We start from the raw sequence: 121,896 nt of genomic DNA, 5'->3' as shown, positions 1-121,896 counted from the left end.
AGCTGTACTAGCTCCGCGCTGCACAAATTTGCGTTAGGATACACTGCTCGATCGGTATTCAAAAACTCACACTTAGCCGGCTGAAGTCATTGAACCGCTAACCGTGGGGTAGGACTTCTTGAGTGGAGACCACGAACATCCTAGCGTGGAACTTCATCCAGCCCGCCTCGAGAACTGAACTCATTATACAGGTAAGGTAGTAACTTAGTAAGTCATCATCATCATCATCATCAGCCTATAGCAGTCCACTGCTGGACGTAGGCCTCTCCCAAAGCACGCCACTGGATGCGATCTTTAGCTTTCCGCATCCCATCATAACCAGCCACCTTTCGGAAGTCGTCACCCCATCTAGCCGGAGGGCGTCCCACACCACGTTTGCAACTTAGGTATCACTTCATCATGAACTTTTTATAAAAAAATGTTTCAGTTACTTTTTTCCTTGGTCACCATCAGGGGATTCATTTTAAGGTACCTAAGTCAGATGATGATTGATCCCTTATACCCATTGACTTATTTTAAACCTCAAGCTTGATTATTTTGTTATATATTCTATCGTTGTAAACGGGAAAAATAAAACATCGTTTACATAATTTATTTTTAATGACTTTTTAGAATAAAGATACTTGATTCCAAAGCAATGTAAGTTTATAATGTTATTATAACTATTGCCTAACAGTGAAAATAAACTTTCTATAGAGTGTTTTGTAATATTTTCAGTGCAGCTGTACAAACAAATATTATAAATTAACCTAAATATGAATAAGTCCCCTAAAACTAGTCCTTTGCAAAATAAATACACAGACATCCTAACACAGGTTTTTAGAAACATGAGATACTTATCTTAACATTTTTTTATCCTATCTTTCGTGACTAAAATGCGCATGGCGTGCTTCACTAAATAAATATTATTTACTATAATTATTAACTATACTTTTATATGTTATATTAAGAAAAGCGTTTGAGCATCCGACGCATCCAGTTAGTAATTAAAAAATAAATGTTATAAAGATATTGTCGACGTCAACCGCATTTCAATTTATTTTACAATTTAAACAAAACTGCACTCGATATAGAATAGGTACATTTAGTGAAAAAGTTTAACATTGTATACATTTTAGCACCTAATTTGTAAAGCGGACCTAAGTTGTTCGGGTTTCACTAGACTATCCACCGATCCCATACACTTGTACTTGATATTCAGACAGCTATAGTGTGATTTGATTTACCAAACATTTGAAATCACATCTATTGCTTGCTTGCTTTGACAATTTGTATATTGTATGAGCAAGACAGAAATAGATTTAAACACATTTTAAATGTTTGGTACTAGACCACCTAAATTGAACTCAGGTCTAATAGTTAAATAATAGGTACTTGGTTATTTTAGTGAAAGTCTCATTTTTATGAGTAACGTGGCATAAACGTAATAAGATTTATAGGTAACTGGTGAATATACATTGTACCTACAGCTCACACTGAACTTGTGAAAAAATGGACTGGCATATAATTGTGTAAGTGTATTAGGAATCCCCCTCTTTGCCTAGTATGTGTAAAAGCATTACTATTGAATACAACACCGAACATTCAATTTCTATTAAACAATAATTATACGAAGATCTCTTTATGAGTCTACACATTTAATACAACGTCAGAAAATGAAGGTTTTTTTACAGTAACTGTCAATATAACGCGAACATCGCATCGACAAATTTTACCATCATTTTATTTCGATCAATAATTAAGGACGATTGTCAATTTTATTTAAAATGTTAAAAAATAGAGATGTCTAGTACTTAAAGTATGATAATATGCTTTTAATTTAAAACAAAACTTAAATAATGATGAATAACACAGGAACTATAATGACCCAATTTGTTTCATCAGAAGTTTAATTCGTTTTTTTTTATCTCCTTGGTATGCAACAACTTTAGATGTACTTAGGTAACTTAGGAGACAATTTGGTTTATCTAGGATTGAATACGTTACATATTCACTGTCAGTTTCATTAACTCTATCTACCGATGTCTGGTAGTTACTTTCATACCATTCTGACACATTAAAAGTTACAACCTGTCAGAATAGTATGAAGGAACTACCAGCCATCGGTAGATAGAGTTATTGAAAGTGCCAGTTAAATGAATACAAATAAAATAATATAAAGGGAGTACATTAGTACAAGGCGTGAGTGCGTGTTTTTAATATGATAGTATTGGGTTATTGTGCAATTTGTCTCTGTATATATCCTTTAATCTAGGTATGACTGGATATCCAGCCTATTTTTTATAAGTAGGTATTAATTAGGTCATCAATCATGGTACTTAAATATTGATTGTAAAATTATTTAAATAATTGGCTTCTGTTTATATTTTTATTTTATTAAAACTTTATACGAGAGTTTAATCTCGAGACATATAAATAATATATTATGTTGCTATTTATTTGTGATGTGATGGTAATAATGGTACACGGTACTGTGTTGGTATGATTCTGAAAGATTACCTTATTCTAGTAAGTAGGTTATAATAGACAAAAATATAGTCTTTGAAGGTCCTGTATTTATTTTTATTATATTCTTATTTATGATTATTCAAATTCAGCAATAAACCAGACTAAACTGAAGGTCTCGAAAGGTAGAGGAAGCAAATAAATGTTAGTCTCTTAATAACTGATAAAAATGCCACGGAAAATAAAAAATATAAAATGAAAAATTATGGAAATCCTATGAAAGAGGTGTGGTTATATTATATATTTTATAAGTTTTTAAGACCCCTCTAAAGGTATGTATATGAAGTATAAGCATAGTCTTATTGTGTGAAAAAAATTAAATGACAGAACTCTACAATCAATTCTCATCAAAAATATTTTCTTAGACACAATTCATAGTTTAAATTCGTAGAATTTTTATGTTAAATCATATTTTTAATGTCCACATTAAATATCAAACAAGGAATTAATGGTTACAGATAAAAACAATATTAAAGTTATTTATTCCACATAGTGACCTTATTAAAAAAATTACATCTAATCTTTAACTAATTAAAGCTATCCCATACAAATTTTCAATATGGTGCTGTTTTTATTTTAACTGAAAGCAGGTGTAGATCTATTCGTCTCTTTGTACAATAACATCAATTTGAAGCTTTACAGAAACAGTAACGTAAGTGTGCAAGTAATATGTTTTAAACGATACTTAATTTATACATTATCTACCGATTATTCTGTCTCACTACATTATTGTGATTCACTAAGTGCACTGTAGCCACAGCGGCAAATTATTGTAAAAGCTCGCTGCTCCCCCTTTTACTCCACCTCTGCCTGTCTCATAGTGAGCCTCGGTTTCCGAATTACCCTTTCGTGAAAGATCGCTTCCGAAAGATCGAAAGTGCCCATCTTGATCCATCGTTTGGAAGGGTAATTTCGAAAACATGTCTGTAGGAGTTTATTTATTTGAACCAGTTTTATGAGGTCAGTGACAAACATAAAAAAAAATATCAATAAATACATTCTCGTAAAACAAAAACTCCCGTCGTCACAACGTAAGTTTTGCTGCTATACAAAATTACAGAATTTTAGGGAAACGTAGATTATGTTCCGGATGCATAGGTAGTCCTTCCTTATTCCTTCCGGGAGGCATTGGTTTTATGTACTTATTATTTTTTTAAATCTTTAGACAAGTAGGTATCGACCAGGCGGGCTGCTGATGAGACAGACAGAGCGTTCACTTTCCAGAGCTTGCATAGATATTAATTGACATTCAATTCTACCTAAAAGCTAAGTATATTTTCTATAGATAATCGCTAAATAGCCCTAAAAGAGTAGGTACATTTTGTTATAAAATATAAGTATATAAATTGATATAATTCATAAGACAATGTTCATTAAAGCCTTATTAAGCTACAGTTTTATGGTGGAGTTATGTAGAGATTTATTACGAGTAATTGTTGATAATAACTAAAATAAATAAATAAATAAATATGAACTGTATTTGCAAGAACAGCCGGTAAAACAAACAACATAATTAATGATACATTAGTAAACATTGCAGTGTAGTCCCAAAAATTGTTATTTAGAAACAGCTGAAAGTAGATCAAAGTATTCTTAAATTTAAATGAAATAAGGTATCATTTATTTGAGTTCAGAATTAATAATAAGGTAGCTATTATGCAGTAAGTATAATGAAATTCACACTTCACTTTGAGAACGTTGATAGAGTTTAAAAATAAAGGTAACCAATGATAGATATCGTCCCAGTTTCAGTAAGAACGACTAAACCATAGATTACTATGTATAAACAGAAAGATTAAACACTACACGTGATATAGTTATTATAGTCACTTTGTGGGTGTGAATTTAAATATTTTATGTTGGTGTCAAAATTAAGGTACTTACATACATTTAACCACATTTATATAAAGTATTTGAATTGGTGCCCGACCCGAGTAAAAGTTTACTGACGAAATGATTGCAAATTCTAGTGTTTTGCGCCGAATTACAAACTCTTAGTAAGTTCTATGAACAAGGGGGATATTATAAAAAACACGTAAACAAGAAAGTCATATTAAATAGGTACGTACCTACTTACAAGTAGTTAAAACTATCATCCGAGATTCCGAGCTTGGGAAACAAACCAGTACACATAAATCGGAATATCATATATTGCACGTAGCATCATTAATACAAACATCATTTACTACATAAGTGTTAAAATTGTGTCCTAACAATCATAGAGTTATTTACAAATCGCCTATTATCTTTTAAAAGTCATAAGAATTTTGAGTTCATAAGATCTTTAAGTGGTACGAAACATTTAGTAGCATCTAAAATCACATACATTGATATACATACACATACATGTTGATCGCTTAGTGGACGCATTACATTATAAACTTTATCCTAAAATATACTTTAATTGTAACTACAATAAGGATATGTTCGAATGCTATAAAAGCAGTAGAGGCACAGGTTGATATGTCTCGTGAATTTAACAGACGTCTTCGTGAAAAGCAGAGCTTTTACAAACAAAGCCGACACAGTCTACTGATTTATATATTAAATGTTTTATATATTAAATATACCACATATTTTATACACAGGCTTTTATATTAATTTTGTTTTATCAAACTTTTCTAAATTTATTAATTATTTCTATTAACATCAAACACGAAACAAAACTGTAATTTCCTTCACTACGTAAATTATTTCGTAACTAGAAAACAATTTTGAAACTATAGTACAACATTTAAACATCAAATAGGTAAAATTATTTCTATTTTTCTATAATATTCATACAAATATAAAAGACATCATAGCTTACGATTAATTTTGTTATCTTTGCAATTTGATATGTGTCCGTTTCATTAAATAATGGTCATAACATTCCTAATTATATCTGCTATAGAACTCAGAAGATGGAAATTTTATCATTTCCACTTCTTCATCAATCCTTTAAACATATAAACACATTCGACTATTTATAGTTACCGTATAGTGGAACATTACTTTACATAGTCTGGATCTTTAACTTTTCGATTCTTCAATCAATAACTAGGTACTTCAAAGTGGCTAGGTACTTCTGATATTTCTGTCTACTTCTAAAATTGATGCGTAAATACCTATCTGTTCAACTATTAATATAGACCTAATAGGTGATACAGTCTGAGGAAAAAAACCTGACCCAGTGTGATAATTCTGCATTTGAGGGGTCAGACTTCTCGTCCCAGACTGTACAACTTTTCAGGCTGTCATCTTCTACTTTATTATAAGGATCCTTCCACGACGATAAGTAGTAATTATGTTAGTATTCCAGGATTAACAAAATTTTATTAAAACATCTAAATATAAATAAATTACATATTTTGTCTCTATTTACACACCTATAAAATAAATGTTCAACATACAACACCTAAAAAATATGTTCACGTGTAAAATTGAGATTAAATTTCAACATCTAATACATAGACCTACAATTTGTATACTTGACAAATATTTCTGGCTAAACTATCGATCTAATCACATTTTCAATTTTAGGCTGACGAACCGATTTTCACACCCCTTTACATTAAACGTTGCAACTTGTAACATTAATTCCTTCAATTCGCATAGTCCATCAAGGTTTGTAACAACTTCGAGAGTTGTAACACTTGTAACCTGCCTCGAACATACTTTAACAGCCAGTAACCAACTCTCCACGTAAAGAGGTCACACTACCCAATACTCAGAAACTGTTTTTAAAAACAAAAGAATGTGTCTATCTCCGTCTTCTTTTTTCTTCGGAACCATAGAGTATATTCTATATTTAAAGTGCAGCCGTGGTGGCGAGGGCAGTGAGCAGCACTATGGGCAGACTCTTGCCCGCCATGCTGCTGTAGGGCCCGGTCACCGCTCCGTCGCATGGCACATGCTCCAGTTCTGAAAGAAGAAAATATGTTTTTTTAGATTTTTCGTCTTAAGTGGGCAAGATGCACTGCTTAACCAGTGCCCCTTGGATTATCTCTGCGGTGGTGTGGACGTCAACCACTCTGCACACACCGTTTGCGCCAAGATGTAGGTGATTGACACGTCCAACGACCCATTTCAATGGTGGCTGGTCTTCCTTTAATAAAATGCCATGGTGCCAATGAGCAATATTGTTAATGCGCCGGGCCGCTGGCCGCGTCCGCCGAGTATGTGTAGTAGTGGGGCGACGCGCTGCCCATTTTTCTTGACTATCTACTATTAACTTTTTTAGCCAGAAAAAGGTAGCATTGTTGCACAACACACTGCGTCTCGTTTTTGATTATGGAGCAATAGCATCTGATATTAATTCTCTTGGCCATAGGTACTACCTATCTACTACTACCTTTGTTAGCCAGTAAAATGACACCAAAAAAAAAAAAAAAAACACGCACTCACGCCTTGTACTAATGTACTCCCTTGCGGGGTAGGCAGAGGTGCATTGCTGCACCCACTTTTCGCCAGAGTGTTATGTTAGTCCCAATGTAATAGGGGGCGGGCCTATTGCCATTTTACGGGCACATCCAAGACCCGAGAACAAATATCTGTGTTTAAACAAATATCTGCCCCGGCCGGGAATCGAACCCGGGACCATCGGCTCAGTAGTCAGGGTCACTAACCACTACGCCATTCGGTCGTCAAATGACACCATTGTTGCAATATGGCGTCCCACTTCTGATTATGGAGCAATAGCATCTTAGTACACCGGCCATTTCTCTTAGCCAGACTATCTACTACCTACTTCCATTGTTAGCCAATAAAAATACAGCATTGCTACAATACTGCGCCCCGTGTCTACTTATGGAGCAATAGCATCTCCTATTAAAAACGTACCATTGAGTTTGTTGAGGAAGTGGTTCCAGAAGGCGCAGGCGGAGGCGCGGGGGCCGCGCGGGGGCGCCGGGCCGCTGGCCGCGTCCGCCGAGTACGTGTAGTAGTGGGGCGACGCGCGCGAGTAAACTGGCCATTTCTCTTGGCTAGACTATCTATTACTAGCTTTTTTATTATAGGTTGACTTGAAAAAATGACTTTTAGCCAAAAGACCGTCTTTTTTGTACCTATGTTTGTATATAAGGTTTATAAATTGTGTTCTTGTGTACAAATAAAGAATATTCTATCTCTGTATCTATAGCTGCAATATTGCGTCCCACTTCTGTTTATGGAGCAATAGCATCTTATATCAACAATTTACCATTGAGTTTGTTGAGGAAGTGGTTCCAGAAGGCGCAGGCGGAGGCGCGGGGGCCGCGCGGGGGCGCCGGGCCGCTGGCCGCGTCCGCCGAGTACGTGTAGTAGTGGGGCGAAGCGCGGGAGTAAACTGGCCACTTTTCTTCGGGCTTGTGGGGCTTGCTGGAATGTAGAGACGTAGAGAGTTTGATAAGGATGCAAAGATTAATGGTATGAGTTTGATGCCGTATGTTCTTGACTGTAGTTCGGTTATGGCTAGATATACATAAGATAAAACTCATACCTACTCGTAAGTCATAATAATAAGTCATAGGAGATTTTTTATATTTTTTGGAATGTCTGAAGTTATGATTTCCACAAATTTACATTATATTATTAGCTGCGTTGAAAAACGTTTACACTTTGGCCTGACAAGCGTAGGGTTGGCAAAATTACCCCAGCTTTTAGAGACGTGGCATTATACTGTTAAAGACTGTTAGCAATATAGCCAAGAGTAAGGTAGAGAAAATTTACGAGGTAATTCTGGATTTGGCCACATTACTACTTACTCAGGGCCAGCTAGGAGATAAGTATGATTTATAAATACATTTCAAACATTAAAAACCTCGTCATACATCCGCATCATTTGTTTACTCCACCGCGTTTATTTGTTTAACGAAAATAGACCTCTGTTTGTGTTTAATTTGGCAACACACATTCTATTTACTGTTTTACAGCTTTGTTCTATTTATAGGTTGACTTATATCATCATTATCATCAGCCTATAGCAGTCCACTGCTGGACGTAAGCCTCTCCCAAAGCACACCTGACTAATATCATAGCTACCAAATTGCATTTATGTTCCGACAACTAGCAGTGAAAGGGACAGTTACTCCACCTTGCCCAAAACAAACTAATTGAGAGCTGTCATGCAATCGGTGCGTTTGGCAAAGCAAGAAAGAGTCGATGTTAGCCTATAAGTGCTTCGAAACTTAGTTTTTTCTGTTTTTTCGTAAATTAGATTGACCCCCATTTCATGTCCATGATATCTACATAAATATGTAGGTCGGGTGCGGAAGATTTTCATGTTTGGTCTAACCAGGAAATTCAATCACTTGATCGAATATAAATAAATCGAGTAAACAAAGCTATCACGTACACAGATCGAGGGCGGACTGCGATCAACGCGGCCCCTAGGGATCTAGCCCACTTAAGTACGGATAAGCCTAGCTACTTAAAGCACATATGATTTGTACGTACTTGTATGTAAGTACATATGTGCTAGCTTGGGTATTTAACTAGAGTAATATTATGACAATGGACAAGTAATTGTAAAATTTTACGTCCAATAAAATGATATTCTATTCTATTCTAACAAGCACGTGATTAGGTGTGAATGACGGATTTTACTGCAGTTTTGTTATTGAAAGATAGATGTGTACTTACATGGGTTACTTGAAATTTATTTTTATATGCTGCTAAAACACAATTAGCTTGAGGTGACGACAACTGAGATTATTCTCAGGTAAGTGACAATTATGTATGAATTGAAATTTAAAGTTGAAATTTACGCTAATGCGATAGTTGGACGTGTGCTAAGCTCTAAGGCAATTGTTTTTAAATTATTTTTTAAAATTTGTGATTGGACAGTTGGTGTATTTTTTGATTCTCGCTTACACCTGTGGACTTCTTATGGGTTGGCTCCTCCCATTGGGCGGAGTTAAAGTGAGACAGATCTATTTCTCTCGACTTTTATTTTGGCGGTCAATATTCGTGGGAGCTGTGTCAAGATCTTTTGTGATTTTTGTGAAGATTGTGGGACTCGAACCCGCGGCCAGGAAGCGTGGTGAGGGATTGATACCGGGCGTGTTAACCGCTTGGCCAACTGTGCTGTGACGCGCGGTCCGAAATTAATCATCCCGTGTTGCTGAGACCTACGAAACTTGTAGCAGATCACTAATTCTACGGCGTAGGCTTCGCTACGAGTTGACATATTGTTCGAGAAAAAAAAAAAAAAAAAAAAAAAAAAAAAAAAAAAAAAAAAAAAATTGGCCACAACTGTTTGGGTTCTATTCTCTATATCCTCGAACGTGCCTTATTATGGATTTTTCCTGCTGCCAGTCTACTGAGAACACCGGTGTCGTGTTAGATTGTACACAGTGCCGGGGAAAGTTCCACGGCCAATGTGTGTTATCAAATTTCGACAACAAATCATTGGATTCGGATGCGCTGGCGGCATGGCTATGCCCTAATTGTGTTAGAAAGGAACCAAAAAGAGATAACACTCCGATTCGTACTGGAAATAATAATAATAACTCTCGTCCGTGCAAACCTGAAGCTGCGAAGGTGAATAAAGGAGTGAAGACTCGGTCTCAGCTTCAAAAACCTGAGGCTTCTGGGACGCAACCTACCGCGACACCTGCTGCCGATCTTAGAGGTATCATACGAGAGGAGCTTACAAAGTTCAGAAGTGAAATGACGTCAATGATTAATACAGCCATAACTTCGGCTCTTGCAACCTTCAAACAGGAAGTGGATGATCTAAAAGCTAGTATAAATATTATATCGGACGACTACGCTAAATTAAAATCCAGTATCCAAAACATGGAATCCAAGGCGAAGGTACACGAAAAAAAGATATCTGTCTTGGACACTCTACAGCATCAGACTGATATATTGATCAAGCAGGACAATGAAAACCAGCAGTGGTCTCGAAGATCTAATATCGAAATATTTGGGATACCAGAGAGGAAAGATGAAAATTTGTTGAGTGTGGTTCAGGACTTGGCTAATCGTGTGGACTTTCCACTTGATATTAATAGAGATGTTGATTTTGTTACTCGTGTAGCTTCTTCCGACAAGGATAATAAAAAACCTAAGCCAATTGTTCTGCGCCTCTTGGCCCGCTACAAAAAGGACGACTTCTTGGCCAAATTAAAGAAGTTAAAGGGACTAAAGGGATCTGACATAGGTTACACAGGTAACAGTGGTCTGATATTCTTTAATGATCACCTGACTAAATCCAATAAGTCCCTTCTCTATATGGCCAAAAAACGCGCGAGAGAGTTGAATTATAAGTACATTTATGTAAAGAACTGCTCCATTCGCGTCCGTTTTTCTGACACGAGTCCTGTTATCGTAATTAATAGTGAAGTTGATTTAAACAAGATCAAGTAGAAGAATTGGCTAAGGTTAATATACTCATTTTCTTTGATTTGATTAGTAATAACCTTTTATATTGGGCACCGGTAATTAAAAATAATCAAATTTACATAAAGTTGAAACATTTTGATCTCTCAGCGGATAATAAGAAAACATTTAAATTATTTTGTAATTCAAAATTAATCGTATTATTATATGTGGACCATTGTCAAATAACTAGTGGATAATACGTTTTTACTATATTACCAGAATGTAAGAGGACTTAGGACTAAGACTAATATTTTTTATAGAAACTTAATTAATACGGATGCACATGCTGTATGTTTAACTGAAACATGGCTTTTGGATGGTATATCAAATAATGAACTGTTTGACTCTGGGTTTAATGTTTATAGGGCCGATCGCAACTACGCAGTACGTGGTGACACTTTGGGTGGGGGTGTTCTTATAGCCGTAAATAGTAATTATACAATAATTTCTTCTACTCGCATAGTGTTTGAGGCTGAAGCGGCTGATGCCATAATAGTCTCAATAGCATTGAACCCTCCTGTTAACACAAGAAAATTACATATTTTTTGTGGATACTTTCCCGAGTGCCCCTTGCAATTTGACTCTCTATGTAATTTTTTTGATAGAGTTTCACAGTTTATTCTTGATAACCCGAACGATTACTTTACTGTCATGGGTGATTTTAATATACCTATGGCAAAATGGTCTGATCCAACTTATGATAGTTCTGTAATTATTGAAAATATTGACAGTAATAAAGTAATAGATGCATTAGGAAGTTTCTTGGCATTTAATGATCTAAAACAATACAATAACATTGATAATGTCAATGGTAGAAGATTGGACTTAATAATTAGTAACATGATGTGTAGTGTATCCCGTTGTTCAATGCCATTAATTAAGGAGGATAAACACCACCCAGCACTTAACATTAGTATGAATTTAAGCATTAATATACTAAAACACGCTCCCCGCATAATAAAATTATTTCAAAATGCTAATTATCAATTAATAAATGAAGCAATCTCAGCAGTTAAGTGGTCCGAGATTCTAACTAGTGATGATATTAATGAAGCTGTAGACTTATTCTATAACGAAATAAACAATATTATTCTATCGCATGTCCCCTCTAAAATGATAAGGACTCAAAATCGATATCCCATTTGGTACAGTAAGTCATTAATTAAAATAATTCATGAAAAACTTAAATTCCATAAGAAATGGAAACGATATGGTAGAATATCCGATTATGATACTTTTAAATTACTTAGAGACAGACAGAAAAAAGCCGAGTTACATTGTTACAATCAATATATTAATCATGCAGAATATAATATTAATTCATGTTGTAAATACTTCTGGAACTTTGTTAAATCTAAAAAAAACAGCAATAGTTTACCTGATTCTATGCATTTTAATAGCCATTCTTCTTGTAATGGACAGGATATAAGCGACATGTTCAACAGTTATTTTCAGTCGGTATTCGAAAATGACTCTGTATTTGATGATACTTGTCGTGTTAATTCATTGAATGCGGTGAATTTGTCCTCCGTTTCACTATCACTACATTGTGTAAGCAAATACTTAAATAACTTAGATATCAATAAAGGTTCGGGTCCAGATGGTATTCCACCGGTTTTTCTAAAAAAATGTTGTAAAACAATTGCGTTGCCGTTATATATTTTATTTAATCTATCCCTGAAATCCGGCCATATGCCTATAAAATGGAAAAAAACATTTGTGGTACCTGTATATAAAAGTGGAGATACTCACAATATAGAAAATTACCGTCCCATAAATAAATTGTGTATAGTTGCTAAACTATTTGAAAAGATGGTATATGACATAATTTTTCCCATTATTCGTCCTTTAATAATTGAACAACAGCATGGCTTTGTTAACAAGAAATCGACTGAAACCAATCTTTGTCATTTTGTTGATGTAGTTTCCAATGCCATGGCTAATGGATATCAAGTGGACGTTGTATACACTGATTATTCAAAAGCCTTTGACAAAATTTCACACGTCTTACTTATACAGAAGCTTTACTCAATTGGTGTTCATGGTGTCTTTCTTAGATGGGTTCGGTCTTATTTAAGTGATAGAAGCCAGGCTGTCACTATTAAAGGTTATTGTTCCTCGTTTGTACCAGTAACTTCTGGCGTCCCACAGGGTTCGCATCTTGGCCCTCTTTTGTTTAATGTGTTTATTAATGACATATTTAAAATTTTCCAACATTCGAACTTTCTGCTATATGCCGATGATAACAAAATATTTAAAATTATTGATAGTGAAATCGATTGCAAAAAATTTCAGGATGATCTTAATGCATTATGTTCCTATTGTAGTAATAATCTTTTGAAATTGAATGCTAAAAAATGTAATATTATATCTTTTACTAGAAAAAAAAAACCTATATTATTCAACTACAAATTGCAAGATGAACCTTTGGTTAGAGTGACGGAGGTCAAAGATCTGGGTGTTTATTTAGATCATAAACTTGTTTTTAATAAACACATTGAGACAGTATCAGGTAAAGCTTATAGAATGCTTGGTTTCATCTTGAGAGTTGGTAGAGACTTTAAACAATCCTCTACTTTGATAAAACTATACAACTCCTTTGTCCGCTCGGTTCTTGAATATGGGTCCACTGTATGGAATCCACAATACGATATTTATATAAACACTTTGGAAAGAATTCAAAATAAATTTTTGAAGCATATTAATTTTAGGTTTAATAATATTAATACAAATAAAATTGATAGCCTGTCCGATAGACGCAATATGAGAGATCAGTTGTTTCTTTATAAATTACTTAATAATGAAATTGATTCATCATATCTTTTAAATAATATATGTTACCGTTGCCCTCGCGTTAATTCTAGAAGTAAACTCTTCTTTAGTTTGCCCGCAGTCAAAACTAATTACGCTGCAAATTCATTTTTATATAGAGCTTGTAAGAATTATAATAATAAGTTTAACCATTTAGATCCACTTCATTTCAGTTTTAATATTTACAAAAAACAAATTATACTAAATTTAAGAAATTAATTTTAGATGTAATTTAGTTTCTGTTTTGGTAAAAAGTACTTGTATTTACAACTTTGTTAATATTTTTTTTTTTTTAATAATTAACTTATTGCCTTAGTTTAAGTTCTATCTAATAGTGGAAACTTTACTGGTCTATGTATTAATTAAGAACTTTAATTTATTGTATTATGATACTGTCTGTTTCCCTAATACTAATAAATAAATAAATAAATAAATATTAATATTATGTTGAATTGCAATACGTACAAATTTTAATGCTACAACAATGGATACTATTTTAATTTACGACTACATTACAGCTAAAATTACTGAGCTTCTCTGACTAATCCCATGGAAAATTAACAAAAGCCATTACACTAAACAATAACCACTTTACGACGGTACATCAATGTGTAATAATAGAATAGCATGATGCAGAATATGATTCTATTCCTCTCGATTCCCTATGAACATAATTTGTCCTATGTGCTCATAATGACTTAGTACTACAAATTATACATAATATAAATCCTTACCCAGTAAGAGCGAACCGCGTGAAAGACTGCATGATATGCGCGGCCAGGTCCCGCTCCCGGGTGTGGTACTGAAGAGACATGTTCAGCGGGTGCCCGAACACGTACTCCATCTCGTCGCCGTGCATCACGCCCATCCACTCGCCCCACAGGCTGGTGCTGGTGCGCTGGAAGCGAGACAAGAGACGGTTGAAACAATAGACTGGCTGGTAATCATTTGTCTGGAAAACAAATGAAAGTTTAGAGTACACGATATTTTTTTGTTTTCGATCAACTAATGAAAGATTAGAGTAGATGAGCGTTTTAAGTTTTTGATTTTGGGGATTTTTGACAATTCAAACTTATACTTTGAAAAATATACCATGACCTATCAAATCCATACATATAATTTGTCATTTGTTTTCAAGGAAAAAGCAACTAAAGTTATATTTGCATGTTAAAATTACAGTTATACCAGGTACTAGTGAATTTAATTACAAATGAAGTTTTTTCAGACTTTTTCGCTATGACGATATAATTTCATAGTTTTATTTTAACGGGAAATAACCTATAAATTTTTATTTCCCTATATTTCTAGTATTAGACGCTTTGACTCAACTAATTTCATAGTGCTACGGGAAATTACGTTGTATTTTCATTTACTTGAGGGCGTCAAATGTGTGTTTTTTACGACATAAACCACAATTTCTTTAGTGTTTTTCGCAGCTACAAGGGGCCTTTATAAATGTGTTATGGTTTAACTTCAATATTTCCACGCATTCCCAAGGTAAAGGGTCTTGATAGACATACAGTTGGACAAGATAGATTGATGATTGATAGATAGTTGGACAATTGGACAGAAAGTGATTCCATAAAGTTTTTTTTTAAAGTCAGAATAATAATCAGACCTTCGTCTGAACCTTAAAGCAGAGTAAGCGACAGAGTAAGTTGTTACCTGAATAGTAACACAAAGCTAAAACTTTCAACATGCCCTTTAATCCCACACAGAAACTTTGTCTCAATAAACACTACCTACCGGGAGAAGCCTACAATTTAACACTTTACAAAGAAGATACAACCACTTCAAAAACAATTACAAAGTCTACAGGACTTCAAAATTTAATTAGTGCAGAAGACCTACTATTGACTTAATCTTCACCTAAGCGGCTATTTTAATTCTAATTTTGCTTGTTGATCCGAGAAATTTGAAGACTTTGGCATATTTCGGACGCCCACACCACAATCTTTATCAAATTACACCAATAAGTTTATTGTTTTCGATTTTTCCTTACCTAAACGCCGTAATATTAATTGGGCAAATCTATTGTACATCGATCCTACTATTTTGGTGAATTGTTAGAGTAATAATCCAAATCGAAATGCTTTTAGTGTGGGCTGGCAATATGTCTGCCTGTGACAGATTTAGGTCTCCCTTTGTCCGGATTGAAACAATTCAGACAGAAGAAAATTAATATGAATCGTTTGTTACGTTTGTTTCCGTGTGTAGGATGTGTACTGTGTTATGTACCGATGGTGCGTTTCCGTGGCCGACAGACGCCTGTGTTCTATACACGCGTAATTTTCCTTTGATAAGACCTTTCAATGGCGATGCTGAACAAAAGCACGCTTATTAGAACCCGTGACGACGACGTGTATTTTAGGTATATTCGTGAATACGTACTGTAGGTTTGTAAGTGTAAATAATCGGTAGAATTGTATGAGTAGTTGGACTGGAGGCGTTTTGGAAGTAATCTAATACATTTTATTATAACGTATGTTATTTTATGATGTATTGTATTTGTGAGTTCTTTATTAAAACGTATCAAAATGGTTAACGGACTCATACTATCTCACCCTATTTGTAAATATCTAATCCGTAAACACGTCTTGCTGCTATCACGTTTATAAAAGCCGCCATATACGTACATATTGTATATGAATCCGCGGGTGTACATAATATACTATGTAAGTGAAAGAAGGAATTAATCCTCTTTGCTTTACAACCGGCTGGTGAGAAGCTGTAGGGACGTTTAATAATGTATCGTACAGGCCGCGGGCAGCCGCTACTGTGTACTTGCCTTGTGTATGTACACGGGGGTTTCATCTTTGCTCATACAATTCACGACCGACAAAAACATGGAAATATCTGTACATCTAGTGAGAATATATATATATATATATATAGTCGAAAGCTTTAAAAGTTTACGTTTCGCATACAACGTGGCGCCTCTATTGGAAACTACAGGGATGGAAGCTATCATGAAAAAATAATTACAGAAGAAAACCTAAACCTTTTTCTTTTTCGTAAGTTGGCAAACCCGTACGAGAGGCTCTGTAGAGTATTTGGGCTTTTAGTCGTATGAAACTGTGTTGAAAGAGAACCAGAAGCAAAGTGGAGATAATAAACCTAGTCAGTTCTACTTCACTTTCCACTAAAAGCTCACGATTTTACGCGAAAAAATACTCGTAATGGCAGAGTTCAATTGCTCCACCGATTTTTCATAATTTATGGAATAGTAGTCCTAATGCAAAAGGGAGATGTCCATCACAACTAAAAAACATATAAAACTGACTATAGAAATCAATAAAATGTTAGAAATAATTTAATTTTGACACCAAGAGAGGGTTGTTGCCATGGTCTCCAAACATTTCACAAATATCTCTCTTGAACCTAACTAACTTGGCCGAGGGTGGAACCCTGGACCTTCAACATAGCAGTCCACCAACCGACAGCATAGAGACCACTTCAACAGTCAGCCGTCAGTCAGTAACCATGAACATTTTAAAAAGACAGTCAATCGGGAAGGCTCCTAAGCACGTTACATGTTGCTACGTGTAGAGTTGTCATCATGTATTCATGCCCGTGTATAAAGGTCACATGCTCACATACCTACATTGTTCATCACACTCAAATGCAACTATACTATTCCCCGGGTGAAAGTTACACTTGATGACTTGTGAAGTTTTGAAGGTAGGCAGTACTTAACTTGAAGATTGCACTAAATATGTAACTGGGCTGGAAGTTATCATAAGCAGCGTCTAGTACCTATGTTGCATGCTGCATAGAACAAAGTTTTAACGGTAGAAGAATATTTAGAAACATGATAAGTTAGTTGTTAACACGGTTCGCAAAATGATTAACTAGACTATTCTGCTAATATATAATATGAACCTACATACTTTAAAACTTCTAAATTTTACTTTAAAACCTAACCGAGTTAAGATCATAAAAATAATAACCAACTATTTTATTCGAAATACCTAGTCAAAGAGGGTATCGAATGAATCAATCAGTCTTCAATTTTAATAATTTAAATTGGATTTGAAGTCTATTTTATTTGGGAGAATTTAAATATAACATATAATACTGTAATAATAAAACGCTCCGGTCAAAGGGACTATAAAATAGGCAACAGTCAATTTGAATTGGATTGGCTTATCAATAGCAGGACACTCATTGAATAGGAGTGACGTTTCAATAAATGGCTCGAACGTCTATGCACCTGCTGATACGAAGTCCGGGCACGCTCATGGACTGAGGTCGGTGACATGGGGAAGCTCCCCATAGAATCAACTATATTACATGGAATAATCGTATCCCAAAGCGGTGTTTAGAGAGAGAAAGAGAGTTGTAGAGGTAAATCTTTTTATATGTAGGTATGTTTGATGATAATAAGGTTAAGACAAAGTAATTTTTGCGGTCGTCAGTGAACTAGGTATTTATATTGAAAAGTGAAACGCGAACGAGATCAGCCATCACATTATCAGCCATCACATAGAGTCTATCCCTTCCGAAAAAGCACCACAATATTCTGCAGTGAGGACCAAAATACTCAATCTTAATGTAACATTCCTTGTTACTAAAAGGAAACATTTCCAAGCATAGAAGGAACGCTATTCAATGTTTCCAGACCTCAACACCTATATTTGTACCACACACTAAGAGCTTAAAAAGTCAGATGACGCCAATCCCAATCTACATAAGTTAACCCTAAAATACACACTGTGCTAAAACGATACAGAAATATACGGCTAATAATCTAACAATAAAGAAGTGGGGTCTCCAGCCCGCTGTCGCTCGCGAAATGGGGCAGAGACGGGTCAACCCTAAAATAGACAGTGGTTAATCTGTGACCTTTGGCCCCAGATCTGGTGACCCATAATTTGTTGTTGGATATTTCCGGTCCAGTCATTCGATGGTGTGGGAAGTGGGAGCGTGCCATCAACTTTTGGGCCTTTTAGAATTGGTAGATAGATGTATTTTTTTACTGTGAACACAACACCGACACTGTTGGTTTTGCAATAAAATGGTAAATTTATTTTAACTATTTCTTGCACAAATATAAAACATATCAGTGATAATATTTCTAGCCCAAGATTTAGCAATTTTCTATACTCTCTCACAATAACAAATAGATAGAAACTAGCAAATACTGATTGGATAAGGAGTGCAAAACCAAGGACGAATGTGTTAGCTAATGATGATGATGATTACATTTGAACAGCGCTTTGACACTTTACACTACAAACAGCCACTGGACTGAGAACTACAGAAAGCAACGGTTGCAGCTGACATCAAAAGGCGGAATTGATTGTGATCAAAAGCCGCTGTAGGAACGAAACTAGAGACTAACCTAGCTTTGTTAGTAGTGCAGGGAAAGTGTCGAACAAACTTGATGTTTTATTTTGTCCATTTCTTTAGTTTATAAAACGTTTGTTGTTTGAGGTTTTAAGATAGTTGACAAGACTTTATCGAAATACTTGATTTACTCTTCTAAATAGTGCTTACTTATCTTTTCGAGGCATAACATCTGGTGTTTGATCGTTTTTTGCAAAGCTAAAGTGACTCCTGCCAAGTCCACGAGTTTTCCATTCTAACTCAATGTTCTCTACAAATTGATTTGTGGTTATTATTGGTAGTGTTCGCTAATGCCGACCGATACGCATCGAGTGCAAACATCCGAATGATTCTATTTTCACGCGAACCGATCGACTGTGATTACTGATTACAAATCGAATAGGTAAGCCCACAAAGTAACAGTTAAATTGGCTGCTTTATGTTCAATAAAATTTCTAAAATCGTTTTGATCGTGTGATGCAGAGCGGTTGATTCAAACCTAGTGCTTATTAAACTCATATTTTAAGGTCATGTGAAAAATATTATTATGCAGGCTTGATCCACTTTTCGCCTATCGGGTATTCGTTTTATAACTAAGTTTAAAACGTAATAAAAATTGAAGGTTTAAATCATCCCTTATGTACTATTCCTGTAGTAAAACCATGTAAGTGGTTGTAGAGCATAAATTGGTAATTAGCAAGAAATAACCCGACCCAGTGGTAATTATAACACTTTTAATGGTTTCAGTTGAGGTTTATACACACGAATTAACCCCCAGGGAGCTTTTGTATTGCGAATCGTAATTTATAATGGCTCCAACTAAACACACGCCTATTAAGGGAGTGTAATAGATGAATGTACTATACCTAGGCTATAATATAAAATGAAACCCTATGGCTATGGTAACAGCACTTAGGTATTTATTTATTTTATTGTACTTTATATCATTATTTCCTAGTGTTATTGTTTGTATCCAAAAAGGATTTTAATAAAACCCAGGATTATTGACGATTTCGGGTACGATTATTTTAAATAAAATATGACAAAATAAGACTAAGATAACTTGAAAATAACCTCTGATCACTTCAGTGGGACTTTATCATGGGAGAGTTGTAGTAGGCAAATCAAATTGAACGAACATTGCGTTTGGCTAATGATGATAAAAATGTCGAAGAGATTGATGATGCTGATCATAATGCAAACTATTTACTACTTACTATAACTGGTGTTTATATTTAAATTATATGTTTTAAACCAATCTAAAGCAGCACACCCAGCACCCGTAAAAAATAACAAATTAACGTCGCTCGTGAAAAACTAATGAAATACAGGGTGATTTAGTAATGAGAAGAAAATTGGTGACACTCGGAGAGATTGGAACCGCTTGTAAAGTTGTAACGTCATCTGTCAAACAGATATTCCGCCGTCGGTCGCTAACGCTGTGATTTATTACACCATTTGTCTCATTTTTTTGCTATTCAGGTCAGTCTGTCCTGACTTTGACGGCTTTTTGTGTAATGGCTTGGTGAAGGAAAATAGATATTTCAGTGGCAGTGGGATTTTGTCATACTAACTGTAACACAGAACATACATTCTGTATACTGCTATGGAAAATGAAAAAGAGTCATAAAGTAAGTATATGAAGTAAGTAAAGTAAGTTTATTTTATGTGTGTGTACAATTAAAGAATATTCTATCTATCTATATCTATCTACATGTATATTGTACAAAGTAGTATATTGTTAGAAGCTATAAGGCCGCCTTTTTGGACTGATTTTATTTATGTGATTATTTGTTTCTGTTTTTATATTTCAATAACATTATTACTATAATGTGTACGTCACTAACTAATGTAACTACGCTTAAGCCTAACTAAACTAACGTAACTAAGAGTAAGTAATGATTGTGGTCACACTCTGTATTGTTATAAGAGAACTAAGTTATTAAGCTGGTAACACTCCACCCGCCCCAATCCCCATTGCCTCAGTGACCCAAACGCTTACGATTATCGGCGAACTGAGATGTAACTTTGAAAGAAAGGTAGCCATCTTGACGGCCCAATAATTATGTAAGTACACAACAATGAGGATTATTTTAAAGTGTGTAGGTACATAAGAATCAAAGGAAACTTTGGATTTTGCTAAATAACACTTGAGAAATGTGTAAAATTTTACAAGGAAAAGGAAAGGAAAATATTTCAGTGTGGATAAAACAGCCAGAAACAGAAAGTAGAACACACAATACTTATGGTTTCTCCATGGTCGGATTTCAAACTTGGAACCAAAAAATATTCGAAATTCAAATACCTAATCATAATAAAAAACTAACTTGGCAGAGCCTGTGATATGGGAATCGGACAGCTGATATATCTACACAAATACATAGATAGATACATATTAAATATAAATATCAACACCCAAGACCCGAGTACAAATATATGTCTTTAAACAAATATCTGCCCCAGCCGGGAATCGCACCCGGGACCTTTGGTATAGCAGTCAGGGCCATTAACCACTACGCCATTCGACCGTCAAATCCGATCACTCTACTCTCTACCGCGAATCCTGTCGTTGTTCCAAGGATACAGTAACGTATCTCCGTGACGTGGTCGCCGCCGCGCTCCGCTCGCCCAGGTATTTGGTTCTCGATCGATCAGGCTCACTTAAATATTTGATGCCGACAGCTAAATTGCCCGGCATTTGTAGAAGGTACAGTCAGCTGAAAAACGTTTGTACGTTTCTCTTTCCCTACGCTTTTTAAATTGCAACTTAATTTGAATAAATAGTTACTATACTAGTACATAATCAACATCATCATCATCATCAATCCTATTATCCCTAATCAAGGACACAGCAGTGCTTGTAGTATCTTTTATCTTCTACATATTGGTACGTTTATAATAAAATCGACCAATACTGAAATCGACTGTACAAATAATGTGATAAAGTGTTTCAGAGATTAGTTAGATTAAAGATGAATTATCATCAAAGTTTCTTACCATCAGACATAGAATTGGAGTACCTAATAAAAAAAACCCACTCAATTAACTTCCAAATACAGCAAGTAAAAAAACCGTATTCAAAACAATGAAGGCAATACAATAAAAAGTTCATACCAACAGACGGAGTTTAAAAAACAAAGTTCTAAAGCAATGGAAAGCAAGCGAGGTCTCTCTAATAACTGTTAACCCCTCGGGTGTAATGCCAATAGCTTCGCTCCACGCGAGTTTGTCCCAGACATCGCCAACCCACTCCCGCGTATTCAACCATAAAAGGTATAAAAAACTTGATTGTGCAGATACTCCTTACAATAGGAGAATTCCAAGGGGTCACTCTATATGACGAAAAACTATGTTTTGGAGCCCTGCTGCGCGAGCCACGACTCTATCATGTATTTATACGTGCCGATTGCACGACAGTTCTTATTCGTTCATTTTTCGTCTACATAGAGTAATCCTCCACTGGAAGTCACTCGTCCTCTCTGCTGCAATATTGTATGTCCGTTCTTGTCAGTGTACGGACGCGTACAGTGTATTGAGGCTTTGTAGAATTTCGATTTCAGCTATTGTTACTACTGTACTTCTAGCGTTGTAAATGTATTTTTGCATTGGTGATAATTTTCAGATTAAGAATAAATACTGCACTTTAAAAGCTCTATTTTTGGTCAATACTTGAACAAACTCATGCGTGTGATTTATTTTTACACTTCGCGTGTGCATTCCAAACAAAACGCGAAAAGTTGTATTTATTTTTTTGGTTGGTACGAGTATCTAGAGGGTGTGCAAAATAAAATTGTTCCATTTTGGGTTGCTCACTCGAATCGTGTTTGATCAGCCTTTTGTATTCGATCCGTTGGACGGCGCCGGTATTAATTAAAAACAAATAGCTAAAGGGGAGGGAAGAGTTGTTTTTATTTCTACAATACATAGATAAAAGGCATACAAGTTCCTGTAAACCTCGGAGAAATGGCCGCAAACGAAATAAGGTTACGACGACGTCTCGCCACATTTCTACCGGTTTGTATATAAATATAGCGTCATGTAGATAGATAAATGGAAATACATGTATGATGTAAGTAAAAAACAGTTCAATCAGAAGAAGTGTGTGTGTTGCAGCAGACCAAGGGAGATTTCAGCACAGATATTGTTGACGCTTATTTTCAGCTATAATTATGAAATCCATATAAATACCTACATATAAACCAGTGCGTTGCGTAACGTCAACCTGTCACTGTCAAAATGTAAGGCAAATTTGTTAGTTTCAAAAGTGACTACGTTGGCGCTGTTCTTTTTCCATGTTTGTGTAGTTCGAATTGCCTCGTCAGTCCGTGATATGCCCTCAGTAGAGTCTAGTCTAGGATCTAGTGACGTTGCGACATGTCGTTACTACTACAAAACCATGTCATCCGCGCCCAATGGGCACTTTTAAAAGTCATGCACTCGCAGTGTTTACCTATGTACATCGTGTTGTGAATTCGTACCGAGATAGTAGTAATATACGTCTAAAGTCAGCAACGCGAGGAAAAAGCGGAAAATTAGTTGAAGGCGGCGGGCCGGAGGTGGAGCACTCTTGCTTCTAGTTCGTTAGCAAATTACCCACGCGTTCGTCTAGTTGAAAAAAGGAAAATAGGTTTAGATTTAACAGCATTTCTTGTGAGGAAAAATACTCGCTTAGCAGAAAATTATAGGGGATGACCTGGACGTCTTTTGCAGGAATTGGAACTATGAGGCCATTGGCAAGGACTCAGAGAGAGATTTAGGAATAACAATGAAAATCAGATACACAAGAAACAAAAGTTAAAAACATCGTACACTCACGAGCAATGATGTCAATAGCACCAAATTACTCCTAAACGGAAAAGGCTACCTTAACGACCGCGACGCCGACTGCAATATTGAAGTACATTCAACAGCACGTCAAAACATTACCAAATAAAAATATTTTTATCAAATAATTTTTTTTTTTTTTTTAATTGGGGTCATATTATTATGGTGGCGGCATTTTGTAAGAGGATCTTTCTCATTGCTCGTGAATGTAGGTACTTACATCAAAAAGACGCGTATTACAAATACTCACATGAGTAAAGTAGTAGTAGTAAACATCGACGCCGGAATCAGCCAGGACTTCAGCGAAGTAGTTGGTGGGACACACGAAGAAGTAGTCGCCCACGATGTCGGCGATCATCTTCTGGTTCAGGTAGCCGTCCGTGATCTCCTCCCAGTCCGTGTACTGGAAGAATTTCATTGTAACTGTATTACCAAAAAAAAACTTTACACATTGTTTAACAAGTGTTTAAAACTAATTTTGACAGATTTTGTAGGCGTTTGACAGCGCTAAATATCTGTTAAAATACTGTCTAAGTTTTTGTGGTAAGGTCCTTAAGGTTAAGCACCGTAGAGAGGTATCTAAGATAACGCCTAGCCCAAAGATATAATCATGTGTTTAAGGAACCTGATCATAAGTACAAAATTACCTACCAAGATTTTAGCTCTGTTTATGTTTAGATATGTTCATTCGTAGAAAGAAATAAAAGAAAACGATAATAAAAGCAATAAAACATGATTGGAAAACCTCATAGTAACCCTGGTAAAACGCTAAACTTTGGAAGAGAAACAAATGCCAACTTTAATAAAAGATTTTAAAAAATAAAATATTTTTGTAATTTTTAACTGTGACAAAATGACTATTCTTCTTTATTGATTTAGCGATACCAGCTAACATCATCTTTTTCCCTTGCAAAGTAAGTATTTGTCTGAGTCTAATAAGCTACCCTAATAAATGCCAAATTCCAGAAGTGCAGAAACAAAAATCTCCCTATTCCAGGCATTGATTCTCTAACCCTTTGTACTTCCATTATTGCTATATTAGTGCTATATCATTCGGTTGTCAACAAAGTGACCTGAGTTCTGCATAGTTCTTATTTTAGCTTTGCCTAATCCAACGGATGACCTAATTCAATTATGAACGAACACGATATGAACATTAAAGTCAATATCAAAATGTTTGGAATTGATTAAATAATTAGTTTTTTTCAGGCCGTTGCCAGTATTTGAAGTTTGGTTTTGACTTTCAAATTTCACACAAGAATACTGAGATTTATCGAAAGGATTGCAAAATATGAAGAAAAAATTTAGTATGGGTTGATCTGGATTACTTTATTTCACACCTTACCAACTTTATTTTCTGAATTTCTAGTCTTTCTCTATAACATAATTCATTTATCCAGTGGTTTATGCGTGAAAGAGGCAGAGAGATAAAGTTACTTTCGCATTTATAATACAGGGATAGTTATATTAACGGTTCAATGTATAAATTATGCTTAATTTTGAATATTTCCGCGTGTCTGCAAAGTTTGGGGAGCGATATTCGTGCGGGTAACGTTAATGGTTTTTTGATGTTACCAATTAAAACGAATAACCGTGGTACGGCGGAGAATCGTTCCGAGGATATTTTTGTTCTATTTTTTATAAAATTTTATAGCCCATCCCAACTTGAACACTCAAGTAAGTTACTTTAAAAATTTACCAAAAGGTTTTTTGGTTTTCACTTCCTTATTATTTAATGCGGTAATTATTCAGTATTTTTTTGTAAATATCTGAGCCTACTATGGTAGTCAAAACTAACATTCGTAAATTATTGAGACTGATATTTACTGAAGTACTTAGACTAAAGAGTGACTAAAGTCATATTAATCAGACAGTGATTTATTTATATATAGTATTTTTTTATGATAGTACTCTTTATTTGTACACCAAGAATAATTAACAATTTTACATAGACACTTAACTAGGGTACAAATAGCATAGTCTTATATTACCTTGTTGTTGTACATACCTACTTACTTGAAAAACACAAAACTAACACTAAAATTCATCTGATAACCATCAAATTCACCGGCCGACCATCAGTCAGACATTGGGCAGACAAAGCGTAAGTTCGCGTGTTGAGTGTGTCATGTCGGGAACAATTTGCCGGAAAGGAAATCCTTTTTAACCTGGGGATGCACTGGCAACACAAACGATCCGTGGACAAGCCGTGTTGGCCGTAATTTATGGGCGATAAACAATGAATGATAATGGAATGTTGGTTTTTTTAATTTAAATGTTTGATGTTGAATCTGAAGATAATTACGGTCTCACCACAAAAACTAGAGGCGTGTCAAAACAGGTGTAAGTTAGTGCTGGTAAATACGTTGTACATACTAATTACAAACACATAAGACAACCGTACCAGTGAATAGCAGGGGCTTGTTAAACGACTGGAGAGTTTTTGCCACAATCTTGGCAGATGGGTTGGAGATAACACACAATACAAACATTTAACATCTAGAGCAAAATATATATGATATGTTAATACCTACTTAAGTGAATTTTAATATTATATCTAGTGAGTATAATACTGTAATCGTAAAAAATGATATGGAAATGAACGTTAAATGTATAAACAGGAGTGCAAAATAATTAGGGAACTGGCAGCGGGTACGTAGTGTGTAATTATTTATTTATTCACAGACGGCTTTACTCGGAAAAACGCTCAGCATACATTTTCTCTCAAATGACATTAAACACAGTAAGATGTAAAACGGTCATAATCAGAATAAAATTTTCCCAGCATTATAATTATGGATCAAGGCAGATTTTCATTTTGAAGTTCTGTCTGCCTATTCTTAAATACAGATTTAGTGTTAAATCTCGAGTTATGCCAAAAATTTATACTTATAACTGTTTCTTAAACGAGATTAGACACTAAATCTAGATTTAATACATCGGTGCATATCACCCTTAATTGTCAACCGTTTGAATAATTTCACATACCTGAAAGACAATAGCTTCCCGCTTGATCTTGGAAAACTCTTTAAAGATGGTGTCGACAATTTCCAGAAACTTCTCTCGCTGCAGGAAACTAGGTCCATCCTTCTCGAAGTAATCCAGGAAGTCGTACAGCAGGAAATAGGTGCCTGGGAGAAAAGAAACAAAGTATGAAATACGTATAAGATTGCCCGCATATACAACTGAGAAATGGTGACCTGACTTTTTGTTGGAGGAAAATTTTACCTACTGATTGCAATAGTGCAATGCACACGTTTTGTAGAAAAAGTCAGTAAGTATTTCTTACCGACTTTTGTAAATCAGGAGAAAGAACAATTGGTCGAAACTAAAAGACCGTCGTGTACGGGCACCCTAAGTTGTAGGAGTATAGATTACTAAACTACGCTAAGAGCTAGGTAGAGTGATTTGAGTCTTTTTTCGCCAGTTTTTTTTTATTGATTATATTTATAAAATATTATTGATACCTACTTCAATGGAGAAAGTTCTGCTCTACAGTAGTTGCCTAAATTCTTTGATGAACCTGTGACTTTATAATCTTTATTTACCTGAGTACCTAGGTACTAAAGTATTATCAAATTAATGTTATTTTCATGTATATCAGCACCTCCAATTTCTTTATTCTATTATTGCGTATTGGTACAAAGGTATCTTGATACATTTAACGAACTACGAAAGTATTGCTTCGTCGTGTGTGATTTTCCGATACATTTAAACAATGTAAGTTGTACCTGGGTTATGAAGCTGGCACAGTTTATCATAAAAACCGTTATTTAAAAAAATGCTGTGTATTTTCTCAAAAATGTTTTTTTCACATATTTTATCTTAATCAGATTATTTTCCTCAAAACCATGTCAGTATACTATTACTTTGGGTTCATGAAAATTTTATGATTTTTTTTTTATTGTATTTGTTATATTCTATCAGAGTGTATCAATCAGGTAGCTACTCGTATAAAGCAGTAGGAAAAATCTTTCTTTCTCGTCCTTAGAAGACATTTCCATACGCACGAGTGATTTTCGCAATAAAATAGCACAAACATTGCATTTTAATGGGCTATTTAAAAAAAACATTCAATCTAAGATGAATCTCACCTTATACAATTATTCTTTTCTAATGGGATGTATGTATGACAGGATCGTCCATATTAGTTAGTGCTACTTACACACATACGCGGCGTTGGATATCGACGTAGATAAATTTTACTATATCGCGATTCGCCATAAATACGGCGCTATGATTGGTGGAATGGGCATTAAACGAGTTTATCGGCGTCGATAACGAACCCGTGAAACAACCGCTAGCGCCTTTGGCAGTCAGTGCCTGACAACTACGAACAATAATATTTTCCTGAATTACACTCACAATATCGGAACATCAACATCACTCAACGCGCGATACCTAGTTGTTTACTGGAACCGCCGCGATACGATAACTCAATCCTCGCAGTATTGTGCTAATAGTGATTGATGGTGATGTATATTGTATATCCAATGGAACGAGCGTTCGACAGTTCGTCAATCAGCTCATTTTACAGACTTTTAGTACTTTTTATAATCACTATAAATATAATGTAATTATCTTTCTCTTTCTATCCACACAAACCTTGTTTTTAATTGGTAATCCAATATTTATTAAAACGAATTGTCAAAATCTTTAGACCTAGAATTTTCTTAGACTCGTTTCTTAACAAGTAATATTTTTAATTTAGCATAAATTTCGTGTCTGCTGTACAAGAAAATAATTGTTCTCTCCATCTCTATAGAAAATTTTAAATTGTACCGTCCTTTTATTACTAAGTCCGTCTGAATACAAAGCCTGCCTGTCCGTAACTCGGAACAACTTAAGTAAAACGAGGCACCACCACGCTTAAAACCAAGTTTGGTAGATGCATTTAATTTACTTCTGTGCAAAACTATCTGAATAAAATATGAAAGCTCTAAGTACTTCAGTTTATCGTTCGCTACAGTATACACTTAAATGGGAGATTTCAACCAAAATGACGCAAAAATAAGTCTCAGTGAAATGAAGAGAACTTTTTGCGATTATTACTGACTAGCCGCTTAAAAGTATTAACTATTCAGAAATTTCATTATTTAAAAGCTATAACGAATACTTACCTAAGTATTATTGAGAAATATAAGAAATACTACGTAATATTTTAAGGTGTCGTATTTATTTATTGGTAAACCAACCAGCCAACTCCTTAACATTTTACTTCCTACTCCGAAGCTCGCCCTTCCAAAATTCAAAGGAGTGATTTGATTACGTATACTGAATTTCCACAAGCGAGGGCGTACCTAATGCAAATATAATCGAATGCGTCACCAAACGAGAAGCAAATACATACATATACTCAAACCAGATACTGTTTCTGTGGGAATCTTAAATTTAATCACGACAAGTCAAAATGATTGAATGCCAAGGAATAAACGTATTTCTCCAGTATATCAAAAGAAGAAATCAAACTATTATTCCTATTCCGAATAACAACAGCAAAAACGAGAGCCTCATCTACTTAAACTAGCTGTAGTGCGCCGTACCGTATAATTCTAGATAGCAGGTGGAATATCTCTTAAGGGGGGGTGCGTGGCAACAGGGGGGCGGGAGGGGGAGGCACTGTACGTGGGCGAGTCTGTAGTACCTGGTAGTACCCACGGCATGGTATTGTTGTGTCTACATGGGTCTACGCATGCGCCATCCGAGCCTCCCCGGCGCCGGCCGGTGTAGCCTCCACCGACAAACCCACTATCGACCTTACGCTTCACCGCGCAAGCCTCAGTTTCCATTCCACGTCAGACCGCGTTCAGGCGTAACCTTGTCGATTTGCAAACCTCAGAGCAGCTCCGATGACCTCGAACTGTAGCTACATTACTACATAGCACCTCGGCGGCACGTGCTGCCGGTCACTTAGAACCGTGTCACATTAACGTGGCTATACTTTCTTGTTACTTCACCTGCCTTACTGCCTTTATGACACACCAGCACACATATCAATTAGGAAGGCCTGTTATAAAAGTTTTTCATAGCCTCGAGCGTACTGGAAGTCGTGGGACACATTAAAGGTAACTAGCTGCCACTGTTAACAGTCGATAATTATTTGGCCATTAAAGTAATTGGAGCCGTAGCTTTTACCGAAAATACAGAATAAATTAGAGTAGATTTTTTTGAGATAAGGGGATAATTTTAACGAATAAAAGGGCTTACCTTCATCTTGATTGCTTCCAAGAAGAACTTCGGTGTTGTGGAAACTGCCTTCTTTCATCATCGTGTCTGGGTCTTTAGGCAGAAAGACACCATCAACCGTCGGAGCTGATGGAAAGCCTAGTATTCCAGTATAAGAGTTCCACTGCTGGACGGAGATGGTCTTCGCATCCACTCCCCTCATGCAGTCCATCACGAGGCTCGGGTCCACTGCCAACAGGCTACTGTTGCAGTTGCAGTCATCCACCAGAACTTTCCCAATGTCCTGCGCCCTCTCTCCTGTCATCCAACTCCACGGTGCATTCAATGTACCCGATTGCAAGATTCCTCTCTTGAAAAGTCCTTTCATTTCTGGAGACAACATGTGTAGACTCACGCTCCCACCCCCCGCCGACTCCCCAAACAATGTTATAAGTTCAGGGTCACCTCCAAACGCTCGGGCGTTATCTTTTATCCAACGAATAGCTAGCTGCTGATCCCACAAGCCCATATTCCCCGCCGCTTCCTCGCTACCAGGTGAAAAGTATTTGTTAAGGTACAAAAATCCAAACGCGCCAACCCTATACTGCATCGAGGCTACGATCACATCACTCGAAGACGCCATTATGTCGGCTTTATATAGATCAAGTGTTGCCGTGCCACTCATGTAACCGCCGCCGTAAATCCACACTAGTATCGGAACCTTGGGCCGCTCTGTTAATGGCTTGTCCTGATGGTGACGAACGCGCAAGTGCTGCGGCACCCATATGTTCAAATAGAGGCAGTCCTCCGATATGTTTGTGTTGGGGTTCCACATTTCCTCGCCCTCGAAGCCGGGGAAGTACTCGTACCGCTCTTGGTAGCAGCTGTTGGGCATGGCGGTGGCCTCGAGCACGCCGTGCCAGGGCTCGATGGGGACGGGTTTGCGGAAGCGCAGCGGGCCGAGGGGCGGCTTGGCGAAGGGGATGCCGGTGAATATGTGCACCTCGCGTCCCATCACGGTCTTGGCGTAGCCCTTGACGAGGCCGCTCTTGGTCTCGACGATGAGGGGGTCATTGTGGAAGTTCTTGGGCGCGGGCGTGGTGGTGGTGGGCGCCGGCGTGGTGGAAGTCGTCGTGTCATGGTGGTTCGCCCACGACCGGCCTCGAGCTCCGCACACACAAATGCACAATAACAGTTTTGTAAACACAATTTTGCTGTTGTAGATCATTTCGAGCTTGTAATTGTTCAATGGCTCTCTAGTCCGACTGTGCGTGTAATCGGAAATAATCCGCCAGTTTGATCAGATACTTGTTGAAACACATTTCTCTTCTCACTCGCTCGCGAATATTGTTGTTTTCACATCTGGAACAAACAGAGTTTAATGGTTAACGGGGTGTTAGAACAAACGGAATTGAATAAACGCACTTAGGTGCAAAATTACAAATGGTATTGTATTACCATTATCGTATAGATAGAGTATCACACAACACTCCTCGGAGTTACTGTCAGTAATGGAAAATCAATATAAACGAAGTGAAATCTAAGTGAATTCACTGTAGTTTAAATTATTTATTTTACCTTTTGAGATGGCTACCTGATTCACTTATAATATAAAATTACAGTTTATCATTGTTTTCATTATGAGTACCTACCTAAGTTTCTTGATCGCAATCTTAGATAAGACCAAAACGATACATACAAAATTATATATAGGGTAAACTATGCTGTTGCGACTACGAAAAATATAAAACAACATTGTTGACTAAGGTAAAAAGGCAGCCGGGAGGTTTGGCTTCAAGCTACATAATATCTTTCTTTATTTTGACGTTTTAAAAGTTGCCTTCAACTCTTATTTCATCAAATACTTTCATTATGAAATGTTTCTTTGTAATAAATGTTATGTAAATTGTAAATTTGGTGATATAAACATTAACGACATATTGTAGTATTTGGGGAAAATGCGTTGCGTATCGATGGTAGGAATATAAACTAATTGAACTCTGTGCCTAAATCACAAAAAGCGTGCGTGACAAAACAAAATAACCAAAATCCCGTGGAAAAAAAGAACTTCTATGATAAACCACTTATCTGCGCCTATCGCCTCATCCACCCAAACAAATAAAGAAAGAAAGCGCTTTGCCAGATTAAATTTCACTTTCGCTCCCTTCACAAAAGTATTTGAAAAGTGCTCTCAATTTCCTATTTGGACTTTGAGAATAGGCGTCGGGGGGTTTAAACGCCGTAAAAGCTGACTGGCTCAATCCATATAAAGGGTTTGGGAGGCTCCAGCACGACTATTTAAACATCTACATCCTCTGAGGGACCCTTTTTATACCAGTACAACCGTCTAGACTCACTTTCCGGGAATTCGCGATTGAGTATAATACAAAGTCTGATGGATTGTTCAAAGGCTAATAAGTTAATGAATTTTAACTAGAATTTCTGTCTAACCTTCGTTTAAAGTTTGACTTTAATGTCTCTACTTTTAATTACAGGTACCTAATTCCTATATTTATTTTGTGTCTACTAGTTGCTCCTTTATTCTTAGTAATAAATACCGGAATAACATATCTTGCTTGTTGCTGGCAGTGACGCATGACGGGTTAACGACAAGCAGTAAACGTTTAGGAAACATAAACGTTATTCGGCCATCACGGCACTGCGTTTGGGTTAGTTACGTTATATTTTACTGCACAAGCGATTCCTTTCCTGTTTGTAGAAAATGAATAGATATTTATTTAGATTTTGTAACATGCTAGCACGGGTGGCAATTAAGACGTGACAAAAGTTTAACATCGCGCTCAGTCACATCGCACAGCCTCAAGAGCGAGCGTGACGGAGAACTTTTCCCAGGTCTTCAATGCGCCCCGTGCTAGCCTTGCAGGTATATCAGCTGTTTTTTCTCTCTTTTAGTATTGCCCCAAAAGACAAGTTGCTTATACCAAAAACTGAAAAAAAAATGCTAGCTACGATACATAGTCAGTTATATAGTCATCCCTTAGCATACGACACATGAAAGTTTTAGAAGTCTCCTCAGTCTACAGCAGCAGGACTCAAACTCGAGAATAGCTAACACATGTCTGAGGGCCTTCTCAGTACTAAATTAACTTAAGGCCACTCTATATGCAGAGTATCGCGTGGCCTAACGACGTCCAACATCGACACTTTGGGCGTCTGCGAGAAACTTCGCGAAATAGCGACCCGTTCCGTTATTAACTTAACGTATGGAATACACACACACACACGCACTCACGCCTTGTACTAATGTACTCCCTTGCGGGGTAGGCAGAGGTGCATTGCTGCACCCACTTTTCGCCAGTGTTATGTTAGTCCCAATGTAATAGGGGGCGGGCCTATTGCCATTTTACGGGCACATCCAAGACCCGAAAACAAATATATATGTTTAAACAAATATCTGCCCCAGCCGGGAATCGAACCCGGGACCATCGGCTCAGTAGTCAGGGTCACTAACCACTACGCCATTCGGTCGTCGACGTATGGAATAACGAAGTATTATTCAATTACAGTTGGGACTTGACCTTATTATCCAAAACTTTTAATCTTGGTCGTAATGTATAGGTCTTCTTCGCGTGTCATTGCGTAACACTAAAGCTGAAGTAGGTAATTCAGATTTTTCACCGTGTCGATAGGCGTCTTGCGCCCCGTGCTAGGCTTTCTGATCTTCACTTCTAAGTTATCCATCCACACAAATGTTATCTGGAAGAGAGCGCTTTTAGCGATAAAGGCGCCAGTGGTATAATTTCCACTGTACCTAATTATTTTTTAGATTTTGATATCAATACGATAATATTCTATTCTATTCTAGGTTTTTCATAATATGATATTGTACAAGTAATATGTAACTAATCATGGCTATTGGTTTCAAGTTGCAATGTCTCGGTGGCATAGAATGTAGGTCATAGAGCATACTATTCGATTAATTTACTTCTCAGCTTTCAAAGCTTTTCGAATTCACTTGAATGCTTATTTGTACAAGTCCGACCAAGCCACTCCTCAACCCTACGATTGCCTGGGAGATATCGCCTTTATTGAAGAGGCCGTCTTATGGATTAAGCACTTGTATTGTAGCTCTAGATTAAAATGTAATTTCATGTCAATAAAATTGTTAAATAATGTATGTTTAAGATGCGGTAATATTTTAAAATGAGTTGTACTTTGTACAAAGGGTTTGTTATCATTTTATAAACAATTTCAACCCTAAACACAAATAATATAAGTCATTAGTCACCTAGCCATATTTAACCAAATACTAATTAGCATAAACGTGAAGCATGATAATAATAATATATTACCAGCCATATTTTACGGTAAGGGGACTCGCTTAAGGGAATGTTTTAACGCAATCAAAATCTCTACCAATATTCCAAAACTCGTGGTAGGGGCCATTAACTTGACTTCCTGCAATACAGTCCTGTTATTGTCTACAAACATGCAGTCCAGTTATGTAAAGTATGCAATGCAATAATGTATTGTTATCGTCAACTGTTTTTGATTGTATCGACCGGGAACGTGGGGTGTTATTATTATGACTTCATTTAGTGTCTTTGTAGCTTTATGTTCTCGAATTAATAGTAATATTATGTACTTTTACAGTACCGACCACCAGACTATACAGTCTTATCTTGAATATATATACTTAGATTAACATTTGTTTACTGTCCACCCGATATCAGCAATGTTTTAAGTTCAACCTAATTGTACTAATGAATAAAGTCACGAATCTTCTATCCAAACTTATTCAAAATAAGCTCACTTGGAAAGTGAGGTGTTATTTGTCGAGACGTTAAATTTGCACCGACACTCTTTATTGTATCAACGGTGCGATAAACTAATACTTAATAACTTTTTTCAAGCATCAGTGTTAAAAAAAACTCTAGCTTGACAAAAGTTAACGAACGACAGCCGTCAACCATCATGCAATCGGTAGGTTTAATACATCGAGATAGAGTCGTGGTTAGCGCAGCAGCGCTCTGGGCCTCGAGTGCGAGTTTTTTTGCGTTTACAAATTTACGTTTCGATTTCACTTCTCGATAGGTGAAAAAACTCGCATTCGGGGCACTGAAACTTAGTTCTTCGTAATCTAGAGTGATCCCGATCCATAATAACAAAGCCTCGTCCTTGGAGAAACCCGCACAAATGAGCTGAGGGCTTGATAAATTGAGCCTATCCGCATACATTTGCAAGAAAAAGCGGTCATTTGCATTAATAACATCCGTCCGGCCTAATATTGTAGTAGGCTTTTGAAATTAATGATACTATTTTTTATACTCCAAAGCTCAACTATTTCTCTTGGAGTATAAGTTGATTTCGTGATAAACATCTACGTAGGTTTTAACACTATTGTCATCATTATTATCGGCTACTAATAATACATATTTGACCATTTCTGGACTTAGAGACCTCTCTTCAACATAGTCTAATTAAATCAATCTTTATTTGAAAAAATATTCTATCAAATCCATTTAAGATAATACCTACTACTGAATTATATAGTTTTTTCCATTAAAACTAACTACGTAGACAAGGATGACCTTTTCAAGTTTGGTATTTTTTCCCCACCCTGATAAGTAAATAAATAAGAAAAAAATATTAATATAAAATCCACTCCCAAAAAAACCTATTTAATATCTTCAAACTATAGCCACTACCCTTCCATCCACATTGCCTATTCTAAGAGGCACTTACGGCGGCGACACTCCGAAAAAAAGTAAAAGAAAAAGGTAAAAGCCTCAATGTTGGAAATATAAGTGTTGGGAGGGGAGAGGCGGTATAAGTGGACACCGCACCAGACAGCCTTTTGACATGGGAATGGGCTCCTTGACTGCGTCAAGGAAAAAATTTAAGCTAATTTTTTCCCTCCGCGAAATGATGAATAAGGCAAAAGATATTATTTTTCCCATTTCTATAATATTTGATTGGGCTCTTGAGGGACTGTTTCTGTCAAGCACGAGGCCGGGACAAGTTACAAGTTCATTATCGTCCGAATTCCCTAAACCGCGGCGCGGCCACGGTCGGTGCCTCCCTAAAAATTTACTACACTGATTATTACTTACAGTCTAGTGACTTTATTTTGAACAAACTATATTTCGGACCGCTTTATTGGAGCCTCTAAGTCATAGACCTGTGTCGTTTGTTAAATCATTTATCAACTTCTATTCACAAAAGTACTAAGACTATCAAATTATTGAGACCACTACAAAATAATCCGAATGTTAACCGGCCGACTAACGTTTCGCCGAAAACCTGATTAATAATTCTATTCTATAATAATTCTAACAATTTTATAATTATGTAGCGCTTGCAAACTTAAACATAATTAAGAGCTCCACTCTTGTGTTTTGATTAAGTAAACCGAAGCTCAACCCCACAACACGCCAGCCGTTCACCGCACAATAACAAGCGGCACCGACCACCAGACTACAGTCTTATCTTGACTATACTTAGATTAACAATACACGAAGAAGATGGCATGTTACATACAAAAACAAAGCAAAGACTGTCCGCATTTTGTTTACTGTCACACCGTTTTAAGTTCAGCCTATAATGACAACCAATTGTACCAATCATTGAATTCACAAATCTAACCGAAATACTTCAAAATAAGACCTTAGTGGTAAAAGTGGGGTGTTATTAGCCGAGACGTTCCTTTAGCACTGACCCTCCATCTAGTCCGTATTAAAACATCGTTGTATAGCTACGTAGACTCGGATAAGACATGCCTTACCTGTCTACATGTATACCCAAGACGCCGCGACAAGGGGCGGCGAGGGTGGCGGGAGGGGGCGGTCGATAAATCGATGTTCGCAATACAATGCTGGGTGAGACCTTGAGTGCAGCCTGCAAGACACTCCCTCAAGTTCAATGTCAGGTTAACGAGACTACGATTTCTTAACCCCAAAACGTGCAAGCAATTTTGTATTTACTGTGGGAGCCTGAAGCATACTGTAAAACGTCAAACAGGTGAGCCAACTAAACTTGAGTTGAGTCGCAAACCATAGTCGTTTCGTGTATTTAACCCAGAATTTAATGTTAAACTTGGAAAATGGGCTGGTTTAAGTAGCGATGTGATAAAGCTTACGTATAGGGATTTACTATTGGGTCAACACAATGTTTAACATGAAAAACCTTCAGGGACATACTCGTAATATGGAACGGCAATGGCAGGTGGAGCTTTTTCATTGCCCGTGAGTGTATGATGGTCATATTTTTTCGCTTGATTCAAACTCAACTACCGTACACGTGAATCTCCATAATAAATGTTCGCAGCTCTACGTTCTTACTATACTACGCAGCGCTGGCGCCGGAGGGTTACTCTATACTGACGAAATACGAACGAACGAGAGCGGTCGTGCAATCGTAGCTTGCGCATCACCACTCCAATGCTTCGTTTTTCATCATCCTAACTAATATTATAAATGCGAAAGTAACTGTGTCTGTCTGTCTGTCTGTTACTCTTTCACGCCAAAAGTACTGAACGGATTTAAATGAAATTTGGTGTACATACGGTCTAATCCCTGGGAAAGAACATAGGCTAATTTTTATCCCGGAATTCCCACGGGAAAACTTTTTAAGGCGAAGTGAAGCGCGCGGGAACAGCTATATACTATATATAGTAAGGTGGGGTAAGACAGTCGCCGGGGGAAGACCATAATGTGTGAAAATGATCCACTGGTGGTAGTTACCACTTTACCAGTGTGACAAACTAGAGAATGAAGCTGCTTATAACAAATTTTTACACATTAATGGTCTTCCCCCTAGATGATGAAGTGATCCCCCGGTACTTTAGTAGCAATTTCGCTAATTAAGAGCACTCACAAGTTACGGGGTTTCACGTTCTTATCGTATTTGAATATTTCACGAGTATTCCTTTTACGCTTGTCTGCTGGAAGTAATTAATACGAGGCTTACAATTTGTAGTGTACAGCTTCGCCTAACGCAGTATAATGAAAGGGACAATAATATGCTTATGAAAAATATTCACGTAATAAAAATGTAATGTAAAAGTATTTTATAGAAAGATAGGTAGGTTGTATTATCATTTTACTCCTTGGTGCGTGTGCGTTGCGTGTTAGTGTGGTAAATGCTAACAAAAATATACCAGAATTTAAAGAAGAAACTTTGATAGCATTCTATAGTTGGCCTAGATCTTCCCGAGGACATCTGGAATAGCACAGGTGATGAGCGCAAATCATGTACAATTTTACTTGTACTTATTCTGCCAATAGTTTCAGTAGATTTTCAATCAATAATGTTACAAGACAAATTAGCGTCACGTTATTTCATTTCATATGACGACGATTTGATGATTGAGTATAAGTATGATGACTACGATAGTCAAACGATAGTCCACGCTCACGGCAATCATCTAAACAATGGATACTATAGGGGGTGTACTCTTGCATTACGACACACAAGAGGTTTCAGACCAGCGTTCGTTTCAGCTTACAAGCGCGCCATACTTTTCGGCGTTTTCGCTGAAACCGGTGGCGATAATTTTACAATTTACATACACATAATATCAGTCGCGCTTACAGGAGCTTAGAAAGGCGTACACGTGACTACACACGCTACCAAAACGTAGCAAAAAGTACGCTACACTGAAGCCGTTCTAATATCCTGATTACACCTACCGAGTAGAATGGCGAGACAGTATCCTCGGCCGAGCACTCGTTCAATTGCTAGCTGTCCATTGGAAAAGGATCGTCCGCGGATACCATCTTGCCACTTTACTTGGTAAGGGCGTAATCAGGATATTAAGAGCGCTGCGATAACTATGACGATTCTATCTCGTTGCTTTACACATAGTGTGATGTCATAGCTCCCCAAAATTCGTATTTGCAAAAGCAAGAGTAGCCCCCCAGTATCTGGACGACAATTGCTTTGACCTTCGTGCTGGCACACGGCACGGGCGAGTGGCGCGGCAAGTTCACGGTCAAGTCGACTTGCCCAAGTGACTCTTAACCCGAACTCTTAAATGAGATATGATTTCGTAAGACCGTGTTTTCCGAGATTGGGTTAGGTTTTAGGTTTACCTGGTTAGATCGGCTTATCTCTACTTACTGTAACTACATATTTAATTATGTATGGCTCAATAAAAAAATTATGACTTATGGCATTTATCAGAGTATTATCGATCGACACATCGCCATCTACTTATTATTATCAATCATCGTTAGTTATTACAAACAACTGAAAACTCAATAAGTAATAAAAAAAAGAAGTGATTGAAAAAACATCAATCGCAGCGAGGCAATCCTTTCAAGCCATTTCTATCATCAAGTACATCCACCGACAGGCAGACGGGCCAATAGTTTTGTAACTAGTGCTGGGAAAACACAGAAATCACTGGAAATAAAGGACCCGGTACATGTGATCCGCTCCGGAGTCAGTGATGCAAATCCGACGAGCAGCCGTCTTTCGACTCGGTACAGAACGCATACGTTCAAAGCCAGATTTTCAATTTGTTTCGCGTTTTCACGTGATTTTCCGCTGACGCGACGGTGAGCTAGCACACATCTTGTTAATCCCCTCACCTTTTTTTTGTAAATATGAGTAATACAGGCTGTTGTTGTAAAATTTTGGTGTGCGCCAAAAATGTCCTTGCAACTTTTGTGTTCTTCTAATTGCCAAGAATATTGATTATGACATGGTGGCTTTTTTGAGTGTAGGAAGAAAAGACCATCATAATAATATTATATTATAATTGTATTTATTTAATTCTTTTACACAAATATATTGTACTCGTACTACTCGCAGTCATGTGACTCTTATTCGGTTTGGACGCACTCTGTATATAGGTACAGATGCCGCCCGTCGCTGTATGTTTGTATTACGTGAATTTATTTATTTTTCACCCACACGAGAGGTCAAAGTATCGGCAGAACGAACGTAATAAACCTTACTATCAAGTTTAAATAGACCCTTTTGACATCAACTCAAACCTTGTTAAAATACTTTTTCTTACTTCTTATTTCTTCAGCCTGAGAGCTTTTTTCTGAGATAATCCATATATTTAAACATCAAACATAAATTGGATTTATAAAAGAAATAAGTATTTTTTTATGTGTTAGGTAAGGATCATTTATATTTAGTAAAATTAGGTTTTAAAAAGTGGATAAAGTGTTCGGATTGACATTGACAAAAAGGTTAAATTGTCATGGCCATTATGGTTAAGTCCAGATAACAAAAGTTTTTTTTATACTTAACAAATTCAGTAAGTACTTATGACATGTTAGTAGCATTTTTCAGCCCGTCCATTGGATAGACACTGCTATCATGAAATGACCCAAAAGGAAAAAAGTTCGCCTACCTTCAAAGGTCGGTAGCAAAACTCATTTTTAATTACTTTATAATTAAGTCCAAAACTTCCGTAAAAATCCTCGGTTTATTTTGCGTAACAATTAAATTACAGACCACTCTCATGTAATACATCCAATCCACCACTTTATACACCTGCATATAGTTACTATACTCGTAGATAATAGACGCATTTTTCCTGAAATAAAAATGACATATTATGTATCTAGCCTATCTGAAACCTAGTTAAACATTGTGGGAGATATGGCGTTTCGACTTTCTCCGTGTTCGGCATCATAAGGGTCACAGTGACAGTTAAATAAAGTCAATTTTTCTCTCCACCTTTAATTTGCAAGGTGCGGGTGCCTATATAAATAGAGTGAGTCGCCCGCGCGCCTCAGTTGTAATATCACCATGCAGAAATGACTAGGTTTCAGATAGGCTAGATACATAATATGTCATTTTTATTTCAGGAAAAATGCGTCTATTATGTAGTCTGAGCCTATCTGAAACCTAGTTAAACATTGTGAGATGTGTTTATTATCGCATGGTGGAGAGAAAACCAACTGTGACCCATAAGCTACTGATGAGTATATCAGTAGAGAAATATTTGAATCTATAAATTTATAATGCATAGATTTCTAGGTAATAGATATACTAAAAAGAAAGGTATAAGTATACATAAGACTTAAGTACTTCCTTATTATTCCTGACTTGTCAGAAAGTTATGGAAGGTATGTACCTATACATATAGGTAGGTATTTATACATATGGATACACACAGTGCCTCTTCGAAAGCAATACTTATAAGTAAATATTGATCAAAATCTTGTTATTGTCAAGGCAATATTTTTAACATACACTAGCCGAATGGATGGAACCAGTGAAATACTTTGCAACAATATTTAAAAGCTGTAAAGTGTAGAATATCGATCCAGGCCGCTGGGGCTCAGGTCAGCACATGCTGACTAGGGTATGTAATTCTGGTCTGACCTCAGAAATGCAGCAGCCGACCCTGGAGCCTCGAGGACCTGCTCAGTCAGCCCCGTACGACGACACGGCCTGCAACACCTGGCGTGGCATCTAGTCCTTGGAACGAGGAGTGGTGCTTGAAGGGAAGATAATTTTACTAAATATCTCAGCCTCATCAGCTACTGGAAAAGATTAGATGAAGGCTGTGACACTGGCGGATAACTAAGTATTCAGTTTTTCAAAACATGATGCAGGTAACTATATTCATATTCTAGATTGACAAGTAACACACAGTCTAATTTTGTATTCTAACTAACTCGGCGGTTAACGAGTTCCTGTGCAGTCCTACTAGGAAGGAGAGTTATTTTATAAGCCTTTGCACCGATTTTGTGGGCTACTATCATTCTGTATCATCATGTGTGAATATTATGAGCTCTAGCAGCATTCCTTGGTAGATGACATCAATTAATAAAGATTGATTAACACAACAATAACGATTATAATAGTTGATAAATGAAACCCGGCTAACATGTCTTAACTGGGTAAGTAAATGATCAGTCATGCCACCAGGATAAGTAAAATGTTCAGTACTTCATATGAAAAACATTAACAAGGTCACCTTTAGGTATGTTCGTCAACACTAAGGGCAGGTCTCGGCCAAAACCTTAAGGCTTCGCCTTGTTGCAACTTCAAAGGTACGTAGGTAGGTACCTACTTACATTGTTGTAGGTTCGATTTTGAAACCATTAAGTCAACCTAGATAAAACAAAATAAAATAGCTCGATTAAATAAAGATGGTACGTAAAGATGTTAGTTGTACCTGATCAGACCTGATGCAACGACAGCCAACATAGACTCTAATCTGTGGAAGCAACAATCATGGTGGCGGGAACATGGACAGTTGGACGAGCCACCTCGAGCCTGACTTATCAATCAGAACTGACAGTTCGCCAACAGCAGATAGCTTGCGGCTATCTATAGGTAAACTTAGGTAGTTAGCTATACCCAAGAAAAAGTCCTTGGACATCGATATGACAGTGGAACGGCGAATAACTGTGACACTCTTTAAAACAAAAAGGCTTGTTGTTCTTGTCCAGCTAAGGAAGGTTACCTACTTCAGCGACCTGGTATTGCATTCTGAAAGAACTGCGAAGAGTTAATATTATGACTAATAATTATTACTTATTTAGAAAGTTTTCCGCAAACTCTAATAATCGACGACCGAATGGCGTGACACCCATAACACAGGTCCTGCCTAGCTTGGGGTCGGATGGCCGTGTGTGAGATGTCCCCACATATTTATTTATTTATTTATTTTATTTAATCAAGCAGCTACCACGTCACCGCTGCCCGGTTATAACTCTGTACTAGCTTAGTAGATATATATACCAGTTCTAGCCTTCAGCTAGAGGCCAGAGAGCTCCTAAATGAGATGCGAGTACGAGCATGGCACAAGTAATTTTTTACTTGGTAAGTAACTAGTTACGTAACTAACTGAAAATCCATAAAACAGATTACTCAAAATGCAATTGTGAAAACGGCACGTCTGTATCTTAACCAGTCAGTCTAAGTAGTTTCAGCAGATTCAGTGTTGAAAAATAGTTATGAAACGTTTGCGCCAGAATCGAATTAAAAATACATTTTCATTAGAGAAGCCGTTTAGGCATGAATAGGTACTTTCACCCTTTGAATTGTGCTCCAAATGATGACCTTCGAAATTCATAGAAATTTAATGACGACTGCCATTGTTTATTATCTAGCCCAGTAAATTGAGTTGGGCTACGGCTACACGTGATGTGATACACAGTACACAGTAGATATATGCATGTTCCCAGAATAGTGGAAGTTATAATTTTACCAAAAGGTAGTCGTCTCGTGCAAGAGCACCGTTACTCGATTTATTCGATACACAACTAGTAGACAGCTGCTGCGTAGGAGGTTCACGCATTTTTCAACAAAGAGCTCGGACACACACTCACAATCCACTGGGACATAAGGAAGACAGCTTATATGGTGTCACTCAGAAACCGCGATGACACTTTGATCATGATCACCCGACAGTAGGATCATAATAAATTCGGTAACTTGTGAAGCGGTATGGTATAGCAACAGCGACTTTCACGAAATCAGGAATTAGCTCAGTGCTTTCAGGTTGAACACTCGCCGGTGGGATTCACTTTGCTCACAGCCGAGAAAAGAAAAGACTCAAAGCTGGAATCTGCCGATGTGTCATGACAATTAAGATAGTGTCTGGGGGGTCACTTTATATGACGAAAAACGAACTTTCAGTCCACTGCGGCGCGAGCCGCTCTATCTGTTTGTATGTATTAAACGTGCCGATTGCACGACAGCTCTCGTTCGTTCGTTTCTCATTAGTATAGAGAAACGCTCCTGTACTTACCGTGCGTCACCATTCCCATGAGCAGTCCAATGATCTTTAGGCAGTTTAGAACAAAACCTGCATTAGACAGTTTCTTCAGCAGAGACATCGAAATAAAAAATTGATTGCACAACTATCCCCAGGAGCAGTCTACAGGTCACTTTGGGCAGTTCAGAAGAAAGCTGCTTTAATAGAATACCCTACCTCAGCGGAGGCATCAAATTGAAGTGCTATAACACTTTTAGAAGCGGTGCACGTTACCCGATTTGTCGTCATCCATGCCGATGCGGCTACGGCGACTGCAGGTGGTTACTCAGGCTTCGTTGGTGTGCCCTTGTATGGCTAACATGACCAACCTTGGCAGTAAACGTTCGTCTGCATATGCCAAAATCACTGATATGAATAGCGCACGTTACTCGATACCTTCTAAATAAGTCACTCATAATGATGGCTGATGATGATGACCGTGCTAGCAATAGTGCAGGCGGTTCCGCTGAGCATAAAATCTCTTCCCAGACAGGGGGCGCTTGGATCTGGCAACCAGAACAGGAGTGCCAGGTGTGCGCAGCGATGCAGGTGGGACAACACAGCCGCCAGGGCAGGAGTACATGGCTGGGTCTATGCAGCGATGCAGGTAGCACAACCGGTGGCCAGGGCCAGGACCGGGTGTACGCTGCGATGCAGGTGGCACAAAACGGTGGCCAGGGCCAGGACCGGGTGTACAGCCGCCAGGGCAGGAGTGCATGGCTGGGTCTATTCAGCGATGCAGGTACCACAAACCGGTGGCCAGGGCCAGGACCGGGTGTACGCTGCGATGCAGGTGGCACGAGACGGCGGCCAGCGCAGGAGCACAGGGCCGGGTGTATGCTGCGATGCAGGTGGCACGAACCGGTGGCCAGGGCAGGAGCGCAGGGCCGGGTGTACGCTGCGATGCAGGTGGCACGAGACGGCGGCCAGCGCAGGAGCACAGGGCCGGGTGCAGGTTACACGAAACTTCAATTTCACCGAATCGGCCTGCCTACCCTCAGCGGGTAGGTATCGGCGGATCACATTACTCGCCGCACATGCCACAATGTCCCAACATACTGAAACTCGGAGCCACGTGCTTCCTGTAAAAAATCCTATGACGGTCCTGGAAAGCTCCTGTTTGTAAAGCCTTACATAAGCTATAATCAAGTGCATTATTGTAATAGCAAAGTTTTTATCAACTGTTTTCTAAAAATATTAGAAATTGAGGGTAGAAAAATATATTTTTATTATTTTTTCCTGTATAAAATTAACGTATGCTTTACTTAAAGCGGTCATTAATGTAAGCATCTAGCTCAAGCGCCACTAGTAGGACCGATCAATCATCACCACGACTATTGAATCAGACCCTACTGCGTGGGATAAAAACCCCAAGCGCCGGAGCATTATGACTAGTGGCTGAGCTTTTAAAAGCAGTAAATAATAGCATTTTACTCACGGCTTATCAACTCAAACCTTCGTTGCGAAATCCTCAGCAATGGCTGCGTGCGCAGCAGCCGGCAGGCCCCGCGCCGCCTGGTCCGCATCACGCTACAGCTCCCGGTAGCGAGGACTCCGCAAATTCAATATTATATTTTTCCCCGTCGGAGCGAAGCCGACGAGAACCGTGGCTACATTGAGCCATTTTGCCGAAGTGTTCACTTCAAAAATCAAAAACCAACTGAGGCGCGCGGGCGACTCACTCTATTTATATAGGCACCCGCACCTTGCAAATTAAAGGTGGAGAGAAAAATTGACTTTATTTAACTGTCACTGTGACCCTTATGATGCCGAACACGGAGAAAGTCGAAACGCCATATCTCCCACAATGTTTAACTAGGTTTCAGATAGGCTCAGACTACATAATAATTCATCATCATCCGGCGTTATAATACCTAAGGCGAAACATAAAAAACGGTGAATATGGGAAATTACATGTGAGCTTATAGGAGGTCATTCCAGCCCATTAAAAGTGAAGTTTCGAAGCGGTGCTAAACGTAGTAGGTATTATTTTCTCTATGAAGCGGGTGTGCTAACCACAAATCAGCTCTCGTACCTTCGTTCTTTGTAAAGCTAGTGTAGCCCTCTGGTAATGCAGGACACCATCCAGTTAATATCCGACTAACGACGCCACAGCCATGCTGTATTATAATAAAATTGATAAAGAATTCAACTGGTCAACGGTAACACTGGATTAATAAATAAATTGGAAGTTACGATCCCTGATTAAACCTGCGCTGAACACTTAATGATATTAAATAGGTCCGAATTTGTACCTTGACGGCTTTGTAGGTCCACCATTAAATACTCTACTGGCACCTGAGCCCCACTCTTCATTATCCTCTGATGTTACTTGCGTTGTAGCGCTTGACTTAGGGTTGATAAGTAGCAGATTAAACGGTGTTAGCAATTATGAGCTTTTGAGGGCTTCAAATTGAGATCAAGTGGCGTGTACAATTTTTATGGCGAAACATTAAAGGACCCACAAAGGATCGAATCACGAGCGATACGCATAGCATATAGATATTAAGTATGTATGGTGTTGCAAAAGTGGTATCACTAAGTTGTAGAACAAAAGATGTCCAGAGTCGCGAGCATAGGATTCGAAACCTCCGTTTACGTTGCGTATCGTCAAATGTCACTGTCAAAATGTAAGGCAAATTTGTTAGTTCCAAAAGTGGCATTTGTTTTTTCCATGTTAGGTGGAATTTCACCAAACGCTAAACGTATTTAGTAGCCTGTCATACGTCTGTCAGTTAGTACAAAATATATTTAAAATTTGATTTAAATACGTTTAGCCTTTGGTAAAAGTGACCCTTCGTGTAGATTCGAAAATAGTATCGAATCCTATGCTCGCTGCACAGATTCAGTAACCCCCTTTTGGCTTTGTATACCGCTTTTGCAACATCCTGTGTAAGGGTTAGGCTAATTCGTAGTTAGTTCATGGCCGGCACTTTATGTTTCAGATAACACTATTTGCATTTAGAATAGATATTTTAAATGAAAAATGTCCTCCGGATAGAGCGAAAATAGAAACAAGGGCAGTGGGCCACCGCGCTATTACCTACGCCGTGTATCTACAGCTACGATGTAGAAGGCCTTTATTCACATTATTAATAGTTTATAGAAAATAAAGTGGAGGTAAGTACGGCGAAGCTTAGCATTACTTATGGCATGCTCAATCGGCAGAAAATTTTGTTACTTTTAAATTACACTTCAGAGCGGAGCGGCGCCGCCGGCGACACTGACGCCGCTTCAGTAACTTTTGATCGACCGAAGTAGGTAAGTATCACAGTGACAAGTCAGTGTCACTGCGCTCATACAAAAATTACTGTATGGCTTTAACAGTCCATTCATTTTGCTGCTATGTAGTTATAACGACAGGATAATATTTTATAATTAGGTATGTAAGTACAGAAGATACTGAAAACTATATACCAACCCCTATTTTCGGTAAGTACTGAGTTAAAACAATATTGAATGAATCATTCTTCAGAGTCTTCATTTGCCTTGTACAGGTAATTCTGAAAACATTTGAAACTTGAATCACGCGAAGTATCATGCTACGAGATACGTTCAGCGCATACCAATTTGTGTATCCAATGTAATTCGATAATGTAAATAGCCCAGCTCTTTGAGCTAGCTCAGTGTTCCCGACGCTGACCTATATATTTTTTTATCATGCATCGGTTAAGCTGCTAGGAAATTCTGTTTTCTATTTCAATAACAAAATCGATGAGATGTAGTGGCCCTCAGTTTAGATATTTATGCATGAAGCTCAAGCTTCTGTATTGATTAGCTTTAGTTTGCGCTGATTTGTATACGTAGTTTTGTATTATTAAAGATAAAATATATTATGTGTATCAACACAATAATTAAATATCCCATCTTCTTGTACCTACTAAAAAAGTTAATAGCTAGACGTGTTTGTACCATGTCCAACTAACAAACGCGCCTTTAATGTTGACCGTACCTTCACATATTTTTCATATTCCATTATAATCCCGATTGATGGATGGTAGATAGTTATTCTATCAAACCATATTTTGATGATATTGGCGAATGGAATCATGGCAGGACATGAGTCCATAGATTATAATCATAATATTTTATGCTGGATTTCGCCTACTGCCATGAGTTATTGAAAATGTTTGGTGGTATGTGTATCAAATTAGTTACGGAAATCATTAGGTATTGAGTTGGTACTAAAATCTATTGAACCTATGAGGAACCTATCCATGAGAACACTATCAACCGAACTTTATATAGGTACTTACAACAACTGACGCTAATCTGAGTAGCCAATCCTTTGACCACGGTTTCCAAACCAAGACTACCTCTAGGGTATGTCACCGATACGCTAAGAAGAAGATGACCAAATAAGTAACGCCAGAAAGATGTTAAGTTATTTTAAAACCATTTTAACTACTATTATGTACAATCCGTGGTTATAGATAGGTACTGTAATACCGTTTTGTACGTGTAATTTACGCTCGATAAAACGTTTAACAGCATTTGGCACCGATATTAGGTACGTTATTAAAACTTAGCTGAAATGACTGTGGTGTTATTTTCGATGTAACTAACAGGTACCTACAGTTGTTTTTATATTTTCCTTGATCATCGGTAATTTGAGCCCCCAGGATGGACCGGGTTTTCTATTCTGTAATGAACCAAAAACGATAGCTTTTTTTCAAAATTTTACATTACAAAACCTACAGAGTGTAAGGTGTTGCAAAGCCTGTTTTGTTGCCGTAAAGTGCCACATTATAACTAGAAAAAACATACCTAATAACATGCACATTTTTCATTCTACAGATTTGGGAAATACGCGGAATGTACGAATATAAAATGTTCAATAGCTGGTTTTACAATTTGCGAAACGAGAAAGTTTAAGTTTTCCTCTACATACGTTATCTCTCAAATGTCTTACGATAGATTCTGCTAGGGGCGCCAACTCTCGTATGCGTCAAAATGTAAACTTTCATACGTTAATTTTTATATGCAAATTATGAAATCCCTAGGCAGATCTACTAGTATTCAGAACAAGATATTAAATATTCTACAACATAGTGTTCAATTGAAGAACTAGACAAGTTTGCCTGCATCCAGTGTGCAGGCCCGTAATTTTAATTCAGTGACCACACAACTCCATCGTGGCATATTCACCGTGAATCCTCACCTGTGTTGCAGTATTCTGGGTAAAACTAGCATTTGTATCAAAAATATATTACCTATTTTTTTTAAAACTGCCTAGTTGGAATGAATTATTGTTAGAGCCTATATTCTTTACAATAATCGACACGTCCAAATCATAATTAGAACGACTTACCCTGAAGACATGCACACTTCAAACTGTAACTGCTGCCGCTACACAGGTTCGTTATCGACGTAGATATAATCGTCACCGTATCGCGATTTGACATAAATACGGTGCTTTGTTTAAATTAAACGAGTTTGTCGACGTCGATAACGAACCCGTGTAGCGGTCGTTGTCATGTTAAATAGTCTGATGTGTTTTAGAAGGAATGTGAGTTGACAATATCGCTTTGAAAACGCTGACGTGCCGAAAATAAGAAAACTCACTACAGTTTGGCCACTAGAGTAAGTCTCAAGCGGCAAATAAATTTACACACGAACTTTGAGTTAGAAACGAGTAGGCACCGACGCGATTTAATGTGTGTACCTTATCCTAACTAACCCCCTTATTCATAAAAAAGTTACTGGACGGATTAACTATTGAACTGTTCTGTCCCTCTCTAACAGAGAACAATTTGTTCTTTGACAGAGAGTGACAAAACAGTTCAATAGTTAATCCGTCCAGTAACTTTTTTATGAATAAGGGGGTAATATTATAAATGCGAAAGTAACTGTGTCTGTCTGTCTGTTACTCTTTCACGCCAAAACTACTGAACGGATTTGAATGAAATTTGGTATACATATGGTATAGACCCTGGGAAAGAACATAGGGTACTTTTTATCCCGGAATTCCCACGGGAAAACTTTTTAAGGCGAAGCGAAGCTCGCGGGAACAGCTAGTGAGGAATAAAATTAACATTCAGTGCCACACGTTAATGAACGAAGCCACAGGTATACAAATCAATTTAGACAATTAGTAATGCAAATTATCTGTATTATCAGCTAATTTATTTTGGTTAATTTGGAATGCTTTTACTGGTTAAATCCACTAAAAATGAGGGTTTTTATATTGAGGGTTTTCGAATCAAACGGTTTTAATTACAATGCAAGTAATTTAACAAAACACGTATCTTTCACAGTGAGTTGTAAAGTTTTATTAACCCTTATTATTTAATTGACCTTAAATAATAATGGTATTTATAAACAGAAACGCAAGCATGAACTTAAACTTGTGTATAATAATGAGCGTATGAAAATTTAACTGAAGCCGTTATAACTCGACGCATGTCAGACGTCTTGACACCTCAATTACGACTTCATAAAAAATACATCACCTGTGTCATGCCCTACTTAGTACGTAGTAGGGTGGCAACGAGCGAGCTACGGAGGGATAAGATAATGTACTTATTATTACTTTTATATAACCCGACTGAAACTGTAGACATCTGTTATAACGAATAAGCGCTTATGTTTAAAAAACTGGATTGATTGTTATAAAATTCCGCTGCAGAAATATTAATTATCATCGAAAATCGCAATGAAACATAATTATCTACAAATAGTAGAAACATAGTTACGCATAATGCATAATAATATTTTTTATCATAAATAAATAAATTAATAAATCTGAAAACATCTCCTACTTAGTATTTTATCCTACTAACCGATATGAAAGTAACTCATGTCGACATTAACGTTTCGTGTTGTTAAGTTGTGACTGTTGTGAGCTAGTTATCGCTACGAAGGCTGCAATTTTCCCTCTTGTAGAAAAGTGAAATTATATTATAAACTAGCTTATTCCCGCGACTTTCGCTTGATTTTTATAGTATTTTCTGGAATAATCCGGGCATCTAAACTATTTTTTTTTCTTCAATACTAATGTAGCATTAATTTAAAAAAATATAGATGATTGGTATCGGTAGCTTTTTCATTTTGTCTGTTACAAACAAACATACAATAAAACCTCTTGAAAATACTTTTAGTATAATTTATTATGCCACGATATTTTGAGTTCAAGGCTCGAGCCGTTGCGAATGTAGTCTCGAGTGGCATTCTTGAGGAATTACCGTGATTAGGGTTGTTTCGTGAAACACTGAAATGTACAAATGAACTGGCTGAAAGCCATTATGTACACATAATGCGATGTGTCAAGGCAATGGGTGGAGGATTACCGCGTAAGGTAAAGCAAAAGTGTGAAGTGTGAATCCAGAATAATATGTAATATGGATGCATTGAGCTCAAATTTGAGCAAGTGGTAAATAAATATTGTCCATGAATGTTGGATTGAAATGTATCTAGGTGCACCTGGTGCATACCTACATAATTACAGTGAATTCCTTCCAAATCGTCGAAGTGATCCTTTTAAAAGATCAGCTATTGTTCAATATGTTCATCTCTGTAAGAAGCAAATCTCACACCTAAGCACGATAAAGACGTCTTAAACTGTGAACCTTCCTTATGAGTATAAAAACGGTAATTCCCGGGTGTTTTCCAGTGTCTACCAGATCAGGGGGCATTACTGCGGCCCTCAGTTTCCTCGTAAATCATACTTTATTCTGTGCCAGACTCCGCCCGCCGCCGTGGACGGAATAAACATCCTGTATAACACGATTGTGCCTATCTATTGAACTTGGGGTTGCTGGGCGGATAATCTATTGTTTGTTTCACCACTGACCGAAAATTACGGGTTCTATAAGTTTGACGGGCGACATCATAATTTATTGTATGTGTGTGCTACGTATAGCTGTAGTGGAATGGTAGATACGGATGTGTGGGTTTGTAGTTGATAGCTTACTTTATCTAATAATATCTTTAGCAGGTTCCGAATGTATTTTATGTAATTTAGGTATACCTATGAGCTACGCTAGCTATTATTCAATTGATCTAGGTACTTACCTATGGTTTTAGTGATATAGGCTTAGGCATATACAAATTAAACATATATAACATATAGCACCCGGCTTTACTTACAAAATGTACGGCTAAAGCTTCGATTTGTTTTTCTTTATTCGATTTGTTTTAAAAGTAGTTACTCGACCTAGTAGACAGTGCCGGTTTTAGTATTACCAGCGCCCTGGGCGAGATTTCTACGGTGCCCCCTAACTGCAATTTAAACCCATACGAAAAAAGGCGAAGGATACTTACTTAATAATTTTGAAATAACCATTTACGAAAAGAAATAAACATAAAATTTATTAAAAATAATTATAATAAAATTTTACTTTTCTAGCCTTTCTATCGGCGAACTCTTTTATTTAATTATCAAAGTTGATGTTTTTAGCAATTTCATTTTCGATTGACAAAGTTGCCAAGTTTGTCAATCTTGATTGAGATATAATTGTTTTTATCAGCTTAAGCTTTGAAAAACTCATCTCTCCGCTAGCAACCGTTACGGGAATAGTTAATAATATTCGTAATGCTATCCAAACATTTGGATATAGTTCTTGTAAGTTGTGGTCTCTAACAAAAACAGTAGTAACCACTTTCTGATCAGGCAAAAACGATTTCAGACTTACGAGTTCATCGCACAACATACATCCATCTATATCTGATTTGGAATTTACATTTAATTTCAATTGAAGATCACTACACAGTTTTATAAGGTCGTGTTTTACTGGAATCTGTTTTAAATTGTACAAAAAAGACCAAGATTCCGAGTACTCACATAACTGTTCAAATCTTTCGTTGAGTGAAGTTAACGTAGTGTCCAAAAGACAGTTGAAAAATTCAACCTCAATTTTTTTTTCTGGAGAAGTTATAGGCTCATCTTGGGCAGTTTTACCAGCTTGGCACTTAACACGTCGAATTCTTGTTGTCGCTCTAAACACAGGTTGTATTTCTAACTCTTCAGCCAATTCCTTCGCAGTTAAAATGGCGCTTTTAAAGCCTGTATTTTTATATTCTTCCAAGAAATTTCAGCATTTTTTCAACATGTCTGTGCATTTACCGAGATCCATGTCTATTGATTGTATAGAGATTTACTAACGACATTAATTTGAAAAAGTATGTCATACCAGACAACCAATGAAACTATGAAGCCGAAATCTTTTAGCTGTTCGGCTAGAGTAGTAGCCTCATGAGAGACTTGAACATCAGTTTGCTTCATTCTAGTGTTGCCAACACATCGTTTTTTTTTCGCTTACAGAGATAGGAATATAAAGGGGCGCCGCTTAACGGCGCCCCTTAAAGTCCGGCGCCCCTGGGCGGTCGCCCAACCGCGCCCTACCCTAACGCCGGTACTGCTAGTAGAGGTACTTTTTGCTATTGTTGGGCTGGATCTAATTAATATATTATTATTAACTTTTCCTTTACTAACCTCTTCGTCGAATGCAATCGTAATCTACCTACCTAGTTAGCGTTTAATTTTAATTAATAATGATACTTAATTAATAAATTTGGGTGCCTATAAATAGGCACTGCCTATACTCGACAATATTTTTGTAAAAACGTAGGTACCTAGGTCGCAGTAAAATGATATGACGTAACACAGGTTCAAAGATAAAAAGCAAAACCAGAGATTTCTAGTCTACCCTTTAGTTTTCCTCCCGTGAAAGTATTGCTAGTCATAATTTATTGTTTTTCGTACCGTCGTCGACCCCAACTATTCTGCCTATTTTATTTCTATTTCAATTTGTTCCTCAAGAAAAAAATGCGATGCTTCTGACAGAGAATGATGTCGTTTTCCAAAAGGTGTTAAGATTACCATTTGAATACCATTTCATTTTTAAGTTAAGTACAAGTTCAAATTTTTTAAGTTCTTAAAGTATTAATTTTTTAAGTTTTATGTTTTAGATGTTTAATGTTTTAAGTTTCTCAGCTAAGATTTTTTTTAGTTTAAGTATGGTGTCAATAAAGAATTTTTAATTTTTAATTTTAATTACGATTCCGTGTAAATTGAGTGTAAATTATTTGCTGAAAATATTAAAGAGTTACATATTATACTCTCTACTTGTAAATAATAAACATCATAGAGATTTATTTATTTATTGAAAAAACTACGATTGAATGTTCAAAACGATTAGAATCCTAACTAATATTATAAATGCGAAAGTAACTGTGTTTGTCTGTCTGTCTGTTACTCTTTCACGCTAAAACTACTGAACGGATTTAAATGAAATTTGGTATACATACGGTCTAGACTTCTAGACCCTGGGAAATAAAATAGGCTTCTTTTTATCCTGGAATTCCAACGGGAAAACTGTTTAAGGCGAAGCGAAGCGCGCGGGAACAGCTAGTTTTCTATAAAAAGTTCTTACTTTAAATAAAACGCACCAATACTGCTTCTTGGACGGTAAATTTAGTTAAAGGTATGTGTTGGATACTGTTTCAACGAATGCCACAAACGCAGGCTTTATCTACTGGCCGCCGACACGCCAACTCGTAAAGAAACCTCCGATAACGTGTAGACAAACGAAAGTAATGAAATTCATGGATACTCAACCATAATTACTGAGTCCGTACGGAGTTTTATGCTCATTCTAATTCTAAGCAACGCATTCCTGTGTTCTGGTTAAAGTCTAATAAGATTTTTGTGTGATAAAATCATACAGAGTCTAAGTGCCAATTTCGTCATAGTGGGTTAGAGCATATAACCAGGGATTATAGCTTGACTTTTGACACATCTGTGAAGAATTTAATATGTACATGACGTATAATTGATCAACCTTTCCCTGGTTACGATCTAACCGACTATGGAGATATTGTACATAGCTAAAGATGGCGATTGACATGATTTTTTGTTCGATGTCAACACGTTACCAGTCGATTATTCGATGTTGTTAAGACCCGACGGAAAATAAGTGATGTTATAAGTTAAACGTGTCTATGTATATGTATCTGTTTGTGGTAGCATATAGGTAGGGTCCGGTATTCGGTAAATAAAAACATAATTTCACCGTACTGTCTCCTCTGAATTATAAGTATCTGCTATGGAGATGCTGGAGGTGTTGGAGCATCCCCATGCAAAGGGAGGATCCTCCGACCAGGCCGGGTGGTGTGGCCTGGCGGGCAGCTGCCCCAACGGTTAGCGTTGGGAATTTCTATATATTGCAGAGTAGGTGAGAAACTTCAAATGCGCGATGTAGGATTTTCATAGTAAATTGCGTAGTTCCCATACATCTTCTCTGTATTGCGTTCCGAGCGCCATCTGTTGATCTTCGTCTGAACTAGTGGCTAGGAGTCCGCCACAGATTGAAACTGACAGACTACTGATAGTACTATAGTTTACAAAATGTCTACATTCTGTACAACCTCACGGGTAAGACTGACACGATTGAATAACTAAAGCTGTGTTTAAAACATACAAATATTTAACAGTTGTATGCATACATACTTAATATACCTAGGTATATAAACAATGTCTGTTGACAGTGCATCGGGTGGGGCCCGGGCGGCGGGTAGAGCATTTTCATACAAATATTTACTTGCTCTATTTAAAAGGCTTACAACGAATTTCAGGCACCTAAATACATAAATCGTGAGCGTATTGATCCCAGGCCAGGCAGGCAGGGGTGAATTGATTATTAAAATGTTGTATGGGTTCTCTTTTTAACCGCCCGACCAAAGTATTATGTTGAGTTACAAGTGATGCGATAATATGTATCTCTGTATTTTTTTACCTATCTCTAAATCTTCAATGTATTCGAGTGTGAAATTATTATCGTGCCATAAAATATAACCTTCTGTCTATAATGCAAGTTCTTTTTCAATGCTTACTTCTTCCTATTCTAGATTATGCCGACTCTTGTTACACCGATCTTACCGAGGAGCAACTTAACAAACTTGAGCGCCTCCAAAATGTCTGTATAAGGTTCATATTTAGTTTACGACAATAATGATTATTTTCTGAATTTCGCTCCAAGCTCATGTGGCTCACTATTCGCCTCCGCCGGAATACCCACATCCTTTCACTACTGCATTCAATACTGTTTAACCCAGCATACCCTGCGTACCTTAAAGAGCGCTTTAACTTTCGGTACGAATCTCATACTCGGACACTTCGCTCATCACATAATCTCCGCCTTAATATCCCTTCCCATTCAACAAAATTTTACGGTGATTCCTTTACCATACAAGCCATCACTTTATGGAATGATCTCCCACTACACATACGTAAAGCGCCGTCATTGGCTTCTTTTAAAAGAATGGTTAAGGATCATTTTCTTAGTGTTTATCTATCTATCTATAAGATTAGCCTGAAATGCGATAATTCTGAAAACATATTTCAGTAGGTACAGTAGGTAGTGATGAAGTTTGGTAGATAACTTATTGAGTTTTTGGAACTCATAAAGAAAAATACAATTAGGTAGGTACACCTTCCTTTGCTTTACAGTAATTTCAGGATTGATGACTGACAGTTGATGATGTTGATGCTCTATTTTTTTTTTTTTTTTTTTTTTTTATGTAGCCTGTATCGTGTCCCACTGCTGGGCAAAGGCCTCCTTATAAAATGACCACCGTTCCCGATCCCGTGCTTCTTTCGGCCATTGAGGCAAAAACCTGTCGAGGTCGTCCCGCCATCTCCGTCTGGGTCTTCCGCGACGCCGACGTCCATCACTGGGCACCCACTCGGTGACAATTCTGGCCCACTGATGCTCTATTAATAAATTATAATTATTTTGATAATAACACGTAGCTGCTTAATATGCTAATTAATTGTGATAAGCTTCATAATTTCATCTCGTTGTAAATTATAATTTTGAATCATTGATAAATTATGTAGAGTAGGTACAATAGTTAGTAGCAACACTAGCAACTCAATGTAACATAAGAAGCTGTTTAACCTCTAAACATACCTACGTTTTAACTGTACCTAGAAGTTGCACATTAATTGTGTACGTTATTTACCACTTGCCAATTGCCACTTTCTAACTAAACATTCGAATGCAACGTTCGGAATTTAAAAAACAAGTGACAGAAGACGGTTTCACCGTTTGACGTTGGCACCTCATTTCGTATTTTTTATTTATTCGTAAGTTATACTGCATGTCTTCGTTAGCTTATTGACATCTACAGCTGCTACCTATAGGCCCAGAATAATTTGAACACATGCAACACGATATTGTAAAGTACCGATAGATTGTGACCCGAAGCATACCGCTACAATTGAAACCATTATACTACAACCTATGAGGTAATATTACTATATCGTATCTATCCAAGTGAAACCGCTACATTACAGTCTAACACTCATAAAAGCAACGATGCTCGCCTCTAGACCTATAAAACGCTACCTTGCCTGGGCTATTAATAAGTTAGCATTCTTCGTCCGACTTTTGTTAAGAAGTCACAGACAGTTCGGCTGTCCAATTTCAAAACACAGTAACAGCCAAGAGACAAAATGTTCAGGAGAGCCAAAAAACGTTTTTGTCCCTTCATTTCAATGCCCTGGTAAAACTATGATACATATCTAAACGAATGTAAGCTTAAAAGAACCGGCAGAACCTAGGCTTTACATACAATACTATTTCATTTAAATATGACTAATATTGTTGCTGTAATGCACAAAAGAAAACACTAACTAGGTTTTAAATGGTTTTCTCACCCTAAAACCGCCCTCACTGACCATTTTATAACCTAGTAAGAGCCATTATTGTGTAATTTAAGACAAGTAAAGTATATTGAAATTGCAATAATAACGTAATAATTTATATGTTTTTTATTTTTTTATATGTTTTGGATCCTTCACATAATATAAATCAAATTTTGCAGCACTTTTACACGACCGCACTAAGTAATAGCTGAAATACCGGCATATTTTTAAGTTTTATCTAAATGAACCAAATCGCCATATTAAGACTGACACGAACATTATTTATGGCTGCCTTAAATTAGACAATATTTCCTAAATTTTGAGCTAAAATTAGTTTACAATGTTTGAGTTTTTTTTGGTTTATGCAAAATAGGGCTAGTAGAAAGGTTCTGACGAGAAAGGTCTCTATGGCTTTTATAAAGAAGACAAAATTTCTTTATGTTCTACTTTTAATTCACCTCTCTAGGTCTCATTGGTTCAAAGATACAGGTTCTGAAATATCTGATATTTTTTCGAAAAAAGTGTTTGTAATAATGTATGCCATTTGTGACTTACTAAAATTAACGGGCAAAAATTGACCTTTGCTGACCATTTCAAAACCTAGTAAGCGCCATTGACAATTTTAAAACCTAGTAAGTTATTTTCACTTACTGTGTTTTAAAATGGTTGGTGACTCTTACTGTGTTTTAAAATGGTTTTCGTGGCATTTTTGATTTCGCAGGGTGGAGTTACTAGGTTTTTAGAAATTTTATTTTCGTTTCTAAGCTGTTTTTTGATATTATGACAATGCAGGAATGTGCGGAAACGCCTAAAATAATGTATAAATCAAAGACCCGTTTTTTTTTAAGTTGGCGCTTACTGTGTTTTGAAATTGGACAGCCGAGTTCAAAAGTCAGTGAGTTCTGTGAGGTGCATTTCTGCCGACTGACACCCACGACATAGCGGCGGCGGCGGCGGCGGCAGCGTAGTGTCTAGTGCCGCTAGGGATGCCCAATTATACCACGGGAGATGTATCGATGAATTATTATTATTAATATCTTACTAGTTTTTTTTTATTTTTTACTTTTAACGGATTAATGTGTCGAAAATGAAGTCGATGTGTTTGTGTCGCCTTACAGTCTGAACTTTTACATTACCGATTCGAAAAGTGGAGCTTTCATTGGATTGCTGCATCTACCGGTTATGACTTTCAAAAGTTAAACCATATAATTATGTATGTACTAAGATATAGGTACTCGTGTTCTCATGCCATCAAACCATTGATCTGATGAAATGCGATCAATAACGGCTGCTTTACAACACAGCAAACAGCAACCAACAATACGTCCATAAGCAGTACTACCTTGGTAAGCTGGTGTCGGTCAAACATCAATAGAATCGTTTTGACATCTCGACACTGCCTAGTTGATTGCTAATGTCAGATATTCAGATCATATACGAGGTAGCCACTGTACTGTACATGTATAGTATACAGCAATTGTGTAGTGGAAGACAGTTTTATTGTTCTTTTGTTACACCATCCAGAACCTACCACCAGAAACCAGAAGTTACCTACATAGATGATCCCCCATATTCCGTTGCCTGAAGTATTACTTCAAACTTTACACAATAGTATGTAAATATATTCTTCAGAGTAAAAATCGATATCGATAACCCGAGTGCACGGTGCACCTAACCCGATCAGTTGCACTGGCAGCCGTGAAACCAGCCAGCCCTCTGTGGAGATTTAATTAAATTATTCGAATGAATCCGTCGCTTCCGTCGGGCGCGGTGGAGTGGAGCCGCGGCAGGAAACGCCAATTGCCACTTGAAAACTAAATATTCGAATGCAACGTTCGGAATTCAAAAAGCCAGTGACAGAAGACGGTTGGACCGTTGGACGTTGACACCTCGTACCCGCAAGGTAATAAAGCCGCTTTCCTCCGTCTTCAGAACATTGTGGCATTCCTGGATTAATGACCAATTAACTTTTACTAGCCTCTGCCCTCTTCCGTAGTCTCATAATCAGCTATAGATACTCACTACATAGGTTACTACAAGGCCGGCAATCCCGACCTATTAAACTAACTATCTTATAATAAAGTGGTAAGTATAATCATATAATTACGTACATATAAACAAACGCAACAGGTACAGGAGACCTCGCCAGCAGTGGTCCGGGGGTGTATGACACTCGGGTTCGGACACACACACGCGCAGTCACTGATACAGGGTGTCAGAAGGCGGCGACGGGCGGCCGGCGCGGCGCTCGCTGGCGGACTGGCGGCCGGGGCTGCCAGAGCGAGGGAACGATTTTCCAATTTCCACAGGGGGGTAGCGCCACCCGCCCCGCCAAGGTTGCTGTGCTCCGTTTTGTTTAGTCTCCAGCTGGAGTCCACTTTTTATTTCTTGGCAAGTAGGTACTTTGTTTTGTCTACGGCTTGTTACATCTCGATTAGTTGATAATTAAAAGAATAAATTATTTAACAATACAATGTCACTTTTCTGTAAATGTTGTGAAAAAAATACAGTCTTTTTTTGTGTGTCTACGTCTCGATTAATTAATAAACAAAGAATGGAAAATGTTCCTCCCTATATCTCAGAACAACAAAGACAATGCACTTTACTAACTGTAGTGAAGACACAACATTCAGTTCTTTTCCTCAAAGCGGAAGGGTTCATCAACTCAAAACAGCTGCGAATTCCAGCGAATTCCCAAATCAACGGGTTTTTGAGCGAAACTGGTATAACTGGTTGTGGAAGATTGCTCTTCCCGCCTTGTGTCGCGCCCGGGAGCCCCGTACCGCGTCCCGGTCATAAAGAACCGGGAATAGGAATGTCATCGCGTTGTACAACATCCATTGCTGCGTCAATATAAAATGGATTTTTAATGTCGTAGTAAAAAGCCGCAATGGTTTAAGAAAAGTGGAAACATTCAGTGTAGGGCAGCGAAGTAAAATATTGTTATAGATCCACACATTTTCCGGCGCGCAACACCTCGAATACTGTTAAATAATTGTAGATTTGCGGTCGCACCCGGTTCAGGCAAATTTCAGGACCGACGACGGCTATCTCGCCTCGGAACTTTGGTAATTACCTACATTGCAATGAATAAACAATGTGCTGGCTTTTAGAATACGGTCTGAATGTTAAATGGGTTTTGTTCGGTTTTACAATGTTCCGCGATAGAATAAGCTTCTTAATAATCATGACATGATCTATTAAATATGATTTTATTTTTTTAAATTCATCACGACCCATTACGTCCCCACTGCTGGGGCACGGGTCTCCTTCCAATGAAGGAAGGGTTTAGGCCTAGTCCACCACGCTGGCCAATTGCGGGTTGGTGGACCCCAACACAAGCAAGCTTGTGCTGAGAGAGTTGTCGGGTAAGTGGGCAACCCGACTGTCAGATGTTTTCAAGCCGCCCGAAGGCCTCTGACTAGGCTTAACGACTGCTACCGAAGCAGCAACCGGGACCCACGGCTTAACGTGCCGTCCGAAGCACGGAAGCGTCCAGAAAAGCACCACTTGAAATTGGTCACCCATCCAATGGCTGACCGTGTCAGTTGTTGCTTAACCTCAGCGAGCAGTTACGATCACTGAGGCCCGCTCGACCACGGACGCTTCTTTTAAATTTAAATTATATGTGATTAAATAGGGCCAAGTACTATAATGCCCCTATTTGATCATTATATCATTTCATAAGGTTGCCTGGAAGAAATCTCTTTTGATAAGACCGGAATTTGTAAATATAGGTATGTGAAAAAAATGAAAAAAAAATGAAAAAATGTTTATTTAACCAAAAAATTTACACAGGTTATCTTAATAAATATTATGAATATAAAACAGTTATAAATTGGTTATAAATTATTTGGACCAGATTAAAAAACTATGGTAGCTGGGGTTCTCACACTAGGCTAAGCCTGTGCCGTGAGTAACCAGTAGGCAGACAGTAACATTTGAGAACAGGTGGCTTGTTGTCAACATTTTGAGTAAGATTAGGGTGAAAGTAGTATATTTGGTTAGCATTTAAGATACAAATCATACGGTAGAAAATGAATAGTAAGTAAAAATCAAACTAAAATAACTTAAATAACTAAGTTAAATAAAATTTAATGTGTTTATTTACTTAAGATACCTCATATAATTTTGAACGTACTATAAAAACTTAGAAATAAGAAATTGTAATGTTGCCTCAATATACTTTATTGGTATTGGCACTACAATAGTTCTGTTGCAAAGTTAGCGTTGTGAAACTCTACCAACACTTTACAACTCACCTTCCTACCTTGGTCGGTAGGAAGGTGAGTTAAAAAGTTGCACATGCCATGTAAAGCTATTATAACTCAATAATAATAATAACCATTGTGAATGCGGCCAGGTGTGGTGTGTGCGGCTATGGAAACGGAACCCGCCTTACAAATTCTTCGCCACATAATACCTAATGACGTAATTGACAAATTAATCCAAGATTGGACCAATTTAGTCCTCAACATGGCACGTGTGTGAGTGTGTGTGATGTTTGTGTACATTTTTTTCATCTTTGACCGAAAAAGAGGAAGCTTAGATTTTGTTTTCAAGGTATTGTCATTATTTTATTTTGTTTTAAGGACTATGTTGCGCCGAATCGAAAGCATTGTCGGTTCTTTCATAATTTTGATCGATAAAGTATGTAAGTATAGGTAAAAAAATGACTAAATTATACAACAAAATTGGGAGCGGTGGTAGCTCAGTCGGGTAAGCGCCCGCTTCTCACGCCAGAGATGCGGGTTCGAATCCCGGCACTGGCATGTACCAATGAAATCTTTTAACTTAAGTACAATGTATTCCATCGCTCTTACGGTGAAGGAAAACATCGTGAGGAAACCTGCATATCTAGATCTAGCACATCTAGATATGTAAACCCACCAACCCGCAGTGGACCAGCGTGGTGGGAAATGGTCCAAGCTTAGGAAGGCAGTTTAGACCTTGGGGATATGCACAACGGTTCCATTCGAGAGAGCCAGGTGCAGGTACTAACACCTCACAGAGAATAGAAGAGGATAAAATACAACAAAATTGGTTCAGTACCCCCCTTTCAGTTTACTACTAGTCAGCAACACCCTGAGTAGATTCTTATACTTGCCACTTAAATTAATAATTATACTCGGCTGTAGTTTTAGCTTAATCCACCATCTCACGTTGTATCACTCTCTCTGATCACGATCGCAATCTACGCTGTTATTCGTACAATGAGTAAATCCTGGAGGGGACCTATTCTTGTGTATACAATAATTATATTCCATTGGCAATGCTAAATTACTAAAATCTGTTATATAACCAGATAAACGTTATCTGAGGAAAAAAATATTGCTGTCACTGTCTAATACAAATATTCAGATGTGACAGCATCAGAATTATACCTCAGATAATATTTATCTGACCATTGAAAAATCAGCCCTAAATCTAGTTATTATCTATAAATCAAAATTGAAAATCAGCCCTTACTGAAATATAAGTAACTAGATCGAAGGAGAGAGGTATTTGCATCATTATATTAGAAGGGTACCTAATGACACATTTAATTGTAAAAGCTGAATAAAAATAAACAATTGAAAGTTAAAGCACAAATTCTGTATTTTATCAACAAAAAAAACTGCAAAAGACTGCAAGCCCTCGTTTGAAAAGAATACGGTTTTATACTTATGTGCAACTGAAAATCGGCAATTTCATACCCCTATAATATTATAGAACAAAGGAGTCAAATAGTATTTAATAAAGCGGTTGTTTCGATCGTGTACTGAATAGCCCCTCTGCTTAGCATTCACCAGCCGTGCTGCCGTCACGTGGCAAAACGAGACAAGAAATACGAATCGCCCGGCGAGGCGGCCAGGTAATAAGTAGCTGTTTCATATTTATTATCGACAAGTCGGTACGGTGCATACCTTCTTACAGTGCGACAAACTTATCTGTTCTGGTGAGAGCGAACTAAATTGATCCATATCTCATTATTTACTAATTGATATAGATTATATGGGTTTATTGAAATTACCACTACTGGCAAACTTAAAATGTTATAATATGAAGAAATATTACACATTTACGTGAGCTGTCACCGGAACAGATAAGTTTGTGACACTGTTGTTGTTGCAGTCCTAACTCCTATGGCACCCCAGAGGTGCAGAGGGTCTCCACTAACGTCCGCCACTTCCGCCTATCTTCGGCTGTACTTTTGGCCTCTCTCCAGCTTAGTCCAGCGGCTCGTTTTCGACGCTTGTGACACTGTACCTACTTCGTTTTAATCCTCCTATACCTCTTATGTCAGTGTAACTGAAGTTAAGACAGTTGAAACTTTTTTACGGCTGATGGTTTTGATGGAAACACTCTCCATCATCCTTAACCGTTCGTAAAACAAAAATCATAATGAAATCGGAAAACTGGGTGTTTTGTCTATTATGTATCTAGTATGAAGATCTATCTATCTGTCAGATACACATGCATACGATATGATGCATCTACGTATGCATGTGTATCTATGCATAGTTACGTAGATGCATCAAAACTTTAAGACGAAAAATAAACTCTCTCTTTCTCTGTTTCTTTACCCATTGCTAAGTAAGCTATGACGGACTCCACTCTCTCTACGTTTGTACCCATTTACATATATGTGAAACTAAGAAAAACAAGGAGACAACATAGTAATAATGTGTTTCCAAACTTTGCAATGTTCGCAACACAAGGAAAAGAAATAAGTTTTGTCTGAAACTCGTTTGAACAATTTCCGGAAAATCACATTTTCGGCGGGAACGTGTAAGGTTTATTCACACCGCATTTTTGTTTTGATTTACCCACTGTATTTTATAGTGTATATGTTACTGTAAAAGCCCGAACAACGGTAAATCCTAAGATTTTTCGCGTAAAACCTAAGATTTACCAACTCTTAATGGTAAAAGCCCGAAAGATTTTGCGATTCGCACTTTTACCACTATTCACTTGGTAAATCTTAGGATTTACATTAAGGCACGGTAAATGTTGAAAAAGCCAGGTTATAACTTATAACCTCCGTAGTCGAGCGGGCTTCAGTGATCGTAACTGATCACTGAGGTTTAGCAACAACCAGCATGGTCAGCCATTGGATGGGGGACCGATTTCAAGTGGTTCTTTTCTGGATGCTTTCGTGCTTCGGATGGCACGTTAAGCCGTGGGTCCCGGTTGCTGCTTCGGCAGCATTCGTTAAGCCTAGTCAGAGGCCTTCGGGCGGCTTGAAAACGTCGGCGACAAGAAATGCACTTGCAAGTCATCAGGATTACTTTGTACTTCAAAATGCCATAACAGCACTCCGTGTTGTAACAAGTATTTTTTTAACCTAGCTACCTATCTCTAATAATAGCTAGGTAATTATCTTTTGTTTTTTTCTCAATTTATTTGTTAAGTTACAAGCTAATTTGTTTTCAACAAGTATATTTCTGTACTTACTAATAAATGCCAATAATTAACAAAAAAAAATATATAATATCGATTCTGTTATGTTTTTGAGAAGACATTTTAATAGTTTTAATTTTAACTAATTAGGAAATAATATAGAGATGGATAATAATTACAAAAAGAAAAATATGTGATTATTACACATTGTTAAAATAATAATGTTGATTTAAAGGTTTTAAAATGACTGTTCATAAAAAATTATATAAATTCTGAAAGAAAATAATTTAAGTTTTTGATTGAAATAAATGAATAGGTAATAATTAATCTTTGTTTTATTCCCAAAACCAACTTTTACTAGGTGTCAGTGGTAAAACCTAGCATTTACCAAATTTTAATGGTAAAAGCCCGAAATAAATGACCCATTTTCACAAATCCTTACATTTACCAACTCATGTTGGTAAATCCTAAGATTTACTGGTAAATCCTAGGATTTACCGTTGTTCGGGCTTTTACAGTAACATATACAGTACAGACCTATTAGCAAGAGAGTATAAAGTGTACAATTTTATAAGTGACGTTTGCCATGATGGGTGAATGCATCTCGTAATCGTCATACCTATACCCATACCGATCAACTCACATCTTGGGATCAACTCTGGAATGTGGTGGTATGGTTTATCTATTGTTACTATGAATCAGCTGCTTTTGATACTCTTCTTTATTTTCAAAATTCAATAAGTAGGAGGAAGGCAGTAAGACAATATCGCCACAGGGTACCTATACCTACTGAATACACTAGCTGCAAGATTCCAGTAGATACTTACCTAGAAAAATACCACATCTACCACTATCACTTTATGATTATTTTATAAGTATTTTTATTTTAATAAGTAGCTACGGGCTACGGCGTAGTCAACTGAAACACCTTGCTACGCCGCCGTAGGCTTGCATTAATCTAATAATCGATAATATTGGAAAGCGTAAGCTCACAACTACTGTCCAAATAAAATATTTAAATCATATTCTATTCTAATTTATTCTATCAGCCACAGAGATCAAACCTCTTCGATTGTCAATGCGCCGTTTAAAGGATAAATAAGGGAATGAAAATTAAGGGATATGTATAAGGAAAAATGCAACTCCGAAAAGTCTCGTTTGATTCGTTTGAATAATTCATTGTGGCTCTTTTTTTGTCGCCCTGAAAGTGCTGAAAAGGGCCAAGGTTAGTTTGTCCTCAATTAAGTACTTTTGGGTAAGAGTTGGTAGAGTTTCTTAAAACCGTTATACAATTAATAGGTAAATGAACTATGTGCTATTTAATTCTTAAGTAAGTACCTACGTACTATAATTAATCATAGCTACCTATAACAGGTTTATTATTAATATTGATAGACATCAATGTGAATAAGGAAAAAAGGAGATAAATAAAACCTCAACAATTAATGAAACAAATATATTTCGTTAAGAAATTAATTACCAACAAATCCATTTTCAACACGATTTCAAACTTTATATTATAATAGGAAAGTGTGCCTTTTTAAAGTGCCAAATATCCATATTAGTCCGCACGGCCGCGGCCACTGTAGGCTGAGATCAGGACACTCGAGTCTTCTTCAATTACACTTTACTATCAAAAACACCGGGTTTTTGCAACTACAGTGACCGTGGCTTTGCAGTTATATTAAATTTTTACGCCTAATGAATACACTACAACACACATATTTTATTGCACATTTAGAAATTTCGTAAAGTATTTTTGTCTTTTTTTTCTTCTTATTTTTAGACCTCCAAGTCATTTACTATAATTTTGCACATCAATATTAAATGAATATTACACCATAGCGTTAAATTTAGATTGTATAATACACATCCAAAATATGAAACTATACCTAAGTCTGGACAATGGACAAGAATTTTAGAAAGTAATTGGACTTTTCCTAAATTTGTCCTCAATTTAATTATTTTTACAAATCAATTTATCATTCCCAAACTCATTTTCACATCCACACTAAACGTGTAAACCCGGGTCCATATACTGCAATTTGAATATGCGTGTGTGTTTTATTTTAAATAATAAACGTTAAAATATAAAATAAATTAGTTACTATAAAACAGATATTGGAGACCATACTAACATAACCAAAATACCTGGTAAGAAAAATATAGTTTTCCAATAGTTTGAAAGTTTATAAAAACATTTGCCACCACTTATACTCATATTCATTATATTATTTTAAATATAAATAAGAAAACAATTCGATTGAGTTAAGTATAACATAAATAATATCCATATTTTGATTTAAGTCGATTTAGAAACTATATTATAAGGTATGGATCATTGTTACATGGAACAAAAATTATTAATTCAATTAAAAATAAACGTGCCTACCTACTAATGAATCAAACACTGAATAAACTTACAGAAAAACCTTGTTGGAAATCAAATAATGAATTACACCTTCTTTCAATTATTTAAATTTATAAAGTGTTGTAATTATAACAGAAAGAAATCAAATAATTTCATAGATTCAGTGTAATCGAAAACTTCCGTTCCTTGATCCGTGTAAAAATTATCTAACTAACAATGAGTACATCTTCATTTCAATAAACTAGACAAGTCATACATTCATTAATCAGCAAAACTTCACCAATTACGGTATACAATGAAATTGCTGAAGTTTTCATGATTATTCTTTATGTTTCGTCAACTGTAAAAGTAAATACTGCAACACCAAATTTTATTTTACATCAGCGTTGTCGCTGAAATAAAATAAATTGAACGTGCCCTTTGGTTAAAATTGTCATAAAACGTTGAGTAACTTATGAAGTCTGATTCAAAAACTTGTCTGAGTGTACATTATATACTATGGAAGCATCAATAAATAAAAAATTCTCTGAAGAGCATTTCTATCACATATCATTTTACACATTGTTAGCACCACTCGGTTAAAAGACCCCTCTACAATATCTACACTTACCTCTATACAATGTTGTATATTCATAATGTATAAAAATCATTACAACATCTGAAAAACAATGCACAAGGTATATAAAAGATTTCGTTTACGATAGTACGATTTAAAATTAAATAAACTTTCTTACCATTTAAGAGCTACATTATGAATGTGTTTGGCTTTTTAAAATGTTAAAATCAACCCTTAGTTTACTTATTATTGACTGGGTTACGGCCTACATAACTCGCTATCCGAAAATCAGTCCCGACCCGATGTCCCACCGGTTTATACTTTCACCGATCCATCCTTAAAATAATATCACAATTATTTTCTCTACCTAGGTATTTCGCAATCTTACCAATAGCCTTCTGATCATTTGCGGACCTGACAATTTTCACTCATTTCGAACCGTGAAATCTAGATTTCTACATTATATTTCAGATGCACACTAATAAATATGAAAATATAGACATAAAAAACGAAATGATAAAGAAGCATCTATGGAACAGATTAACGAAGGACTTCATAGAATAAAGACGATTTTTAATACAATCATTAACACTGCGATTTGAGCACTTTTTTTTCCAGATTATAAAATAAACCAAATTATCATAAAATTATTCTACATACAAATTTATTGGGAACCGACGTATAAAAATCTAAAGTACATACATCAACAGACTCATTAAAAATAAAACCCTTTTATTTCATTAAAACCTTTGAGAGCCAGGTTCAAATCACTTCAATTTGCGTAGAGTAAAAATATTAAGTTTGTGTATAAGTTAGCCACAACGTACTAGAAAATATATATTTAATGGACGGAGATATATAAACATTATAATAAGTATATTATGTTTGCGTTTAACCGATTAGTACTCAGTACCTTTTCAAATTGTGCGTTATAAATTTAAAGTTGTCAGCTGTATAATTATTTAATAACTTGATTGTATTCCTATTGTATCGTGTTCATTCAACCTGGCATTCTCAATAGTTTTCATTTTCTAGTAGTCTTTCTTCTTTTTAAATGGTTTATAATGTATGATCAGAAAAATGAGAGTTGCTTACTACAAGTTAACACAATTCAGTTACTGAAATAATAGAATTTGAATGAAAAATAATTTAGACTTAGACCCTAATTTATCACATTTGACCTGGTTAGCACTCACTTATTTACATTCCATTGCTATGCTCAATATAATTTGTTTTTTTTTCTGTTAATAATTAAATATTTGAATATAAAGTATGTTACATGAACGGATATAAAGAATTCCACACCGATATTAAGACTAAGAAAATTCAAATCATTTTTCCATCCAAAGTTAATTATCGCACGCTACTTAAAAAAAAGTATTTATAATACCTATAAAACTGTATAATATTGAGAATAAAATAGAGAAACATTCTTGTGTGTTATTATTATGAAGTAACTTTGGATGGTAAAAGAACTTACAGGCTATTAAGACACTAAATGACACCACAACATCAAATGACTACTACAAATATAAAAACAGTCAACATCAATTTTGAATATTATGAAAAATATCTACAATATACACAATTTTATGAATTTCATTGTTTATTTCGATGGTAGCGTTGTACAAGTGTAAGATGGTACAGTGGAAACACGGAAACACGGAGGTCCCTGGGCCAGCCAGCTGAGACCCGCGAACATCAGCCAAAAACCACACGAGATTAAAAATTTACATTAAGTTCGGCTTATGCTCTCATAATTTCATATATATGGGAGCGAGCCTCGGCCAAGGGCCGGGTCAAGATGCGCCGCCATACATTTTTGATGCGCGGGTATGGGCCGGGCTTTGCATCGTAAATTTCAATGTCGCGGTACTTTTATTAGACAGTGGGTCAACTGCTAGTAAATTATGAGTGGGCCCAAAGTGGATCTGGCCCTCTAGTGGCGGAAACTTAAATCACTTCATATAATAAGGACCGACCTACAGAGACCTACGAACTTAAGAATTCTAGAATTTGAATTTTGTTGGTCGTGTTTACACTGCACCGTTTAACTTAAGTATTTAATTAAGTAAGATAAAAATTATAATTCAGAGTATTGCTTCCCATTTATACTAAATGTTTTTGACTACCTAAACAGTATAATATATCCCTCTGGCTATTACATTAAAAAAGTTATTTAACTATTATCTAACACGTTACACGTAAGAATAAACTGTTGGATTTAAAATCAGTTATAATATTGTAAACAATTCTAATGACAAATAATTAAAAATAGTTATTAATCTTCTGCAATATTTCTTCGTTGTATTCGGCTAGTTTCTGTATAATTATTAATTACTTTGGGCGGCCAGTATTTGTGTACTTACGTCTGTAATGTTGTAAATAAATATCAATATAATTCTATTGCGTAAGTTTACTAAAATTTACTGTGCCATGAGTTCGCAAAACGACAGATTTAAAAGTAAACTCCTCTTTGAAAATAACGTGAACGAAACATCATGATTAATTTGTTAAGTACTTTTAAATCTGCAGTCATTTTATTTGGAATAGGTAGGTATATATTTTGTAATAGACATAGGTTACTTACCTTATCCTATATTAAAATCTTAATTGACAATATGTGAACGTTATATTTAAAATATGAAATATGACTGTAACTATTATGAATAATAATAATAATATAATTTGTTAAGTAAGAATATAATATCGTTGTTTCAATTTATTGCAGATGATCCTTAAATATACGCACTTAAGTACTATTTAACTTTGTATCAAAAATATATGAGTATTTGGGCTATTTTAAAATGTGGCAAATATCTGGGGTAAAATATTCCTGCGGTTAAAATAACTGTAAAAATAATATAATTCTTCAATATAATTAGTTGTATAGACTTCTAGTTTATCACAATGACGGCAGTTATGATTCATCCTAAGAAGATAAATTGGCCATTAATGTTAATGGTAAAAGTTGTATGTGTATATAACGGACTCACGGCACAGTAAATGTTAGTACCTAAGTATGTATATATATGCAGCGGATATAGACATTACCTATCCAATCGTGTAGGTACCTATTTATAAATGGAGTTAACCAAAGAAAAGTTCCTTTGACCAATGAATGTTCCGGCATATAAAACATTATTTAAATGAACTGTAGAGAAATATACACTGACCAGGGGCTCACTCCAGCTTTATACATTCGCTACATGAGATACCATTAGGCCAGTATAGGAAAAATTGTAATAGGAAAGTCTTGGAACTCAATTTTTGTCTTCGTTACTTTATTTGGGCTAGTTAGAAGATAAACATACCAAAAGTTGTCACCCCTTGAGCTCGGGGGGAGGATTGTGTTCCAACTTTTTCTTTCTACAATTTTCTTGGGTGATTGTTTTCTTGACCAACATGGTATCACGACTCTATTGAAAAGAGTTTAAGTCGTTATCGCGGTAGATAGGTATTGTCACAATCTGGAGTGAACCCATTCAGCTGACGTAAAGAAATAAATAAATAGGTTCTATTTCAGCAAAATTGGAAGCGATGTGGCTCGTCTCCCGACTACAACCTAACTGAACCTCGGTACTGGCAGACATTCTTTGGATGGCTTTACTGTGTTACAAGAGAAATGTTATAAAACAAGTCTTGATAAATAATTAGTTTATCTACAACGTCACTTTATGCGTTTATGAGGTACAATAATTTGGCACAGAGAGATTTCTTAACACTAAAATTATTTTAATATCTAATAACATTTATTTTAAATTTTATATTAAATTACATAAAACATTTTTCGATGTCCTAAAACTTGACTGGTCTTAAATCGTACGAATCACAGCTTTTGCATTCATCTACTTACCTATCTTCACGACTATCAATTGCCTAGTTCATTTTATTGGAATGAGTCTTCTTATAAAATATTTGGGTGTACAAAAATATGGCGAATGAACTTGAACGAAATCGTCCCGCGGTAATGCTCACTCTGAGTCGAACGGTCATTTAGCACGCTACACTATCACCCGTCACATATTGCGTTAGTCGATTGGTCAGAAAGAAAGGGATCTTGTAATAGGGCACCAGAACTACGCCAAACAATAATGGTGCTATTCCGGTAATCGCCCTCATTTCACACAACCGGCGCGCATGGGCCCCAGTATCCACTGAGCACTAAAGTTTTTATCGCACCGGGAAAATTAAGTATTGTTGCGCCGAAATAGATCTCCAACCACCGATGTATTTTCATACAAAATCAATTTGCAAATATATACTAACTTACAATAGAATTGACTGGTTGCATTATTAAATGATGCCGGACAGATTCCTCGGATGGTATACGTTTGTGCGACGTATATTTCAGTCGTCAGTAAATTGCAAATTAATTTTGAGTTTTAGGTAGACGATGTAAAAAACGTAACTATAAAAACGCAATATTGCGGTCGCAGTTTGCACTCGACACAAATGAACAGAACCGCACTGTATGAATCTCAGAAAATATTGTACACATTATGCACTCGGGAAGTAGGTATATGAAATTAGTCTATCATCTGTCATATTGCTTAGGGTACGGACGCGTCGCGCCGTCTATTATTCGCTATCTGGTATAATAAATATCGAAAATTATTTAACAACCTATTATAAACCACTCCAAAAAAGAAAACAGTCCTGTAGATATCTAATTAAACCTGCTTAATATTCAAACGTGTAAAGATTAAAAACCTTTAAAAAATATCTGGTTATGTGGTGCCGCCTTCTCTTGTTCAGCGCGCGTTGTGCACGTGCGTGGTGAGGTGCTTGGACAGGTAGTCGGCGCGCGCGAAGCACTTGCCGCACGCCTCGCAGTGGTAGGGGCGCTCGCCGGTGTGGATGCGCAGGTGGCGCGTCAGGTCCGACTTGCCGCCGAACGCGCGCCCGCAGAACAGGCACACGAAGGGGCGCTCGCCCGTGTGCTTGCGCACGTGCAGCTTCAGGTTCTCCTTGGAGCGCACGCACTTGCCGCAGAACGGGCACGCGAACCGGCGCTCGCGCTCGCGCTGCCGCTCGTCCCCGGCCAGCAGCCCCAGCAGCGCCGCGCCCCCCGCGCCCCCCGTGCCTGCCCCCGCCGCGCCCTCCGCCTCCGAGCTGTCGGCCATGGAGCTCACGGAGGCGAAGGACACGGGCGCGCGCCGCCGCTCGTCCGCCGCCTCGCCCTCGCCCGCGCTCGAGTTGCGGCAGTCCGTGGAGTCGTCCACGGTCACGATGGAGTCGCTGGGCCCGTTGGAGTCCACGGTGGAGTCCTGGTCGTCGGGCGAGCGCGCGCGGCGCAGCGACAGGTCCAGCTCGCGGTGCTCGTCCGTGCTGGTCACGCGCTCCTCCTCGCCCGTCTTGGTGTGCAGGCGCTCCAGCGTGTGGTTGAGGCGGTGCTTCTTGAAGGACTTGAGGTAGCGGAACTGCATGCCGCAGACGTCGCACGTGAACAGCTTGTCGGCGGGCAGGCGCGCGCGGTGGTTCTGCTCGCGGTGCTTGACGTAGGCGGAGCGGTAGCGGTAGCTCTGGCCGCACTGCTCGCACACGAAGGGCTTGTCGTCGCCGGGGGCGCAGGCGGCGTGCTGCAGCGCGGCGTGGCGCTCCAGCAGCCAGGCGGAGGGAAAGGCGGCGAGGCACACGGCGCAGCGCCGGCGCTCGTCGTGGCGCGGCGCCGCGCAGTCGTCGCTGAGGTAGCGGCGCAGGCGGCACGCGTGCAGCGCCAGCAGCGGCGACCACAGCGCGCCCCCCGCCCCCGCCGCCACCGCCGCCGCCGCCGCCGCGCCCGGCCCGCGCAGAGACATATCCAGGCACATCTGCATAACAAACACACACTACTTACTACTTGAGTTACGAGGACGGCGGTGGTGAACAATGAAGGACTGGGTCGATACATACCTTGAGAGCTGAAGGACGGACGACAGGGTGATAAAGTGAAAAAACAGTTCTGTAATGATTGTAGAGCTTTTATTTGTCAAAATTGTATTTTTACAGCTATGATATGCTTATATTTGTTTCAAGGGTTACAGTGATCGACAGCGAAGGGTCAAGACTGTTGTTCAATTGACGAGACTTTCACGGATTTTGATCCTCGATCGGTTTGATATTAAACTACACTTTTATTAGGTTAATAACTGATTCAACAAAACTGCGCCGCTCGGGGGATACACTATCGATAATGTTAAAGGCAACACAGACTCTATCTAATCTAAAATGTCAACAATCAATGTTAAATAAAACAGCTTAGGAAAAATCATTATTGATTCCTCGAAGAAACAATGATTAAGCTCTATGATTAAGTGGACTTACGTTATTTGAACTTGTGCTGAATATAATTTAATAATAAACACACTAAAACAAATTGTACCAATACAATAATAATTAATAGCCTACAGGAACTTAGAAAAATTGCAATATAAGTTCTATATTTAGGTATGCCACTTAACAAACGGTACATAACGTAATATAATTAAACTCTAAGTGAAAGCTTACTATCAACTTCAAGTTGGACGAAACTTAATTATACATCTTAGACTAAACAAATAAATAATTAATCTATCGTTACATTGGTCAAGAACATAAAATATGAAAGGGCGTTACTTTACATAAGATCTTACAGATTGGAATGCGCATACTACATATTATTATAACAAGGTGGTGAAACAGCTGCAACTGAAAGAACCAACATTGTTTCACATATCATAACGCAATTTACAATTTTCACCATAAAATTACATTATTTTTTGTCTATAGTTCATTCGCTACATATATATTCCGTGATTTGCAGCCTTATATAAGTCTTGTATAGGCAGAGGCACTCTAAATATAAAACTGTGGTCACAATTTATGATATAAAAATGAACCTACGTAGTATCTATAATATTTCAACACATAATTTCATCGTGCTAGTGTTTCCTTAATAATTACCATGCTCGTTACTTAACACGTCTTTTAACTACATAAATCTGTAATATATATAATTATTTATATTATATATTTATTCTAGGGCGTGTGCTCCGCAGGGTTGTGTTGGAAATGTTGAAATTTGAATAACTGCACTTGTGGGGAACTCTGTAACTGCTATTGCTTGTGTATATTAAAATTCACTAACAACGTCGCACTGCCTATATACACGTCAATACATAGAATATATTCTATCAATATCATTATTTAATAAATAGTACCTCTGAAAGTTTAGGAAACAAAATAGCGTATTTTCAACTGCATTCTGTTCTATTATAAAAAACTATTTCGATAAAAACTCGTACAAATTTGATAATTCGTTACATCATTAACCATTTATTTATTGCTATATTTATTCATGTAAATTGTAAATATTCTTATCTTTCTTAAAACAAGAAGAGGAACATTAATGAAGGTTTATATACTGCTATATTGTTTGGTAACGTTCGACTTCGGGAAAATAAACTGAGTGCAGCTCTTCAAATCCGAACATTCGTGTTGCATTATTTTATATAATATCTATTATTGCTTTTAGGTTTACTTTGAACTATATCCGGGATGTAGCGCATCTACCAATCTATCTCTAGTTTACATGTGACTTTATTAATAGACCTCGTTTAATTTTGTATTCCCGTCTTTTCGCTAGAGTACATCTAAAAGTTGAACGTAGAACAATATCAATTTTGAAAAATTCGAACATATAAGTAGTTTAACATAGTATGTGAAATAGAAACATTGATTCTATTTGGAATGTCATCGTGTCAAAAGTGCACCATGAATTATGATTTTGCACCACTCAGGCTTGATTCAATCTAATATGACTGGAAGAGTCATCCACGACTTAAAGTTTATTGTGCATCTCAATAGAATAATCAAAACATTAAAAGGTATTACACGATACAACAGTAACAATATTGAAGAGATAATAGTAGTTAAATTAATATACATTTGTATAGAAATAAGGCTTTCATTTCCTGAGTAGTGCATAGTAATGAAGTGAACAAAAGAGAATCAATCGCTAATTTCGTCTAAATCTACACTGACACTGTTTAAATGAATGGCCAAAATCTCAACATTCGCTCAATATACCGCGGTACTCAGGGTAATAATAATTTAATGTATATTTGTAATGCTTCTTAAATTGAAGATGACACTACAATAAATTAAAGTATGTACCTAAGTTTAATATAAGTGGCTATACAAACTGACTCATAATACCTTTGGAATGAAATGCAAAATCATTTTTTAAAGATTAAAATAAGTACATAAAACGGATTGGTTAAAACCACCTATTTCTAAATTTTCAATTCAATTTAAGAAAGTCCCTAAATTCTAATTCAGTCCCTAAAGCTATGAGATCTCCCCTTACCTAGCTCACTTTAACATTTGTATGCCAATCACGTAGGCATCTACAGCCAACTTTAACATTATCATAAATGCCTTTAACTTACCAACTAAAAACAATTTTGACCGAAATTTTAAATAGATTACCTAAAATTTTCCTAACATTAGGTAAGTGAGTGTATAAAAAATCTATACATAGCTATCCGAACACCAAGCCTTTGTAAATCACATTTGACAAGATCATAATTTTTACTTGTTACTCCCAGTTGTAATGGCCTTACTCTTACTATCACAGCCCTCCCTCAATGACACCCGACTTACTTACTCAATTTTGAAAACTATAAGAAAGCCACTCAGACACTGCGAACGGAAAAGGATAAAATTTCATGATATGTCCTTAAAAGTTCCAGTCGATTTTACAGACTCCAAATTTTCGACCAATAGCACCTTTTACATGATGATATTTTAAGTTCTAAACCCCTGAGTACCGACGGCATATTAAGCTCCAAAGAAGTTTAAAATTTACTATGAAAATACTTACAGACTAAAGTGAGCCAACACGCAATCAGTTCCAAATCAAAGCTTTAAAATAAAAATAATTTGTATTGTGATGAATATAATAAAATCTCATTTACGTAGGTACATACTGTTTAAGAACTAGATAATATAATTTGTGTTGAAAAGTATTTTTATATAAAACACATTATTTTCGTAGGTACGTCTATCTAACAATTCGAATTATAGGAAACTCTTCTAGGGTGCCACGAGCACATTCGAATATTTCCGAAAAAACAAGTATCATACCTACTTCAATAATGCGCAATATATAAAACTCGTGTTTCTATTAACTGTAAATTTACTATATTAACTTGTGTGAAAATAAATACTTTGAAGTTTGTGTCAAACGAAAATGAACCATAAAATATCCCTGTATACGACTCTGTAATATTTCTTGAACACAGTATTTGTGGAGGAGCAGGATTTGGACCATTGTCAGGTACATCATCAAAATAAACATTTGTTTCAATCGATGAGAACGATCGAAATCCTGCACGAAGTTTAAAACAAAATTGTGCTATGAAAATATGTTTAAATATTTGATTTGTGTGAAGTTGGGAATGCGTGTCGGTTGATAGATTCCACCAATCACGGCAGGCTACGGCATTCATCATTCAACTACAAACTCAATATCTGCGTCTAGTTGGGCCATACACTTATGGATGTTATGTAAAAATATATAAAATTAAGATAATATAAATTATTATGTAAATTATGATGAAGAAATGATGGCATTAAAAGAAACCATTATGATAATGTACAATTGCACATGCCACAATGTAAAATTTTAGTAAAAATTTGTTAAACATGACTATTACGATTACGAAGCTAAAATGAGTTGAGTAGGTATTGGCATATACTTTAAAATATTTTTTCAAATAAAAAATAAAGGTATAAGGCCCAAGCTGACGCAGATTAGTGTTAAAACTGATAGAATGTTTAAAGCTTTGATTTCCAAGATCACACAATTTACACGCCCGACCCTAGACTCCTACCGAAGCATTATGTTCTAATAAATTTCCTAAAAATCCCGTATTATCAAACTATATATTTATTTACATTTATATGTCATAATATTGCTTTTGAATTACCTTAGGGGAGCGTGCTTTTTACTTTATTTTACCTCGGAGGTCATAAAATTAGTAAAAATCTCAAATCCTAACTTGTATTACAGACTATGCTGAGTGCAATTTAACTATGGTTTCTAAAATATTCATTAAAGCACTCGTCAATCTTTATTTTGGTTTTTTAAATCAAATCTGAGACACAATCTATAATATAATAATAAATATGCAAGTCTCTAAACGTTATGCTCAATCTAAAATTAATGCAATAATTTTACAAACTTTTTAATTATTTCATTATTTGAAAAGCTTTGAAATGGCGACTAAAACGAAGTGAAAGCTCTAAAAAATAAAAAGGAGAGTGCACAAAATGTAATAAAAACAAGTAAATGTTTTACAAATTTACACGGTTAAAGTTTTGTACAAGGCTCAAATCTAACGTCTGTTGTGCAATCTCCTTCGTATTTTAATTAAAACAAATGCGCGCAATTTCTAATAAAAAGCAAATAGACAGTAACATTTTGAAAGATGTCTTAAAGAAAAAAACAGAAAGAAGTTTCACTTCCCTATCTAACTTTGGCTATGCCATCGCGAACCGTCTCGTTTAAGAATAATGTAACTACGTAATTACCTAAAGCGTGTCGAAAGCACCTAACCTCAGAAAAGTTAAAACAAAAAAGTAACGCATAAAACCGAAAACAAGAAAACGAAAAGAGAATCGCTCACTTAACTAAGAGAAGTAACAACTTTAGTGAGACATTTTATCTATTAAGTGAAATATCAAATATTATTCATATCGTTCAGATCACAGTTGCGGCGTAAATCACATTCTTAACTAATTACAATTGTTCTCCGTTTGTTCATTTAGCTATCACTGATCACCATTGACTAATCCAGCCACGACTGCTGGGGGTTGCTCCGAGGCATGGCTCATTGATGTGGACTCTCCTCCTCAGTATCCACGGGACTCGGCGAGAGAAACTTCCGAGCATACTTCGGATAGTGAGTCTTCTCGTGAGCCTTCAGTATGGTCGATCGGGAGAACGTCTTGCCACACAGCACACACCGAAACGGCCTCTCACCTAAAAGAACAAATGCGCTTAAACTCCAAATCCACAACCGCGAACATTACACTTGTTTAATAAAATCCAGCTTACCTGTATGCACTCTACAGTGATCCTTCATATGATGCCGCAACTTGAACGCTTTTCCACAGAATTCACATTTGAAAGGTCTGTCGCCCGTGTGCACCGGCAGGTGGGCGATCAGCGAGGAAACGTCCGGGAAGCTTTTGCCGCAGAACTTGCAGAGGACGACGTTGCCGTCGACGGGCCCGATGTCCAGGTCGACGGGCTCCTCGGGCGGCATGGACAGGTACGTGGGCTCCGGGAACTGCCCCATCAGCGGCAGCAGCGGCCGGCCCAGGATGGCGTCGCGGTACTTGAGCGTGTCCAGCGTGTGCGTGGTCAGGATGTGCCGCGTCAGCTTGCTCTGGTGCGCGAACGCCGCGCCGCAGTGGATGCACGGGAACCCCGCCTCCTCCCCCCGCCCCCGCCCACCCCCTTCGTACTCCTGCAACGACAAAAAAGAACATCAACTTCTTTTCGCTTGTCTCAACTCTCACGGAGCAAACTGTGCAATGTCTCTACTTCTACTTTCTAAATGGAGATGCAGTCTCAGTTAAGTTTTAGGTTCCACTATCTAATTTTAAGAAGTTGACGCTCATTTTTGCCCTAGTGCAGGAGACCGGGGGACGGGTTGCAATGGCTGGTATCGCGAGCGCGGCGGAATCAACGATTCCTACTCTAGCGTATGCAATATACGTGGCCAAAGTTTAAACGTTGCCCAATAAATAAAATAAACAAAAACGAATGGATAAACACAATGGCCAAAAAAATGAAGGTCAACTTCTTGACAGCAAGGCATAATACTCGGTGGAGGACAGCAGAGCACATCAAGCATGCAACAACAGTGACTTCTACTGTACCAAGCGCTAACAACTATTACTGCACATTTAACACTCATCATTGAAAGGAGGTTTATCCATTTAATTATACCATATATTTATTCTGGTTATGCCATCATGAGTAAATAATAAATGAATTGACTCATAACTTACTGTTTGCTCTACAATATGTTACTTGTCTACCATTTTATTATTTAATCATGACAACATTGTGAATAGCATTAATGATAATAATTTCAAACAACCATACAAAATATCCATACACACATAAATTACACAATACATGCATGCAACAACTCTGACTTATGTAAACATTCTTTAATAGCTACATCACCAAGAAAAATTACAGATCTCAGGTGAGATTCATAGGCTATCTGGACTCAGCGATACATTCATAATTTATAAGTCCGCCTAAGTTTCGAACTTAATCAATTAAATTGAACGCACGCAAAATAAAGACTCATAATCTTTCGAGCATTCAATTTTATAATACTTAGTTCCTCTTATGTCTTTGATACTCATAGGTATTTGTATTCATTCCACAGATATAATCATATTGTATATTTTCGTTATTAGTATTAACTAACACAGATTTGTAAAATTTAATAGTAAATATTTATGTTGCAGTTGTGTAATAAGATGCCTTTGTGTAGTAAATAATTTAAAGAGAATTCCTCTTTTAAGTAATATCACACTTTATGCAAAATCATACTTTCTCATTTAACATTTATTAAGACTGAGTCAAATCACAAAGCTCAACTGTAAACTAAACCAATACAAGTTACAGAATATAAATAAAACCAATATCTACATACAGACAGCTTGTTACACAATGACATAATCTAACCGTACGACACACAACATCAAATACGTACAGATTCGTGTTGCATCCGGTACTCTGAGGCACTCTCGCCGCCTTTGTCATCATTGTTCTTGTCCCAATCCACTTCTTTCTTCAATGACTGTAATCAAGCAAATAAATAATATTAAAGAAACACTCTTTATGTGTAGATTTCAACTTTCTTACAAACTCAAGATGTAAGGTTTTATAATAGAAAAAATAAAATATTCTGTCATTCCTTTTCATTTAAGTTTCAGATTTGCCTTAGCTAGCCTTACTTTTAGGTATGCTAATATTTCTTTGACTTTAATAAACTTTATCTACTTTTCTCTGACTTTACCTTTTGTGGGTGCCTGAATGGAGCTTCACTGAGTGACAGTAACTAATATCAATGTGTACTTTATACAGGATGTTAAAAAAGGGTATATAGTTATCCACTTTGTGTTTGTGTTTGCCACTGACACATACATTTTTGATTTGATAAAGAGGTGCCAATGTCCAGCAGTGAACACTAGACAATTTATTGACTGGTGATCATTGAACTGGACTTTGTTAGATAAAAACTTCATTCTTCTTTCAGATGTTATCCTATGCCTTTGAGCCAATGTAAATCTACTTTTTTTTTTATATGTATCTATCTACTTCCTTACATACTATGGATATGAGTGTGCCTTATGAAGACCCAATGAACTAAAACTTGACTTTCACATTCAGTGGAAAAATTTAATAAAATGTCAATTTTTTATGAATTCAAACCACGGAGAAGGGTTATTTACTCACCAAGGGAACCTGTTGTACAGGTGGCAGGCCAGAGGGGCCCGCTATTGGTTCATTCCTTGGGCTGGAGAGTTGCGTGGTGTGTGAGGGATGCGGGAGGCCAGGATGGGCTATCGCATTGAGTACACTCAGACGCTGTTCTGGAGAGAACCGGGCACCAAGCACTGCCCCACCATGACTGTTTATTGTCATATTTAACCCTGGAAATGATAAAAACGACAGTCAGTTTGATGCTCAATTGTTTACTGTTATTTTTCAAATGGCACAAAGTGGCTTTGCTCGTTTGTTTATAAGGCCTATGATTAGTGTTATCTATTATAATTATAGTATCACACAGTTTATGTAGATAAGTAATTCATAGAGTGGAATGTGATACCTTATCTATGTAGATGATGCGTTTATAGTAGAAGGAATCTCTAAAGCAAACTTTTGGGTTATTTGAGATAAATAACTGGACGTTCATTTTAATGTTTTCCACTTGTTTCACTGTAGTAAAAAGGAAAGATAATCTACAAAATAATATCGAGCGAAATTTTACGATCACATTCATGATCATGAGAAACACTTCACGAAATCACGAGCAAGGTAATCAAGAAAAATAATAATTCTAAACAAAACAAACAAAAATAAACAAAACACTGCTGATGCTGACTGACTGTCTGTGTAGTGTCTGTCAGTGTGACACTGACATTTCCGTTTGATTCAGATGTTTTGTTATTGCTGTTATTTTAAGATTCTACGCTTGAAATTTTTATATAAAATGACAACCTGAAAAAAATCCTAAAACCATATATTTTTTTATATGGTTTTAGGATTTTTATATTAGAATAAATTTTATTAAGTCTCAATGTGACAGCTGAATATCTTATGAAAGTACATTATTTAGCAAGTTGCAGAAACAAAATGCAAATGAGTGTAGGTGTGACCAGCTCGAAAAAATTACCCCATTAGTTCGGAGTGGTGGAATCCACTGATTATTGATAGTGATATTTGCTCCTTAAAAAATTTACTTCTCCTATGTAGGTATTACTTAGGTAAGTGAAGAACTGAAGAAGTCATCGGGCCACTAGGCATAATTTTATTAGGATGACCTCAGTGCACCCAGTAAACTACAATTACTGTATTAATTGCATGTAGGTAGGTACTACCGTCGAGTAGTTTAGATAATCGAAGTTTTTTTTTTTGAATTACTTATAGAAACAATTAAAACAAAAAATGTGCAAAACACCCTGCATTTTTTAATTAGATTTGCCTCTGTGGTCTAGCCATGGTAGGGATCCGGGTTTGATAACCGAACAGCACAACAAATTTGTGTTTCTAAATAAAATTGTGGTTAACCAAGGACGTAGATGGAAAATACTGAGCAGCTCTTTTAACCTCCTATGGGCTTTTACTTTTTAATATTAATTTATAAGGCTTGTGAATATGACTCACCTATGTTATCACTTTGAGCCCCATTAGAACGTATTGATACGACATCGTCTTCTGGGGAAGAAGGGCGCATTGGGTCATCGGGTGGTTCATCTTTTGGAATAGGAGGATGTGTCGATGCTGGAGTCTCAACTGAAGTGTCAGTTCTGAATCGGCGCACTGATAGTAAAGGTGATATCCGTGGTGGAGAAGCTTCAGGTGCATCTCGTGCTTCAAGGTATTCCCGCGTGTCTCTGAAATCTCGATGTTCTCGCATTTCCCTCATCTCACGTGGCTCTCTCAAGTCTCGCGGCTCCCGAGTGTCTCTCAATTCTCTATGATCTCTTAGTTCGCGAGACTCTCTAAAGTCTCGAGGTTCTCTGATATCGTGAGTATCCCGATTTTCCCTTAGATCTCTTGGTTCTCTTTGTTCCCTATTTCTGTGCTCCCGTGTCTCCCTCAAGTCACGGGTTTCTCTTAAAGGCCGACTTTCTCTTGTTTCAGAGATTTCCTTAGTTTCTTTTTCACGAGTTTCTCGTACATCTTGTGTTTCATGCCGTTCCTCTCTATTATCTTTTTCTCGAATATCCCTAATTGCTACTCTTTCTTGTGTCTCTGGACATTCTCTTATGTCCTGGGATTGGCACTCTTCCATTGGTTCTGGAACGTGTCGCGTGTCTATACCAGCTGCGCTTAACGTCGTCATTTCAGCAAGTCCTTTAACCTATAATTGCAAAACGCGTATAAATTAATAAAAATGTTTACGGTGTTTAAATTTAATCGAAAATGAATTTGAAATTTGTACTGACCTGTAGGCTTTCAGCAGTTTTAAGAAGAGCAGGAAGTTGGCAGTACTGAACGTTGACCTCACCCTTGTACATGAAGTCAACGAGAGTCCTCAACTCCTCTAGCCCCACGTCTTTGAGGATGACGATGGGATGACGCGACGGGTGGTCCACAAACAGGGAGCGGAAGTAGGATGAGCACGCTGATAAAACTACCTGAAAATGAGATAAAAGATTCGACTGAGAATAATACATAGTGAATTAGGGACTGTTAGTTAAATAATAATAATATAATAATAATTTATTTATTTCAGATATAACAATCCATATAATGTGTTAGTAACAATGTATCCTTAGTCTATGTTAGTAAATTATATTCATAAACATGCATGATATTATAAAAGATAAATAAATAAATAATTTCAGATGTCAAATAGTTAATATTACAATCATAATCAGCAAGCAATTAGGTGAATTAATAAAAACAATAACAAAAGAATTTTAAATTTAAATGTCAACAAAATTTAAGTGCATACATAATAAAAATAAAAAGGAAATTCAAAATATACAAAAAATCATTTTAGGGTTAATAGGACCGTTGCGATGGCATGGATGGAACGTGCAGACCCGACCAATGTCGCAAAAAGGGACCATCAAACCTATCAGATACAATCTTCAGGAGGCTGTTGCCACCACCGCGAGTCCTGCGCAGCAGTGATGCTGCCCTTTTTCGCATGATCGCCTGGAACCCGTCTGTCCGCGCTTCAGCAAACATCCCAGATGCGCTACAGAATCGCGGTAGCCGCAACAGAATCCTGAAGGCATTGTTATACTGGATGCGCAGGGCATTATAGGATTTCTGTGTGTAGTTAATCCACAGGCTACACGTATACAGCGAGGTACAGTAGGCTTTAAACAAGGTTATTTTAACCTCCTTCGTGCAACGCGAGAACCTGCGGGCCAACATATTACACCTCACTGACAATGCCCTGCGCTCCCGCTCCATGTCGGTGTCGTCTGTGAGGTCCTCATTTACCCAGTGACCCAGGTACTTAAATTTTTGGACTTGAGCCAGAGGAGATCCATCTAGTGTTAAGGGTCGCGGAATAGTAGAAGTCTTTCTACCCGCCTTAAATATTAGGATCTCACTCTTTTTGCTGTTGTACCTGAGTCCATGGGCAGTGGCGTAGTTTTCACATATACTTAGGAGTATTTCAAGTCCACGGGCTGAAGGCGTCAACAGCACCATATCATCGGCGTAGCTAATATTGTTGATCATCTGACCGTCAATAGAACAGCCGACTGTGGCACTGCTGAGCCTCTCAATCAGTCGGTTCATGTATAGGCTAAAGAGTTTTGGTGAACTCAACCCCCCCTGCCTCACCCCACACTCCAGCCTATAGGGGAACCCGGGGTAAGACGGGGTCGCTAAGGGAAAATAAAAAAAACAACAGGTATTTATAACCACAACGTTATCAATTATTTATGGCTCATTAAGAACTTAATGACGAACACTTTGGCACAGCTTTTGCCAAAAAAGTAATCATTACAATTGACTTATTTTAAGAAATGTAAAAAATGGGAAATAAACCATCTTGCCCCATGTACGGGGTAAGATGGGGTAGGTATACTATGTGGGGAACAAAACAGACAAACAAAACTTCTTCTGTGTTTTTATCGTCAACATTAGCACCTGCAGTGTGAGCCCAACGCCTGCACCTTTGACATCCGACCCAGTTTTCCTTAGATTTAAAGTAGGACTGTTGATATCCTCACAGCAGAGGTAGACACAGTTATCTTCGTTGTTATTCTTTTCGTAGGCAGTATCTTCTTTGTGTTTTTAGCCAACTTCCCTGTAGCCCTTTTAGAGCCCTTCTCCAATGTCAAACATCGGGTTGGAGAAAAAAAAAAACTTCACCAAGCTTGATCCATACACCATCTTGCCCCTCCAAAATTACCCCGTCTTGCCCCACGTTATATTTTTGATAAAAATAATTCATTAAAAAAAAACTTTCAATGTTAAAGTGATTTTGCACATATCTAAACAAAGCGTACCAAACCTTAAATAAAAACACACAATTACCAAAAATGCCACTGTTTTACTTACTGAGTTGTGGCGTTGTTTCTACCGGTCAAAAATAACATGGACACTACGCAAAAACAAACAATTGAGCTATCACAAAAAACGCACGCGCTCACACCTGCAGTCAATGGCGCACTAAAGGTTAATCATTTAAGCCTTTCTATTGGCTAATTACTCAGATTCCTAAGATGTATAGTTTTGCATATATGTGGGTGGCCCCGTCTTACCTCGCGACCCCGTCTTACCCCGGGTTCCCCTACATGTCCGACACAGAACCTGCCCAACGCACACAATTGTTTTGGTTTTGGTACCAAAATCGGAATGTTTCCGTTATTTCTACAGGCAGGTCAGTCTCGCTGTAAAGCTTCTCCCACAGTATGTCATAAGACACGAGATCAAATGCCTTCGAAAGGTCCAGAAAGCATGCATATACAGGCGTACTCCTATCAGTGTAGTATCGTACAGTGTGCTTGAGACATAATATGGCTGACTCCGTGGACAATCCAGCACGAAAGCCAAACTGCCCATCATGCAGTTGAACGTGTTTCTCCAGATATGAGTCAAGCACACTGTCTAACACTTTTGCTAATATGGTCGCCAGTGATATTGGTCTGTAATTCGCCTTATCCGAGGCATCCCCAGTTTTGTCCTTAATCACTGGGTTAAAGAAGTCTTCAAATATATTCCAGAAGAATCTATAGAAAATTTGGCGTTATAAAATATATTCAATTCAAATAATTATTTTGAGTACGGTACAAAAGACGATGTAATCTAAGTGCAAGCTTATCTCTATGTTTTCAATTTGTAAACCAACCTTGTGTGCTCTGATAGAGGCGCCCTCGGAGCAGGCTAGCGTGACATCCACCAAGCTTTCGTCGTGCAACAACTGGCTGAATACGCCCAGCAGGTTGCTCTGATGATTGTTCCACCTTAGGCAATAGTGCTCACTTCCCATGTCTGAGCTAGCTCCCGCCGCTGAAAAGAGAGAAGTATTTTTTGTTAGTATGGTTTGTACCGAAAACAAAGTTATACCACATACATTTTTTTTAATGTAGGAAGTTTCATATTATTTTAAACTTTAAACATGACATTAAGTAGTATGAGCGAATACCTAGCTTGCTTGTAGCTATGTAACATTTTATCTTGCACGTGCTACGGAATTGTTATCAATAACAGCCCATTTAGTATTATGGCTTTGCTATTACACGCAAATTAGGTTCTTTAACTAACTTGTACTGAAACAACTTTTTGTAATAACTATGTAAGTATGTATGTATCCATTGCCCATTTAACATTGTAATAAATAATTATTATCAATATTTTTACCTTGTACATCCAATATAAGTACACGTGTAAAAAAATCTTGTAAAATTAGCTTGTATTATTAAAATTCTAGCCATAGAATAACTCGGTCTCAAGTGTACGGTTCAGCCAAAAAGATTTTATCTATATATCTTCTATACGTATAAAAGGATCCTAACTTTTTAAATTTAACTGTTAAACGTTCATCTAGCTTCATTCAAATGTACCTACATAATATTTTGCCCAGGTAGGGAGGTACTTATTTACTCATAAAAACTCTTACATGCGGCTTCAACACCGGAACATTGTCACATGTGTTAATGGGCAACGAATTACACTACCGTTCCGCTGAGCAACCATCTGCGCGCAGATAAATATAGGTGCGTAAAGCACTTAATGAGTAGGTATACGCGTGCACGGCCGCGACGCAGTCAAGATCAAGGGCACGCGATTGCGCAAGAGTTGGCGGCCGCGCTGCAGCGAGCTGTGATGTCATCGCGCCGTCTGTATCCGCCCCACTCCTCCATATTCGATTCAGAAACGCGCCGGACGTGGAATGCTAGATCTATTTATAAATGTTTTATGTACATATTGCGTGTGACCTTTAACATCCTATTTGCGTTAAATGCTGCATCTTGCGCCCAATCACCCAGATTAATGTGTTTTTGTTATGCCTAAATCGGATTTAATTTAAGTACTTAATGTCTGCGGGCATTGAAATGATAAATCTGTAATTTTTACGTAAGAAACAAATAATACTTTAATACCAGATGGTGCCAGTATCAGGAAGATTATGTCTTGTAATAATTACTTACGAAAGTAGGTATTCAACAGAGCCTATGTATAAAGTTAAGTTGCCTATCTATAGTAATTTGCAACACGATGGTCTATACTCGACCTTAGTGATATAATAGACCACATAACTGACGGTTTTTAAGGCCACAGACACGATTGTATGCTTCTATTGCATTCTAGGATGAACACACATATCAAAAGCCAATAGGTATCTATAATAACTAGCTGAAAAAAATCAGGAAATAGGATATACATACATATTTCATGTCTTTGTTTTGGCTGATTGCAGTCTAAAAATTGACGACGAGCTAAGCTGTCAAAATGAATCAGATAAGGTGACCATTTGTGTGATAAGCAGCGACCTTGCAAAGGAGAACATCATGTGGACCAAGCTAGCACGGCGACAATGCAATCCGCATGCGCGCTCCGCTAATAAAGTTACACGCGCGGCCGGCCCGTCACTGCGTGAGATCAAGGCCGCGCGGCTGTTTGCGTACGTTCCATACGCGATAATTCCCATAGGCGTGACTCTATAACTACGGGCCTAAGTCGCGGAGCCGGATGTTGGATTATTATTGCAGGTAGATTTATTTTATACAGGGTGTTGCAAAAATAGTATAAGATTCAGTGCCTACAAAATCCTTTTATCTGACACTTTGTTTATTTTAACTGAACCCCCTCCCACAAAGTAACATAAAGCAAGGGCCCAAAAATGCATTTTTATTTTTCAATTGCAAGTTAGTGTTTTAACAAAATATAATTTGATCTAAACCAATCTAAGATTTCATTTCTAAAAATTAAACTAAACGACGGTCAAGTTTAATTAAACAATAAGTTGTATATGACGCTGTTATTTTCATAAGATAATTATAAATATTTTAATATTGATTTTAAAAAAATAACACAACACATAGGACGATGCGTAAGGCGCACTACTTTATGTCACTTTATGTCAAAACTTCGTTAATAATGAAGTCAAACAAACACAGACTACAAAAGTAGGTTCCTACCTATTAGACATACTTTTTGCGAATTAATTAGGCATTCCTACTCATTGTTACGTAAGTAAAATTAAATAATTATATACAATGTCGTTCCTTCCACGATACACGTGTATACGTTTTTTTTGCATAAAGTAACAGTACCGTGTATTTTAGGTACCTAAGTTATTAAAAATATACCTACAGCAAAGATAACTTTGCACAATAAAATATTAAAATTAGTATAGAGGGAAGAGAATAAGTTTTTAAACTGCAATTTGAATAATTGTTATAAGTCGGGAAATTTAACATAATTGAATAAGCTGGTAACACCGACTAACACCCTTAGGTGTAGGTATTTAAAACTTTATAACACTCAAAAAAAATATTATTATTTAGAGTTTGTCGAGTATTTTAGTGTCTCTAGTGCTTTTAATTAAATAGAAATTTCACTAACATACCTACCTAGTAACAAATAAAATATTTAAATTTGAAAAACCGGTTAAAATTCAAGGAAATGCTATCAATAATAGCGCAGCGGCGGCGGCGGCGCTTAAAAAATCACGCCTACTCGATTCATGTCATTATAACGGGCTCTGTCTAGACAAGCAATGTAGGATTCGGCATCACATTTGTATGTAACCTACCTTAACTATTATACCACTCATACTCACGTCGAAGCTCACGAGCAATAAAAAAGTTCCATTTACAAAAGTCCAACTCCTAAATGGCATTTTTTTAATAAGTAGGTACTTAGGTAGATTTAGCTTAGTATTTCAATGACACAATATTTTTGTTTTTGATTGATAATAATGCTTTGTTAAATGTAAGTAACTAACCACTTAAGTACTTCAATAAAATTGCAGATAAGTAGTCTTTTCCGTACTGTCACTGGAACTTTTTCATTGCTCATGAGTGTAGTTAGTATGTGTATGTAGGTACCTACTTATTGTGTATAGGTATGTAGTATATATTGCTCGTGAGCATAGAAGTAATAAACTAACTTCTCGTGAGTGTAGATTATTTTTTTATTTTCCAACAGGTAGATACAGAATATGGCCTATGCCTACCTGTGTTCATATTGTCTTGATATCTTGTAAGGGGATTTCCAAAACTTAGCGGCAAAAAGTAAGCGGTCGAGGTCAACGTCTGTGTTTGATGGCTAGACACAATAATTGCACGGCGTAGGCTTATTTAATGGAGTACGAACTTACAGAGTTTCGGCTTCGTTAACCCTAAAGGTGCATCCACACAAGAGCATTTTACCTCAGGCTGCCGAGAAGTTATCAATTATTTTGATTAATCCTTTATAAGGCAAAACAATTTACCATTGAAACCATTGAAACCATTGAAACCATATATTTATTGCGATTTATATTTACTTAATTGTATTTCAGCCACTCCCTGTAAAAGGGTTAATATTTTTTTAATGAAAATCTTCTGTAGTTTCGAACTTCTTTTGAAAGGATAATTATTTAATTAACAAGCCAATCAATGAAACCATTTTGTTTCAGGGTAGAGATTATAATGTGAACCCTCATCATACAGTCATCAAGCTAATCATTTCACTGTGACCTTTTGTATTACAATGTTCATAAATTATTATCTTAACTTCCGTAACGCACTCATAGATACAGGCTGAAGTCTACGTCACAAACCCATTTCAGCTCTACGCTACATTGTTGATACAATTTCATGCACTCACACTAACATACGACATGTATATTGTATAATGTGTAATGTAAAATATTCTCGCACACAAGAATGCATAAAGATGTGCCGGTGACAGATATGACACTCTTCTTCTAATTAGGCAAAAAAATATGGTTTTTATTAAAATATTTGTCTCTACACGGAACTTTATTAATCCGGCATAATTTTGGCGGTAGAGACGGTTTGGGTTTTAACTATCTGATATTAATATAAGCTTTATCTAATTGTAATTAATTTCTTAAAGATTTCAGGCTGTTAAAAGTTCAAATGATTACTTAGTAAAAGAAAAAAATAATAACTGGGTATTTTCAATGATCCGTTAAAATAAGGACTTTGTTTTTTGATTCCGATAAAACTGCTACCAAATTTACAGAACGTCTCAATTCCCTTTTGTAAGAAACAATAAAATCACCAGAATTAAACCTACCATACATTCTTTGTTTGCTGAATATAGTGTACAGTATAATCTTTGTCGATACGCGAATTGCGTGGGATCTTCCACGCATGTGTGCGTGGCGCGTGCAGTTGATATACGACCATTATACGACGTACACATTGTGAAGAGCGTATGTACGTACATAATTATGGAGCGACATAAAAAAACGTCCTTGGCCACTGTTAGACTAGCTCGCCTAGACTGCCTATGATTATTGATTCCGAGCTGCGATGCAAATGCGACTAGCTAACACTTAGTTGAGAATGACCAATTGCGTTTTGAAGATTTTTCCTGTAATTTTAATTTGGTCATTTTGATTGGTGCTATAACGATCGATACGATACTATAGTTGCCGTGACATTTAATTACTGTTATTATATTTTTATCAAAATAAATTTTATAGATATAAATAGTTTGCATTTTAATTGTTATTTTTGGTGCAGACCCGTATAATGCACGTGCACAATTCGTAGGTCAAAGTCAGAGGTTAAAAAAGACAATACAAAATTATATATCATCCTAAATGCCGTTTAGAATTTTTATCCGCCTACATCTGGGAAAATAACTGAACTCTACAGAATTGAGCTTTTTGAATATTTTTTTCAAACAATTTATTTAGCCTGGTGTGAAGGATTGTCGCTATTTTTTGTCAGATCCAAGATAAAAGTTACGCGTGTACACTCGTTACTCGTGTCATTATAGTAGGTATTATTATTTATTTAGATATAAAAAGATTCGTATGATAAATTCATGTTTGATCTTTTAAGTTTTTTTTGATAGCGCGTGTTTTGATAGGCGCAGACGTTTTTGTCGATACAATACACGTGGAAAAATTGTTATCAAAGATTAAGTGACTGGGTAAGTTTAAACGAAAGCAGTCTACTTTTTGACTAAGTAGGTATCTAATTTATTCTTCTCCTCACAATGGCAAACCTAACATTCGTGTGTATTAAATATTTTCTTTATTCATTGTACATACTCTACAAAATATTTTAAGTACCTTATTTTAAAATAAAATTTATTATTTATGGAGAAAACATGTGAAATTATTTTTTTATTCGTCTCTCATAGAATAACTGAGTAAGTATTAACTTCATACCTTCATTTTATAAGACAGGGTGTTGCAAAAATTGTACAGTAGGTGTTATGAAGATTTCGGATTAAACAGAAATATTTACGTTTAAATTTTATTAGTTAGTGTGAGTGTACGACTGCGTATGTGGAAATATGTGCATTGTGTGCTATGCATAGTATGCATCCAATTAGCAAGGCGTATGGCACACAGTCCGCCTACTTAGAATGCTTGCAACAAATACATATCTTATGCGGCAAACATATTGTTTATTTTTTATTTATTGAATTAAGTATAGGTTATAAATAATCAATACATAATATGAACAATCGCAAAGATACTGCAATAATCCTCGCAGGATTGTGCGCACACACCTTCATCCTACGTTATTTATATTTATATTATTGGCTAATCAATTAAACATAGGCTTTAGTTATAATTAAGTATAAGTAAGTAATCAAAGCGGTTAATTTTATATTTTTCCAACCAATAAAAGGCTGGTTAAAAACTTTTCCTTTGGAAATTCTGGAAAACGTAGCCTATGTGTTAATCCATGTTAATCCCGTGTAGCTTAATTAATTTTTTGAAAGTCTTTTGAGTACTTTTAAAGTGAAAGAGTAACAAGCATCCATACTGACAAAGTTTCGTTTTTCTAATATTACTTAGTACGATTAATTAAACTACCGCTAATTAATGTGTAAGTTCACTGATCATCTGTCATATAACATCCGAATGAGAATAACTAGTTAAAAGTTTATGTAATAGAATATTATTATGCTTCTAGGACGACATCCTGAATTGTAACGCCAACTTTTTCAAATATTTTGAAATAGTTAAAATTTTAAATTTTACCACTCTATTAAGTTATAACAGGAATTTTCAGAATGAAGTTATTTAGAATGAACTTAATTGGAAAGAAAAACTTAATGAACAAATGACATGAAATTAGAGAACTACTTACAATATGTAACCACTATACTTGTAGAGCTTACTAAATTTACAACTTATAAAAATAATTATTATGGAAGAGACGACGCTACATATCAAAATTGAATAAAAAAATATCTATTTAGGCATGATTTAAATAAAAAAATGCTTGTTTGTAAAGTCCAAAGGTAGGTACTACCTTTAACCCCCACTGTATCTGGCTGAATATTTTTTATCAATGCACCAAACCGATATTTAGTATTGATATCTAGCGGCAAGCGCAGCCCAAGGGCAAGAGTTGTCTGTCTACGCACACACAGACACACAGACATGCACGTGTCAGCCTAGTCGTATCTGGAGGGTCACTCTATACTGACGAAAAACGAACGGACGAGAGCTCTCGTGCAAACGGCAAGTTTAATACAACCAGACAGAGTCGTGGCTCGCGCAGCTGCGCTCCGAAAATTTGTTTTTCGTCATATAGATTGACCCCCCTGAGTTGTATTATGAACTTAAGGTCTAGTCTAGACTCCTAGAAAACGGTTTTGAATTAAGAACGGGACAAAAGAAATGCTTTCTTTTGAATTACGTGTTGTGTTTTGTGCTTGACCGTTGACTTGAAGTAGTCATGTGACTTTTCTGTTGGAGTCTTTGGAATTCCTTGTCGGTTCGGTGTATCCTTTTACAGTTAAAGGTAAGGATATTTTGTATAATATCTATGAATAAACGTTGTATAATGGATGTATTTTATTGGGTGTTTTATATAACAAACTAAAGACGAACACGATATAAAAATTTACTATCATGCCTTCATTGCATCATGGAAAAATGTGAATGATAACCTATCATCCGAAACTGCATAGTGAAATCGATACATCATTTCTGAAAATATTTTGTAGCTTGTAGCTTTAGTTATGGGGCGATTTTTTTACAAATTTTAAGATTGTCCGAATACGATAGTTAGCAATTATAATTATTATGTATTAAGATCACCTTCTAATAAGTACTATTTGTTTAGAAGGTTCTTGTATTTATATTTATTTTGTCTCTATGATGTTGTTAGTTATAAGCGCGCTGCTGCTTGTAAATTGATGCTTTTACTTCTTCGAAGATCTTACTAATAACAAGAATAAACTTCACCCATAATGCCTTGTAGCCGTAAATAGTTATCAAAATCTTAAGTAACTAAATGGTTATGTAATCCACTGTAACACTATTCCAAGTTGCGCCTTAAAACTGCAGTTTTCAGACTTGGCCTTAAACAGACGTGCATGTGTTGCGCGCGCGCATGCGTGTGTGTGCCGACGCTTGTGGCTTTTTCGATTGGAGGAGCGGTTGCTATGCCCGAAATATAGGCGGATGGATCCGCGTCAATGCCACACGGCCGAGCCTAGGCCATGTGATCTCATGTCTAGACCTAACAGAAAAAAAACTAGCATTTTTCCGTTACGAATAAGCCGGCGGCCGCCAAATGTTGCGCTCTTTCGTTTTGAATCCTTTTTGAGATGCGCCGAACTGGCGTACTAATTGTCGTACGAATGCAAATGATTAAATACTGAAATTTTTCTTTAGTTCAATTTGTGCTCTTATATTTAGTTGTCTGCCTAGCAATTGTCTCAAATATTGGGTGTTTCTTACGAAAACATAAATAAAAACTGCAGCTATGTTGCTAAATCAGATCTCTATCATACTAATCGGAACATAAGGTAACATAATGCAGGGACAAGCCACATAGTTCCCGATAAGCCTAAGTTCTAACTTCAGTAGCAATAATAATACCGTAGACTTGTATACAAAATAAAGGGTGTTACCAAAAGCAACCGCATGTTTGTTATATTTCGCCACCTTTCCGTCAAACTAATCCCACGGAATATGTGCCATAATAGCTAACTATAGATAGTATGTTTAATAAGTACCTACCTATAATATGTCTGAACAGAAACTTTAACTTTTTATTTTTAAACACAGCACAATGAGATTCATAAGTAAAATTTTCAAAAAGGGGTTAACTTCAGACTTAACAACTTTTGTCCCATGCTGTACAAGTTTATTTTTCACGATTATTTAAAAAATTTAAAATAAAAGTTATTTTCTCATTAATTTTTATTATTTAGTTGTATTAGGAAAGTAATTGTTTTGGAGTTACTTCATTTTGGCTAAATACGAGTAGTTATTCTACTATGACCTAATTCCTTGTATTTTTACCATCAATTTATTGGCTGTGCTGTGTGAACCTAATGTAAGTTAATGTGTGATGTTAAAGAGCTGTATCTTTTCCTAATAAAGAAAATTAAATTAAAATAAAATACACCAAGTAAAATATACCATAGATTGAAAAGAAATATCACATCTTCCGCAATAACTAACATTATTAAGGCTCCAATTAAAGTTTTTGATTTGTCTATAGTATAAATTTGTATTGATTGAAACTCTAATTAGGTATTCGGTATACTTAAGTACTTAGGAAGCAAAATTGGTACAACACCGCATGCTCGACTATTGTCATCTTATTGACACCTAAATTAATCAATTTCCCATGTTTTGACAGCCGCACGCTTTAAATTGACATTCAGCTCATTATGAAAACGATAATTTAATCAGCAACTCGTACTAACTGTGACATTAGAATTGTTTTTTTTGTCAAAGACGTTTGGTTTCAATAATGTATAAAAGTTTGAGAATATTAACCGGTAATGCATAGCTATAATCTACCAATCGTAAGTCTGTCATACTAATTCACAGTCCAGTAGAAGCACGCAAGAGCTAGAGTAATAAATTATACCTGCTTTAAAAAAAGTAGTTTATTTAAGCTTTTTAATTGAAGGCGGACATTTTCTTCGCATGCAGACATGACTGAATTTTCGCATTATTATGCCAGAGTAATATCCGATGATTTTTTACTCGTAGACTTTTTCTATATTTTGACATGGAAAAATCTACCTTGTGGTCTCTAGGTCAGATGTATTTTTAGCATGAAACAACTTAACTATCAGCCTGGGAACTTGGCTAATTATAAAACAAGACACACAAGAATACCTACAGATTCCACTGACACCTAAACAATAAATCAAATCGTTAAGTTATTATAATTGCAGATTGCACGTTTATGTTTTACAATGTTCAGTAAGTACTTGCCTAAAACAGTTTTTTTTATAATTATCACGTATTCTAAGTCTTTTTGGTTTTTCAGTTTAAGCTCAAACATTACGTTAGCATAGGTAAGATTTAATAATATTACACAGATTAAGAGCCCTTCCGTAACGAAGAGTAGTTTTTAAAATGTTGACGATCATTTAAGTTTCAGTTTGAGCTATGTATAGGAAAGTAACTTTAGTTATATAAGTGAGATAATAGGTATGTAAGTAGCCACTTCAACCAAGGAGAGTTTTAAAGTCATCAATTAGTTTACATTCTTCTTGTATGTATAATATTTATTATAAATAGCAATAATACTCCTATGCATGCGAGCTGAGACAATGTACAAGTGAAGTAACGTGAAGTTATTTATGCAAATAGTAATTAGAAAGCAATTAAATAGTTGTAAATCAGTTACACTGATCGATATTATAGATAAAAATTGTCTGTTAAGACAAGACATGTTAATGCCGTATACTTTCCAATAAGTTATAAAAAAAATGTTTTATATAAAATTATAATATGGAGAATAATGGGACTGTAACTTTATTTATTGTATAAGATTTGTAAAAAAATAATTACCGACGCTTTAAAATTAATGTAATTAAATAAATATTTAGAATTGTTTTGATGTTTATTAAGTAGGTACACATTATCATGCTCAAAAGTTGATCGATGATACCGAAGTACCTGCCATTGCAAGAGTTTTTGAATATAATATACCGATAACATGAATAGGTACATTAATTCGTTGGAAGACAATTTTACTCTTCATCATCAGCCTTCAGTGCTTCATATAGGTACTTATACACTGCCAGGCAATGAAAAAGTTCCACTCACAAAACGACGCCAAATTTTTCAAAGATAATTTTTTTAAATTAGTACAAAATATTACCGATTTTAGTTGGTAATATCCTGATGCTCTGTTAAATGTACTTCAATGTTGCAGAAGGCGTCATTAGGCTAGATTTTTACGTTTAGGAGTAATTTGATGCTCACTAGAACTGTTTCGTTCCCCATGAGTGTATTATAACAGATAAATATTAACAGAATACATACAAACGACAAAAACATTACCCTCCTCCTTCGGCAGTCGGGTAAAAAGGTCGCGTATGTTTGTGTTCTAAATATAATGTAAAATTACAGATTGCAATTTGTTTGGTGCCTACTGTCTTTTAATTAGAAGAATAGATACTCAGGAGCTCATTATGAAAATCTTTTGTTTTAAAACTTTGAAACATTTGGTTCGATGCTTCTGAAAATGACCTCAAAAATAAGCACACAATAAGCGGTAGATAATCAATTATAAACAAGTCCTATCGAAGTAAAAAATAGTATCCATCAAGCTGGGCCTTTACATAATTATGATTCACTCGATGATTGAATTGTATGTGTTATACAGAAAAATGTAAATCTGAAACTTTTTGTAATTTGACAAGTTTACAGTCTGATGGTTTAATAAATAGACAACCTACTTAAATAATTATGTACCTTACTGAATTTATTTTATATTGTTTCCTTTAAATTTATATTGTGCTTAACCTATGTACTTTATAATAGAGTATGGTGTAGAAAGTTTTTGAGAATGTTTGTAACTCTTTCGAGTAAATTCTATTGAATGGATTTTCTTGAAAGTTGGTAAGCTGAAACCCTCGATTCATAGGCTAATTTTGATGCCGGGATTTCCAATAGCTAGCTAATATTAAAATGACCGAAGCAGTTTGCTTTTATATTTTTGTAATAATAAAGTGTAAATTTATAATAACTACTTTAATGGGCTGGAATTTTTAAGGGTAGATGCCTACCTTCCTAAGTTTTTTTACAATAGCTGAACTAAAACTTAAAATATTTTTTATAAAGGGATTAGGTAAGTTTGTACTTATACGCATTTACTCCAATAATTCGTAGACGTACCTACCTATTAATGAATGTGCCTAAATAAATATACTTAATCTACAAACACAAACACAGACAGATACACACAGTACCAATGTAACAGTAAGTAGTCTAACTTACACGTCCTCGATACATTTAAATTTTTACATTCAAGATACGAGTTATAATATTATAAATTAACATCCTGAAATCAGTTGGGTATCTACCCCGTTCGACGGTTACTAACCACAACAGGCCCTGAAAACCCTGAAAACGACGACGTGTCCGTGGCAACTACTGAATAAACTATGATTAAAATCCTCTTAAATCTATTTAGAACTTGACCTTAACTGCATAGATCCCTGCATGTAACAACTAACCATATTATCACAACATAAGCTACCATTACACGTTATCATAGCTAATCTATGAGTAATTTACTAATAAATTACTATCTGGTAGGCTTACGTAGGCATGTACTAGTGGATGTTAAGGACAATAGATACCTAGATACAATAGTAATACATAAACTATGGAACTAACTGCATCATACTATTCTTACAAAGAAAATTAGGAGAGTAACATTTATTTCAGGAATTAAGTTTTAAAATGAATTTTCTTTGCAAAAGAACAAAACACAACACCGCTTAAATATTTTAAACGTAAGAAACGTTTAAATTAGGAAAAGTGCTACCACTCAAACAAGGGGTTCAAAGGAAACCGGCGCGAACAAAGCGACGGGGAAAAGGGCGCGAAAATGTCGTAGCGACCCGCGTAGTCACCGACTCACCGCTACGCGCGCCGTCGGCACAAATCTAATTTACCTGCGTGATGCATACTGCACCCACCGCACGCACCATGCGTTCCCCAAAACTTCCACTATCAAAAACGGTACTTACAACGCTTTCCGGACACACGCAAAACGCAGGCTCAAAATTAGATTTTTACCGACGCATCATTGCACACTTGGGGGCTCCTTGCACTAGCACTCACAGACTCTGACCTTGATGCGAATGGGCGCACTCTGGGTTCCATCCGACGAGCTGGCGGGCTCGGCGCACTGGGCGATCACTGGGCGGCGCGGGCGGCGCGCCGGCGAGACAGTCGCGAGCTACATGCCACGAGCCCGCTGCTCCGGTTGCGTCCCGCGGTCGCGTCGTCGTCCTACTGTCTGAGCGCTGCACCGCCCGGTGCACCGGCCCCGCGCCCCGCGCCGCCCCCGCGCTCGCCCGAGGGGGGGCCGCCCCGCCTCCCGCCAATTTTCCGCATCGGGCGGGAAAAATCGATGGTGCAGCCCCGAATAATTTGGGCAAGACGCACGGCGCCCTTGCGGCCGCGTGCAGCTGCACCCGCCGTGCAGCGTCGCAGCGCCCGCCGGCTTCAGGACCATCAGCTGAAACAGATATGCTTCACTGAAACATAGCTGAAACTATACTGAAAACTTCAGCATAAGTTTTCCTTTATTCAGTCGCCTAAAATTTAACAAAATTAGAAACCATAATTTCTCCTGAAAATTATTGTTGATTAAAACTGGAAAACCTTTGAAGGTTACAGACAATTATTTACGATTTAAAGTAAAAATATTCATACTAATTAACTTAAATTGACCTAATCGATCGCTGGTGACTTTGTCGGTGAAAGTCATAATGAAACACGTAGTCTGAAACTAATTCATATAAATCGATTGCGTTCGATCTGTTGCAAAAAACTGTAGCCGTCTAGACTCCAGACTGAGTGGCTCAAGAAAACAACGCGAGGTTCAACGCACTTTTCTTTACACAAAAAGGAGGAAAATTATGATGATACTTCGTTAGAATCAGATAGATTTCAATTGGATACGATCGTATTTGATTTTATTTCATTAAGTTTTTTTAATGTTTTATGTAACTATGAACTTTATTATTTATACAAACTTTTCCTAAAGAACTACGATGATCCTGAAATTATATCCTTGCTAGATTATTTAAGTATGCCTTAATTTCAACAAAGTTAGGAACGGGTTAAACTCTCGAGTCAGTTTGCTAGTCGGTAGTGAAGAATGCAGAATTGCAGAATTTCGTTTACACAACCAACTACAAAATAAAATGCCATGTGATTTTTCTGAGAAATTACTTTTATGTATACTTACATTGTTATTGCTCAGCTGGAGTTCAGTTACTTGTACTAATTAACAAAATTCCAGGTAAAAATATTGTTTTTCACTATCTAGTACGAGTAGAATGTGCAAAATTATGCAATAATTCAAAATTCAATTCAACGCAAAGGCTTTCTTATGCAGCGGCCCTTCTAAAATAAATTATTGAAGAACCCATAGGTACACGGATATGTATATATATGTTATTTACTGAAAGAGTACATAAAGCCGTTTTAATGGAAAAAAAACTGATACAGAAATTACTGTAACCGAAACCGTGCTATGTCCCATCATAATCATCAACTAACAATCAAAGTCTTATACTACATATTGGCCTCACCCATGGCTCACCACAATGCATACATACATACACTCTTTTTCATACTTTGTCAACCAAACTATTAAGTATATACTGAAGATGACAATTAAATTTTTAATACGGCAAACTACATGGATATTTAATTAAAAGTTATATTTAAGTACAGATGTGCATTGTTTAATGCATAGGTCACCATAAAATGCCCACACAAGTTCCTGCTAAGAGATTTTATACACGTAAGAAGAATTATTACTGTGAAATCTGAATCACAGGTTTTCTCATGTATGAATTTGATGTGTGTGGTCGACAATGGAATTATTTGGAATACGAACGATGCTTTTATCTGACATTCCATAAAAGTTTAAATTATTTACATGAAATCTTCATGAAACATTATTATTTACGGTACAAGTAGAAGGTAAAAACCCGATGTTCGAAAAAAATACTTTTCTTCAAACATTGGGTGTTGCTTTCTAGACAGACTCCTACTAACAGCTTCCAAAGCCCGCGAACTATTATTCGCTTCAATTTTTTTTTGTAGCAATAGTATGATACCAAGATAATCCATATGTTCTAATCCAGACTAAAAGCTAAACGTTTTCTACATGTAGAGTCGGTATGACGCCCTTCAGCCAGCTGGACGACAAATTGCACAAAATGGCTTTGCTTAAAGGTTCGATGCAAAAAAAAACTGCAGATTGCAATGCTTTTCATATATTTTTATTATAAATTGTAAGAAATTGATCGTATTTTTCATTTACATCCATCAACATCAGTTCATTAATAATATTGGCTCGAACTTATCGCATTCGGGGCGGTCGGAAAATACACCACATCCCATCCACTGCAGTGTGTGATAACGATAACGGATAAAAGTGCACACCGGGCCCAGTCTGCTAAAGAATAACAGATAAACGGACTGCCGGCTGATAAAATGTTTTATTAAATTTTACCTACACCTAGGTAGGTCGCGAGTGACGTATCAACTGTAACGAAACGATAAGATTTTATTTTGTTATCGTAATGGTTGAATTCTATGCTAAAAGGTATAGCAATACTATAAAACCAGCTATATATATATATATATATTATAATATGGTTATATTGACTTCTTGGACGAGTTATATACCACTTAAAAATAACCTTACAGTTGTACTTTTGTGTTGTGGTACTTTTCTTGGAGATTTTTTGTCACTATGAAAAGAAACCTACGTCGTAATAACATATTATTTTTTTCATGGAATCATATACTTACCTACCAATCTGTAGAAATTTCCTACTTATATTATAAAGGCGAAAGTTGGTGAGTATAGGTATGTGTTTATGTTTGTTACCTCTTTACGTCAAAACGACTGAACCGATTTTAATGAAATTTTGTATGGAGTTAGCTGACACCCTGGATCAACACAAAAGCTAAGCTAAAGCTTTTTATTGCTGAATACCGGAAAACTTTCGAAGCGAAGCTCGCAGGAACAGCTAGTTAATCACTATGTGCTAGATTAGTCACTGACTCAGGTGGCGCTATAATATTTAATTGAAAATGTATACTATGCAATTTAACAATTGACCTTAATTGTTCCATAAACTGTTCACATGGCAATATTAAGGTGTCAGCATGCAAGTGAAATACCTATATTTGTGTGTATGTTTAAAACGAATGATCATTGCCAAAAACTACTGTAACGATTTAAAAAAAAAACGATAAAAATGCCACATAATCCATGAATGCAGCAGGCAGCTTTTTACTTCTCAATAATCCCTTCAAATACAGAGCTGGCACTGAAAAATTATAAATTAGGAAGGGGTTAGGGTCTGTATTTAATTTACCTTTTTGCTACAGTTCATTTATTTCCAAAATAAGCATAAAAATGTACATTAAAATAACACTTTTATTTTAAGTTAACAAGTTCTCGACACTTAATGAGATGGAGTTCTCGTCACGTAGTTACATATAAAATTTATAACATTAACTTGTAAACTTAATTTAAGTTTTAAGTGTAATGATCATAATTGGATAAATACTAACCTATGATTACTAGGCAATTCTGCATCTAGCTTCTGGATTAGACTTATAGTAATAGAAGCTAATAAACCATGCTAACGTGCGAAAACAGACGTAGCTTTTATGAGCTTTTTGTGTCTATTGAGTTTTTTAACGTCTCGGGTTGCCAGCATAAAGTTATAGAAAGATTTAAATAAAGTCGAAACTGGTTTTGTCTAAAATTTTAGCAGCAATAAAATTGGCAAGGCAAGGATTGGATGCGGTTTATTAAGCTCACCAAGAATCTGCACACACATGTATGTAGATGAAATGACTTGAATTGAATATTAATAATTATACATTTCTGATGTTAATGTGGTTATAAAATCAATTACTTTGAAATGTATTGTTGTGTAATAAGGAAGTGTTTTGTAAAAAAAGATACAACAGATTTCATGAATATTAGTAAGTAACTACATTGTATTTGTAATACTTACTTTAGACTTGGTACGGTTTTTTTCATTTTATAAAAAATATTCAATTCGTTCTACAACTCAATAACAATAAAACTCATATTTTTCAATGCATTCGTAATGAATAATAACACACATTCGTAACCATACTCAGCTTCTGCAGACAAACATTAAAGGTAATAATAACAATTACGGCTGAGCCTAACTGGCTCACAGCCTGACCCTACTCCTGGCAGGTGTATTTTTTTCCTATGGCAACACCGTCAGTGACATTCACAAGAAATGGTGTCGGTGGCAATGAAAGGGCGAGACGATCAATTAAAGACTTTTCACACGCACAGCCAAAGCTCACAGCTACAGGATGTTGCGAGTCTACAATGTTGCCGTGGTGACGTCATCGTCAGCCAACTAAATAATAATTGCTTAAAAGCTACGATGATAGTTCTGGATAGGTTTTAGGTTCTGAATACATATGACCTCGGCGTTTTTCATAAACAACCCAAAAATATGTGTTTGAAAAGTAAAGACGGAAATAAACTTTTGTAGTAAGGAACAAAGATACAACCCAAAACGACCAATTTCTAGGATGGGGGTACGTATTAGTAGTTGCTAAGTTTTAGAACATCCTATACCTATTATAAAATAAAATGCTGATATTTCGAGGAATCGTTTATTGTTGTTCCTACGTACGGTGAGACGTGATCATGTAGAAATTGTTTGTACCTACGTTTGTTTAAAGGAATGTTACTCAATACTCGTGGGGTGAACTAAGGTCTTATATAGGTACAATTTATGTTGTTCATATTATGAAAGTATAGTTGTATGCCCTGATGTACCCTTGTATAAACAATATTTTAACCTTCTACCCACCCCATTTTGTTTCAAAATTACAAAAATATGTTTCATACTTAAATTGTTTTTTTATCGTTAATTCACAGACATTTAAATTTACAAATTAATGCAAATAATCAACCAGTTTTGGATGGTTCATCCAATTGAAATTGTAGTTATGTAAAAAAAGCATAAAAAAAAAGACGAATTGAGAACCTAAGCCAGACAAAATAGGTTTTTTTAAGTGGGTACACAATGTGTGAAACGCATTAAGTATATTCTAAGCCCACAACTTACGTGACAAAGTCTAGAAACGCATACCATTGGGAATCAATAGTACTTAACTTAGCTATTAAATTAAAAATTCATTACTAATATTAGAATTAAAATTAAATGGACACAGAAGCCTCAGGAGCTTCTACTTTTTACAACTAATTAAAATGATACATTTTCATTAACATGCAACTCTTAACTGCAACCACCTTTACTGTTAATAAACGATTTAAATAATAATTATATACGCGTTAATCGTGAACGTAGACTTTCTAAGGATTTTCAAAGGCCCAATTTCCTTCTCTATCCACAAATATTCAGCCAACAGCTCTGAAGTTCAAATTCGTTATATTTGTGTAAGTATGATTTAACTGTCTCATAGGGGGTTTGAAAGTGCTTCTTTAGCAACTAAACGTAAATCTACTGTTTATTATGAATATATTTTTATCGCACGGTTTATGATTGTAATTCAACTTTTTCCAAACATGATCTCAGATATTTCAGGATTTTATTAGAATATACCTTGTATGTATGTAGAATCCACGCACAATCTCATCATGTCTTGTCATGATTACGTTGGTAAACCGTGTGACGTCACCGACTCAATACCAGTTTTATCCGAATTCTACATTGCGCCAGTGTAATCTGCCTTTTTAACACCTGACGAAAAAAGAGGGGTATTATAAAATTAACGTGTATGTGCTTCTGTGTATTGTATGCGTGTATCTGTCTTATCTGTCTGTGATATCGTAGTTTCCAAACGGCTGAAAACAGCCTGGCCCTTATTAATTATAAATGTGTAATCTTATAATTTGTCAGTAGTGCACACACTCGATGATATAATTCAAATTGATAAGGCATCTTATCTGAATTGCTAGTGGTATTCGTTATAGAATCAAGTGTCTATTCCATGATTATGCATCTCAGTCGCCATGCAAAACTTTCGCTCACTTTGTTGTTGTTGCTGTCCTATGGTACCCCGGTGGTACAGAGGGCCTTCACAAGCGTGCGCCACGCCGTCTTGTCCTCAGCAACCGCTCTGGCTTCCGTCCAGCTCAGGCCTTGCGCTCGCAGCTCGCCGTCCACTGTGCGCCGCCATGTGTGCACGGGGCGACCGCGTCTGCGGTGGCCGCCCGGTGGTTTCCATTCGAAGGCAATTCGCTCACTTTAGTACCTATTATTTTTTTACCAACTAACTTAGCTATCTTTATATTGTCATAATAAGTAATCAAATCATTTCAGTTTAAGTGTAGGTGTTGCAGTTTAAATATGATTGTGAGCTAGTTGTGGTGCAACGATAATAATATACAGTGTGTTGCAAAAAGGGTAACATCGAGCCGGTAACAAAAGGGTATAAGCCGAAACGGGGGATTCGGGGGGTTATTCTTATACAATTTCTGGGTGGTGAACTAAGATCTTAAACCCTTCCTTCATTGGAAGGAGACCCGTGCCCAAGCTCGGGACGTGATGGGTTGTGATACTTGTGATGAGGATGATAAATAGTATACATACTTACATAAATATTATAGGTGTTTTTCAATAAATTTTAAATTCACTTGCATTAAAAAAGATTATCAAATGCATTATAATTATTACGTAGCATATGATTGATTACTACCTATAAGATACTACAGACATTTACACGCGCGAATTATTATTACCAACAACTCTGCTATCAGGGGATAGGCCCTCCTCGTAAAAGATAAGGCATTTTATTTTTATAAGATAACACAAAACACTTCCCAATTCAGATATAAACAAGGAAAAAAAGATTTTGTTAAAAAGTAAAATAACAACATAGATTATTTTCTCATCCCAACTAAAGTCATGTCAGCGGATGATGCTGAATATTAGACGAAAGGGTAACCTGTTCGATTAAAAGCTTGGAAAGATTTTGTTTGCTAATCGATCTTGTAAATAGGTCAAAAATCTTTGTGTAAAAATTACCTGTACGTTTATTATAATGTTTATCATTCATACACTGAATTGCATTTACTTGGCTATAGGTAAGTAAGAACCATAATAACTTTTATAACCTGGTACCTAAATATTCTTTACTATCTCTACTACAAAAACAAATCTAAATTCAAAATAATAGTAATGATCGAATCATTCAGTCACTGGCTGGATTAAAAAAAAACTAAATATTCTTATTTTAAAAATGGAATCCTCTCCGGCCGTGTTTACAATGTGTCCTCGCCCTCCCCTCGCCGCCCGTCCCGCGTCCAGGGGGCACTCTGGCTTTGCGACTACGAGATATCGGGGCGAAGGTTACTTTACTAACATAAAGTGAAAATATTTGTCTTATTGGTGGTTTACCACTACAATGAAACACCTGACCCCTTAGCATGAATTTTCATCGTGAACGTGAAGTAGAATAAAATTAATCGAGTAATTTTGTATGAAAATATGTATAAACAGCGCCCCTGGCGATCGGTGGCAGAATTAAAATTTCCCTACAAAATTCATCGTGTAATTTCACGTCACGTTCACGATGAAAATTCATGCTAAGGGGTCTGAAAGATATGAAGCTAAGTGACGGTGATTTCAGTAGTAGGGCTGCTGCATGCAGGTTCAAATCCTGCGAAATACACCATAGTTTTTTGGCATGAATGTACACATGTGTGTAATACTTATATTAAAATAATCTAATATTAAGTACCTAGGTATCATATGCAAGTAAGCAACTAACAACCCCCCAAAAAGTAAGCAAGACCTTACCACAGCGCTAAAACAACGGTTCACAAAAGAGGTTGCGCATCAGGAGTGGCCGCCCGGCTGCGTTCCGGAATCATTTTTTGCGTCTTGTCTACGCCTGCCCCTTCAAAGCATAGACCATTTCGCGTTTTTTTTCCACAGCCGTCATGACCTCGAGACATGCTCACAGAGCTATAGGCAGGCTAGGGTCATTATCGAACATAATAATCCGTGCTATATTTTAGCATTTTAGATTAACTCACGCAGACTCACGCTGTTATAATTATCTCGTAGGAAAACAAGTAACGTTTGTTACCGTATTTATGTATTTTTTTTTATTTATGTTAAGGATGGCTATTTTTAAGCTCTCCTGAAAGCTTTTTCTGGGTACAGTAAAATATTATTATATATATCACCGTAGTCTACCTAATGTATTTTTTTTACCTTGAGTGTGTTTCCTTTCCACTGCGATAGAATAATATTATAAATTTATTAGTTTATGCCACTGCCGTGTGAATGATGCAGGGTAACTTCTGGCTGGGTCAAATACAACTGGCGCTAAGTGTATTTTATTAGATTTTCAAAAACTGCTAGGTACTTAGTACTTACCTAAATCTGTTTGATCTGAAAGACTATTAGGACTATTATCTCTACGTACAAGAACGTACGTAGATATAATAGTTCTAATAGTCCTCCTACAAGACTGGAGGGTTGGAGATGTCACACAACACAAACTCCAAAATACATTTAAAAATAAATAATTAAATATACCTATGTGAAACATAGTAGATATGTCATTCGTAAGGATTAAAATAATTACCTACACACATATTTCTAGCAAAGTTAATGGAGTGGTTTAGAACCTGATGTGATTTATTTATTAATATTCCGTTGGAATCGATTCAAACTTTCTACAATTATGGACACATTGATTATGCTGTAAAGATATGAATAAAATTTTATTTTAGCGATGAATTCACACCCGTTTTATATCAGTATTTATATTTATGTGCAGTTTTTATTTAAAATCGAGTCGTATAAGAATCTAATACCTGTTTTACCAATATTAAATGTTTTGCAATTTGCACTTATTAAGTACTTCTATAGGTGAAATGCAATTAAGTATAATTGTTTCTATTGACTGCAAATTTAATTTAAGTTGACCAATGGTTATTGATGTCATCCAAATAGCTTCTCTATGTTACTTAGCCGCTAAATTTACATTATAATCTTCATAAATCAACCCATTATGTCTACTTGGTGTTGAAAATAGAGCTCTGTTATTGAGCTTTGGATGAAACGACACAACAATGGATCATCGTATGTGGTTAAGATGGAAGGTAAGTTTATTTTCAAATGAAAAACTTGGAGGGTTACTCTATACTGACGAAAAACGAAAGAACGAGAGCTGTCGTGCAAACCGTACGTTTAATACAACGAGATAGAGTCATGGCTCGCACAGCAGCGCTCAAAATCTTAGTTTTTCGTCATATAGAGTGACCCCTATGCACCCTAGGCAGTCAGCAACTCATGTATTTTTTACTGCCTGGCTAACGATTTCACACTAACGACAGGATAAGATGTGCCTATATCCCATTTCACGGAGAAAGACATCTAACAGAACATCTAAGGGTAGTTTTTGTTTGTATCAGATGTCTTTCCCCGTGGAATGGGATATAGTATGTTGTGTTCTATTAAATACGCTATCTCATTATTTACTTTTAGAATACAGTACTACGTACATTATTCTTTAGTGATATCTCATTAGGGTGCCGGTTTTCAAAGTACCTAACTGAAGTATTTACATACTTACATACCTACTTACAATATTTTTGCGTGAAATTTTACCGCTAAGTGGCCAAATAATAAGATCCCTAGATAAACGAACCTACATTAGAAACAGTTTTTAACGGTCATTTTATGCTCACGGGTTTTCCCCGGTGAATCACAGACCGATAAGCTTAATTATCCATCTAAATAAATGTATGTATATAGATAGATACTATACCTACAGCCTACAGGATGTTGCAAAAAGGGTATACTAAGCCGAAACCTACATGTGGAGCATGGTATATGTAAGCCCGAAACCGAAATCAGAATTTCAAAATACGACAAAAAACATATATTTTTTCCATAGAAATTATGTTGGTTACGTGACTTTTTACAATGGAAAATAATAAAAAAAAACGCGAATTTTGAAATTCTGATTATATTTTCGGGGTTAGATATACCATGCTGCAGATTTATTTGTATATTTGTATATTTTGCAACACCCTGTCGATACATAGATAGATACTTTATAAATCCATGCGTACTTTTTTGTATATTATTAACGCTTCAAAGCAATCACAAATTTTCTGTGCCATTGAAAAATAGCTCTTTGCTCGAACTTGAAATCCTTCCCGAAGCGATTTGACTGACTTGGCAAGTTTAAAAAGCATATAAGAGTCAAAATCGTTTGTAGATTATTTGTTTACGTGCCTACCTCTGAAGGAAAACGCGGTGCTCTTCCGAAAAACATTACGAAGCAGTTTTTTTTTTAACTTTAACCTACGATACTATTACAATAGGCCAGTAATCAGATTCCGTAAAAAAAACTTTTGGGGAATTCACGGACGTAGACTAAATAGCAGTTCAACGCACTTATAAGGTGCAATATCTTATAATAATTCATTTAGGACTTATTTAGCTACCAGTTAAAGAAAAAAACTTTATTTAACCCAAAGTTAAAGTGGTCGGATAGATAGATAGAATGTATAGAATGTACATTTCTTTATTTGTACACACACATAAAATAAACTTACATTACTAAAATACTTATACATATGAACAAAAATGGTGGTCTTATCGCTTAAAGCGATTTTTCAAGATAATTTTAGGGTCCGACTCTATTCCTAGTAAACATCATCATCATCATCACCACATACTATACACCTACAGATGTAAGCAGCACAATCAGCACACATAGGCCTTTACATCCGGCTACAGAAATATTTTTTGTTTACTTTTTTCGTCTAAACTGCGGTCGTACGCAAGAGACCCTATAAATAGTGATGTGCGAATTACTTGTGAAAACATATTGTTGCGAACTAAATCCGGTTTAATTTCATGCGTACTTGCACGGTTAGAAAATGACAATACCTACACTCGCGTGCAATACATAAGTTCCACCTACCATTGGCGTTCCGTGTGTCACTGGAACTTTTTTATAGCTCGTGAGTGTAGTTATAGAGAATAACTATCTCAAGACTCTTAGCCTAACTGGAAAGAAAATAATTAAACTACCTACATTTTATATTTCTATTTCTTCAGAAATTTATTATTTTGGTGGGTAGTATTTAAAGGATGAAAATTTATAAGACACGATTGTGACAACGGCCCAGCCTGAACAACATTACACGTCAAAAATAATAATAAACAAAATAATATTATCACGAACTTGTTTTGACAACGGTTTTCGGATTCAAAATGTATTGAATTTGACACTAATTACTACGTTAACTTAACTAAATTTTTACTTCGCTATATTGCCTGTGATTAATTTGACATATCGTCTATACCATCATATTTCAATATAAACAAATAACGTAACCGTCGTCGCGTCGATGTACGATAAAGTTCGTAGGCGCAGAGTTCAAATTTCAGCCTTTCAGGCAGCGGTCAGCGGCAAGGGCAGACGTCTAGTCAACGACCTGAGTCCAACGTCCTGTAGGCTAGAACAATGCACCGCCGCCGAAAAGCCTACTACAGAATTAGATATTTAAGGTTTCGTGGTTAAGCGTATTATTAGTTGATAGTCAAGGTGTTAAAAAGATAGGTATAGTAAGCCGAAAAGAATAGATAGAACCTTGGATATTTCTATGTATATAAAATTGAGGGTATTAAATACAATTTTTATATAATCTGCTAAAAGAGCTGATATTCTTCAACCATCTGACCAACCGATTTTCATGAGACATGGCTAACGACACTCTGAGTAACATTATCTCTGACTCTCTGACACAAAAAAAAACCCACATTACGTTGTACAGACACGTAAAACTTATAACCAACTCATTTTCCGTCGGGCATTAAAAAGGTTTATCCGTGTGCGGGATTTGAACCCGCACCCTCGTGGTCCAGAAGCAACGGTTCCCTCAGTAGAAGTTGTGTAAGCTGAAACTCGGTAAGCTTGTGCAAAGGCAGAGAGCCAATTTCAGATTTTGTATGTTTACGTGATACTGATACCAATACTAACATTAGTCTCAGTGGATACTTTTAGGCCTCATGAATAAATAATTATTCATAGCTTGGTAAACATGCTAATAGGTACGCATTATAAAAGTCATAAATAACATTTTTAATAACTAAGATTTAATCAGTGGTAGTCATTTTATATCTATCATCCAGATAATCTCTATCAACTAGACAACTTCCGACCAAAATCCATATACGTACACATTTTCATAACCGATTAATCACAAAAAAATATTTGCAATTTAGAAATATATTTTTAAATCATGTGGAGTCAGAAAAAAAATCCTCATAAGTACTTAATATTCCTCTTCTAGGCTGCTTAGTGCTTACGTGTCCAAATAGTGTTTAACTTGACTAGGTCGCCAGACACATTAAACTGTGGTTTCCTAAATACATTGTGCATTTGGCTTTTGTCTCTTTTCATCTTTTTATTAACGAGGTGTAATCATTATTGCCTCTCTTTCTAACTTCTTTGAAAGAGGTTGAATCATTTGTCTGCCTTTTTCAGGTCCATTAGTTGTTAGTTTTTTCTAAACCGTCTGCGGCCCGTCACAACACTTCTTGTCTTTTGAAGTGAAATGTGCATTTGAATATTAAATAAGATTTCATGATTAATCACCTGGTTTCACTGAAACGGTCGTTGCACTGCGTACCTAGACAAGACCTAGACTACGCTGCATTATTAAGAACTGACAAAGGCTTTTCATTGCTAAAATTAATTGTTGTAAAACTTTGAACGGTACTAACTATGAAAGGCACCTCTCTATCTCTACTCTTCATACTATTATGTCAATGACTTTACCGAATCATATAGGTATTCTTATAACAAAGTTGTTTTAATACTACCCTGTAGGCTCTTAAAATGTTTCTGTTTATCTTCATCATTATCATTGTGAAAATCATAATCTAACTTCCGTTCAGTGGACATAGGCCTGCTGTATTTTGAAGAAGGTATCACGGGAGAATCACCGTTTTCCTGCCATTTACAATCCGTATGACGACAACGGAAAACTCTTCGTGAAAAACTATGAAGCAGAATGCATAACGTAATACATGCGAGTTGGTATGGAAAACGAAAGTCTTTCAAGTTCCATTCAGCAGTAAGTTGGTGAGAGTTGAAAAACGAAGTAGAGAAAGCTTGGATAAGGTGCTTTGAATTTTTAACCCTGAAATAAAATAATCGGTTTGACGTGTCGTGTGTTTCAGCTGTGATCTTCTAATTTAGGTTTTACCAAATTTAAATTATTTTGTGAATATAAACTGAGTAAATACTGTTTCGATCAGTTATTAATATTAGAGGTCCTTTTATGAAGAAAATTGACGATTTCAGATTTGGTCAGATTAATTTAATACATAGACATCATAATTATTATGCATATTGCATACCACAACCTGCCTCTTAACGCTGAAGCGTTAAAAAAATACCTCCTTCTTTGAAATGCAAAAATGCTAGACATCGGAATGCTTGTAGATAAAATTAATACTGTTGATATAGTTATTACTGTGAATTGCAGTATCTTAGGGAGAGCTTTTATTCATGCTCGTGATGTCGTCACATCCAGAACTTCCACCTGCTTCCCACATCCGCGAGGGTGCCGGCGCTTCAGAACTTGTTGTTTAATAATGCTCGCTGCAAAATATTACACATGTGTACTAACACCCTGACTTGCTCTACTGAACTATTTGCTTATACTGCCCCAGTAATGCACTTAGTAATTATAACTAACTAGCTGTTCCCGCGCGCTTCGCTTCGCCTTATAAAGTTTTCCCGTGGGAATTCCGGGATAAAAAGTAGGCTATGTTCTTTCCCAGGGTCTAGACCGTATGTATACCAAATTTCATTCAAATCCGTTCAGTAGTTTTGGCGTGAAAGAGTAACAGACAGACAGACAGACAGACACAGTTACTTTCGCATTTATAATATTAGTTAGGATACACAGAGTATATAAGCTCTAAGTCCCACCATAGGAGTCTTAGAGCTTAGTTGAGAGTTTGAGAATTGAAATGCTGTAAAGATTCAAGCTAATGCCTTATTTTACTTATTTTTCTAGAAGTAATAAGCTATGGTTATAACAATATCGCTTGCTCTTAAACTCAAAAACAGTTCGCTGGTGCAGGTTGATGACGATAAAAATTAACAATAAGTATGATAAATAATTATTAGCCTCCTGACCCCGAGAGGTAAAAATGTATGCACTGTACTTAAATTAAAAAAAAAAATTTAACTTCTGATCTGTTTTGTCACTTTGTCAAAGAACAAATTGTTTAAGGGATAGGTACTTTATAAAACTTTAAAGGAATAACAGGGATACTCCATAAAACTTTTAATATAGGTATTTTTAAACTATATATTATATTTTTTTTCAATGTCCTACTCATAGCACGCCAGGTGTCAGGAGGTTAGGCAGGGGGCGCTTTTGATGAATGGTGATGGAATTTTGGTGATCGAAGTTTTCCAATTGATTACATTTCTGGCAATAATTTGAATAGAATCTGTTTTTCTATGGTAGGTTAACTTTAGTGGTCCTAAGTATATGTACTTATACATTTTAAGGAATTTTTATAATGTTTATATATGATACGTAATTTTTACATACTTAGGTAAATAGTTAGATATAGAATTCGATATTCCAGTTTCAACCTGTACCCGTATCACGAAAATTCGAGCTAACGAATAGAATCGAATGCGAGTGCGACTATTGTCAACTTGACAGCACTTTCGAATACTTTTTACCTTTCGAATGAGTTTCGAAAAGAATGACCACAGAGTACATAATATTATTCTGACAATGACCTATGGAATGATAGCTGTCAAACTTTCGCAAATCTATACACCGCCATTTTGTTGTTGACAGGTTGACAGCACTTTCGAATAGACTATCGTATAGAATGTGCTGCGTTTTTTCCGGATCGCCCTACTGGCTTCACTGATATTTTCAATAGCATACAATACTGTTTTTAAATGTATCTTATCTATATAAATGTATTGTGTATTGTATCCATATGGCTGGTTTAGTAATACTATGATTTACCTATGTCATCATTGCCACATTATATGACACCCATACACATTAGGTCGCAATATAACATGCACTTAATGTTCCCACATTATAATATTATAGGTACAAGATGTTCCAAAAGTAAACAAAAAGAAACTTATTTTTGTGCGAATTCCTAAAAGTTTTCGAATTTAATTGGGTTCAGAGGCACGAGCATAGGATTCGATACTATTTTCGAATCTACACGAAGGGTCGTTTTTACCAAACGTTAAACGTATTTAATTTAAATTTTAAATACATTTTGTACTAACTGACAGACGTATGACAGGCTACTAAATACGTTTAGCGTTTGGTGAAATTCCACCTAACATGGAAAAAACAAATGCCACTTTTGGAACTAACAAATTCGCCTTACATTTTGACAGTGACATTTGACGATACGCAACGTAAACGGAGGTTTCGAATCCTGTGCTCGGGCAACAGGATAACCTCCTGAGTCACCTTTCGACTTAGTATTAGTATATACCACTTTTGAAAAACCCTGTATATTGTATGAATTATGAATAGTATTCTTGAAGCTTCCAGTGACCGATATACTAGTGTGACCTACTTTCCTTAAACTTGCTAACTAAAACCTACATTTGAACTAGATACCTAGGTCTTGCAAAAAATGGTGTTGGAGACCAAAAGTAGGGCACGCAACGCGTCATTCTGAAAAACAGTTGGTGTTTGACTTATTTTCATGAATTTCTTAACACCTGAAAAAAAAACATAAGTAATTATATTGTTTGTACTTAACTACTTATGTACTACATAACGTAGGTATAATAAGGTGAATACGACAATATTAAAATAAACCATTGAGTTTGTAATTTTGTATCATGTTAAAAAAGCTTCGTTTACGATGTAAGCATACACTTGGGATGGTCTTTGTATGTACACTCCATCGTTTACAATAACAATTCAGCTTACCGACTTTAAGCCCGAAAAATTTACCTATATAAACGTAAGTATATACTAGCTGTATCATACAACCAACAGCAGGACCTGCGGCACAGAGCCAACGCATTTCAATGTCACGAATTGGGGGCACACCGTTGCTTATATACAACATAGGTACATAGATACATAGGCGAGTACATAGCACTATTTCTATGAGCTTACCCCACCGATTGTAATCTGGCGAGGGGCGCGGGACGCGGCGCTGCCGACCAATAGCGCAACTCCGGTGACCAGAAAAGGGGGTGGAGTTTCGCACCCCTAGTTTTCTAGGGGTTAGTGTGCTTCCGTAGCCAACCTAGTTCGCCTCGCCCTGCTCCCCGCACCCCGCGCCCCTCTAATTTAGGGTTGATCAATCGGTCGCTGCCAGTTACGTAAGATGCGCCCAATTTTGTGTCGTCGCCGCGGCTGGGAAGGTAGGCTTGCTTTGTCTGTTTACAGGTTTGAGGAGGTTGATATGCAGTTTATTCAAAAACGGATCCTGCATCAAAAGTAAACTGTATTGAACGAAGGAACACACAAACACGGTAAAATTTTACTGGCCATTAATCATCATTAATAAAATTTATTGTACATTAAAATTTCACAATTGTATATTTAAGCTTACGCTATTATTTTATGTGTCCCTCTCTCTATGTTTAATTTATATTTATACTTACATGTTATTATTTTCAGCAGTTTAAAGATCATGTACTTATAAATACATACTATTAATACAGGGCTAACTGTCATGCTGGCAAAAAATAAAACCGAAAAAAATACTATTATAGTGACATTGGTGTTAAACTTTATAATCATTCAGGTGAAATAAGTGTCTTGTCGAAAATATTTTTTTGTAATTCAGAAGAGAATATCAATAAAATATAATGTGTCAACCTGAAAGGGCACCTTTTATCAACACTCTGTATAACATCATCATCACATTGAATACGTAACTTACGTTTTAACATATACTTTATTTATTGGTTTTGACACTTTTGACATAAAATCATCCATTGTACCACGTTGTCTTATCTGCGTCATGCAGACTATTAATATTATTCTATGACTTAGGAGGGGACTCCCACTAACACTGACCCACTTAAGAATAAAAATGGTGTAATGTAACAATCAAAGATAAAGATCTGATTTTTTATTCTTAATTTTATTGTAGCAATTGAAGCGACCGTAATTCTTATTATTGACTTTAAAAATCTATTAAAGTATTAAAGTGTATATTTATTTTAGTTAGTTAGTATCCTATTTCTTTTTCCTTCAGTCCATCCATCCAAAGGTTGTCTTGACGAGATCGCTATAAGCGATAAGACCGTCTTTTGTACTCTTAATTAAGTTGTAACGTTGTTATAATTCCTTGGTGAACAAATAAAGAGTGCTCTATCTACTTATCTAATGTATGTGCAGTAAATATTGCAAAAGTTGTATACATAATCTTTGACACTAATGTATCCCAAATAATTATGTTATAGTGCGACAAACTTATCTGTTCCGGTGAGAGCGAACTAAATTGATACATATCTCATTATTTACTTATGAAATATATATTTATATAGATTAGATTGGTTTATTGAAACCACAAGAGTGAATTACTACTGCTGGCAAACTTAAAATCTTATTGAATCAAGAAATATTACACATTTACCTGAGCTGTCACCGGAACAGATAAGTTTGTGGCACTGTAGGTGAATGTAGCATGAATGATCAATGATCAACGCAAGAGGGTTACTCTATACTCATAAAAATTCAACGAATGAGAGCTCGTTTAGAGTCGTGCAATCGGCACGTTTAATATAACTGGATAGAGTCGAAGATCGTGAAGTATCGCTTCTAAACTTGGTTTTTCGTCGTATAGAGTGACCCCCCAGATGCCACGGGCAAGGGAATGATCATCCTACAGTCATTTCTAATTCTAGTGATGGCATAAAGACTTGCAGAGACGAAGAAATTTTGTTTGGCCCTCAAGAATTTTGTCCGTCGATAATTGACAACATTTCAAAATTTTATACAGTTGAAATTCGAAAACCATTTAGAGATATGGCTCTAATATTCACAAAAAAAAATGTTTCCGATTTTTCCATTGATTTATTTCAGAGAAAAACATAAAAATCTAAATTATCATTCGTAACATCACGATGTGGCATAATAATTAAACGCGCTTTTACTTCTAAAACATGAAAAAAAAAAACATGTTATGTCACTTTGACAATGACAATGACAAACATCACTCAAATGTCTGTCACTTTTATGTGTCCTTGTCAATGACGGAAGTTCGTGATTGGTCCTTGCCACAAAATAAAGTTGAAGTTGAAGTTGATTGGTCCTTGTTCATGTCAAGTTAATGTCATCCAACTTTTTTTTTTTTAGGTTAGGCAGGCAACGAAAATATTTTTATCCCAAGCCTCGACGTGACGTCACTCATACTATAAATATTTTGAACTTTGAAATAAAAAAAATATATTAAAACATAGAAATATTAAGAAATAAAAAAATACGGGTCATCTAAATTTGTGATATCTCGTCGAAAATAAAATAAAATCGGTAAGCATTTTATTTGAAATGTTGTCAATTATACGTATACCTTAATAATATAATTAGATCTCTTATAAGTTTTAGCGCCCCCAATGACTAAAATTATCTACTAATTAAAAAATCAAAGGCTGATCTATTATCGACCAACCAAAGTCTTGGGGACAAAAGTCCCTAGTCCACGTGGGCCATAAAACGAATATTTGGTTCGTTTTCCTCAAAGCCACCGTTACTACGCCTCCAACTTTGAATCGTAGCAAAAAACGGTTCACTTGATCGGACATTACGATAATCATGGTATTTTTTATCGATTTTTGAGTAGGTAAATCAGTCATCGTGTAAGATGGTACATAGTTCTCAATCCATGATCGATGTTAGATACAGTCAGCAAAGAAAGCATGCAACCTGAACGCTATTTCGGCATTTGGAAATTTAACTTTTTATTTGAAAGTGAAGTTTTTTCTTTGTTTATATTTATTGTTGAATCCTGTTTAAATAATAATACCTTTTCATGAATCTTAGTTTTTAATTAATCTATAAGTAAACATCTGATTTACGAGGTAAGTACCTACTTTGATATAAATTATTTTATTTTATTCAAAGACTAGTAAGTATATCTAAGCATACACATAAATTTGCACTGGGGTTAGACACTAGTCCAGCTCATTGGTTGACTGTACGTGTCATAAAATTTAAGTAATAGAAAGTAACCAGTAACTTCCTGTAATATGTGCTGACATATCACGTTGTAAAAATATAATGCACAATGAAATATTCTTAAAAATACTTTGATAACCAATAAACGAACAAGATGGGTATGGGTTCAAAATAAACTTCTCGACAAATAACGCCTCTTTTTCCAATTGATCTGAAACTTCCCATCCTTTAGAATTTATTTCTGAACTTAAAATGGGACCACCCATGAGATAAACCCAATACATCAAAATAATTATCAAAGTCGGTCCATAACTGGCATAGATATCGGTGGACATAACATAAAGAAACAATACTTACATATAGACAAATTGAGAACCTTCTCCCCCTTTCGAAGTCGGTTATAAATAAACTAAATTCGAACTTACATAAATTGGTTATGAATTTATAAAAAAGGGTTTCAGTTAATTATTCATTTCTGGCCTACCAGGTTGTGGTAAACCTAGGAGTAGGACCTACAATATAAACTTATTTCTACATACCTCACCGACAAAACACCCAAAAACAAAACATTTAAATGTACATACATACGAGTACCTATAGGTCCCTACATTCATCCCTTTGAAACACTTCAGGCAGCTCCCCGCGGTATTCCCGCCTAAATTCTAAATTAATGACTTATAAATAGAGCTGCAGCCATACCCACACGCAACATATTCGGCTAACAAAGTGCCTCTGTTCGGTGCAACACGGTACCACACTAGACAGGAGGAAAAAGTAACAAATTAATTTAAGACAAGACAAAGTTACAAAAACAGAAATGCAAAATTAAAACACACGATAAAAGGCACGCATCGTTAAATAAATTATACCTATGTCTAATTAAGCTTTGTCTAAGCTAAGAAATGATGTTTTACATAAACAAACACTATGTGAACTATGTCGTCGTAATCCCAAATTTTCCTCAACCAAGCTCTCAAAATCGGTGCGAAATTCCCACTAAAGCCGGTAGCCGGACGTAATAATTAGCTTCACATTATTCGCGATCTCACGGTGCTGCTGCGCTACAAAGATGGCCGAAAGAAAGCCGAAACACACACGTGAATGGCTCCCTACACACCGGTCACTGAGTTCAGTGACTGTCTACTGTCTGGCCGCGGCCGTGTCAGCCGCAGACATGTCTGCGACCACCACCTCCCAAATCCGGCCACAATGACACCTCTAGAGTGATTAATTACTGATCCAATTCGTCACTTTGTTATTGTTGTGTCTTACAACCTTACAACTTCATTATGGTCGTTGATACAGTATGGGATAGTCCTAAAGTAGCTGTACATATATTTCTTTCTGAATAGTTACTTTTTTGTGTTTCTTACGTAGAAATTACTGAAAATAAATGGTATAGATCATTGAATTGCTCGCCTTATCGAAACGCTATGTTTTTTAACTAAAATATGACTATCATTAAAATATCTTTGGTGCTGATATTATACCTAAACTTTTGGGAGCGCAGGAATGCAATGGAGAAATAAAAATAACAGTTTATCACAGCACCAATCTCGAGTTATAGCTAATTACGGAAGCCGAACCGATAGAGGCAATAAAAATGGCCGTGCCGTGCATTCTCGAAGATTCCCGCCGGCGGTGTCGCGACAGTAAGCCAGCGTGTTTTTAGGCAACCTCAGTCTAGAACACGTCATAATAGGTCAATGACTGTCTGGCACTAGCCTAGGCTAAGCCTTCATAAAATGTGGTTAAAAAAAGATGCGAGGCCTTTGGACAGACAAAGATGGTAAACGATTTTACACGTTTAAACGTTTGTGGATTGTTTTCGTAATGAGTGAATATTAAGTAAGGCTTTGAAATCTAGATTTTGTTATTATAAGCGATACCACCTACTTATTTACATGCTGCTAACGAATGCAGCATTTATGAAATAAAAACACTTTCTTCAGATTTGGCATTCTTTATTTATTGATGCATTTATTTTACCCAGTGCCTCCATAGGACTCACTAAGATATATACGTATCATTGTTTTTATACGGTAATAATTTTACGCTTACCTTGTTAAATCAAGATAGGTCTACAAGAAATTAATTTAAACTTTAAGTTACGTCGTAATTCAATTTATTTTCAACAAATTACTACTACTTATCACACACCCTTTATCATTTTTAACTTATTTTTGTAAGTTTTTAGTTTCACAATCTAAATTTAACTTTACTTGTCAAAACATTTTCAGATACGTATCTTTGAATGATCATTTCAGGGTGTTGGCTACTTGTCGTCGGGTATCTCATTCACAATCTGAATATTATTAATAATTATTAATTATGAAGGACTACTTTTATTACTCAATTTATCCTCCAGCTAAAGGTGTTACTTGTTGATAATTATTAGCCCTACCATGTTAGGATGCAGTGGCCTTCAGAACTGGCTTCTGCAAAAATGATCAATTTTAAATTAGTATCTTTTAAGTAGCATTCCTACACAGCTACCTAGGAAACACGGGAGGATATTTCTCAAGTACAGTAAGGGGCAGAGAAACCTGACCCCCCTCAGAAGCATTGTAAATATGAGAAGGAGGTCAGGTTTCTCTGCAGTACTCTGCACATAGAGTCCATGTAAGTTTTATACCTTTATAGCATCGCGATAGAGACGTGATTAGCAGCAGCGCTTCGATAAATCGTAGTCGAGAAGATGGAGTGCCCCTCCTGTGACTATTGACATTCATTCAAACAAAGATTAGTTTGACTTTGACCACCAGGGCCCTTTGAGAAAATCTACCTATTGTGCATGATCTACACGTCATTCACCGAATCCATATTAAATTTTTGCTTATTTAAATGATCTACAATACACATCATTCACAGAGTCCAGGAAGTCTTGCTTATTTAAAATTCTATAAAAATAAGAGGTAGAGGTACCCATGCTCTTGATTATCAGCAAAAACTCATCTAGAAGATACTGATTGACATAGGCCTCTCCTGTGCTATAAGATAGAGGTATAGTGCAAGCTATGATAAGCAATGCAAGCATTTTAGTATTGATACACTGAGCTCGGTTCGCTCGACGAGGGTGAACGGTCAAAGATTAGTTGTCTATTAGCACGCACAATATCACACTGGATCAGAAGTGCAACTCCTCTGATTCCAGTCAAATGACACTAGCCAACGAGTGATAATGGTTTTTATTACTTCAGACATTAGTATTATAGTTATTATGTAAGTTTGGCGAATAGAAAGTTATGGACTACTGACCTTTTACCCTAGTGCAATGCGTATTGATTAACTGATACTTCACATGAATGATATCACTGATGGAGGTCACAAGAATTCCAAACAAATGGCAGTATGATTATCTATTCTTAGCTATTATGGATATCAACATTTTATCTTACTCGAGTCTTGCTTTCAAATAAATATAAATTTTGCACAAGTCAAAGTTAGGCTAGTAAAAAAAAGTTTTTATGATCCATGTCAAACTTGTACTTATAAAAATAATGATTCCGTTCATTATTATATTGTTTTCTTCATTATGATACTTTCACTGTGAGTACATTCATTGATTCATCATCGGTACTGGTTTGCTTTATTGTAAGTATCTTAATTTTATCCATTTACCCTATAACTTCAATTTTACTTCTCTTCTATATTATGTGTTTATAGATCTGTAAACTGTTTGTACATGTATATTTTCGCAGCGTTTATAGAATGCAGTGCAGCGAGTCAATGACTGTGCTATCAGCAGTGGTATCAGTAATCATTTGGTCGTGATTTCGCCGTGATGACATCGTGGATACCCCGCTGACCTCTGTCCCGAGTGTCGTATCTGCGGCTGAGCTAATCAATGGGCGGCCGTGAATTGTTTCAGCTGTATGTACAAGTACATAAGTAATATGATGTTATTTTATCTGATGATTAAAGCTGGCAATAAGATTTGCATACAAAATTATGACATGATTTTTAGTTTTCTCTGAGTTAGCTCTCTAATTTCACTCTCATTCTCTTAGTGGTAGAAATCTGCAACTATTCCTCTAGCGAATATAGACTATATCTGTGTATGTGATGTAGTATAAACTAATACTATGTAATTAATTATGTCTATAAATCAATCGGCT

At 36.4% G+C, this 121,896-nt stretch overlaps 2 protein-coding genes across 5 annotated transcripts; both read right to left on the bottom strand.

Moving 5' to 3' along the window:
• Positions 1-581: 581 nt before the first annotated feature.
• Positions 582-59,599, bottom strand: LOC105383901 (acetylcholinesterase). 2 transcript variants are annotated; one of them, XM_048622922.1, is made up of 8 exons: positions 59,435-59,599; positions 30,022-31,341; positions 26,803-26,945; positions 24,065-24,217; positions 14,397-14,560; positions 7,819-7,842; positions 7,327-7,460; positions 582-6,408 (listed from the first exon to the last, which is right to left on the bottom strand). In XM_048622922.1, exons 2-8 carry the CDS (start codon positions 31,205-31,207, stop codon positions 6,296-6,298), a joined length of 1,917 nt encoding a protein of 638 aa, XP_048478879.1. In that variant the 5' UTR covers positions 31,208-31,341; positions 59,435-59,599; the 3' UTR covers positions 582-6,295. The 2 variants fall into 2 exon arrangements, with proteins under 2 accessions (XP_048478879.1, XP_048478880.1); XM_048622923.1 differs by having other exon boundaries at positions 7,327-7,467; positions 7,826-7,842.
• A 6,549-nt stretch (positions 59,600-66,148) lies between these two features.
• LOC105383999 lies at positions 66,149-98,843 on the bottom strand. Of its 3 annotated transcripts, none has more exons than XM_038108556.2 (7): positions 98,556-98,843; positions 86,236-86,396; positions 83,363-83,554; positions 82,578-83,277; positions 81,147-81,343; positions 80,401-80,487; positions 66,149-73,446 (listed from the first exon to the last, which is right to left on the bottom strand). In XM_038108556.2, the coding sequence occupies exons 2-7, from the start codon at positions 86,374-86,376 to the stop codon at positions 72,388-72,390; spliced, it is 2,376 nt and encodes a 791-aa protein (XP_037964484.2). In that variant the 5' UTR covers positions 86,377-86,396; positions 98,556-98,843; the 3' UTR covers positions 66,149-72,387. The 3 variants fall into 3 exon arrangements, with proteins under 3 accessions (XP_037964484.2, XP_037964489.2, XP_037964477.2); XM_038108561.2 differs by having other exon boundaries at positions 98,650-98,843; XM_038108549.2 differs by having other exon boundaries at positions 98,660-98,843.
• Between the last annotated feature and the right edge of the window lie 23,053 nt (positions 98,844-121,896).

This window comes from Plutella xylostella, chromosome 9, assembly GCF_932276165.1.
Source record: "Plutella xylostella chromosome 9, ilPluXylo3.1, whole genome shotgun sequence".
Taxonomy (NCBI): domain Eukaryota; kingdom Metazoa; phylum Arthropoda; class Insecta; order Lepidoptera; family Plutellidae; genus Plutella; species Plutella xylostella.
This window is presented reverse-complemented; position numbering and strand designations above follow the sequence as displayed.

Excerpts from the sequence above, each read along its gene's own strand:
- LOC105383999 (XM_038108556.2), bottom strand. The coding sequence starts at position 86,376 with ATGGGAAGTGAGCACTATTGCCTAAGGTGGAACAATCATCAGAGCAAC. Across the intron at positions 83,555-86,235 it reads CCTCTATCAGAGCACACAAG|GTAGTTTTATCAGCGTGCTC; the intron begins GTTGGTTTACAA and ends TCTCATTTTCAG. Across the intron at positions 73,447-80,400 it reads ACCGGATGCAACACGAATCT|ATGTGCCTGGATATGTCTCT; the intron begins GTACGTATTTGA and ends TTTGTTATGCAG.
- LOC105383901 (XM_048622922.1), bottom strand. The coding sequence starts at position 31,207 with ATGATCTACAACAGCAAAATTGTGTTTACAAAACTGTTATTGTGCATT. Across the intron at positions 24,218-26,802 it reads GGGAAGCTATTGTCTTTCAG|TACACGGACTGGGAGGAGAT; the intron begins GTATGTGAAATT and ends AAATTCTTCCAG. Across the intron at positions 14,561-24,064 it reads ACTACTACTACTTTACTCAT|CGCACCAGCACCAGCCTGTG; the intron begins GTGAGTATTTGT and ends TCTCGCTTCCAG.